Source organism: Crotalus tigris, unplaced genomic scaffold (assembly GCF_016545835.1).
Source record: "Crotalus tigris isolate CLP2741 ecotype Arizona unplaced genomic scaffold, ASM1654583v1 scf7180000019328.220996217465:2438092, whole genome shotgun sequence".
Classification (NCBI taxonomy): Eukaryota; Metazoa; Chordata; class Lepidosauria; order Squamata; family Viperidae; genus Crotalus; species Crotalus tigris.
Genome location: NW_024097488.1, coordinates 2,232,603 through 2,371,347, shown reverse-complemented (window position 1 = coordinate 2,371,347; position 138,745 = coordinate 2,232,603). Strand labels below are relative to the sequence as shown.

At 39.0% G+C, this 138,745-nt stretch overlaps 3 protein-coding genes, 1 long non-coding RNA gene and 1 pseudogene across 12 annotated transcripts; 2 read left to right on the top strand and 3 right to left on the bottom strand.

The window, feature by feature from the left end:
• Nucleotides 1-26,988: 26,988 nt before the first annotated feature.
• Nucleotides 26,989-44,605, bottom strand: SFXN3 (sideroflexin 3). Of its 4 annotated transcripts, none has more exons than XM_039361679.1 (12): nucleotides 44,408-44,605; nucleotides 41,467-41,631; nucleotides 40,640-40,810; nucleotides 39,321-39,419; nucleotides 37,997-38,072; nucleotides 34,294-34,379; nucleotides 33,133-33,260; nucleotides 32,517-32,566; nucleotides 30,812-30,861; nucleotides 30,030-30,077; nucleotides 29,084-29,153; nucleotides 26,989-28,608 (listed from the first exon to the last, which is right to left on the bottom strand). In XM_039361679.1, exons 2-12 carry the CDS (start codon nucleotides 41,628-41,630, stop codon nucleotides 28,564-28,566), a joined length of 987 nt encoding a protein of 328 aa, XP_039217613.1. In that variant the 5' UTR covers nucleotide 41,631; nucleotides 44,408-44,605; the 3' UTR covers nucleotides 26,989-28,563. The 4 variants fall into 4 exon arrangements, with proteins under 4 accessions (XP_039217613.1, XP_039217612.1, XP_039217614.1 ...); XM_039361678.1 differs by lacking the exon at nucleotides 44,408-44,605 and adding an exon at nucleotides 43,954-44,397; XM_039361680.1 differs by lacking the exon at nucleotides 44,408-44,605 and adding an exon at nucleotides 44,017-44,397.
• On the top strand, nucleotides 44,106-51,636 carry LOC120316286 (annotated as a pseudogene).
• Nucleotides 51,637-53,077: 1,441 nt separating this feature from the next.
• On the top strand, nucleotides 53,078-81,699 carry PDZD7 (PDZ domain containing 7). 4 transcript variants are annotated; one of them, XM_039361632.1, is made up of 17 exons: nucleotides 53,078-53,122; nucleotides 55,057-55,595; nucleotides 56,778-56,918; nucleotides 57,513-57,687; nucleotides 60,846-61,022; nucleotides 62,510-62,720; nucleotides 63,145-63,205; nucleotides 63,947-64,414; nucleotides 64,733-64,918; nucleotides 65,664-65,705; nucleotides 66,780-66,925; nucleotides 68,364-68,455; nucleotides 69,655-69,758; nucleotides 71,197-71,268; nucleotides 71,855-72,457; nucleotides 75,653-75,753; nucleotides 78,637-81,699. In XM_039361632.1, exons 2-17 carry the CDS (start codon nucleotides 55,406-55,408, stop codon nucleotides 78,781-78,783), a joined length of 2,916 nt encoding a protein of 971 aa, XP_039217566.1. In that variant the 5' UTR covers nucleotides 53,078-53,122; nucleotides 55,057-55,405; the 3' UTR covers nucleotides 78,784-81,699. The 4 variants fall into 4 exon arrangements, with proteins under 4 accessions (XP_039217566.1, XP_039217568.1, XP_039217565.1 ...); XM_039361634.1 differs by having other exon boundaries at nucleotides 53,086-55,595; nucleotides 62,573-62,720; XM_039361631.1 differs by having other exon boundaries at nucleotides 53,086-55,595.
• On the bottom strand, nucleotides 55,487-60,852 carry LOC120316263. The gene is made up of 3 exons (XR_005558905.1): nucleotides 60,837-60,852; nucleotides 58,162-58,225; nucleotides 55,487-55,556 (listed from the first exon to the last, which is right to left on the bottom strand). It is a non-coding gene; the product is annotated as an uncharacterized LOC120316263 (long non-coding RNA).
• LZTS2 (leucine zipper tumor suppressor 2) lies at nucleotides 80,031-127,399 on the bottom strand. Of its 3 annotated transcripts, XM_039361636.1 has the most exons (7): nucleotides 126,906-127,399; nucleotides 126,579-126,769; nucleotides 114,125-114,193; nucleotides 88,470-88,880; nucleotides 86,902-87,492; nucleotides 85,218-85,487; nucleotides 80,031-83,969 (listed from the first exon to the last, which is right to left on the bottom strand). In XM_039361636.1, exons 4-7 carry the CDS (start codon nucleotides 88,848-88,850, stop codon nucleotides 83,301-83,303), a joined length of 1,911 nt encoding a protein of 636 aa, XP_039217570.1. In that variant the 5' UTR covers nucleotides 88,851-88,880; nucleotides 114,125-114,193; nucleotides 126,579-126,769; nucleotides 126,906-127,399; the 3' UTR covers nucleotides 80,031-83,300. The 3 variants fall into 3 exon arrangements, with proteins under 3 accessions (XP_039217570.1, XP_039217569.1, XP_039217571.1); XM_039361635.1 differs by lacking the exon at nucleotides 126,579-126,769; XM_039361637.1 differs by lacking the exons at nucleotides 114,125-114,193; nucleotides 126,579-126,769; nucleotides 126,906-127,399 and adding an exon at nucleotides 108,677-108,824.
• Between the last annotated feature and the right edge of the window lie 11,346 nt (nucleotides 127,400-138,745).

Sequence of the window (138,745 nt, the reverse complement as noted above, 5' to 3'; positions counted from 1 at the left end):
CACATTTGGAACTTTTAGTACATATGGTAGGTGTAAAATTGCTACTATGATAAGCATCACAAGTTACACAGCTCATTTACAGGAAGAAAACTGATTTCAAGGATCTTCTCTATTGTTCCAGTAAGAATTTTATGGGGCTCAAATAAATAAGATAATTCGTTTTGCTGGTTTTTGCTTTCATTTTTTAAAAAGTTAAAATAATTAATATTGTACAACAAAACCAGATATATAAAGCATCTCATTGTCACAAGAGAGCTGATTGGGACATAGTGGAGGCTTTGGGTACTCTGTTACCCTGCAATCTAAAGATGAGGTTTAACTCCTACCTGTGTACATAACCTACGAACATACCATAACATACACGCCTATGCGCCTAAACCTGAAAGTTTGCTCCAGCACAATTTTTCTTCATCCTGTACTAAACAATGAAACTGACAAGCTACTTTCTAGAAATTTTGCACTTCCTTTCTCAGAATTAAACTCAGGAAAATAGAGTTTAAATTTCCAGACTAAAGAATTCAGCACCTGGTAGATGAGTTTCCTCCCCACACACACATACACCTCCCAAGGCTCCCTGGGGCTCCAGTGGCAATACATGTTTTCTCCATTATAAATATACTGGATTACTCTGTTCCCCCCTCCCCCCCAAAAAACAAAGAGGTTATAGCAGCATTAGTTGGAATGGACCATGCTCAGCTTCATTTAATGTCTAGAAAAGGCAGCCTGCCTATTAACTGTAAGTGCTACAAACAACTGAGGCATTTCTAGCATGCAGACATAATTTAAAATGCAAGGATCCCATCAGGAACTACTTCTGAGGTTGGAAAAACAAGAAGTATATTTGTCATACTTTTCTGCCGTTGCGGCTACATCTCAGTTTAGCGAGCCAGTTAGGAGGACTGCAGGAAGATGTGGTTAAATTACACTTCTACACTTTCACTTAATTCAGAGATTAAGGCCCTGAGCATTTTTCTCATGTGGGTTCATTGCAAGATAAAGTAGAATGAAACAAGAACAGAGTTAAAATGACTGATTGAGATGTGAAGCCTACAATAGTAACTAGACCATTAATAAATCAGTTAACTAGAATTGAAATTTACAAACTCAAGGAGACCTACATCTTCACTACTACTGTCAGTAAGAATGAAATTCAAAGGACCACATTTTCTTGCTGTAGTATTCAGTTCAGCATCCTGAGGTTCTTCAGCTATAGTGAATTTCCATCAGTGCTATCTACAAAGCTAATGACATGGGATTACAATAGTTGTTGTCCAAAACATCTGGAGAACATCAGGTTGCTTTTTCAAATTTCAAGCTGGTATGGTAATCCCTTTTGTAGGCAGATTCCTGAAAATTTCAATTATAGTAATCAAATATACATTGGAATAAAGTATTGTTGTTTCCCTAAAGTTAGAGCTACTTGAGGAATTTGGAGGTTCTGGATCTGGAGGTTGGGTGAATTGCAATTAGCAGAGATAGGCAATTCTATAAATCAATATAAGTAAAAATATTAAATAACTTGACTGAATAAATTATAGTGAAATTTGATAGGATCTGATATGATCTGTGCTTTTGCCCCACATGTCTACCAGAATATTGCTTTAAGATTTCATATTGTGTTGTAAAGTATTTTGACTTAATTAATTGCCAAAAATAAATATATTTAAAAAGAGGTCAAAAATTCATATTTAAATATTATGCATTTTTAAAAAATCTAGTTCCCAGTGCAATGCCTGGGAATAAAGGAACATGATTGAAAATGATACGTTTAGGAAATAGGAAGATCCAGCTATCCTTTTGCTAAACTGAGTGAAAATAGGACAAATCTAACTGAGGAAACATATTAATATTAGTATGTGAGATAGCTCTTTGATGCAACTATTAAGGTATCACCCACCAAGTTTTTCTGTCCACAAGACTGGTAATGGCATTCATTTTTCTAATCCCATCATGTTCTATATATCAATTTTATATTTCATCCATATATTTAGGGTAGAATTAAATATAACCTATAATACCCTATAGTTATATATTTCCCTCTCTGTTCACTTTCTTGATTCTGGGAGAAAAGGTAATGTAAATATTCTGTTATTCACAATGCAATGGATTTTCTGGATAACTCAAGGATGGGTAACTAGCATTCCACCAGAGAGATCTTCAGGTTATGGTAAAGAAAATCAAGATAGTACGATCGAAGCTCTGCCCATTTTTCAAAATATGTGTTGCTTTGATTGCATCATTTTGGTTGCCATCTTGACTTTTCACCATAATGCAGACACCCCATGTTCAAAGAACCAGAAGTGGTCCCAGCTTGTTTTTTTCTCCCTATGCTACTAGATACTAATAATCTGTTGACATTGTAGTTAAGTGGCAAACAATCAACATTTAGCAGAGTGTTTTTAAGCATTTACCTGAATGTTCTTGAGCATTTATAAAGGGGGGGGGGAAACAAAGTCAATGAGCTGAGCTTCTGAGAGCTATTTTTTTAAGAAAACCAACACCCCAAAAGAGAGGGGGTAAATGGCCAAAGTTTTTAATCCTGCCTCCTCTGGAAACATTATCACATCACTGCATGTGCAAAGCAGTGAGGAAAAGAACCACACTTAAAGGCATGGTCACCTGAAGGAAAAATCACTTGGTCTTAATGTAAGGTGTATTGAATCATAAAATGCAACCCCTCTGGGATGGATTCCTAGCATCAAGAGTCCCAGAGTAAGTAAATTACTCCAGACTTTTTCTGTCTTTTTGCTTTACAACACGCTCTTCCCCCTAAAATGTGCATCATTTAAAACTTAATGAAAGCCAAGCTATTTAAGCCAGACTTCTGGGTAGAATGACTGAAATCTGTTTCATTTTGAAATGACGGGACAGAACTTTTTCAGTGCAACTTTTTCCTCTCCTCTTCCTCTTCTCCCCAAGGGAGGAGTGGAGATGGAGACAGCAAAACCACTGGAAGGGCATTAATGCATCCAATGCAGTTATGCATAGCAAGAAAGCCATTGAAACATGAAAAGCTCATACTAGTATTTGCAGACTTTTTCACACATTGCTGAAAGAAACAAGTCCCTGTTTCTGGGGCAAGGTCTAGACACTGGCTGGCTCAGGAATTCTGGGAGTTGAAGTCCATGAGTCATAAAAGAGCCAAGGTTGCCTACCCCTGGTCTAGACAAAAAGTCTGTGTAGTTAGAAGCCTAAGTTAATTACATTGTTGTTGTTGTTGTTAATTGCGAAGTCGTGTCCGACCCGTCGCGACCCCATGGACAATGTTCCTCCAGGTCTTCCTGTCCTCTACCATCTTCTGGAGTCCATTTAAATTCACACCTACTGCTTCAGTGACTCCATCCAGCCATCTCATTCTCTGTCGTCCCCTTCTTCTATTGCCCTCAATCTTTCCCAGCATTAGGCTCTTCTCCAGTGAATCCTTCCTTCTCATTAGGTGGCCAAAGTACTTGAGTTTCAACTTCAGGATCTGGCCTTCTAAAGAGCAGTCGGGGTTGATCTCTTCTAGGACTGACCGGTTTGAACGCCTTGCAGTCCAAGGGACTCGCAGGAGTCTTCTCCAGCACCATAGTTCAAAGGCCTCAATTCTTTTGCGCTCAGCCTTTCTTATGGTCCAACTTTCACAGCCATACATTGCAACTGGGAAAACCATGGCCTGGACTATACGCACTTTTGTTGGCAGGGTGATGTCTCTGCTTTTTAGAATGCTGTTAGATTTGCCATAGCTTTCCTCCCCAGGAGCAAGCGTCTTTTAATTTCTTGGCTGCAGTCCCCATCTGAGGTGATCTTGGAGCCCAGAAAAATAAAATCTGTCACTACCTCCATTTCTTCCCCATCTATTTGCCAGGAATTGAGAGGGCCGGATGCCATGATTTTGGTTTTCTTAATGTTGAGTTTCAAGCCAACTTTTGCACTCTCCTTCTTCACCCTCATCAAGAGGCTCTTTAGTTCCTCTTCACTTTCTGCCATTAGAGTGGTATCATCTGCAGTTAATTACATAGCTGTTGCCAACTGACTGGCTGTTTATGTGTCTGCTAAATCCATGCCTACATCATATAATTAATGCATGTGAAATTATTTTGTTCAATCTGAGAGCTGGCAATTACTTATTTTCATCCTTACTAAGTAGTAGTCCTATCAAGACTGTTTGCTTCATTTTCTCTTTTTTCATAATAATGAACACCTCCCATTTTCAGTGGCTTGCAACACTTGTTCTGAATGTTTTTTTTTTTCATTGTTCTTTTTTTTTCACATTGCCTTCATAGTCCACTATAGTTTCCCCTGACCACACAATCCTTTTATCTTATTGACTGTGATGACCAGATGGTTTGTTGATGAAGTAAGGATTGTACTGCCGATGTGAAGACATCATAACATTTGTCAATAAACTCATGAAGGTCATTCGTGAGTTTAAAACAAAGCTGGAGCAAAATTAGTTTAGGAATTCTGAGAAACAAGAAAGCAAGATAAGGAAGAAATAGAAGCCACATGAACAATAGAAAAATAATACATGGTGTTGGTGAAGGGGTTGTGGATTTATCCTTTTTGGCAACTTTGAATATTCTGCTCTAAATAAATTTTATAAAATGCAGTCCTAATTAAATTGGGTTTGGTAAAATCCAACTAAATACAATATCCTCACTTTGGGGCATGACATTGTTTGGAGTGCTTCTCTCCCCTTTCAATGTGATTTTATTATGAAACATTTAAGCCACTTTGAACATATGTGTGTTGAGAAACACCCAGCCACACAGGGAGGAGGACTCAACTGGGGAATTAGCCTTGAATTGTTGTGTAGCTGCAAGAAATCTAGGTGTCAAGGTTCTGACTGACGAACCCAACCAAGCAAGCAGGCTCTGAGACAATCCAATCTCTTAATGCAAAATTTTCATTTCGGCATGATTGTAAGCAAAACCAGCTCTGGAAAAACCCCATCCCAATCCATGTAGTAAAAGTGTAAAATGCCCTTTCCCCTTTTTTAGTCAGGTCACATTGCCCAATTAGGTGCTAAAATATTGTTATGAGAAAGTGTCTCTGAGTTTGGTCAGACACCTGGTGAACTGTCCTTGGTTCTCACTGTCTGACTTCTTGATCACTGAAGCCTGCATTTCATTTCCCTTCCCTTCCCCAAGTTTGTTGGCAAGCTGAGAAGCAATAATTGTCGCAATAGCAAAATCACATTCTGAACTTGACACTAAGACTGATCCCCCTCCCCAACTTTGTGGAACCTCCAGGGAAAGCAAGCAGTCTGGGGAGATTCCTGTATTATAGGCAGAATACAATAAAATAGTTAGCTTTGACTCTACACATGTGGATCTGGTTGTTTACAACTGACAATGTCCATGTAGAGGTTTGCCTAAGTAAATATGCATGGGTCTTAGTATTTTTGGTGGACATATTTTGCCTTTGCTGTATAAAACCAGTTCTACATGAATAGGATAAATTAACAAACTGGGAGCTAGATAGCAAAACTGCTGAATTTCAAGCTGAATTGCCTCCCCCCCTCCCAAATTTTCTATAAGCCAAAGAATTATAGATTTAAGGGGCTCTATTGTTTCCAGCTGCTTGACAGAAGGAACTGAATTGTCAAATGGGACCATGCTTTTCACGACTGTGATTCCAGAACTTTCACTCTGTTATTTTACTTCTGCTCTGATCCATTCTTCCTGCTATAAAAAGGACGAGGCACCACAAAAGTACCTGCTTTACTGTATAAGGAATATTTGCCCTTTTCCAAAGTAAGTTGTTTTATTTTGATGCTTAGAGCTGCAGAGGTTTCTCATTAATGAAAAAGAAAACTAGTATGGTAAATTCCAAATTATACTTCTTTCTGTTTTCAAGAAGACACTTCTATTTTAAGTTGATTTTGTGTGCTAATTTTAACTCCAGTTCCCAAATTCCTGTGGAGAAATCTCACTCTATCATTATGCAAGTAGTTTATTCCTGAAATAATTCCTTTGTTAGGAAAGCAAAATCCTCATTCCCTCTGTTTATTTGCACAAGTGTTGCGGCATTTTTAGTGTAATGCTTCTTTGTCATCGTGGAATTCCCAGTGTAGAGGCTGAATTTTTGACAAAGAATAGGGTCCCTCAAGACCAAGATCAGGTTTAAACTATGGTCTGGGTTGGACAAACTCAAACAAACAAATACAGACAATTGGGTTTGTAGTTTAGAAAGAAACACATTTCCCAAATTCTTTCAGTAATTTATATATGAAACTAAGAAGGAAGAAAACCTAGAGATAAAAAGCATGTCAAAAGTATATAGTATCTCATACATATTGCCAAATGTTTCTTATTTCAAACTACTCCAAAATGTTCATCATCCCTGTGGAGGAAGAAAGACAAGCATAAAGTTTACTTAATGCTCCCAAACAAACCTTTTGATTGTTTGTAGGGCATACTGAGTTGAAGAAAGCAGCCAAAAGCCATCAGTGCCTTTTAGTCATTTATACTAGAGCTAAGAGGTACATATTGACTGTTTCTCCAAGTGCACCCGTTCTCTATAGATCAGTGGTGGCGAACCTATGGCACGGGTGCCAGAGGCGGCACTCAGAGGCGTCTCTGTGGGCATGCACGCCGTCACCCCAGTCCTAGGCCTTCAGCTGGGCTTTATAAAACCTTTTTGCTTTAGGCCTCCGCCACCATGTACAAAAAAAAAAAGGTTCAATCAATCAGTCAATTTCAACTTCTCATGGGAAAAAAAAAGATCTTGCAAAGTTGGAATTGATTGATTGAACTTTTTAGTCCCACCCAGTCTGCCATTACCACCATAGCCACGCCCACCCAATGGGCCACATCCAGCCAATGGGCCACACCCACCCGGCATCCGATGATACACAAGTGGGTTTTGGGTTGCAGTTTGGGCACTTGGTCTCTAAAAGGTGCACCATCACTGCTATAGATCATTAATACTGATTTCAGTCTCCGTGTGTGTTTAGACCCCATCCCAGTTTGTAGGGCTACAATACTTTGTCAATAAGATTCAGCAAAGTCTTGTCTCAGCAAAGTGCACTAACCTTGCTGCAACACCTCTGCCTAATTGGCAAAAATATTTCAAAATATTCTATTAGTGGCAGCTAGGGATTTAGGAAAGTTTTGGTTTTTAATTTCCTTAACAAATTATCACTCCCCTCCCAGAGATGTCATTTAAAACATATAGATATAGATATAGGTAGCTAGATGGAGAAAGGAGAAATACAAAAATCTTCAAAATGAGATTATTGGACTAAGGAAAAGTAAAAAAAAAGTCAACTTGGAAAGATATATGATAAGCAGGCCCCTTTATGTGCAAGTCATTTACATTTATGAAGAATCTTTTCTCAAGGTTTGCAATCATAAAAGCAAAATCTTTGTTAATTTTTTTAAAACCTTCTTTGGTTTCTTTGAGTATTCCAATATCTCAGAGGCTGCCATAAAGAAGAGGGAATTAAGCTATTTTCCAAAGCACCTGAAGGCAGGACAAGAAGCAATGGGTGGAAACTAATCAATGAGAGAAGCAACCTAGAACTAAGGAGAAACTTCCTGACAGTGAGAACAATTAATCAGTGGAACAGCCTGCCTCCAGAAGCAGTAAATGCTCCAACCCTGGAAGTTTTTAAGAAGAGACTGGACAGCCATTTGTCCGAAATGGTGTAGGGTTTCCTGCTGAGCAGGGGGTTGGACTAGATGACCTCCAGGGTCCCTTCCAACTTTACTACTATTATTATTACTATTACTATTACTAAAAGCTGCCTGAAGAGTAACTCACCAAACTCAGTGGCCATGGAAGATTGTTTGCTGCACAGATAGATAAAACTTGGTAGAATATTATGGAAAATACCATGAGTGTGTGATTGTGATTGATACATTGAATAGAGTACTTTATGTACAGTGTTATTTTTCAAAATATACAATACAAAAATAAATATATATATACAAATTATTACATTGCTGTACAAAAATATTATCTAAAACTACCATTCAGGACTGGGTGAACTACCAATTGGAGGGTGCAATCCTATCTTTGCCTATCTGATATAAATTCCATTTAATTGTTTGAGATTTTTAAAATGTTTAGGGACAATTTATTGTAAATATATTAAAGTAAGTTCATATATGTTTCACATATGCAGCACAAACAAGTTACTTACCATAAGATCTATACACTTGTCAGATTGTTTTAAAAATATTTGATGTGATTAACACAACCTTGCAGACACATTGATTGGGGGGCCTAGGCAGCAGAGTAGCAATAGTTGTTGAGAAGAGGGAAGGAGGGAGGGAGGGAGAGAGAGAGAGAGAGAGAGAGAGAGAGAGAGAGAGGGAGAGGGAGAGGGAGAGAGAGAGAGATTTTTTTTAGGTCCACCATCATCACCAGCCAGGAAGGGGCCAGTTTTGGGAACCACCAACTGAATCCCTCACATACTTTTAGTTTTTCCTCTTCTTTCAAGGCAAATTACAGAAAATAGGCCTATTGTTCTCCTGCAAGGAAATGTTTCTTATTTAAATGTGAGAAAAAACAGAACTCCACCAAATAAAGAACACTGTTGTGGTCCATGAAAGCTTGGGGACAAAAGGGGATTGAGGATGGTGTGCTGATAGTCTTCTTTATAATGCACAAGAGCTGACTGAGGTTCTCTGGGCAATCCTCTCCATAGTGATTAAAACATTAAATCAGCTTTTCTCAACTGCAAGTTCCAACCAAATTTGCTCAGCTAAAACCCTGAGACTAGTTAGTATACTTATTAGCTTGAAAGCTGAGAATTATTGGAGTTGTATTCCAGGACCATCAGAAGGTTGAAGTTTGGGGAAGGCCATCATAAAGAACTTGTAGATGAGCAAAACAAATCATAAATTCTAAAATAAGCTCTTTGATTACCAGACTGCACTTTTATACCACCTAATGTTTGATGGCCCATCAAAAAACAGACTTCTGACCTGACCTGTCTAAGGGCAACTTCCAGTTTAAGGATAAAGAAGCATATTAAGAAGGCAGGAGGTTAAAATAACCCATCAACAGCTAATTTTTGTCAGGAGGAGGCATGGCTGAGCCCATACATTGGTTATGCTCATGGGATGAGTGGGTCAATCCCACATCTATATAAAGACATCTGCATTATATAGTTTTTATCGAGCACACAGAAAAATGTGAAAGTCCTATGAAAAACCTTAATGTTCATGTTAAACCATTTAATCCACCTCCTCACCCAATATAGGAATATAGGAATCCAAATTAAAGCATCTACAACACACGGTTGTGCAATCTTTGTTTGAATTCAGATGGTGAGGAACAGCGCTTCACCTTTCTGAGAAATTGGTTCTACTGTCAAGCTTTTTTATTGCTAGGAAATGCATTATAACATTCAATTGGAATCTGCCTTCCTGTAACTTCTGTGCCTTCCCTTTGGGATGAGAGAGAACAAGTCTTCTGACATATGTGGCTGCATTATGGTTTGTGCTTTTCCAGGCAGTTCAGCAGTGAGTGAGAAGAAGCCAAGAGCAATAAACACGATCCTGTGAGGTCTTCCATTCTCACACAGCTGGAGAACTTGAACTTCTTGGAAAACTGTAAGTATCTCTTCATTTTTGCTCAGTTTGGGGTCTAAGTGATCATGAGGTAATTATTTTGAGACAGCTAACAAACTGTGTTTGCAGCGCTGTCTAGAAGTAGAAGACAATTCTATAATTGTCTATAGTAGGCAATTATTATAGACAATTCTATAATAAATAGCAATTTTTAGATAATCCAACATTCTATTATCACATGCTACCTTAATTGCAAAATAGACTTAAATGCAAAAGTAGAGTTTTTCCTTTACTCAGAAAAAAAGCCAGAAGCACAGTATTGCATATAGGAAAGTAATTCAAATGTTTCCCATTACCTATTTCTAAATTTTTAATAAAAAGTTGGGAAAGACCTATAAAAAGACCTATAAAACAGATTTTTGGTTTGTTTCTTTTTAAACCTCAGTAGCAACCCTAATCATAGGAAGTGGTCAGAGATTGCACCAGCCATTTATTTCCCTGTCAGCAAAACCAAACAGCTCATTGTTTGACCAGAATAAGTTAAGCCAGAATCAGCCAGGGTAAGAAGACATTAAAATTGGCCCCCTTCCGAACATCTGGCAGAATAGTCTGCTTGTCTCCCAGGGACCCCTACTACAGGGTTTCTGATAATCAGACATCTGGTTTCCAAATAAGAAAAGGGAAGGAAAGCCCTTTATGTAGAGTAGCAGAGAAAAATAAAAGGAGAAGGTTGTGTTGTTTTGTTTTGGTCATTTCTGTTGTTAATTAACTCCCTGTGATATTAGTTGCACTGACTTAGAAACAGTCCACAAGAGGCGAAGGGGTAGACAACATCTGGATGTCAGCATTCCAGCATACCCAAAGGTGAAGGCAGGTAACAAAAGCAATTCAGCAGCATTCAAACCAGAAGAACGGTCCATATGATATATACTCTGAAGGGGTTATTTCAAATTAGGTCAGATTCCTTATTTGAAGCTATTATTTCCCAATAACACAGCTCTGGGATTGTCTCCCACTGTGAAATCCATTTCAAATCCAATTAATTGTAACCAGGATAATTTACCATGGAATGTGTGATTCTCTAATGAAACTCGATTGATTTTGCAGAATGTCTTCTGCTATAAGGAAGGATTGTACTGTGACATATGGTCTGCCGTCTTTAAAAACATGGCAACACTCACTTTTCACAAAAATGCCAATACAAAGGAATCCCAAGTCTCCAAAAAGATGTGATCTTTCTTTCCATTGGCATTTTTGTCCCGTCACCGGGCACAATGACCTATTCCCTCCAGCTTCAGCTCAAAGCTGTTTTGCTATTCAGAATCATTCTGTATGATGCAGGTTTCCTTTTGTCCCGACCCGCCCACCTAACTTTGGGTTTTCCTCATTGTTGGAGAAGTATTTTCCATCCTCTCCTAACCCAAGCCTTACTATATGATGATGATGTGGCAGGAGCTGGCATTTGCCCAGTTCCCAGTGGTTCTCTTCAGCTGCTGTGGACATAAATCCTCTTCTGAAATTGCTGCCAACTCCTCTCCACGGCTACATGGTGCTGCTGTTTTGACATGTCTGCAGAGGAGGAGGAGCAGCAGCAGCACTATGATTGCCAACTAAGCCCTGCCCAGAAGACCCATGAAGAAACCAATGGTAGTTTGTCTTGACAGTACCCCCTAGAGGAACCTGCCATTGTTTTTCCATGGATTTGAGATGGAGATCCTTTTCTACCATTTTCTTTAGCTATTGCTGGTAGACTAGGCCTCCATGGCAGGTTGCACCAAGATTGCTAGAGTAACACTGGATTTAGAATGTCTACATTTGTTAGTCTAGCTGTGGCACACTGGCACATAGACATCCAGTGGTACAAGGAATAATCAATTATGGCTACTTTCTAACACCAGGGGTGGGGAACTATGGCCCCATGCTGCCTCAGGAATTCTGGGAGTTGAAGTCCACAGGTTATAAAGGGGCCATAGTTCCCCAACCCTGTTCTAACCCAATGTTTTTCAAACTTGGTAGCTTTACGATGTGTGATCTTCCATTCCCAGAATTCCCCAGCCTGCATGCTGGGAGTGGAAGTTCACATATTTTAAAGTTGCCAAGTTTGAAAAACACTGTTCTTGCCTAATGGGAGTCTCTAGATTTTTTGTTGTTGTTAGAGGTTCCTTTACAATTAAGGACAGGAATAATTGTCACAGAAATCTTTGGTTGAAGAAACATGTGTTTACAATTTTATGTCAAGCACTACTTTTTTTGGCACAAACAGAAGCTGCAGTCTATATTTTTAAAATAACCCTGTATTTTTTGAAAGAATTGCTCCTTTGGGCATTTAAAGGACAAGAGAATACAATTTTGGTTGTGTCCCTTTATAACTGGAAGATAATTCATTACACTGCAAACTAAGCATTATTCTACCAGGCCTGAGGCTGAAGTTTGCATTCACCTAACTGGAAATGCTCATGATTGCCTAGCAAAGCAAGTAAGAAGAGAAAATATTCAGAAAGTGTTCAGACCCCCTTCACTTTTGTCAATTTTGTTATGCTGTAGCTGATTCTACAGTTGTTGAAATTCATTTTTTTTTCTCATTAATCTACACTCAGTACCCCATAGTGACAAAGTGAAAATTTCACAACACATGGGCAGACTTAACTATGGCATCAGCTGGGAAACTGTGAGCATCTTAGACCAAGCTAAATAAAAAAAAAATGCTAGACAATTCTCAGAAGCTTGGCACTCAGACAAATCAGCACCTAAAGGCACATAAGAGATAAATCATATTGATTTCAACACCTAGATAAACAGGGGTTAACACCAGGGGCAATACCAGAAAACAATCAAACAATAAAAAACAGCCTGATCAAGAAACTACCAAAAAGAAAATTCCCATCTCCCAACACTGTCAGGGCAAGCTATTGGATATAAATAGAAAGCAAACCCTACTTTAATAGTAGTAGTAGTAGTAGTAGTAGTAGTAGTAGTAGTAGTAGTAGTAGTAGTAGTAATAATAATAAAGTTGGAAGGGATCCTGGTGGTCATCTAGTCCAACCCACTGCTCAGGCAGGATACCCTATACTATTTCAGACAAATGGCTGTCCAGTCTCTTCTTAAAAACTTCCAGTGTTGGAGCATTCACCGCTTCTGGAGGCAGGTTGTTCCACTGGTTAATTGTTCTGTCAGGAAGTTCCTCCTTAGTTCTAGGTTGCTTCTCTCTTTCATTAGTTTCCATCCATTGCTTCTTGTCCTGCCTTCAGGTGCTTTGGAGAATAGCTTGACTCTTTCTTCTTTGGGGCAACCCCTGAGATATTGGAACACTGCTATCATGTCCCCTTCATCCTTTTCTTCGTTAAACTAGACATATCCAATTCCAGCAACCGTTCCTTATATGTTTTAGCCTCCAATCCCCTAATCATCTTTGTTGCTCTTCTCTGTACTCTTTCTAGAGTCTCAACATCTTTTTTACATCGTGGTGACCAAAACTGGATGCAGTATTCCAAGTGTGGCCTTACCAAGACATTGTAAAGTGGTATTAATACTTCACGTGATCTTGATTCTATCCCTGTTAATGCAGCCTAGCACTGTGTTGGCTTTTTTGGCAGTTGCAGCACACTGCTGGTTCATATTTAAGTGATATCCACTAGGACTCCAAGATCCCTCTCACAGTTACTACTGTTGAGCAAGGTACCACCTATACCTGTACAATTGGTTTTTCTTGCCTAAATGTAGAACCTTACTTTTTTCACCATTGAATTTCATTTTGTTAGATAGCGCCCAGTGTTCAAGTCTGTCAAGATCCTTCTGTATCTTAAGCCTATCTTCTGGAGTGTTGGCTATTCCTGCCAGCTTGGTATCATCTGCAAATGTGATGAGTTCCCCATCTATCCCCTTGTCCAAATCGTTAATGAAGATGTTGAAGAGCACTGGGCCTATAACAGAGCCCTGGGGCACCCCACTACACACTTCCCTCCATGTAGATGCAGTTCCATTGCCAGCCAGCCAGCTATGAATCCATCTGGTGGTGATGCTGTCTAACCCACATTTTTCTATCTTATCAAGTAGTAGGTTGTGACCAGCCTGGGACACAGAGGGGCAATATTTTTTAGAGAATGTTTGTTGTGGGTATGTGTATGTATGTAGATCAGTGGTTCTCAACCTTTCTAATGCCGCGACCCCATAATACAGTTCCCCATGTTGTGGTGACCCTCAACCACTTATACATCACCGGGTGCCAGGGACATGGCCAAAGAAAAGGGGAAAAAAATGGCGGACTGCCTTGTTTGGCAACCCCCGTGAAATGGTCGTTCGACCCCAAATGGGGTCCCGACCCACAGGTTGAGAACCACTGATGTAGATGAATGGTGGCCCTGTTATGTATAAATTTTATTATTGTATTTAGGGCATATGAATGTGAATATTTTTATTTTTATGTATATAAATTGAGTGTGAATGTGTACTGAGTGTTTGGGGTATGAGAATGGTGGAGTCGGGGGCGGAGCCTGGTACCCCCTCTGCTGAGTGCAATAGCAAAAGTAGGGGGGGCAGGACTTACCCTTGGGCTTGGTCTGTATGGAAAGCTAGTCCGGTCAGGAAGGGAGAAGGCTGGTGAGGGTGGGGGTACTCTGGGGAGGGGAGAAGGTCGGAGCATCCTGGTTATGACTGGGATGGGCAGATATGGCAGGAGCCGAGGGGCAGGCCATCTTTGGGGAATGAGGACTCGCTATATTAGAGCGATTCCTTGTTCTGGCCCCTCAAAAGGCTCATCCTGTAGTACTGGTGACAGGGGAGTACAGGGCCCTAGTTGTAGGCTGCTGTTGCTTAATGCCAGGTCCGTTGTCAACAAAGCCCCCCTTGTCCGTGATTTAATATTGGACAACGGGGCGGACCTGGCATGTATAACCGAAACCTGGCTGGGCCCTGAGGGGGGTGTTTCCCTCTCGGAGATGTGCCCGGACGGGTTTGTGGTGCTTCATCAGCCTCAACATCAGGGCAGGGGTGGGGGAGTGGCAATCATCGCTCGGAAGTCCTTGAGTCCTCATGGGATTCCTGCCCCGGAGGTTGTTGGGTGTGAGTCCCTCCTATTGAAGTTGAGTTCACGGGTTCAGTTGGGCTTGCTGCTGACATACCTACCTCCCAGCTGCGTTGCAACAGCCCTGCCTGCGTTGCTGGAGTCAGTAGCCGGGTTGGCGGTGGAGTTCCCCAGACTTATGGTACTGGGGGACTTTAACCTACCATCACTCGGAGATCGCTCAGAGGCGGCGCAAGAGTTCATGGCTTCCATGGCAACCATGGACCTGACCCAGGTAATTCAGGATCCGACTCATAGGGGTGATCACACACTCGACCTTGTGTTTCTCTCGGGGCAATGGAGACATGATCTGGAATTAAGGGGAATAGAGATCTCGCCCTTGTCATGGACAGATCATTTCCTATTGAGGCTGGACTTCAGAGCATCACTCCCCCATCACAGGGAGAGGGAGCCGACTAGGTGGTTCCACCCCAGGCGCCTAATGGACCCAGATCGGTTCCAGGAGGAGCTTGGGGAAATACCTGACTCCCTTGTCCACAACTTGTCCAGGTCCCTGGTTGCGGCCTGGAATGAGGTGGCATCCGGGGCCCTGGATCGAATTGCGCCTTTGCGACCTCTCTGTGGTGGTGGTCCCCGGAGGGCGCCTTGGTTTACTGAGGAGCTCCGGGAGATGAAGTGCCACAAGAGACGTCTAGAGCGACATTGGAGGGCCAGTAACTCTGAATCTGACCGATCACTATTAAGAGCCTATCTTAGGACTTATTTAGTGGCGATAAGGGAGGCAAAGCGTGTTCACTTTTCCGCACTTATTGCGTCCGCAGAATCTCGCCCGGCCGCCTTGTTTAGGGTGACCCACTCCCTTCTTAAAGTGGAGGAGGCGGAGGAACCCTTGCAGGGGAGAGCTGAGGAGTTTGTTCAGTTTCTTTCGGACAAAATCGCTCAGATTCAGAGAGACCTGGACTCCAACTGGGCAGTGCCAGCCGAGTTGTCGGGGGCTGGTCTTAGTCATGTTATCTGGAGCGAGTTTGAGCCTGTGACCCCTGATGAAGTGGACAAGGCCGTGAGGGCAATGAATGCCGCCACCTGTTTATTGGACCCGTGCCCCTCCTGGCTGGTTTCTGCCAGTAGGGAGGTGACACGAGGCTGGCTCCAGGTGATAATCAACACCTCCTTGATGGAGGGGTCTTTTCCGCAACCTTTAAAGGAAGCGATGGTGAGGCCCCTCCTCAAGAAGCCTTCCCTGGACCCAGCTGTTTTGAAGAAGTTTTGTCCTGTCTCCAACCTCCCCTTTGTGGGGAAGGTTGTAGAGAAGGTGGTGGCGTCCCAACTCTTGCGATCCTTGGATGAAACTAATTATCTGGACCCTTTTCAATCTGGTTTCAGGCCCGGCTACAGCACTGAGATTGCTTTGGTCACACTGACCGATGACCTCTGGCAAGCCCAGGATAGGGGTCATTCCTCTATCCTGGTGCTTCTTGACCTCTCAGCAGCTTTCGATACCATCGACCATGGTATCCTTCTGCGTTGTCTCGGAGAGGTGGGGGTGGGCGGCACCGTATTGCGGTGGTTCTCCTCCTACCTCTCTGACAGGTTGCAGTCGGTGTTGGCGGGCGGACAGAGATCGACCCCTAGGCACCTCGATCATGGGGTGCCTCAGGGCTCGGTCCTGTCCCCCCTCCTTTTTAACATCTACATGAAACCGCTGGGTGAGATCATTTGGCGACAAAGGGTGAGGTATCATCAGTACGCGGATGATACCCAATTATATATCTCCACCCCGTGTCCTTTCAGTGAAGCAGTCAACGTGATGTGCTGGTGCCTGGAAGATGTGAGGGTCTGGATGGGGGTGAACAGGCTTAGACTCAACTCTGACAAGACCGAGTGGCTCTGGGTCTTGCCTCCCAAAGGTCAACTGGATGGTCCATCATTAGTCCTGGGGGGGGCAAATTTACCTCCCTCAGTGCAGGCACGCAACTTGGGTGTCCTCCTGGACTCACAGCTAAATTTGGAACAACATCTATCGGCTGTGGCCAGGGGGACCTTTGCCCAGGTTCGCCTGGTGCACCAGTTGCGGCCTTATTTGGACCGGAGGCTTTACTCACGGTCACTCATGCCCTTGTCACCTCAAGACTGGATTACTGTAACGCACTCTACATGGGGCTACCCTTGAAGAGCGTTCGGAGGCTGCAGTTGGTTCAGAATGCAGCCGCGAGAGCGATTGTGGGCGCACCAAGGTACGCCCACGTGTCACCTATCCTCCGCGAGCTGCACTGGCTTCCTGTGGGTCTCCGGACACAATTCAAGGTGTTGGTTATCACCTTTAAAGCCCTTCATGGCATAGGGCCAGGTTACTTACAGGACCGCATACTGCCGCACAGCTCCCAGAGACCGGTGAGGTCCCATAGATTGGGCCTCCTTCAGGTCCCATCAGCCAGACAATGTCGGCTGGCGGGCCCTCGGGGAAGGGCCTTTTCTGTGGTGGCTCCGACCTGGTGGAATCAACTTCCCCCCGAGGTTTGAACTACTCCCACCCTGCTGGCCTTTAAGAAAGCCGTTAAAACTCTCCTGTTCCGGCAGGCCTGGGGCTGATGTCCCCGGGGGGGGGGCGGGATATGATCGGACATGCTGTATGATTGTATTATTTTATTGTTTTATTGTTGATTGTTTTAATTTTGTACGCCACCCTGAGTCCTTTGGGATTGGGCAGCATATAAATTAAATTAAATAAATAAATAAATACTTTATCAAATGCCTTACTGAAGTCCAAGTAAATTATATCCACAACATTCCTCTGATCCACTAATTTTGTCACTTGGTCAAAGAATGGAATAAGGTTTGTCTGGCATGATCTGTTTTTGACAAATCCATGTTGGCTTTAGTAATGACTTTGTTTGCTGATTCGTTGTTTGATTATCCTTCTAGAACTGAGTAGTTTAGCTGAGTAATGAAAAATCTGCATTAAAACAACAAAGCTCAGAGAACACCAAGAACTCATAATTTTCCGAAAGTTTGTTTTAGTGATTCTCTCCAGTGCAAATAATGTACATTAGTATCCTGATCATCAGGGATTCAGGCAAATGTAGGGACTTGGATCATTTGATGGCAGTTGTCCTATATGTTCTAGGTTTCTCACATATGGGATACTCTTAACTGTATTTACCATTAAGTGCATCCAATCTATTTTGTGAAATTCAAACAGGAAAAAAAAGGAAGCAACTTGGCAAGCAACTTTCCTTCTGCTATAAGGGGAGGCAAGAAAACAAGTTTCTGGGACAGAAAGTAACAATTCTAATAGCCCTGAAATCTGTTTCGGTCTTTACTTATTTCCTGAGGACCCCTCTGTAAAGAACAAGGGAATACTGGGCCAAATTCTGGTCATAGTTTTCTATCTAGGGGTTACTCCAGGCAGATTTGTTTAATTGTTCATGTCTTTTTGTGGAATTATGATCTTCACTTATCACAGGCAGCAACACGTGACTTTAACAAGAGTAAGCAAAATAGTTATTTACAAATAAGCATCTTCCCACTAGATCAGAGTTATCTCTGTTCTATATTGTGAATACAGCGCCCTCTGCTGCCATCTAAAGGACACATGCTACTGGTCTGCATAGACCACAAAGCTGTCAGCAGCTATCTCATCTTGTAGTAGAAGCTGACTGATAATTAAATTATGAGCTGGGTGTAAAGGAGTAATTTTTTATTTGGTCACCCTGAATAAACTCACTAGTTGAAAACTTGCCCAGTTTGGTCTACTTTAAGTGGATTAAACTACAATTTTCATAATTCCGAGTTGCAGCAGATGTATCCCAACAAATCTTTAACAGTACAAGGAAAATTAATCTATATGATTATCAGTTGAGATATTTTGCTATTTTATAACTCTTCACAGGATGCTGAATGACCATCTATCAAGGATATGGTAATTCATCTTTCATAGCAAATAGACATTGAGCAAGGGTTAGAATCAATAACCTTCAGCTTGCTTTTTCAATTCTACATTATTCTTTTGCTAATATGATTAGGGTTTCCTAAGAAGTGCATGCCCACAAATAGACATATGAAGTTTGAGAAAATAAAATGTTTATCCAAGAAGTAATGTAGTCAAAGTATTACATCCGATATGGAGCAGTGGGAAATCAAGAAAAGAGCTCTCCTCCTGCACTAGCATTAATATTTGGTTGCTCATGAAATCAGTGTTACTACTACGTCAACAGGGAATTAAAGTTGTACCTATCATACACAATAATAACTGCAACATCACTTATCTCTCAAACCATAATAACTATCATCTTAAGCACCAGGTGGATACAATGTCTGATGTAAACAGTGATGACACAAACTTTTACTATGTTTCATTCATTTTCAAATGCATCTTTTTAAAGGTTTAGATTTGAAGGTTGTCTTCCTACTGAATAAACTCATGCCCTAGAATGCTGCCTAGAAGGACATGATTTTAAAAACAATTGAGCTAGTTCTTTTCATAATCCCCAAAACAGGGAGAAGTACCTGTTGAATTAGAGTAATGTTTCTCAACCTTGCCAACTTTACGATATGTGGGTTTCAACTCCTAGAATTCTGGGAGTTGAAGTCTACATATGTTAAAAGTTGCTGAGGTTGAGAAACACTGAATTAGAAAAATGGGATTATATGGCCAGCTCCACCTAAAATATGAATTGACAGCAGTGCATAAAAAAAATTAATTTCAGGCTTTGATTTAATGTCCAAATTGCCTTCAACTTATCTAGAATACAAAAAGTATGCCCACTGCCAATCACTAAGGCAGATTAAAAAGCAATACCAGTTCCTAATTTCTACTTAAAGTGATAATATCCCAGCAGGCAGGGATAGAACAATTTACTATTTTCCCATGACAATCTTATTCTAAACTATATCTCCACCCCACCCCCCTCCCCATGCACTCACAGGAGACTGGCCATTATCAGGCGTCATTAAAGAGCAATTAGATGGAAATTAAGCTGAGAACAAGTATTGATTAGCTCATTAAGGATGGGGAGCTGACTCTGTCGATAGGAATTACCAGCCCTAACCCCATTATCTGCAAGGTTAAAGTCTGCGGTTGGGAGCTCCTCATTAAATATCTTTGAGATTAATCGATTCCTGCTCCGCCCCTGCCTTGCCCATGGCTCCTTGTTCTCTCTTTATTGCAATGGCTCCCTGTTCTCTTCCTATTGGGTAGTTAAACCCAGTACTGAACTGAGCAAGAAACTAGAAGTGTCACTGAGGGTTTTACATCTGCTACAAGAAGAAATTCTGTAAGCTACCACTGGGGATGTTTTCAGCTAGCCTGGATTCTGATTGAGCCCTAGTTTGAAGTTACATGGGAGGACAAATGCCCTAATATTCCAGTGCTGCCAACTGATCAAATTAACTATCTATTTTCAATCTAATATATAAATTTGGCGTACATCTTATGATGGCAAATACGGTTCTGCTCCTATTTTATCTGAGTAAAAAAACCTTTTATTTTTTGCTATTATTGTATTTCAGCAGTTCCCAATCTTTTCTATACCCCGTACCCCTAGAATGCTTCTGATATATTCTCACACCCCTTACAAAAGTTCAAAATAACAGCAACAAATTATGTATAGACACTATAATTTTGAAACTTCTAAATCCAAATTTTTGCACCCCCTGGAATATTGTCTCGCACCCCTGCTTGGGAGTCCCTGTTGTATTTTATGGATTTTTGTACCTACAATAAAGTTGATGTTGATGTACATTTTTAAAAACACCTATTTAGATCTTTAGTTTGGAATAGTTGTGGAGTTTTATGTGTTTGGACTAGGAAGACATTTGTACAAAAATTACATTCAATAATAAATGTACTGGCTCCAATATTGTTTCAAAGATGCATGTGTAAACTTTGTATAGTTTCCTGTATTAGATAATAACATAAAGCAATCTCTTGCAGATTGATGGCCTTCCAATATTTCAATCTATGTTGAAAATGGGCAATTTTCTTAAAGCCAGATTTTGAGAGGTGGGGGTGTGGAGGTTCAAGTAAATCGTTTTGCCTTCCAGGTCTGGAAGAGGAACAAGTAATAAAGTCATGATGTCCCTGGAGTGCCTGGAGCCAAATTCTGAGGCCCTTGGGGCTTAAGGAGCAAAAGGTTCTTTCAAACATGGTCAAACCATGGAAATCACCTCATTTGGTGTTGAAAGGAGGTTTTAACATTTAAATGAATGCTTTAAACATGAAGCTCCCCTAAAAACAGGAAAAGGCCCTGTGAGACAGGAGGATGCTTTTTGAGAATTACCATTAAGAACATTTCCACAAAGCTACCAAAAAACACAAAAGGGCAACTAGTTCAGGTGCAGCCCAGGGAGACTACCTGCCCATGAGCTGTCTACCCTTGTCTACCTCTACAAGAGCCATTGCAAATCAGCATAGATGGAGGGAACTGATTGGGGAAAGGCTATGTGAATGTTCTCATAAAAAGCCCTGAGGAATCTGCCCTCTGGCTTATTCTTTTAGTAATTATTTTATACAAATCTGTGCCATTTTAAATTGTTTCATTTCCTTGTTGTTGCTGTTGTTTTATTTCCCTCTTTTTGTAAAACATTCCTGTGGGACAGGGGATGCATACGTGGCAATGATTTAAGATAAACCACTGATCAAAAGTTCCACCTTTTATGAGCATCTTAGTAGGACTTTTTCTATAGTAAGTAGGAACTTCTGAAGATCATTCTTCATCATCTCTCCTTTCTGTTGCATTGAGCCTAGCTCTAGAGATTCAGAAACATCTATTGCAATATTGATGGCACAAATGCTTTAGGTCGAAGGATGCCAAGTGCTGAGACAAAATAAATGGGTTTGAATTAGGGTTAGGATTGAGGTTCAGGACAAAAATTACATTTGATTTTCATTTACATACAATTAAAATCTATGTAAACTAATTATCATATTGTAAGCCATCCAGAGTCAATATATTCGTGAGATGGGTGGCATAGATACAAATAAATAAAATGAAATTTATTATCAAATTTATATCTTGTCACAATAAAACCCAAATTATATAACAGATATTTTAAAACTTTTAAAAACCACACTAATTTCCAGAAAATGGGTGACAACCAGCTGCCTATCCCAAGACATTTAAAATGGTTGGACCAACTCTACTGGGAAGTAGTTCTGCAGATAACCTGACACCAAATCTAATGAAATGTTTATTTTGTTTATTTTTCAATGATTACTCAGCATCCACTTGTGGAGGTGCTCTGGGGATTACATCCAGAGCTCAGAATCGTTGCAGGGCACAGTTCTTGCAGTAGAGTAGAGTAGAATAGTAGTATATCTACTACTATCTACAATGGTGTCAAAGTATATCATTATTATTCCTCTGTCACACTGCAGTCTTTTCCAAGATGAAAGATTGGTAGGGTATCTATCGTCTATCTATCTAGCTGTTCATTAAGTCTTCACACATCTCCAGAGAATCTGTTTTCTTCCTGGTTCTATTTTTTATCCTCAACATTCATCTCCCATAAATTGGCAACTGCTTTGGCCTTTACCAAATGGATTCTAGCTTGTTGAATTGGCATCCCCTGCCTGTCTTGGAAGGAGCAGGTCTCTATGCCAACCATATCTCTGCCAGTTGAAACTTGCCTTTCCCAGTCTTCATTTATCCTGTCCTGAAACGATGCAACTATTAATCTTGGTTGACATTTTCCAAAATACTAATTGAGAAGTAAGAGAGCAAACAATCCAGCCCTAAAGGTAAAACTACACTCCACTTAATGGCCTGCTTCATCATAACCAAGCACGGGGATCCCAGGGAGAGGCAAAGAGAAAGAGGTAATAGATGACAGCATCTAATGAGGCTAGAAAGAGGGAAAGAAAAAAATGGTTATATATGTATTGGGGGGGGCAGGTAGTGGCAAGGCTGCTAAGGAACTAATACAAACCACCATGGATGAAGTTAGATGAGTTGTGCACAAAAAGAAATGGGGGGAGGGTTTCTATAAACATTTCCTATAAACATTTCTCTCCAAAACAAAGAAATGCTTTGAGGTTTTTGTTTTCATTTCCATGTATTTGTGAGCCAGAAAAGTCTGAAGAGTAATAAATACATAAATTTTGAGGTTTAAGGAACATTGTCTTCAAATATCTTATCTTACTATGAAAAGATGTGTGCCTGCATTGACTCATCTAACTTCATCCCTGGTGATCTGAATAAGAGACAAAATGGGTGGTGCCCTATTTCTCTTCTTGCATGGCCTCATGGGTTGGCTTAAGTTGACATTGACAAACCATATTGGATTGTCTTTAATTCTCCGCCTGTTTTTACTCTTTTCACTCTGCATCTCTCTCTCTCTCTCTCTCTCTCTCTCTCTCTCTCTATCTATCTATCTATCTATCTATCTATCTATCTATCTATCTATCTCTATCTCTCTCCAATGATATAATATTAAATGTGAAATTCAAACTTTCTAGTCTACCTTTATGTAACCATTTAAATCAAGAAAAGTGCTGCAATTCAAATTCTTTCCAGAAAAAAGGGATGTCTTTGCCCCATTTCTTAGTGGAATTATCTTGATAGCGGCAAAGGAAATCCATTATATATTTCCCCAGGGGACTTATATATCTGCTATGTCCTAGGATTCTGTTCCCACATTATTTATTACCAGAGCTGACTAAGATTCAACCTGGTATTTGAAATGGATGCCAAAGCTGAATCCCAGTGAGCCCTGGCAGTAATTAAGTCTATACATATGTAACATTCATAGCTACTGTTTTCTTGCTTGGAAATTCTGCCAGTATGGTCAGCCCAGCCCAACTTATCAGAGTGTTAAAGTTCAGTTCTCTCTCTACATATAATTACATAATTATATAAAAGTTGTTTTAAAAGGGAAGATAAAAACTAGTACAAACTATCTTACAAAGTAAGAAAAAAAATCGAAGAGAAACTAAAAGTGCAAGAAAGAAAAAAGTAAAATAGAAAAGAACCAAGATACAAAGAAGTAGCTTCCAATTTTCTTTACAGCAGCTATAAGTACAATTATAAATTTACTTCTGTATGGTTACAGCATAACTCTCTTATTTCTATAATCTATCCTGTTTAATCAAAATCATAAATTCATTTTTTCTGTTTTAGACTAGTAAAGGATTTCCAGTCAGCAATAAATGTAGATATTGTCTTTCCCTAATCAAACAAGTACATTTGGCCTTCTCAGCAAGTTCCATCATCTTCACCAACAATTCCTCCATTATGGGCATTGCTAAATCTTTCCATCTTTGTGCACAGAATAATTTTGTTGCAGTTATCATATAAAAAACAAAGTTCCATAACTTTTTTCAAACTATCTGTCCATCAAGCCGCAAAAAAAAAAACCCTTCTCTGGTCTCAGTTTAGAATTTTAACAACCTAATACCATCTGCTCTGACTTATTGGTGAAAAGATTGATCTCTTTCACTTAATAATGTATAATATTTTATATTGTACTTACTTTAAGTTTAAAGTAGTTACTTTAAAGCTAGAATAATTGCCATCATCAGGAATTCTGTTTAAAAAGAGAAGTGGAAAAAGATGTTTACAATTCTCTTTTCTAGGCTGAGCATGTCCAATTTTCTTTTAGGTTGTGGGCTTGACTCCTTTTGTCATTGTACTTAAGCCAACCAGAGTTGCAAGTTAGGCAGAAAAGAACTTTGGGAACCTCATAAAGCAGATGCCTTGAGAATCTCTAAAAGAGACACAACTAGGTGCACATTGCATTAAGCCATGATGCGCCTTGTTTGGACCAATTTTATTGGAGTATCAATCAATTTCATTATGTTCTATAAGCTATCATGAATAATGTAGTGTAATGTTTGAACCCATAAATAATGATTTGTTAACAAATCATGGTCTAAGATGATCAGTGATGTAACAAAAGTAGCTATTGAAACCCTCATATTTTTTAAAGTCTCATGGCTTAAAAATAATGTACAATATTGAATGGAGGCTTGTTCAACTTCAGAATGAAACAAGCAACCTGAACAAGCAATCTCATTTATTCCTGAGAAAATGGAAAGGGGTGATTTCACACACTGTAAATATTTTATCAGATCTCTCATATGAGTAGCAATGCATTGGGCAGTAATGTAGTTATACTGGATATGAAACAAAGCTTTACATATGATTGCCTATTGTTATTAATGTACTACCTACAGCTTAACTTGCAATGCATTTTTTTTCTGCTTTGTAATTGTGCAGGCATTGGATTCCTATTTAAAAAGCATACAAGCAACTTCACAAACAGGTTTGGAATTTGCTTGTTTTCTGAATTCATTAAGGTTATTCGCTGATCTTTAGTACAATGTTGTGGGAGATCAAAGCTGAACATCAAACAGCATGAGACAATCTCTAAAAATATGCCTATTACAAGGAGCACTATAACACAACACAAAGGGTAGCTTTGAAAAGAGGCATGCATTCCTTCAATCACAGGTGTCTCCATACTGAAATCAAGGGGAGGTTGGTAAATGAGTGATGGAGAAAACAAAGCCTCTAGTAGAGACAGGCTGATTTTTGACAGTCACAGAGAAGTGGGCAAAACAAAAGAAAGAAAGGAGGATATGTGGAAGAGAAAGGAGGATATGTGGGAGCCAGATGGACAGAGAAGGCAGAAAAAATAGGAGGCAGCTGGCCAGTGCAGAGAGACAAAGAAAAAGTCAAACGTAGCAATTCTTGGATTCTCGTCTATGGACTGGTTACCTTAAATATGGGAAAATAGGAATTTTCTTACCTCTGTAATTCTTGGCTGTTTTCATCTATTCTCTTTTCTAAATTCTCTCCTGTATGAGATTCCGTTAATTTCTCTGGACTAATAGATCTTTGGTGTTGAGTGACTTAGATATTCGTTGGTCACACCAAAATAATTAACTCACAGTAACAATGAGTCAAATTAGATAGTTCTCCTTAAACAACTTCTAAGTACTCTACAAAACTTTGCACAGTTATAAAAATTGCAGCGTTGTACAATTTCCAATTATAAGCTAGTTCAGTTTCAACAGTTTATCAATTTATCAAGGGTTTGTGATTTTAATACAATATACTTAACAACACCAAAGGAAGGGGCTGGGACTTCTTTCAAGATTTTTTTTTTAAACAGTGTTTTCGTTAACTAGAATGTCATCAGTAATGAAGAGGATTAAGGGAGTTATTGAATATTTTCAATAATTATTAATGAACAAATTCTGCCATAATACAGAGTTTATACATTTTTCTTATGTTGAAATTGACTTTCCCCCCCTAATCTTTAAAATCTGAGCTATGTGTTTGATTTAGGAGAAAAAAATAATTTGATTCAGTGTTATTGTGAGTTAATTATTTTGGTGTGACCAACGAATACTTAAGTCACTCATCATCTAGGATCTACTAGCTCAGAGAAATGAATGAAATCAGGAGAGAATTTAGAAAAGAGAATAGATGGAAATAGCCAAGAATTACAGAGGTAAGAAAGACTGTTATTTTCACATATTTCTTTACGGTAACCAGTCAGGTTTTCATTGGGAAACCTTTTTTCTCTATCCAAGGTACATATAACTTTCTTCTTAACCATCTATCTGAATATCTTTTTATGGCTTCCATGTAGGTTAGAATGCAACCCTTTCCTACACATCAGTGTAAATAATCCACCCTATATTCTTCCAACAAATATATCTCCACATTCAACAACATCCTTTGTAAAGGAAAGAAGGAAGGTAGTCTCCTTTCATTCAACTATATTCAAAACTAACTGTATTCTCTTTTAATCCTGTTCTTTCAAGCATAATAAAACAGATAATAAAAATGTAATTCATTTTTCTAGAGGATTCCATCTCACAGCAGATTGGCAACCTATTAAAAATTTGTCTTCATTTTTTTTGGCAAGAGACTTGTACCTATTCATCTTTAATTTATGAGTGCAGCATTATATGTGACATGTCTTATTGCACCAGACTCCTACATTATTTATCAGCCATTGATTGATAGCTCATGCCCACAACCCTCCATGCAATATGCTCATCTAGAGTTGGTGGGAGGAGGGAATAGGACAGAAAGCTTAAATGGCCAGCAGCTGGGGATATGCACAAGCAGGAAGCATCTGCTTCTCTTTCCCAGCTTTGGGCTCATTTCTTTTCTCAGACATGGCATGTCAATTCATGGGATGACTGTGTCATAGGTGGGAAGTTTTTTGTGGATGTTAAGAGTTCATCAGAAATTTCAAGTCCCCAGTTCAGTGGCAAGAATTGCTTTTTTTGGAGATCATGAAAATTTAGTCAGATCCGATGAGCAGGTTTGTTGAGGTGATGGAGAACGTGGTGTTATACATCTGGAAGATACACAGTTAAAAAAGGCTGCTGGTCTCTTACATTGTGGGTCGGACTAAATAAATCCTAGGGAGATTGGAATGTTAGCTTTTAGATTAATCCTGAAGAGACAAGTGACTTAAACCAGGAGACAAGGAGACATAGAGGAGTTTTGTTCAATCCCTTTAATTAAAAAGTAAACAAAGCTTATAGTTCATTAAGTAGAAACAGGAACCATATTTATATGTGTTCTATCACTCCAAGACAGCAGCAGTGTCATATTCAAGAGACAAAAATTATATTCTTTATTTGGAAACAATTGTCTTAGTTAAAGCTGCACAAGAGTCATGATGATATGGAATACATATGGATTGCTGTACATAAATAATTTTTAGTTTAATAAAACACCACCACAACCTAGCATATAAAAAAAACACTGATATAAAAATTCAAAAAGGTATTGTAATATTATAAGATTATATTCCAGAGAATGTAGACAAGAGGTTTCATTAAGAGTAAACATAAAAAAGCACATAGCAATCTTGACTTAATCTCTGAGCCTCCAACATTAGTACATTTATAAGGAACCAAAGGTGGGCAATTTTACTCAGATTAAAATAAGTGATTTGCTATAGAGATGAAAAGAACAGAAAAGTGAATTAAGCACTGACCTGCAACATCTTTTGGAAAGGCAGTTCTGGCATCATTTTCAGTGAAATTTCTTATGCATTGTGGTGCCTAAATTAAATTCTTTGATCCTTCTAGTGAAGGGCAAAAAGAACTTTTGATTAAAACTGCAAATGATATTTGATACCAGATTCATATAGCATAGCATCAAAGGACTGTCCACTATTATTACCTTTGAGTATTTTCTGTAGAAATACCTCCGCAAAGATAATCCTGACATTTCAGCTACCCATTTTGCATACGTTTTTCAAAATATTTAAGAGGTGCTACGTGATATCTTCACCCAAAGTTTCTTCTAGGATGTGGATATGCTGATTTAGTGCATTTGATCACTGTGTGCAAATTGACTGATCCTTGCATTGATCTGTTATGTCTAGATGGCACACAGAAGGAGGTGCCATAATTGGCCATGGAAACGCTTGCATTCAGCCATTCATACAAATATTTTGCACAGACCTGATTAAAGCCATAATTCCAGGATCACTGAATCAGTTCAAGCACAGGTATGCCTGCATTCTATGAATAATAGTTGCACATTCCATTATGGGCCAAAGATTGTCATTTCTCTTCTTAAAGTAATCCAAACAATATTCCGATGAGTAAGAAGATTTGTGGTCTAAAATGGGCATTATGAAGATGCATGAAGAAAAAATAAGTAATGTCATTCTTATTTTGGGAAAGATTACCATCATGTACAGGTAGTCCTCAATGTACTAAACAATTCATTTAATGACTATGGTCAAAAAGAATATTACCATGAAACCCCAGTATTTTCTCACACTCATAGTTCACTAATGATGATATCTACCTCATGGGGTTTTTAACAGTAGGGCTGCATATAATGCCATCTTTGTAACTGAATGCTTCATTGGTTGCAAAAATATTTTTAAAAGCAAGAGGATGCAGAGATGGTTATTTATGCAATCATTTTTGATTATAAGAACAGATGGTTTGGAGCAAAGTCTTTTTACAATCCCAGGAATCTAGTCAGCTCACAAATATGTGCAAGTTCTTCATGAAACCATGATGTTTTTATTAGGTGCTGAGTAAGAAAGACTTCAGTTGAAACGAAGGGCAAATTGCTTTTCCATTGAACTTGATTCCTGTAAAATTTAAAAGTATTCAGTGGAGCTCGTCTCCTGAGAATGAACTTGGTTTCATGATTCTTAAATATTACTTCACAGGGATTACATGTATAGAACAAACATTCTTTCTTTCACATACAACACCCTACAGAATTATGCATAATAGAAGAATTGGATAAAAACTATCAGCAGCTCTGGTGCTGTCATCAAGCTGAGTCAAGTCAAGACTGGAATGATTCTGTTTTGATCACAGCAAAAGTACACTGCCAGATTATAATCTGTTCCTGAATGCAGAAAGGGTATATCACACACATAGGACTGCCAAGATTTGGCAGCCAATAAGAGAGCAGCATATAAAAGGGATTATATTATTACAAAATGTAACTTTCTCCTTTAGTGTACTGGTTCACTGGTTCCTCATTGATTTCTTTCAGACGCATACCAGCTTAGTATCTGGCATCATTTCTTAAAGTCCCTTATTAAAATAGACAACCTCAATATCCGAGTTCTTCTCTCTGATTAAATTCTGGACATCTGGTTCCAGGCGATTCACCCGCATTGAACTGCAAAAGGAAATAATATACAGATTATTTGAAAGTACACCTGCTATGGACACCAATAACTTACAGAATTAGGGTTACTGATGTCTATTTTGGAAAATTAGGATTCTACAGACTTTGACAGACTTTATTTAATATGTATTCTGGAGAAGTTGTATTACAGGTCCTATAACCTGCAGTCAACATAGCCCTCTCAAAGATACTAAGGTGGAAAAGCTGGTTGAGCTATATATTCAACATTATGGCCTTTGGAAAGAAATAATTATTTCTGTAACATGGCAAATAAATTCAAAGTGCCCTTCATTATTCATTTGACTGCATTATTTCAAATATTATTCAATATTCAGTTATTTAGTTCAAAAACCAGATGTTCTGACCACAATGCAAGAGACAAAATGGGCAGGTTAAATACAACACTGTATGAACTCCACACTTCTATGACCACCCCACAGAAATATGAAATTCGATATTCAGTATGGAATTGTCCATTAGAATATGTAAATGTCTATTTAAAAAAAGTTATTTAAGAAGATAACTCTGAACATATGTTGGCTTGAAAGTATGAAATGTCAAGAACCAAAGGCTGCCATTGGGGAGAAAATGTGCTTTTTGCCTTCAACTTTTTCTAATTGACACTGGCTGTTCTTGTCCCTCACTGCTTAGCAGATCCTTCCAGCCTGAAATATCAAAAAATGCATCTGGGATCATCTCAATGCAAAGTTCTATTGCTGAGCTTTATATCCCAGTTCCTAAATTCTTTGGCACAATCTTTGGGGAAAGGCTCTAGAATATACTTTCCTGAGAAATATTGAGGAAACAAATACTGTACCTAACTGAAAGCAACAATAACATGCAAGAATATGCAAGAGTATTTCTTACCTCTTCTGTGGGAAGAATGCACAGCAAAGAGGTGTGGCAAACACTAAACTATAGAAAGAAAGACAAGAATGGAAGAAGTACTGTTGATTGCCTTTTGTCATCGTGTACTTGACTCATGAGGAAAAATAACTATCATGCTCACCAGCTACTTGAGTATCATCAACCATAATTGTCTACCACATGTAATGGATTTACATAAAACAATTTTCCAATATCTTATTAGAATGCTGAGGTAAAACAACACACGTAACACAATTCTATATTGTAGTTCTTTTGCTTCCCAATCAATGTTTCCCTCTAGTATCCAGTGCCTTTTCAAACTCCAACCAACAACACTGTAACATTCCTCTAATTAGATTTTTAAGAGGAAGGACTGAAGGTTAACCCTTGTTCCGCTTCCCTAATAAGTGCATATGATTTGGACTACAATTCCAACATCCAGCTACAATGGACAACAGTGCAGAATAAAGTAAATTGTCCAGAATATGGAAGGCACCACATTTGGGAAGACTCCGGGTTCATCATCTACAGGTGCTAGAGGATTGCACAAAGTTTTTGGACTGATGGTACAAGTTAGATGCTCAGAGCAGAATAAACAAGGCCAAATAAAGATCATAGTCTCCCCAAATTTCCACAAACAGATGGGAACTTCCTTGCTAAATATTGATACAAGTCCTCATTAGTCAACAAGTCAAGTCACATTTTTCAGTATAGAAAATAAGGAAGTCCTGGATATCTGTTCCTGGACAATTCTATTTGCATAGGAGAAAGATGTCACTTACGTCAGGCCCACCAGTCCAATCTGCAGAGGAGCATTCATCCAGGGGTATCGCTGATGGAAATACAAAAGAAATTGTGTACACAGAATACTTATATTGTTTTCCAAAGCAAAAAAGTCTTATTTATTTATACTTTATATAGGTGAAATGATTTATGGAGCAATCATAGCCATACATTTCTTGAAATGATGATGGACCCTTTTTTGAGCCTGATGCACAGAATATATAAGCAGAGGCAAAATGTCATGTTGCCTTAACAACACAATGCCACAATTCAATAGGTGTGTTGAAGTACAGCAAGTACACCTGCCTTTGCCACAGCCATCCTTCTGGAATATCTTCAGTGTTACAAACATGACATTCTTACCTGGAAGTAAGTCATTATACACTTCAGCAAAGCTCTCAGCACTTGGTTTTTGAATAGGTTAATCTGCTGCTATGAATGTTTCTATGTTTTTGAAACCCAGAAACTGATTTAACATACAGAAAACCTAGATAATTTCCTTAGGTGGAAAAAAGGGGGGGGGGCAAAATCAGCAAAACTGCAGACCATCATAATGCAAGTCCCACTTCTTTTGAACGTGTACAATGATGATGCACATAGAAAGCCCCATGAGGGGCTTGAATTACAATGTTCTGTCTGCCATTTTGCTGATACATATGAACATTTGTTCTGTCTGCCATTTTGATACATATGAACATTCCCATGGAAGCTGCTGTCCTCAGCAATAAAAGTTTGGAGTGGGAAAATGAATGATAACACAAACCTTGGAAGGACATCTAAGAGAAGCTGCCAAAACCCTATATTAAAGTAGCAGTGGTCCTCAATGTGTAGCCTTTGTGGACCCCTGGAGTCTCCCAAGACCCTCTCAGGAATCCACGAAATCAAAATTATTTATCTATCAATCTTAAAAATGCAATAATACAATACAATACAACAACTAATATAATATTAAAATCCCATCAACAATCATGAGAAAAAGTAGTGGCAGTTTCACATAAGGCTATTTTAATTTTTAATATGGTAAATAATATAATGTATACAAGCAAAAGCTCTTTGGGGGTCTTCCACAATTTTCAAAAGTGGGAAGGGGTTCTGAGAGAGAAAAAGTTTAATAAATACTAGAATATAGAGATCAGAAATGTGAGGGGGAAAGTGCTACTGTATATCGTTCCCAAAATTAATATAATAGGACTAAAATGGTAGCAGAACTTTAGCAATCTCACTAAAGTATTAATCTCATGATAGTTTTTAATGCCTGGAGCTAAACGTGGCATAGGATAGTTTCTTTTTATGGTAATCTCATATTTGCCATTTGCAAGAAAAGAAGAATCCATTGCCCTTCAGGTTTCTGGGACTTCTAGCCAGCACAGTTATCAGTTCCAATTATAAAATTGACACATCTGGAGAGGACCAAATTGGAAAAAGCTGGTTTAATTAAAATGTATATAATTTTCATGTTCTTCATCCATTCAACCAACCCTTCATCCATTCAACCAACCATGACAACTGATGCATCTGAAAACAAAACTAAATTTCCTTTTCCTGTCTTGCAGTTGCCATTTGTATAGGGTCAGGGTTAGGCAAAAATTAGGCTTAAACTTTGCCAACTTCCCTCTTACTCTTGTGCTAGAAGAGAACCTGACAAAAAAGGGAACCACAACCTTCTAGGCAAAAAGTCATGGAGGAACATGAACTTGATCATACCTTCATAAATGCTCTTTTCTCCAGGGCATTCATGATCACAGGAGGGATGGCTGTGGGGAGGAAGTGGATGAAGAGTCAGACAGCATAAAGGTCAGTTAGATGTCTCCCAAAAAAGGGACAGAGAAAACCTGCACACGCTGGATTTGCTGGGATATATATTTTTCACTATGTACCTTTTCTCCACCCTCAAGTTGCATTCATCTTAAGATCTTTGGGACTATAATCCCATTAATCTCAGAAATATAGTCAATAATTGAAGATGATACATTACAGAAGATTATTCCAAGAACCAGTTATATATACTGAGACTGGGGCTACAATAAATACTTCTTCTCATATCTCTAGCTCTCCCAAATGCCCCAACTGGGAAGAACAAAGATATTTTCCCAGTAGCATAATTCTTGATATTCTTCTCATCAGAAACAAGTTCTACTGAATTCAGAGGTTTCAGCAACTAAACAAACAGCTGAAATGCAGTTTTATATTATTGTGGTTTTCAAGCTCTACTTTCAGAGGTTATTTTAATTTTGATTCAAAATTTCTCATTTAAAAAAAGATGGGCAAAGAGGGAATATTCATTGAAATTCAAATATTTCTCAAGGTAGCAACAACATACCCATTGCAGGTGCAGCCATGCCAATGCGTGAAATCACCACTTGCACAATGGCTTGCTGGGCGGCCTTCTTCGATTCCCCCAGCCGATTCCCATGTTCATCCATAATGGGGATACCAAACTTTAGCTCCCTATAGAAATGGTTAAGAGGGAAACATAAACTCTCTATTCTTCATTCTGTCTTTTCTTTGTATTTTATTATGCTGTTTTTTCCTCATCTGTTGTATAATACTGATGGCTATAGCAACCTTAGTCCTCTATACAGGCCCCACATTATCAACAAAAGCTTTTGAGAATTACAATAGACGCCAATCACTACAACATGTGCTCCCATCCAATGGGCATTTGCACATTCCCAAAATTAAATCTATCTATCTAAATCTCTTGATAATATATATGCCCTCGCCAGGATCCACCTGCAGCACTTTCACAGCCTAGCAATGGTCACAGGCTTTACATCAGGGGTAGTCAACCTTGGCTCTTTTATGACTCGTGGACTTCAACTGGGAGTTGAAGTCCATGAGTCATAAAAGAGCCAAGGTTGACTACCCCTGCTTTATATTGTAAATCTCTTGCCTATGAAATACAGGAAGTATTTGACTCATTCTTTTTAGATGCCCAGATGATTTCATTTTTGCAGAAAACAGCTGAGAACTGACTAGTATACACCTCAGCTGTCCCCAGTGCTAATTTCCAGTGGAATCCCAATGAAGGTGGAAGTGTTTTAAATTTTTGATCTGTGTTTGCTACTGCGTCTGTATTTGCAAAGGAATAAATGGGAAGGGAAGAAAGTTGCTGTGAAAGAAAGAGATGAATGGAGGAAAAGATTATCTCTATTTTAGAATCCCAGTTCCTGGAAAAATTTTGCTAAAACTGACCCAGCTTACAATCAGTGTTAAGATACAAACATTACATACCAATCAATCAAAACTTTATCATGATCATAGACCAGCATAAACCTTACATGTTACCTTGAAGATCTATTACAGGAATTTGAATATATCTTATTACAGCTATACATACACCATGCTTTTAGTATTATAAGATAAGATAACCAATCTTACAGATGCTCAGAATATGCAAACTATAAGGAATTACCAGGAATTGAACTTCCTGTAGCAGTTCTCCCATTACGTTTCCATCCAACAAACCATACCATCTTACCTTTGTCTTGTTAATGGAATATTAATGCAGTTTGCAGCTGCCACCGCTGCAAAAGGCACATAGCGTCCAATGATTGAGGGCAAATGCTATCAAGGAAGGAGGGTTGAAATGAGAGAAGAGATTTGTGATACAGATTAAATTAATAACATGATGAACAGAATTATATTTTACAACAGAGTCACTGATTCAGTCAGGAACTGTCATCAATTCCTTTGAGAATTCACCATACAGATATAATGAAACTTCAGCCTTCATTTTTTTTCTATATCAGATGCAGTGTATACTATTTTGTTCATGCATTGGATTATGCAAAGCAACCCTCAAGTCCAATGTTTTTCAACCTTGGAAACTTTAAAATGGGTGGACTTCAACTCCCAGAATTCCCCAGCCAGCAAAGCTGGCTGGGGAATTCTGGGAGTTGAAGTCCACTCATCTTAAAGTTTCCAAGGTTGAAAAACACTGCTCTAGTCCACTAGGCAAATCTTTCAGCTGGGCCTCCAACTGGTGAGAGAGCTCAGGCTTAAACCACACTAACAGAACAGAGCTCTCTGCTCTTCTTTTCTTCAATTTTGTTTTCCTTTTGGGGCTAGTGTAAGGAGTTATCAGCTAATGATATCAGCATGATATCATTATATCAGCCTGAGATATAATCTAAAACAGCGGTTCTCAACCTGTGAGTTGGGACCCCATTTGGGGTCAAACGACCATTTCATGGGGGTCGCCAAACAACGCAGTCCGCCATTTTTTTCCCCTTTTCCTTAGCTGTGCTACTCCCTTTTATTCTATTGGCTTTTGAAAGCCAATAGAATAGACTCTCTTGAATAGATCTAATTCTATTGGCTTTCAAAAGCCAATAGGAATTGTCCAGGCTGTCTCTGCCCTGCTGAGCCCGCCAAAAGTCCCATTCTGCAAACGGTGCTGCAAGTTGTCTGCAGCAAAGGCGAGCTGTCTGGAAGCTTCCACCCCTCCCTGATGAGCAACTACTAAAAATGTAAGTAAAAGAGGGCCAGGGGTGGGAGGTGGGAGGCCGGCGGGCGAGGGAGGATTGCTGGCGTGCGTGGGGCCCAGCGGGTGCCTTACCTCCCTTGGGCTGGGCCAGCTGGTGGCCAAGCAGTGGTCGGCCTGCACCATCTCTGCCGCTTGCCAGCTACACCTCGGCCGGCGCAGGGGGCGGCATCACGCATGTGCGGCGCTCCCGGCCAGGGAAAGTCCTCGACTTACAACTGGTTGGGTAGTCCTCAACTTATGACCGGTTGGGGGTCACGGCATTAAAAAGGTTGAGAACCACTGATCTAAAACAATATTTATTATAATGCACTTTGGAAATTTCTTGACTTTTATATAGAATAATGCTGATGAAACACTTGTCATATGTTTTCATTATTTGTTATTGCAGTATTTTCTTCTTGTAACTTTAATATCATTTTCTTTTTTCCTTTTGCAATTTATATGCCAACCATTTCCTCCATTTGTCTTCACCTTGCATAATTCACCTTTATTTTCCTCTCTTTCACTATTAACATAGATAATTGCCTCTATGGAAGCTTAATGTTATCCTCCTTAGAGATTCAACATTCTTTTTCCTTTTTTATCTATTCAAAATCATTTGTATTTTCTCTTGCTTTTTCTTTTTAAATTCACTATTATGTTGTATAAAATATCCTCTTACTTGTATTATGTTCTTACTTCTGTGCCTTTATTAAGGTTATTCTCAAGAAGTTCTTTTAACATATTTGCAATCCTCCATGACCATTTCCTTTTGTAACAACATCTCATTCAATCTCCATTGGAATCAACCATTTTTCCTTTTAAAAGTTAAAGTGACCGGACTGTGGTCTGAAAAAGTCCTTGGTAATGTTTCCACTTTATGAACCTTAATGGCCAAAGTCTTAGAGATCCAGATCATACCTATTCTTGAAAAAGGTCTATGTCTTTCAGAAAAATAAGTATAAGAGGGAGTAGAAACTTAATGGGAAGATTAAATATTTTTGATTTGCTAACAGGTTTTAGTAATCAGATGAAGATGAAGATGCTAACAAAAATATGCAAGAGGAAAATCAAATAGAACTGATGCAGAAAACTTTGAAGGTTGATACAAAAGTAAAATATTTGGATATTTGAATCATGTTATTTCAAATAATTATGTTAAGAGATGGAATAAAATTAAGAGAAGGAAATATTAAGATGGGCGAAATTAAAATTATTAAAACAATAAGAGATGAGATACTGAGAAGAGTTAGAGATGAACCATTACAATATAAAAACAAAGAAATTGTGGTGTTGAAGCAGATCCCTAAGAGAATAAGAGACACCCGAAGACAATATCATTTTTTGACTACAAAGTTAATCGCAAAAGGAGTAAATTTATGTTTAATGCCAAAAGGAATCTTAATCAATTGGAACAAGAATTTTGGTTTTAATAAACAGATGGATCAATGGGAAAATAGGTGGCTAAAAGGGTTGAAATTTATATCATGTTGTGATCTCAAAAAGAATTTTTTTTATAAAATTATATACTGTTGGCACATCATGCCAGACAAATTATCTAGATTATATGAAGATATTTCATATGTATGTTGGGAATGTGAACCAGATTAAGGAATATTTTATCATGCTTGATGGAATGTAAAAACTAAGAAATGGATTGAAATGCATACATTGATACAGAGGATTTTAAACATTAATATTATATTGAAACCAGAACTTTTCCTTTTAGGATTAATTGATAAATAGTTAGAAAAAAGACATGGGAGATTATTTTAATAGATAATTACAGCAGTGAGGTTACTGTATGCAAAAAAAATGGAAAGATTTAGTATTACCCAATTGAGTAATGGTTGGCGAAATTGAGAGAATTTGCTAAGAGAAAAATATTGGGTTGCCAAAGGTTGACTGTTGTTGCTTTTTCAGTATATCTAAGCAACTTTGTAAAATGCAAGCTAATACAACTTTGACAAGCTCCCTTTTTATAATCCTCCTTGGAACATCTGATTGCAAACTTCTTGAAGGGGAATATACTATCCTCCCACAGGAACAGCTTCGGGAAACTTTAAACCGGGTTGGGTAAGAGCTGGGGTGAGATGAAATGAATATTATGAAGACATGGCAGGGGAAAAAAGGCATTGCTGGGACATGTTTGTGGTCAGCTGCAAATGGGGAAACGCTCTACACTCGACTGAGATGCCGAATTGAACTGAAAAGAAGATTTGTTTCTTAAAACCTTTGAACTGGGAAAATAATTCTTTAAGAATCTGGCAAAGGAAGCGGAAGAGTATTCCTATCCAATTTTCTTAGAGATTTGGGGTGTTATGTTCAGAACCATCTTCCTTTTGGATAAATGAGCTATGCAGCACAAGAATTGTTATATTAGAACTTCTTAATATTTATACGTATACAAATATTAATACATTAAACCTACTCTACTAGAATAGTAAGAGTGAAATTGTTAGCCTGGCTTATTAATGTGAAATAAAGAAGTCTCCATGAAATCCATAGCTAGACTATACCACTATCCAAATGTCCATGATAAACTTGAATCCTCCTGCTCCTGAAAGAGGCAGATCATGTCGTAACCAAGGGAGGAGATAAAATTATTTCTGTAAACAAGGTCAGACTGCTATTTCTCAATTCTATCTTCAGGAAGTCTTGATCAAGCTGTGTATAGTATTCCTCTGTGAGGTAACGGAGCCAACGGGTCTCTTACCTTGGTGAGAGATTTGAGTCCTAGAGCTGCCACTACAGCTCCAGTAGTAGCACTGACATAAGCCGTTCCCAACTGTCTGCAAAAGAAGTAGACAACTTGGTGACGCTAAGAAACTCTCAGCCTTCCTGTCTAACCTTAACCTTAACCCCAGTCCCATCCCAGAAATATGGCAGGGTGGATAGCAATTTTGCGCATTTAAAGCAGCCATGGGGTATCATAAGGCACATATGTCTCTCATCAGAAATAGGCAAAATCAAAGTTTTGGGTTGTATTTGGGGCTGGTGGAAAATTAACAAGCATGATAATGCCTTATACCTTGCAGGAGCTTAAGGAACCCTTCTTTTTTAATTGTTGCTTTTTTTTTCCATTTTAGAGGGCTTTAAGGGCAAAATGAATGAACAAGTTTCTTAAAATCTTAACAAAATACAAAAATACCAAACAAAAAATGCCAGTCCTGCCAATCAGCGGTTGCTGAGAACACAAAAATGAACCTGGGCATGCTAGGCCAAAAGAGGCTTGCCTTCCTTTATCAAATGGAACCATTCCTGTCACTCATTTGAGAGCTCCATTGGCTGCCAGTTGGCTTCCAGATACAATTCAAGCTGCGGGCTGTCACCTTTTAAAGCACTGTATGGCTCGGGGATCTCTGGAACCACCCTGCTAATAATACTTGCCATGCAATAAGTTCTGATAAAGTAGGGTCCCTCTGTATCCCCAGACTCAGGGACCATTATTCTCAAGATCACGGAAAAGATTATCTTCAATTTCTGTCTTCTTCTGTGAAATAGAGAGTTTCCCCAGAAATCCAAATAGCTCCCATTAAGTTTTAGAAAGATATTAAAACTTGTTAACTCTGGCAATCTTTGTAACTTTGTTATCATTTTGTTTCTTCTAGCATTGGATATATTTTTTCTCTCTTTATGGTTAAGGTAATTGATGTTCCTGGTACTTATGTATGCTGATACATTTTTAAAATTTTATTATGTTAATCCAGTTCATTATGTTTTATTATGTTAATCCAGTTCATTATGTTGGGCCTGTGTGCTGCTCATAATCAGCAACCATTGGAGCAATCCGTAAGCTCATTAAACAAAAAAAACGGTAACGTGGAAGTAATACCTTCAGGATTACAAATCACATTTGGAATTAGAGAACACAGGTCTCCTGTTTTGCTATCTAGGTAAGCACTGAATCGTGAAAATGGTACTTCCTAGAAATTGCCATAGCCTGCTGCTGGTTTAGGACCAGGCAACTTAAGACCATTGGATGTAATTCTTGGTAGGGAAGTTTATATTATTTTCCAGTTATTTTACTGCTTTCTTACTTGACAGTGATAGGTGCATCTCCACTCCGGTTAGTATAATTGACAATGGCATTGAATGATTGGTTCACCCACTGCCAGAAAACCATGGCAGGGGCCGTCCTGTAGGAAAAGAGACAGTCAGGACTGCCAGAAGCTACAAGAAGACAAGACAGAAAGATATCAGAGAAACCAAAATGCCAGCTTAACTTTCAGCATCCTAAGAAAACTGTGCTTGTTTATTCTTAGTGTGCAGTAACACCCATTTGTGCATTTACTTCAAGAGGCCTGGCAGTGGTTTCACTTATTAACAAGTTGCAATACATGTCCTTGCAAATGTTTACATTTCTAAATGGCCTTAACTATCTGTCCTCACACATATAAAAACATTAACATAACATCTGAGAGTCACATTTTTACAGATACTCAAATAGTTTTATGCACGTGGTCTTCACTGAAGTCACTGAATACTCTCCAGAACATGTGTCTGTATGTATGTACCCCTTTACCAAATACATGCAACAGTTTGAATATTAAAATGCCATTGCATTGTATATGTTATGATATTTCATATGTTATATGTTATTTATATGCATAAAGTATCAAATCTGTATCTATCATGCTTGTAGTTTTTGGAACCCTTTAAAGAAGATTCACATCTTATACAGTACGCTGCAGATATATATGCTGAAGAGTGGATACGTACTCTCGCACACTAGTTAAGAAAAAGTCCACATAAAAAGTACACAGTAGGAAAAATCTATACTAAAATCCCTATTGTCACTTCAAACTTTCATTTTAAACCATTGGCAAATTGGGAAACTGAACCAAACTGAAGTTGGTAGACACGGCCTTTACTGCCTTTTTCAAACTTCCAGCATTAAGCACCCTATTCTCCATTCCTTTCTAGAAATAGAAAGTCAAATGTCCAGAAAAAGCTATTAATCCCAAGCATATATCATGCAGGAGAGCAGCATCTTCTTCATTTAAGTCAGACGTGTGGCATATCATTTTTCCCACCTATTATACCACTGTCTTGCCTTAAGTCATCTCACCTGATACAGTGCTGAAATTTAAGGAAGGAGAGATATCTATATTATCTATCTCCTCCCCCCACTCCAGGATTAATAGCATCTTGAGCAATCTATGGAACAAAAACTTATATTTGTAGTATATAGTCAGGTCTAAATACTCCCTTAACCCCAGGGATTGCTATTTTTCATAAAGTAAAATAGAAGCTGCTCTCTCATTCAATCATCGCATGTTGTCTTTGGTCCTCACTTCATACTTCTCTATATACTATTCCCACACAAGGTGTCAGATCTTAGTAGTTACACACATGCCTGTAGAAGGTGAGCATGCATCCCGTGATGGTCATGTTCATAGGCACCTGGGCAGACATACGTCCAATCGGGATCATCTTCTCACCAGTGTCTGGATGGAAGGCAGAGTCATAGATGTATTTTGCCCGCCATAGTTGGTCCTCAGTCAAGCCTGGTTGTACTTTACCCATTCTGGAAAGGTCCACAAAAATGAAAGAAAAATGAAAATAGTACATAATGTTGTGGAGGTTTCTGGAGAAAATATTAATGGTAAGAGGAGATAGCGATAGCTTTAGGAACAGGGGAGCTATATTTGAAATTTCCAGAAAAAAGAATTTCAGAAAAGAAGAGTAAATTAAAGCTCTTTGCTGCTCTCTTCACACAGCTTCACTCTGACCACCCTAAGGTTGTGTTAGGGTATATTTCTTCTTATGTTCCAAATCCTAATTGAGGACTGCATATTAAAATGGTGCAATGGTCTTGAGCTAACTAAAAGTCCCACCACCAAACTACCACCAGAAGAGTTCAATAAAAAGCACAAACAAAACCTTTCCTTGGAACTTCAGTGAGAGTCACTTTCCCAGCCCAGCTTCACCTGTATAAGGTTTCTTCCCATTGCTTTCACTATCACAGGTACCATATTGAATGTTGCAAGCAGTGGATAATGCTCAGAAGAAAAATGGAAGCAAGGGAGAGAGAGAGAAGAAGGCTCTATTATCCAAGCATTTAGATAAGATGAATGGAAAAGGAGGGTCACAGTTCTATTAGATATTTTAAGCAACTTGGACCAAGTTGTTAGGATTCCCTTTTGTCATTATAACTGCTTCCCATCAATTCTCCAAAAGAACCTGTAATCCTGTATCACTCTTCGGGCATCTTCTAGGGCCTTGCTAGAAAGCAGAAGGTTGCGGGGATCTGTCACTGTGAAGAAATGCTTTGCTCTTCCCATGAAGGTGCCCTGATCCCATCGTGGCTCATTTATGTTGATGAGCAGAGACAGTTCTGCAGACATTCTGGCCAAGAAGACAAAGAAAGAAAGCAAAATAATCATATCATTGCACAATAGATATAGACAGACAAGAGAATGACACATCCTCATTGACACATCTCCATTCAATTTACTTCTATTCTATCTTGCCCCTGGCTAAGATTTGGAATTCAAGGGATTTGAAGATTCTTAAGAAAGATACAAAATATCCTGACTGTTTCTGCTTTGCTCTTGAGACACTTTACATTCTGGAAAAAATCATCCCAAGTATTACAGTATTCTCTGGCATGGTTCGCACCCCATGCTAAATCAAATTGTGATTTGTGTGGCAGCTGACAAGTTCAGGAATATTTCTGGAGGATCATGCACTCACTCCCTTTGAAGGAGCAGCTGACTATCTGTGGAATTCATCTGTCACCCAGATCCAGGTAATTTCAGTGATCCACAGTTTGACCAACTGCAACTGACTCATTGACTACAATGACTTTGATGGAGGGGTGAGTTAAACTAAGCTAGTCCATTTCTGGCCTGTCAGATTACAGTATTGCAATGTGCATGGAACTGCCCCCTTGAAGGTGGCTTGGAACCCACACCTAGAAACAGGGGTGTCCACAGATTTTATCAGAATGATGAAACAACATTACCATGTTGCACTTTAAGTTGTTCAACTTTGAGATGTGCATGAGATGCCACACAACACAGGTAGAAAAGCAAAGGGACTTGTGTTGCAACCCCAAGATACTATGTTAATTTCTCAGATACCTTTTGCACCTTCTCTCCCATGCAGGCACCCACTGTTGGCTAGAGATGATAAAACACTTAAGTAGATCCTAAGGGAACTACCCCTGGCTGCTACAAAGGTCTACAATGAACTTTAAAATGTTGTAATGTTCTTTAAGGGAGCATCTCTGCCAGCATGTACCAACTCAAACATTAATATCTGTGGATGATTGCAGCTCATTGCCTCAGAAGGAAGTCCTGGGAAGATTCAGGAGAGCATCTTCTCTATTGTGTCATTTCAGTTTTGGACGTCAGTGTGGGCCAACACTTGCTTCTTGATGCCAAGTGAAGAGCTGGCTTTTTAGTCTCATGGGCTGACAATGAGGCAAAGTTGACATTGTGAGTTAGACATATTTTCTAGGTTCAGTTAACAAGGGGTGAATCCTGTAACTACTGCTGTTTTAGTCTTTGATCATTTATATTTTAACTTGAATACACTTGAAATCCTTAATTTGTTTTTCTCTTTATTTTGTTTTTTTCTTTTGTTTGTTTGTTTTGTCTTTGTTTTTATTTTGTATTTTAACTTTGGAAATAAAATAAATGGTAAAAAGAACATACCTGAAATCATAAAATACCAAGCAAGCAATATTTTAATAAATAATAAACATCTGTGCCTATAATATGTATGCTTTGAAGGATTTACAGGAATATCATATGATCTGTGGTTGCACAAGTGGCAGATGATCTCAAGTTGAAGCCTATTTCAATGTCATGCACAGCAATTTTCATCATTTTAATTGTTTTATTAATAGACATTGGCTGTATATGACAGTTAAACAAGCACTGAAATTTGAGCACTGAGCACAAAACAGTCCTTAAATTATAGAAGAACCAAAGCTACTCTTAGACATCACCTTTAAACTGCTATAACTAGTGGGTTGACCAAATGGGAGAAGCAATTCCGAGGGAGGATTTCTTTCAAAAAAGCACCTCTCCCTTTTTCCAACAATTTATTGCAAGCATACAGAAAACATCAATTCTATCAGAGGACTTCCTGCAGGCCACTTTAGCTGACTTGTGTTCAGCAGGTCAGCGGTTCAAATCTCACCGGCTCAAGGTTGACTCAGCCTTCCATCCTTCCGGGGTAGGTAAAATGAGGACCCAGATTGTTGGGGGCAATGTAAATATATATATATATATATATATATATATATACACACATACACATTGCTTACTGGTGTACACCGCTTAGAGAGTGCTTGCACTTAAAGCGGTATATAAGTCTCATAGATAAATAAATATTCCAATTCACAACCCAGGTTGCAAATTAGCTTTTTAAAAATCATCGCCTCTTACATAATCATTTAATAATTTCAATCAGAAGGTGTAGGTAGCTCTTCCACCCAGCCTGCACGATCTTCCCCTTAGGTATCACTTTGAGATGTTGGGGTTCAAGTCCCATAGAACCAACAGCCGTGCTGGACAGGTAAGTTAGATAAGAGAAAGCGGGTGTGATGCGCGATGCAAGCCGAAATCCCACTAAAGTATGACGGTCAGAACGCAGATTCAAGCAAATTTAAGACAATCCTGGAACATCAACCAAACCTTTCAGTTTCGCAAAACTCACAGCCTTGGTGCGGGTACGAAAACGGGGGAAGCTGCGAACATAGAAGAGCAGAAATCCCCGTACCGTTGAAAAGAAGGAAAGATCCTCCGTTACGGTCGGGATAAGACCTCCTGTCGACGCGATCGTACGCCAGGCTAATCTGGGATGGACGGATGACGCCCCATCTTAGATTAGCCCGCGAACAGCGCTCCCTCTCCACTCCTACGGGACTGGTGGGCGCAGGCGGCCGATCTCCACCCAAAGCCCTGACTCATAGGAGTGGGTGGAAAATATCCGGCGGCGGCGAGAAGGGAAATCGAAAAAGGCGGTGGACAGCGCCCTGCAAGCGGAGCGTGAAAGGAGGAAGCGGCTGGATCCGCAAAGACGCCGGTTTAAGAAAAGGCAGGAGGCAGAGAGAACGGCGAGCAAACGAGAGGCTCAGGGAGGCGCGCGACCTTTACGACAATCGACTCACTTGTTCCTACGAGCGGCGGCTGCAACCCGATCGCGGCGCTGAAACTGCGGAGCGCTCTCCTCCTAAGACCGGCCCCTCCCTGGCGCTCTCCTGGCTCCCAGCGCAGCAGCCCGAGGCCGAGAGAGCCAATGGTCGTCGCCGAAGCCCATCGAAGGGGCAGGGCCGGGGCAAGCACGTTACTTTGAGCTACGGGGCGAGAATTAAAGCGGGGAGGGGCGGAGGGGAGGGAGGCGGGAGGCGTCTCCTTGGCACTGCTCCCCTGAAATCGGATTAGGACGGGCGGAGTGGAGAACGGAGGGCCTGTAATCAGCCGGCGCCGCTTGTTGCTTTTATCCGGAGGGAGGGCTGTCCCCTGCTTATGCTCCTCCATGCTCTGCTGCGGGCTTCCTGATACAAGCCGCGGAAGGCACCGACAAAGCCTTGTGCACTGCAATACCTCGCAACGATTCGCACCCTGCAAGTGAAAGCTGTAAACTGCAAGATCGGGGGGGGGGAGGATTCAGCCTGGCGGGAGACTTGATGGTTTATCCTCTGGAAAGGACCTTCTCAGGATGTGCAGCGTGCCTTCTAGTAATAACCGTTACTCCAAAGAAATGTCTAAGGCAAGACCGTCTAGTTGGAACAGTTTCAGGAAACCTATTGACTGCGCCAGATACAAAACGACCCCCAAGAACTTTCTCGAGGCAGGTTGGGGAATTCTGACAAGCGGCTACATCATCGCTTTCTCCTTTTTCGCAAAATGAAGGAAGCGGGAGCATCTAAAAGACTGGGAATCTGTGGAATCAGGAGCCGCACAGAAATCATGAGGTCATCTAAGCAGCTTAGCCTTGAGTAATTAAAGTATCTTTGAGGATAGTGTGGAATAGGAGAACAGAGTGGTGATGCTCCTTTCAGATAGGGATATTGGTCGTGGTTAGTGTTTGTGAAATATTTCTAATATTTGTTTCCCCCATATATCGCTTCAATATTGTTCATCCCTGCTGTTTTGTTCATGATGAAATTTGGGAAATAATTAGGTTATGAAAATATGTTCAGTGGGATTAAATGTTTTGACAAAAAATATGCTGAAATCCCATAAACACTTTCTGAAGAGTGTGTTCTGAACCGGGTGGGACTTCTAATAAACAAATAGAAGATTATATTGTTAATGTTACAGTACTTGAAAAAGTATGGGATGTTACATGCTTTGCATTCTGTTTGATATTTTTAATATTTAATCTGAGTAAAATTCATTTTGTCGTAATTTATAACCTAATACAATTAATATGCTGTCATTGTATTGAACCTTGTGATTATGGTATTTTTAATTTAAGCAATAATAAATATAAAGATGTATTATCTTGATTACAAAAAATATATGTTTGAAATGAAATACTTTGAGATTTATTTCTTCAGGCAAGTTAAAAATCATTTACTTATTTATCTGCTTGCTGAAATTCAAACATCTTTTTTGGGCTGCTCATGGGAAACATGCCTGTTGGTTTATCTAGTTGTGTAAGGCATGATTTTAAAAAATCAGCATTAGAGCCCTTGCTGTGGACACCATTAACTTGAAAGCCAGGAAGGAGCATAGAGGAAGGAGCAAAAAGAACTGAGAAAGTCTTGATCTGCTCCAGATTATACTGGTGGGGTGGTCCCAAGTTCTCCCCTCCCCCAGACCATCTTCACTGGTATATTAATATATTGCCTTGTCAGGTGGCAGACTTGTCACTTCATATGAATGCATGCAAGAATTATGATCCTAGGCAGTAGGACAATAACAGTATCTAATGAAAGGGGGTTGAGAAGGGTGCTCTGTATCTACATCTGTTTATACGAATACATGCAAGGATTCCAAAATAATGATGGTTATTCTTGGGGAAAGACACTGATTTCATTTTCAGGAATTGCAAAAAGGGGTTTCAGTACAACTTATACAGTTATCAGTGTTAATTTGCAGCTGTTTAGTTCATACATGTGAACTACACACAAACACATTAGTTTGGATAAAATATGAATCAACATGTATGAAAGATGGAGTACATGAGACTTGTGCAGAGCAAACATACAGGCAGATGATTGTGTTTTGGAAGACTTCATCTTATACTGCTGGTTGGAAAATACTAGAATGGAGATCATGAAGAATAACAGAATATCAGAGTTGGAAGGAACCTTGGAGGTCTTCTAGTATGCTCAGGCAGGAAACCCTATACCATTTCAGACAAATGGTTGTCCAATCTTTTCTTTAAAATTTCCAGTGTTGAAGCACCCACAATTTCCGAAAGCAAATTGTTCCACTAATTAATCATTCTCACAGTCAGAAAATTTCTTCTTAGTTCTAGGTTGCTTCTCTCCTTGATTAGTTTCTATCCATTTCTTCTTGTTCTGCCTTCAGGTGCTTTGGAGAATAGCTTGATTCCCTCTTCATTGTGGCCACTCCTGAGATATTGGAATGTTCCTATCATGTCACCCCTAGTGCATCTTTTCATTAATCTAGACATGCCCAATTCAAGAACAGTTCTTTATATGTTTTAGCCTCCAGTCCCCTAATCATCTTTGGTGCTCTTCTCTGTATTCTTTCAAATCTTTTTTACAAGATTCAACAAGAGAAGGAAGACATGTTCACTGGATGAGGGAATAATACTCATGACAAAATACCAAAAGGCATGTAATTGGTTTTATTAAAAGTGATAAAAGTGTCTGAGAACTGATGTGGTTTGGAGTCATTACATAAAAGATGTTAACGTGCACAGCAGATGTCCACCTCAGCTGTTCTGAAATTCTAACCTGGCCTGCAAAAGAACTTTCAATTGTGATGCATGCTTGTGATGCATCTTGTGAATGAACTTCTAGTTCCCAAATTAAACAGTAATAATCTGCATTTGTTTCTACATATAAGGGCAATTTGGAAATAAACCTCTGTTTGGTTATCAATGACAGACACTCGCAGATACAGAACTTTTATTATACACATTAGAAAACTACAACATTACATTACTTTCCAAGGTAATGGCCATTCAAATTGAGGCACTTGTCATGACATCTTACCAGGTTTGAAATTCCTTAGTAGTCGCTCAGCGCCAAATCTGGGTTGGGGGGGGATCAAAAACATCCCAACGGAACTACTTCAACAGTACTTGGGTGCGTCTAGCGGTGTGTGGGTGAGCATTATTGTGAACCAACTCCACACCGGAAGTCAGCATGCCCCAACGCTTGTTATGGATGGCTCGTCTGAGTTTTCGTAATGTTTCACAGTAGACTTCTGAACTGATAATCGAACCACACTCCATGAACTTCATTAGCAGTACTCCTTTGGCATCTTCATATTTGGCAAGATTTTCTATGGCACCACTTCCAGTGTGGTGTTGGTTCATGATAATGCTCACCCACATATCGCTAGATGCACCCAAGAACTTTTGAAGCAGTTCTGTTGGGATGTTTTTGATCACCCTCCCTATAGTTTGATTAGATAAATAAAGCAAGAAAGTAGGATGAAGAAAGTGTTTCTTCTGGTTGAGATAGGCATCTGCACATGTTTACCTTTTGTTCTATTACAATTAAACATTCCAGTGAGCATGTTTTTCATGGTGTCTCTGCAGGTGGTCCCTATACCAATAGCTGTATCTGTACCACCAGTCTTTGCCACAACTTCTCAGAACATGCTGCTTATCTACATCCCTTCAATATTGAATTCGGTCTATTCTCTTCTACAATGCTGTACATCATTTGGAAGAACACTGGGTGGGAAGTATCTCCCCAGAAATCCCATCTCACTCATAAGGCACACTTTGTCCTGAGTGGGGCTTTCACTGGACTAGTATTAGGAGCCTTGACCATTTCAGCAACCATTGGGGTAATGATCACGGGGTAATGAGCTCTGCCTACATATTACATTTTCAACTCTGTATTGTTATTTGCCATGCTCTTGGCAACTTTGATAGGCATCATTACCTACTGGATGAAGAAAAAATCTGCCACTGGACACTCTAAGAGTGTGATAATAAGATTAGATGTGACCTTGCTTTTGGGAAGCTCTTCTGGACCTCTTCTGATATCAATCTTCTCTTTGGTTGCCATAGTTTTTCTTTATGCCAATGACAGCTGCTATCTTCGGGATTTCTGCTTCTCCCTCTGCAAGACTATACAGATCTTAGGTCAGAATCTGTTTATTGCTGAAGCCTTGTACTCTAGTCTGTATCATGAACCAAATGCACAAGACAACACTGATTGTATTAATAGTAGCTGGGTCTTTTCCATTTCTGGAGGTCCTCAACAGGACAATAATGGACCTTTCTCCAAGTTTGGATAATCAGTCATCGATAAACCTATCAGATTATGGAAGTGACCAGTCTTTCTTCCAGAGTTCACACATCAAAGGAGAACAGAGGCTATCAAGGAAGATTCTACAAAATATTTCAATTCTTCTTACTTTTATAACATATTGGTGAGCTTGATCATATCTAAAGATGCAACATAGCCTTCTCCAATTTGAAGAGAGACACTTGTGTGGCAGGCTGAGGCAAAGAACCAGTGAAATCTGGGGGCTAGACAGGGGACAGATTGTATCTGCCCTCAGTGTGGAAGGGACTGCCACTCTCGAACTGGCCTTTTTAACCACACCAGATGCTGCCTTAGGACCTCTTTCCAGAGCACGATACCATAGTCTCTCGAGACTGAAGGATGCCAATGAAGATGGATGATATCTAGCAAGGTTCCTAGATCAAATGGCAACTGGAATTCTGGATAGGGGCAGCCTCTTAAGGAGTCCAAGATCTATTGTCTAGAACACTAGACTAGTGTCTTCTTGATGTCATTTTGAGAACATAATTGACCTGTTTCCCAGTGGCAGGTCTTAGCTCAGGCCTAGTGAAGCCATGTGCTCTGTGGAGATAAGAATAGCTCCAATTAATTGGGCCAGGCATTGTACACTAGCATGGAGAGATGCCATTTTTGAATGGTTAATTTATGAACAGTTATTAAATTACAACTATCAGCACATCTACTATAGAAATACATTAGAAGCATTTCATAAATAAGATTAACTATTAAAAGAGAAAGAGAATATATTAAATGCTAACTCATGCTTAATGGTTACAAACATGAGACAGAATTAGAAACATTTCAAAACCTTAAATAAAGTCTTTTGAACAAAGGAAAAGAGCTATTTGGCATCTAAATGTTCTCTGTTCTTGTTTTCCATCAAATTAATTCTCCTTAATTCTCTCTGATCTGAATAAGTGAAAACTATTGCCAAATCCCACAGCTTGGCATCACATTTTCATATTCTAGGCTTAGCTTGTAGTGATTATGTAATAGCTTTATGATGGATTTCCAAGGCTGGAACTGACTTACCCATGTTACTATCTCACCACAAAGGAAGGGAAAATTATGGGAGTGACGGAGAGCAGGGGGGAGAAAGGCAGCCAACGGATATTGAAAATGTGTTACTTTTATGGAGATAATTAGATATTTTCAGTTAAATATCATCTGCAAGCAATCATTTTAGCTAAGCATTTCAAATCTGAAGAGGATAAGACAGTGGGAATTTTGCTTTCTTTATAGCTTTTTTTCCCTGCTAGTGAATTGTTTACAAGTAATGCTTGGTGGCTGTGTTCATAGAGAGCCAGTTTGCTATGACAGTTAAGGTGCTGCCTAGAAACCAGAAAACTATGTGTTTCGTGTCTCCCACCTTAGACATGAAAACTAGCTGGGTGAATCTGGGCTAATTGCTTTCTCTCAGCCCAGCTTACCTCACAGCATTATTGATGTGGGGAAAATAGGATGAGGAAGGTGGATGTCCACCACCTTGAGTGACTTATAAAGTAATAAAGGATAAAAGTTAAAAAAAATGACCAAAGATAAGACATGCAGCACATAAATCAAATAAATAAATTACCAACCCAGTCAGTCAAAGTTCCATAATTTGTAGCCTATGGTGCACCACTGAGATTGAGCATCTTCTTGTTAAAGTGGTGCCTTGGATTCCAAAACAAAGTGTTTTATTGCAGTTTCTGGGTAATCTTTGCATATAGAGTTAAGTTTCAAACAACAGATGAAAGAATCCATGTAGAAGATTGTTATCTGACTGTGAAAATGTGGTATTTCCAACTATGAAATTTGGATTAAGAGAAAAATCAAAGAACTTATTTATTAATTAGAAAGTTCAGAACAAAAGATAGATTTCCATCACCCTTTCAGGATGACTCTTCTAAAAAAAATACTGTCTGGGGAAAAATAACTATTCTTTCCATGATCATGAGGTGTACATTGTATAAGTGCATGAATTAATATATAACAGCACTCAAATATACATACCACCAATTTTCTTTTTTGAACATATCTGTTTTATATACGTTTACTTAATATATCAAACTGTTGGCCCCAGACCAGCAAGAATAACTATCTATCTGCTTCTCCCTCCCTTTCTGTGAACTAGGAAGGGGCTTTTTGAGACATTTTCTCAAGTGATTTTCTTGGCTCTGGCTCAAGCCTTGCTTCTCTGACCATTGCCTTGGTAGTGGCTCTTCCTCCTGATCTTCAAGGCCATTCTCTACGTGCCCTCCACAAACTTCAACCCCGCCACAATTCATTTATTCTGAGTTGCTCACATAGCATAGGTAAGACAAATATGAAACCATCCATAATCATTGAAAACCAATCACAATTACAACTACAGCATAAACCCCATGCAAAAATCAATTCGCCTCCCAAAAATAATAAAAAATAACTGTGTCAAATTAAAAAGTAATAGGTAAGAGAAAAAGGAACAAAATGTTATCAAATATAAACATAAAAAAGACCTCAGAAATGATTCCATTTTTAACAATAATCAAATGTGCTAGGGCAGTAGCAGGGTTGGGTAGACTAATAAAAGTGGGATGGCAGTGTCATGATACAAACCCGGCCTGTTTCTACATACTTTGTGATGTTGCATGGCCAATGTAAAAGGGGTGAAGCTATTAGCTTCAAAAGGTTTCTACTTGTATCCTAAAATACGATGGACCTTGACCTAATGAATGCCTATGCATAGAGCTTCAAAATTTGCTTTATTAACCTGTCTCCTTTTCTTTGGCTAGGTGTGGATTCTACACACCTATGGAACATGCCCATACTTTGTGAGCCAGATTGAACAGTCTTTCTATGGTTTTATTTTCTGGGCCATTGTGGTCAATATTTCCCTGCCATTGAGCATATTTTATTGCATGCATTCATTGGCCAGTCTCTTTGAAGTCTACTGCAACACCTGCTGAGAGAGAGCATACCAGCTCTGAGGATAATGAATGCCTAATTACCTCATGAGGATGATACTAAAAGTGGATATATGAAGGAAAATTGCTATTATTTACAAAAGAGTTGCTATGTTATCTGATCCAGATCAAACACATCACAATTCCTCTCACCTATACAAATATAACAGTATATATTATCATCATCACCATAAGCATATAATTTATGGAAATAGATTATTTAATATATTTTCTGGAGAAACCAAAACTAAAGCAATTGACCCAAAATGATTCAGAAATCAGTTTTCGTAAGTCTCTGTATGCACAAGTGGGAAGTCCAGACTCAAATTGGTTCCAAATAAATACTTGAAGAAAGAAATTAATATCAGACTGGTCACCTTTTCTGTACAAGAGATTATAAAGATGTTCAACTACAGAATCTCTGCTCAAAAGCTGCAGTCTAAGTAAAATTTCAAAATATCCCTAGGTATTCCTAATGACAGAAATCATGGGGTAAATAGTATGAGGAATTTCTAAAGGCACTGAATTTAAGGAAGAGTTTGCTCTGAATTATAAAGTGATTTCCTCTCTATTATTGCTCTCTAGTCAGACTGGTGTCAAAGAAGAGACAGATTGATAAATAGTTGGCTGTCGAAGTATTAGGAACAGACTGTTCTCGCACAGCTGAGTCTGAAAATTGGAATAACTGAAGTAAGCCGAACTTACAACTATTCGGTTGGCTTCTTAATTGAATGTACTTATTCTACCATCTTCAGTTAAGTTTCACCTGATAATTCCATCTTTCTCATTTAATTGCAAGACAAATTCTGGGAAAAATCTAATTTATTTCTGCATCTCCTATGTTCTACCTGATAAAAATCATCTTTCCCTTTTAGCTGCACATGCTTTAAGGACCTTAATATAGAAGGAACAAAAAGGTGTTAATTATTTTAATAAATTTATATGTTTTAATGACTTTGTTACACCAATGTATCACTTGCTAAAACATAAGCACATTTTAACCTTTTGTAATTAAACTTTTTGCTAATGAAAGTATAAATATGATACATAAATAATCAAAGTGCTCAATACTCGTGTAGCAATTCCAGTAAGATTTAATGGTATCTTAAAAAACAATCTAGCACTTAGTAAACAAAATCTGTTTTCTATATTAAAAATATATGCACCAGTTCAAAACTTTAAAAACAAGATTTTGATAATTGGTTTCGATTTCTACAGCTATTCGGGTTATTATCTAAAGTGCTCATATTTTACTCCCAGTCTCACATTTTACTCCTCCACTGAACTGTTTTTTTCTACCTACAACTAATGCAGTGAGGAAATACTGTGAATAATTGACAGGTAGTCTAACCTATGAGAGCCTTTGTTTCTAGTTGGACTAACCAATCCATCTGACATGGTGGGAGGTACCTGTTGCAAACACTAGCTCTGCAGGTATCGGTGTGTGTTTTTCCCAGGTAAGGAAGTTTACTGAGCAACGTGGAAACAGGTGAGGCATTTTTAACGGGTTAGATTAGACATTTTAAGGGTTTATCTTTCCCTTTCTGTCTCTTAACTATTTTCAAATTCTTTTGTGCTAAGTAAGGATGAACTGTAGTTTTAACAAGACAAGTAAAAAAAAAAAAAAAAGGATTACCTCAACAAGGGAGAGCATAATTTAATCCAAGTGGTTTAGAGGTTCTGTCCAAGGTCCTGAAAATTCTTGCTCCTCTCGAGCAAAAGGAGCAGAAGAGAGTATTCTTGGAAAAATATCTACCAGTGGCCTTGTATTAGATGCAACACGCTCCGTATCTCATCTTCTCTCATAGTTCTTTGTAAGTTCCCCACCCTTGTGCTGTGTCTCTAATGGAAGGATGAAATCACTTATTTATTAGGGTCAGGTCACTGAGCAAGCAAGCTGTTTCCAGATAATGTGCAAGCAAAGAGGCTGTTGTGGAGGGAGGGGAGGGGAATGGCCTAGTATATCATTCATGCTGAAGAGCCTGGAAAATCCCTTCTCTCTTTCCTGTGTGAGATTACGTAGCAGAAGGGAGAACTCTCCTGATTCTTAGACATAACAATGCTGTCAATTCTGCTGCCTATAAACAAAGGGCACATATTATTGAGAGTACAATAGAGCTTGTAATTAATAAAATTAAAATGGTATGTATTAAGAGCAAAATATTTTGCTGTGACATTTTCAAGTCCTAAGCATGTGGGGCTTAATGAATATGAGATGTTTCAGAGATTGCAACAGACTTCCCATGTTGTCAAACAGAAGTACTGAATGAATTTTAAATTCAAATCCAGCTTGATGTGCAACTATGAAATAATCTTTCAGTGTAAGCTTAAAGTGAAATTTCAAAATAAGATATTGATCTAAATGAATATCTGTGCTGCAGGTTCTGCAATTTCATTTTGACGAGGGTCTCACTGTTTACTGTTTAACATCCATTTGTCTCTACCTGCATTTCACATCTTCCTGATTTGTAATTGCCTGCCAGTAGATGCGTGAAGAATGCCTCTTTTAGTTACTCCTGCTCATTTAATTTGTACTAAGCAGGGAACAAAGTGGTATATGTTTAAGTATAAGAAAGTATAAGGGTGCAAACAAAAATATAGTTTTAATTTCTATAACTTCATAAATCTAATTATTTGTCTTCTCTGCCTTGTTTTTATTTTTGTGAATATTGCAAATTGAAATGCTAGGGTAGTGAGCATTTAGCTGAACCATAGCAACAGATTCTTATGCAATTCAGTAAAAGATTTTGAAATATATTCCTGATTTCTAGTTTCTGATTATTTTCCAGAAAATAATATCAGAATAAATTTTAAAAGAATTGTTTTTTTCTCATTAAAACATTTAAATTTGCACTGACCCCAGTCAATTACTGTAGAAATGTCAGGGTGCTTTGATGTAATCATGAAAAAATGAAATACTTTCAGTCTAGAATTCAGTTCTGGTCTCAGTTGAATATTGGAACAATGGGAATTCATCAGATTTGTTTGAAATTTCCAAGCTATACACCTAATGCTACATTAATAAAATAAACAGGTACACTAGGCTTTCATTTCCCAACTTGACAGATGTGTATGTGCTGCAACTTTTGGAATCTTGGATAATTCCTACCCAACACATTTGGAGAATACCAGATTGTGTAAAGTTGCTCTCTGTTTAACTTCTTCATCGGACTGTGATCTTGGAAAGGAAAGACTCTGACCTCATCTTCCTTTCAGTTTTAAGTTTAACCATTTTTTCCTGAATCAGCTTTATTCATAACTCTCTGCTCTTTGTTCTACATATAAATTTCTTGCTGCATAATACTTTTGCTACTTTGAAATTGTCCATTCATCATGTTAATTCCTAATAATATGTCTGCAGAGAGCATATAAATGTTGTATGTATGTACTGTATGTATAATTACATGTTTGTGGTTAATATAGCACAACTGTATGGAAGGGAGAGCAAATCACAGATCAAACCCATTGAGAAGCAAGATGTTTTCACTAGATCCACTATTTTAAAGATAAGAACATTTTCTGTATTTTTTGTATTTGTATTTTCATATAATTTTCGTTAGCAAAATGAACTCACATGCCCAATAGCAAGATGCACTGGAATATGCCCAACAACTTTTTCCTCTGAAGAAAACAACCAAAGGGGCCAAAATCCAACTCTGTCCGCCTTCATGAGGAAAACACACTCTTCCATCCCCCAAAAGCTTCTCCAAAAGAGCTGTAGAATCAGATGGCTTGAAAGTCTCTCCAGGAGCAACCAAAGTCTGATCTGGCCATGGCTCATGTTTCTGATTCCTTCCGGAAGTTTTTTCCTCCTGCTCATTCTCAGGACTCCAGCAGTGACATCAGCACAGCTAACCTCCTTTTGCTGAGCAGGCAGAATCGCCTTATGAATGGGAATAATCAAAACTTCCAACCTTCGTCACCTATGGGAAGAGTTATTCTTATCAACACACCACTAGAAGGTACTTTTGGGTTGAATAGGGGAGACAGTACACAGATGACATTTCTCATATCCTTTTTCTGATTTCATAGCTCTGATTTCTGATGTAGTTTATGAATATTCACCAAAGATGAAAATCAAGTTTCCAAATCTTATTAGCAGCTTGTCTTCAAAGTTTAGTGTTCTTTGAATGGACAATAGTGAAAAGTTCTACCAGTTATGCATTTGCATAACATAGATAACCTTTATTCACAATTACGTAGCACTTGTGTATTCATAGACCTCTACTCTACTTTTCTATGTACACACATCATTGGATTAATAAATAAATATGGTTTAAAGATTTAATTCCAGTAACGAAGCATAAATATTGTTGTGGATTTTAATATATGGACTTCCACAACAATCTACACCCATCCAGATATGTTGGGCTATGAATTTTGTCAGTCCAAGCTAACAGGGTCAACAGATGCACTAAGAATTATCATCCCACACACCTAAAAGGCCTTTGGAGAGGAAAATTTGTTCTAATAGAAAAGAAAAAATATATGTATGGGGGGACAACTGCTAAGTCTCCCTACATTGTAATCAAGGAATGGATCAGGACCAACTTTACAGTTTGGGGAAACACAATGAGTGATGATAGATTAGATAGATAGATAGATAGATAGATAGATAGATAGATAGATAGATAGATAGATAGATAGATAGATAGATAGATAGATAGATAGATAGATAGATAAATGGACAGAAGCAGGATATTCTTTTTTTTCTAAATCGAATGAGATATTTTTGTAATTTGTAAAACTATTTCAGGATTTAAACCAAATTTTTGTGTCTTACTTCAAAACAAAACCCATGGTATCCATGAGGAGAGCTCAGGGGTTTGATCTTATGCAGCAACCATGGAGTCTTGGTTATTTGCTTTTTAAATAACCTGTCTGAAATTTATAACACAGTCTGAGGCCTTTGGTTCCAGCCTATTTCATTATTATTCTTAAAATTGGTCATTTGGGGGGGGGAGGCTGATCTGCACATAGTTCAGAAAGATGTCTAAACATTTCTCCTGATTTTCTGTCTATGGAATTAAAAATGTCTTTTGGATGCAAGATTAAGCATCCCCTGGGCATGCCAGTATATTGAGGTTTTTTTTTTTTTTGAAGCTATACCTTCTTTACTATTTTGTCTTATATTCCCTTCACAGCTAACAGTGATGAGAGTGATGCTATCAATGCCTTTACAGTGGAGAAGAGCAAAGAGGGGAAGCTGGGTTTCAGTGTGCGTGGGGGCTCTGAACATGGCCTGGGTATTTTTGTCAGTAAGGTGGAAGAGGGCAGCAGTGCAGGTCAGTAAAAATGCTTCAACATTCCCAGACTCAAGCATGGGCAACAATCTGCTTCTAAATTATGAATATAAATACATATTCTGCGTTCAATGCTGTCACTTCTTCTCCAATGCATGTGTCTGGCTATTGTAACAAAAAGATAAATAATGTCACTGGAAGGTCACTCATCAGATATTTTTCTTTGTATATCCTATTGCTAAATCTGACATTTTAGAATGTTTTTTACTGATGTTCTGGAAAATACATGTCAGGATTCACATACTTGCTTATGACTATCATGAACAATCAGCATTTTGATAATGTGAAGAGAAAAAGTTATGTATTTCAAAACACTTGAAAAAACCTGTATTTACAGTATTGACTGTATTTATCCATATAATACAAAAAAGAGATAACCCAAAACTGGTATTTATCTTAATATTTAGGTAACATACTATGTGTCCTGCAATATACTGCATATGAATGTTCTAATCTATTTTGATGTTAATAAGTTGCTGTAGTTTGTCTCTTTGTTGTTTAAGTAGTTCTTTAATTTTAGTAAGCCCAGAAAAAGAAAATCTATGAAGCTGAATATTCTCTGTTTAATATAAACAGAGCAAGCTGGACTTTGTGTTGGGGATAAAATCACAGAGGTGAACAGTGTGAGCTTGGAGAACATTACAATGGGAAGTGCTATCAAGGTCCTGACAGGGAATAACAGGCTGCGAATGGTTGTGAGACGTATGGGCAAAGTGCCAGGGATAAAGTTTTCCAAAGAAAAGACTACATGGTAAGTTGAACTGCCAACTTATACCCATTGCCAGTTTGTACCCTTGTTGTCAACTATGTATAACCCAAAAATCACAATTGTACTAACTCAGACAAACATACTGGCTTCAGAAGAGCAGTGACCAAGGGATCAGGTTTCCTAAGATGCAAGGAAATGCGATTAAAGTGAACTGTGATAGGGAACCAGACAGGGAAAGGTCAAAGGGATGTGAGGTTATTGGGCTAAACTTCTTCTTCCAAAATGAATTACTTTAAAACTATGGTTAAGAGGGGGCTTCATTTGTATAATGTGAAGGTAGCATATGAAGATTATATGTGGGATGGGGGAGAACCACCTAATTTAATAAAAGGGAAAAGGGGAATTGATGAAAGAGAATAAACATGCTGCCTGAGATCTGGCTGAAAAATTGAGTCCATTGGAACTCACCGCAGCATACAAACTGGGCCCAAGTCATCCCCCTGTTTGGATACTAACTTGCTTTGCTTCAGCAAGGCAGGTGTGTCAGATATCTTCAGATCATGCCTTGGGAATTGGTAAGCTTCGGATAAAAAACAAAACAAAACACCTGTGATGAGAATATTGGGAGAGGGGAAGTCCAAGCCAGAATGAATTTCTTGATGACATTTTCTTTAAAATAATTTCCATCTATTATCAGCTCTGAAAATTCTCTGTAACATGTAAACTTGAATACAATGCACCATTTAATATCGGATTATGGTACAAAATGAAGACGTGATGTCAGTACTAGATATCAGGCAGTTAATATTTGATAGGGCTTGATAGGTAATTTGAAATGCAGTGTTATTTAATATTGGGCAATACAGACAATTGATATACATTGATGTATTACAGTAGTTTTTGAACTTCCTGACTTCAGAGGAAGTTTAGAGTCTTAATATCTATGCCATAAAACCAACAAAGTTCATAGAACTGGCATGGAATGCTCAGCTCATCCAGAAATGTATTTTAGCCTTTTCCTTTCTCAACTGTGTATTTAGAATTGGCTCTGACAATGGGATACATTTTTTATCTGATCATATTTGAATAATGTCTTGCAATAATAGCTAGTATGTAAGTTCATTTAATAGGTAAAAAGAACGGTTTGTGATAACATGCAACTGACAAAAATAACAACATGTATATAGTAGAAGCCTTTGAATTCATTTGTAATGTAAAAACAATTAAAAAAATAGAAATCAAATTAGTATTCAAAACACTTTAAATTCAAAACACAAAATAGTATTGAATTTGAATATCTGAAAATATTTATTTGTATTGAAGAAAAATATTTCCAGATGAGCAATTTATAATTCATTTCTGCATTAATAATTTATATGATTATTATTATTATTGTTGTTGTTGTTGTTGTTATTATTATTATTATTATTATTATTATTATTATTATTCAGTCATCACTGTAGAAATAAATCAGTAGTAAGGAGATGGTTTATTTTGCCACAACAATTTACTACAGTTCACTAATGCAGAAATGCTCTTGTCTGGCTACTGCTGTTCATATACTAGTACAACAGGGGTGTCAAACTGCCGGCCCATGGGCCAGACATGTCATCCAAAAGCTGCGCCCACCCCATTGCCAGCAATGGCAAAATTGTCCTGATACGTTGCGCGACGTCCTAATAATCGCGAGTTTGACATATCTGTAGTACATCCTTCCCCAGCCTGGATACTGTTCAGATAAGTGACTAATTTCTACAATATGGTGAGGAAATCTGTGAATTGAAATGGGAATTGAAGTCCATACTTTGAATGGCACCAAGTGGGAGAAAGCCTGCTGTCATTTGGTAATGGCAACAATTAGAAAATAAACACAGGTCAGCCTAGTGCAGGGGTAGGCAACCTTGGTTCTTTTATGAGTTGTGGACTTCAATTCGGCTGACTCAGGAATTCTGGGACTTGAAGTCCATAAGTCATAAAAGAGCCAAGGTTGCCTACCCCTGGCCTAGTGGAACAAGTTTTCATTCAATAAAACAATTTTATTTACATAATATAGGTAGTCCTCGACTTATGACCACAACTGAGTCCAAAATTTTTGTTGCTAAGCTAGATTTTGTTAAGTGAATTTTGCACCATTTTACAACCGACTTTGCCACAGTTGTTAAGTGAATCACAGCAGTTGTTGATTTAGTAGTGTGGTTGTTAACTGAATCTGGCTTCCCCATTGACTGTACTAGTCAGAAGGCTGCAAAAGGTGATCACATGACCCCCGGACACTGCAACCGTCATAAATATGAGTCAGTTGCCAAGCATCTGAATTTTGACCAGGTGACCCTGGGGAGGCTGTGACGTTCATAAGTGTGAAAAATGGTCACAAGTCACTTTTTTCACTGCCGTTGTAACTTCAAACGGTCATTAAATGAAGTGTTGTAAGTCCAAGACTACCTGTAAGACATATTTTAATTTATTCATACTATAAAGATATTTTAAGTTTTCTATTTTTCTTTAAAGTTATGTTTCTTTCCCTTTTATCCAAATTCCACTCTTCCTACCTGTAAGTTCTTATTTTTCTTTTACCCTCTAGCCATTGCTAAATATCCCATTATCAAGTGCTGATTTTATTTGGCCCTGTTGCTGCTCACCTTGTGGGAAAGTTTTCTTAACTTCAGTTAACTTGGCAAGCTATGAGGATGTTTCTTTCCCCTTGTAAAAATGAGGCTGCAGTCATGCTCTGTTTCATTGCTTACTGCTTGCCCCCCTCCACCTCATATTTGGATCCCTGCCAATATGTTGATTAGTCTTCAAAGTCATTAGGTTGTGTCACCATGTAAGTTTTAAAAATACTGTAAATACAAATAAATAAAATCATAGGTATTCCCTTCCTGCTCTGGCTTTACACATATAGAGGTACAGGAATAGCTCCTGCTCCCCCACCTCCTTTTTCTGCCATGTGTTGGGGAGTGTTGATTATATAAATAAGGATGGAGGGAATCACATATGCCAAAATGGGACTGTTTATATAAGTTTGAGGGCCACAACCGGATATGCTTGTGCATTTTGATCAGCCTTGATTGAAAATAACATCCACTCCCATGAACCTGGAATGAGTTATCTATCAAAGTGGTAAAAGGGCAGTTTGCAGGCCTTTTCAAAGACTTCAGCTGCTTAGGAGAAATTATTTCTTAATTCTTTACCTCTCACAGGGTTGATGTGGTAAATAGGCGCTTGATTGTGGAGAGGAGTGGCTCAAGTCCCTCAGATACCAGCTCTGAGATAGGAAGGCGACGCATCATCCATCTCTACACCACATCTGATGATTATTGCTTGGGTTTCAATATCCGTGGAGGGAAGGAGTATGGCCTTGGCATCTATGTCTCCAAGTGAGTCTTGCTCTTCCTAGAGCCTTCTCTGTTGAGTATTTCAGATCCTGATTTAGATTTAAATTTCACTTTAGCTGTGATGTTTCCTTTTCAGGGAAGTAAATTGCCTATTGCAAAACAGCAGTGCCCAAGATCTTCATTGGTCTGTTAGTGGCTGAATTGATAACCTCCACTTCGAACGCTGTTTAGTTTCAATGGGAGATTTTATGTTTTTGCAAATAGTAAGCATGCAGGGAGATGATCCAAACTGGGATTTCAGAGGGAACAAAACATTCAAAACCTGATCATGACTGCCATTTCAATTATAGATTTGGGCTAAGGCTTCCCCCCCCTTATAATTAGAATATAAATCACCCTTTAGGGCAGTGGTTCTCAACCTGTGGGTCGGGACCCCATTTGGGGTCGAATGACCATTTCACGGGGGTCGGCAAACAACGCAGTCCGCCATTTTTTTCCCCTTTTCCTTAGCTGTGCTACTCCCTTTTATTCTATTGGCTTTTGAAAGCCAATAGAATAGACTCTCTTGAATAGAGTCTAATTCTATTGGCTTTCAAAAGCCAATAGGAATTGTCCAGGCTGTCTCTGCCTGCTGAGCCCGCCAAAAGTCCCATTCTGCAAACGGTGCTGCACCAGTTGAGTAGTCCTCGACTTACGATCGGTTGAGTAGTCCTCGACTTACGACCGGTTGGGGGTCGCGGCATTAAAAAGGTTGAGAACCACTGCTTTAGGGGAAGGTAGAAAGGTTGGGTAGACATTATAATTATCAGTTTAATCACTTAATCCGTGATAATATAATTTATAGCATTAGCATGGGCCACCCTAACCCCATAAAGTGTTATCCTTTGGTCTTCCTTCAGCCCAATTTCTTCGGTTTCACTTATGGTTGATTTTTCAGAAGCCAAGAGGAACTGTATGTTTTTTTGGGTATACTAATGACATCCTCAGAGTCAGAGATGGGAAGACACTTCTATAAGCACGTAGCTCATGGTCTGATACAATCTGGGAATCTAATCATATTCAGCACTGTATAAGCTTGGATTTTATTTATCCAAATATTCTCTGTAACTTAAAGCATGTCATTATCTGTACTATAAAATATTGAATATTAGGAAATTTATCAGAAATGAATGTTTACTGTCTCCCACACTGATTGTTGGAAAAATGTGCAGGCTGTTATGTAGCTTTTCACAACCTATATACTCACCAGATATACTGAATTATAACTCACATTATTCATAATTATTTACAGTGGAAAATTTCAGTCATTGTCCAATATATCTGGTGAACACTAGGCTGAAAAACAGTTTTATTTATTGAATACTGACATCAAGATTGGTAGAATGCTATGAGAAAGCCGGAAGAAATTGACCTAGGGGAATTTGCCTTCCCATTTTTAACATAGACATTTTATTTCTTTTCAACATTGTTGCTCTCTTTCCCATTCTTAAAATGTGCCATTTTCTTCTGCTCCTACCTTGTTTGCTCAGGAAAAGCCTGATCTTTCTCTCAAATGCCCCCCTTGTGCTTGTTCGATGTTGTATCATTCCCAGAGTGGATCCTGGCGGGCTGGCTGAGCAACATGGGATCAAAGTTGGTGACCAAGTCCTTGCAGCCAATGGAATCAAGTTTGATAACATCAGCCATAGCAGGGCAGTGGAAGTGCTAAAGGGGCAGACCCACATCATGTTGACCATTAAGGTGAGGCTGATGCCTTCCTAAGTATTAGTCAAAAAAAAAAAAAAGTTATTGCAAGGGGTATTAATCATAGAAGGGCTAAGATTATCCAAATTATATCCCATTCTCATTGTTATTAAATAAATGATAGTTGCTAGGAGACAGAACTTCATCAGTTCTGGATTGGTGCAGACCAATCACCTCAGCCAGCTAAGCTTTCTAGTATACTTTTCTGCACTCCAAGTGTCCTTTTGCCAAGTGAATCCCTCCTTAAGTTGCTCTGGGACAAACATAGCAGATCCAATTTCATCTAGAAAAGGACCTAACCATGAGACAAGTATTTATTAGTGTTTCTCCACTTGGTTAGTATCTTAAGCTTTCACACATTGTTTCTCAGGCAGCAAATGACCCCATGACACATTGCATCTCTTCTATCCCTCCCTTCTAGGAAACAGGGAGATTCCCGGCATACAAGGAAATGGTGGCTGAATACTGCTGGCTCAACAGATGTAAGACATCTTTTCTGGAGAGGTGGTTGCTTTATTGAGGAAGAATAAGGGATGCAAATCAATCTGCATTTTTTCATTATTGGATTTCAGAAAACATTCTTTTGCTCTGCTACCTTTGTACATAAATGGTTCTACTTTAAGAAACATACATGAACCCAAGAACAGGTGCTGTGTTGCACAGAGAGATATTTATGGTGGCCAATTATCTCACCCCAGTAGGCTCTTTAACGTAAACACTTCCTTGCAATATCAAGGATCAGTATACCAGTGGGTATCACTGTTTATTTTTATCCTTATGTTATGATTTTTATCCTAATACATAAACTACCTAAAGCTGTCTCTGTGATTGAGGCAATATACAAACTGATGAGATGATAGATAGATAGATAGATAGATAGATAGATAGATAGATAGATAGATAGATAGATAGATAGATAGATATGAGAGAGATAAATATATAAATACATGTATGATAGATATTAAAATCAAAATATTCTACAATACCATGTAGATATCAATGGCACCCACATAGCTAACTGAATGCAGCAGTAGGAATGGCAATACTTGCATTATCTAGCAAAATAATGTTTTTTTTTCTTTATGCAAAATAAATATAGCACATTGAGTGCTGGGAAAACCAAACCAATGAAATGCATGAAATATGTACACCATGTGCAACAGCTATGTATTTGTTGTATATTGAAGTCCTCCTAACAGCCAACTTTTACTTTTTCTTTGCAGTGACTAATGGCCAGTTGCAGCAGCTGTCCCAAACCTCTGAATCCAGCTCATCCATGTCATCCTATTCCTCAGGGACCCCCTTAAGCTCCATGAATGGCCTATTTATGGCCCCAGTTCCCAGCTCAGCGGAAAGTTGCATGGTTGATGTTGGCATCTCCGCAGAATTGCCAGTTCAGAGCCATTTGTCACAGAGGGCAGAGACTGCCATGCAGACAGAACCATTACCTGATGGGGCCTTCTTTTCAGGGAGCCTGATCTCAGAAACCCAGAGGATTGTGCAGCCCATGGAAATCCTAAAAGACACAGCCATTCGCACAGAAAGCCTCAAAGAGTCCTTCCACCTAAGAAAGCACCAGCCATTTGTTAGCAAGGAAATCACAGAGCCATCCCCCAAAATGGCTCTTCTACTAGCGCTCAGTCATCCCCGTCTGCCCATTAAGCGATCACAGAGCTATCTGACCATCTGTGGTATGTGTCACTAAGCCATTATGTCTACCTCTATTTGATTATTTACAAGGATAGATTATCTCAAAGGGCAACACCACATAAACATCCAATTACTTTTTTAGCTCTATTACTAATTTGTTATTCTCTCTCTCTCTCTCTCTCTGTCACACACACACACACACACACACACACACTTCTGATCATCTTTGAAAATGGTAGCTATAATAGTTTGTTGAAATGATAATGCCCTGAGGGCTTTGGAGACAAGGCTCAGATGTCATGTTATTCCTATAGTTATGATCATCTGATTTGACTTCCTGGATTTCCCCCCCCCCCCAGAGGAAAAGCATCAAAGAAAGAAAGGGAAGCTCATATCATCAGAGAAGAAAGTCACTCTCCAGCGCTCCAAAACCCTGATGAACTTGTTCTTTAAGAGCACCCGACTAGGAAGGCCAAGCTCAACAACTGGATCCCTGGAATCACAGAGGCAGCCCCAATTACCTGCACAGTCTGATGGGGAGAAAGGTAATAAAAAGTCAGCTTTTTAAACAAATTGCCAAGGGCAGGGAGTTTTTCAAATCATAGGCTGTATGGAAGCCAGAGGATTGTCAGGGTTCAGTTTTCCGTTTTCAAATTTTCTAAAGGGCTAAAGTAAACATTGGAAACTTTGGGTCAGTAGGTCCTTGGTATACAAACAGTCATGTCTGGAGAAAGGTGCTAAAATCCTGTTCAAATGTTTTTCACTTAACTCATGCAAACAAGAGAAAAGATATCTGACAAATTGTACCCTGGCGTGGTAATGCTGCTTTCCTTGAATTTCTGATGCAATTGGTGGCAGTAAAAAAAAAAATCAGACTTACAAGCATCATTTGCATAAAAGAATGCAAAATAAGAGGCAAATATTGCTTTTGATCCTAAGCCCTATTTCTCAATCTTGGCAACTTAAAGAGAGAGAAGTCTGAGAGATGAAGTCCACACTTCTTCAAATTGCCAAGGTTGAAATACTCTGATCCAGAAGCTAGCTCAGAGTTAGCTGCCCTCCAGGGGCTATTAGATCTGAGCTGCAAAAATCTGGACAACCTGTTTTCTCCTAGGATTCAGAAAACACTTTTGGCTATATATATTTCATAGATGGCAAGTACTATGTACAAGTACTATGATAAATAGTACAGTGTAGTAGCTCTATGCCAGTCTCTGCTCGTCCACTCTTCTTCATTAGAATCATAATCCCTTTGCTGTCGGTCTTTCTCCCACTGCCCTTAACCTGCAGTTAACCTTATCCAGCAATTTGTGAACCGGACTTTGAAACGGGGTAAATGAACAGGAGTGCAGCATGTGCTTTGTGTAGTGTTCATATGTGTGCTTGGAAGTACGGAATGCTCAGTGCAAATTCAACGTTTGTTATTTACTTTCTTTAGACCTTGTCTTTCCATAATCATTAAGGCAGCGGTTCTCAACCTATGGGTCGCGACCCCATTTGGGGTCGAACGACCATTTTACGGGGATCGCCAAACAACGCGATCCGCCATTTCCCCCCCTCAGGGGGCGCCGCCGGGCATGCGCGCTGCGCATGGGGGTGCCACCGCGCATGCATGTCACACATGGGCGGCGCCGCGCATGCACATCGCGCATGCACGCCACGCATGGGGGCGCCACGCATGCACGCCGCACATGGGGCGCCGCGCATGCATGCCGCGCCGCGCATGGGGCGCGTCCGTGTGACAGGGGTCGCCGTCACACAAAGGTTGAGAACCGCTGCATTAAGGGAAGGCAGAGTATAAATTAAACTAATCTCTATACCAAAGCATATATTAACAATTTATTACAACATAAGAATTTGGTGATCTAAGGTCACACTTGTTACAATTTCGTTAGTTTGCATGCCATATTTGTTCATCTTCCATGACAAAACTTGTCATTGTTTTTTTCTACAATAGTCAAATATAAGTTTTCCTCTGGTAGCTGAATCATTATAAGTAACCCTTACTTGAGGATATTCTGGAAAGGACTGATTAACCTATCTAAATCCCAAGCTCATTTAGTTGACCTTCACAATTGTCCTGAATCATTTACAAAATTTCGTAAGGGCACAGGCAGTACATTAGTGTCTTGTTTTTTTTTTTCATGCTGGCGTGCAAAACTGAAATGGCATCATTCCATCTGGTATCTGTATCCATATCCTGGCTCTGATAATCTTTCATTAGAGGATTTTGTGTGAGAGGGTTATTGGAAATTGCATGCAGAAATCTGGCAGCTTATTCAGACATGAAAGAGCATGTGTGTGACTTGCAGCTGTGCGCTTCCAGGTTTAAGCAGAGCCAACATGTTTTGTTCAGTGCTAATAAAACATATACACTCCTTGACCTTCTTTGGTCATCCTCTCCAGGAAAAGGATGCTCCTTTGTGTCTTTGAGCTCCAAGGCATCTAACAAACACAGTGGTGGTGACAGCCACCTGCTGCTCATTGAGGACATGGCCAGGAAGCTGCTGATGGAAGATGAAGTGGCAGCTGTATTGCGACACTGCACCCGAGTAAGGAGCATCCCTCATGCATGCAAAGGTGTTCTGATTTAAATATCATGTGGGGATTTCCAGCAGCCTTCCAAGTACTGTCCTCTAATTGTGCTGAACTACCACTGCTGTAAAGCTTTAACTCAATGTTCTATTTTCTATAGTTTCTTGCAGAACAGTATTGCTTGGCTTGCTTTCTCGTATTTGAGATAATTCACCCAGAGCCCCCTGTTTTATAAATATACATCTATGCACATAGACAGTATACTTATATAGTGTGGGGATGCCTTAGTTCAGGATGCCTTAGATTAGCAAAACTTTTTTAAAAATATTTTTATTTAAATTAAATTATTTTTATTTAAATTAAATAGTAAAAGGGGGAAAAACACACAGACAATTATGGTGCAAATACATGCATTCTCAAGAAAAAAGGCAACACATAAAAAGTGTTTTTTAAAAAGTGAAAAAGAAACAAAATATATTGTTTTAACAGTTAACATGATTACAAAATATATAAATATTATTCAAATGTACATATACTTATTTCTAATACATTTATACAACTATCAATTTTTAACTTGCTGTATGTTGTATAAATGAGTTCCATATTTCATTATACCTGCCTATACAAAGTCTTATAGGCAATCCACTTATAGGTGTCAAGTGCAATTAGTTTTTCCATTCCTTGAATAAATGAGCCACATATATCTTTCTAAAGCTGTGTTATTAATCTTTAGGCCATAGTTAAGGCACGGAGAACCCATGTATGTTGTCCAATTGTCAAATTCCATATAATAGGTATATAATTCAAGAGAATATTCTTCTCTGAAAATTTTAGTTTTTGTTCAGATTAGCAAGCCTGCCAATCAAATGGCAGTATTGATTTTCACCAGGTTAAATTAGCTCTCCACAACTTTGTTTCCTCCAGGGAAGATTCCAGAAGTCCCAGCCTAATTTGGGCTTTAAACAAACACATGGGGTCAGGGATCAGGTTGGAGAAATTTTATTTAAACTACTGGCATCTCCCATTTCTCATCATCTGCAGAACGGCCATTAGAGGGAGCTTTGAACCAAGGCACAGTAGGAATTTATGTCCAGAGTGCTGGTAGGAAGTTATTGAAAGACACTAGTTTTCAAAATTTATAAAACATGAAAGAGAATGAAGGGAAAAGACAACTATGTAATTTTATATTTAATGCTGTTTGATGTCTAGTAATAGACTTAATATTTTCCCCTTAAAATGCCTGTGGGGATTTTATATTCCCTGAATTCCTGAAGTCAAACTATTGAATAGGGAGCATAAGTCTTAGGTGACACAGGTGGCCATCACACAAGTGATAGGGTAACAAGGATGGTTGGGGGGGGGGGGAGAGAAAGCAGTTCACACAATTTCCATACCAGAATAACCAAATAAAGCACCTATTCTTTATTTGATGTTGATCGTTTTTCCCTCCAAAAGTACATCCGAGAAGGAGGGGTGGAAGACCTAGTGAGGCCCCTGCTGGCAATTCTTGACCGTCCTGAGAAGTTGTTGCTTCTCCGAGATATCAGGTAAGAATAAGTTCAGGCATCCTGATCCCGGTTTGAGATCCCCTCTCTCCCCCTCTCTTTTTTTCTCTCTCTCCCCCTTTCTCTCTCTCTCTCTCTCTCTCTCTCTCTCTCTCCTCTCCCTCTTTTTCTCTTTCTCCCCCTCCCTCCCTCTTTTTCTCCCCCCCTCTTTCTCTCCCTCCCTCTTTCTCTCTCTCTTTCCTCTCTCCCTCTTTTTCTCCCTCTCTCTTTCTCTCTCCCTCTCTCTTTCTCTCTCTCCCTCTCTCTCCCTCCTTCTCTCTCTCTCTCTCTCTCTCTCTCTCTCTCTCTCTCTCTGATCTTCTGCTCACCTGGCAAGCTGTCTTCACTCTGTTCTCCAACAAGCTGACACACATTCTTATTAAGCTGGCTCTCTGCTGACCTTCCTGCTTCCTGCAGAGATGCAGCCAAGGCAAGAGTCCCGTCCAATAAGCTTGTCAGCTTGTTGGAGAACAGCGTGAGGCCACTCTCTTTTACACAGAGAGAGGGGGGGGGAGGGCAAGTGCCTCTCTCTGTCTCTGTCTCTCTGCAAATGGCGGAGGAGGGTGGGAGCCACAGAAAGCTCAAAGAGCCACATGCAGCTCCAGAGCCACGGGTTGCCGACCCGTGTCATACATAAACACATACACACACATGAAAAAAGGTATATAGGACACGTTTTAAGATACATTATTCAGTGGTGGGATTCAAATATGTGAACAATCCGTTCTCTGTGTGGATGCCGCTTCTCAAAGTCCATTCTGGGCCTGGGCAACAAAAAATTAGCTACCAGTTCTGCTGAACTGGTGCAAACTGGTGCAAACTGCACCTATTGCTGTGATTCTTTCAGCAATTTAATAGCCTTCCCCAAGCAGCTATCTTCTCAATGTGTTGGACTACAATACCTCTAACAGTCTTCCCCAAGCATCTATTTTCCTAATGTGTTGGACTACAGTTCCTATAATGCTTATACAATGCCTGCAGACATTATCTTAGGCAACATGACCCTTAGCTACTGTAGGTAATGGAATATGTATTCTTATATATCACGATTATGAAACTATGGTGGAATAATGTTATATGTGGGCTCCTTAAAATTGTGATTATGTTCACCCTTCAACATCTATATTATGTCTGCATTATAGATGCAAACACCTATCTGCATTATAGATCAATGATCCAGGATTTTCCTCCTTTTTTTTCAGAAATGTGATTGCCCCTACAGATCTTGGCCGCTTTGACAGTATGGTGGTGCCTCTGGAGATGGAAGCCTATGGTGCACTCAAGAGCAGAACAGGCGAGGAAGTCTGTAAGAATTGCATTTATCATCTTTATTTATATTGGGTTTATTTATATTGTGGATAGGCTGGATTTCAGAATTATCTCCTTTGGCTTTTTAAAAGTTTAAGTCTTATAAAAAGAATTTTCTGGGTGGATGACAACACTTAAAACAAATTGAAAACAGCAAAATAAAACACACTGATCAAAGATGGCACAAAAATAAAATAAACCAAAATATATGGATATGCATGGCGGAAAAGATTCCTTTACCTAAAGGTTTGTGACCAGGAAAAGAACATTTCAATTAATTTGGTCATTTAAAAAAATCCAGGTAAATAAAATTAAAACCTCAAGTCAGTTATTATTTGTCTGGATTGGCAATGCAGCCACAAGCTGTTTGCCTACTTGAGACAAAGAAGAAAATAGTGTCCATCTCCTATTCCCTGTGCAAAAGTCAATCAAATTAGTGTCAAATCTCTCTTCAACAGTTTCACAGCACAACAAGGAGGCGATGGCAGCTCTCTCTCCTTTTAATACTTTACTGCTTCCCTTCAGGATCTGTATCTACTGCATTTGCTTCTCTCCTTCATCTGTGAAAAATGGGAATGTGCTCTTCTTTTCCTTCCCTGCAGATATGATTCCCTTTCGAATAAACAATTATAATATCAGTCCCAGTCTATACAGAATGGTGATCAAAGACAGTGAAAGTTTAATTTCAATTCTTCAACCACTGCCAGAATTGGAACTTGCAGGGCCTTAGTACTGGAACTAATTCATATTGAATGGGGAGGGGCATCTATAAGCACATTTTGACTGCTTAATGCTCTGTGCAGTGCAGGAAACATGATAAGAGGCTTATCAACACCCTAGTATCACCAGCAAATCTTGACAATTAACAACCAGCCTTGCCTTTAGTCTGCTGTTTATGCCAATAATTGACCCTTGAAATGATGGCAAGTTAAAAGAGTACAAATCTTTTTTTCTTTTTCTTTCTTTCTTCCTTTCTCTCTCTCTCTCTCACACATACACAAACACAAGCATCTGGGAAGAAAGCATGACTTCCAAACAATTTTGAGCTGTGGAGATTCTACTGTCTAGACCAGGGGTAGGCAACCTTGGCTCTTTTATGACTCGTGGACTTCAACTCCCAGAATTCTGGGAGTTGAAGTCCACGAGTCATAAAAGAGCCAAGGTTGCCTACCCCTGGTCTAGATCAATGTTTCTCAACTCTTGGAGCTTTAATAGGAATGGACCTGAACTCCCACAATTCCCCAGACAGTGGAATTTTGGGAGTTGAAGTCCACCCATCTTAAAGCCACTAAAGTTGAGAAACACTGGTCTAGAAATTAACTACAAAGAGAAAGCCACCAAATACCACCTATTGCTGGAGTATCCAAAAATCTCAGAAACAGTATATAATATGGGAAAGAGAGTGAGACACTCTTTTTTTTTCTCTGTGTCTACAGTGAGATCACCTGCCCTCCGCCCAGCACAACATGAAACACCCCCAAAGAGACATCTTATCACTCCAGTGCCTGGTGAGTTTTTCTGTTAACTTCCCTTCCACCCTCCTGTCTCTCAAGCCGGTTTAGCTATAATTGTAACACAAGAGTTTGAATTCTAGACTTGAAGAAAATTATACAGATGTAATGATTGTGCACAACTTTAAATGTGCACACTTCATCTCAGACACTGCATTTGTTGTATGTATGTAGGGAATATTTTTTATAACTGGATTTATAAAATAAAAAGTAAGATGGCAGATGTGAACAATGTGACTCTGCCACTTAAAAATAATTCAAAGAACAATTAATTTGACAGGAATAGTGTTGAATCAAAATACTGTTAGCATATCTGGTATAAGCTGGCAATACTACCTACCAAATATGCCACAAGGGGGTGATCTGAATTTGATTAACTAGGGGGGAACTAATACACACACAGAGAGAGAGTAACATGCTTATATGTTCAATATCTGGGGCCAAAATTTCACTCCAAGACCTACACAACAGTAATGTTCACTTCAAGCAGCAAATACTGGATATGTCCCCTTCTGTAATTTTCATAATACTGGGGGGGGGGGGAGGAAATGATAATGATCTAATCTTGTGAATCTGGTTACAGATTTCAGAGGTAGTTTTCTTCTCAAACCAGTGATGACCAACAGGGCAAACGGGGAGGAGGAACACAAGGAGATACTGAAAGATGCCATGGAAAGGCTGCAGCTCTCTCCCAGACATGGACAGACTCAACCTCAAAACTATATTCCTCTTGCTGATGTGCCAGTGGATGCCTACACTCCCAACAGGGTCTCTTCCTCGGTGACCAGTAGCAAGGAACCCCTATGGAGTCTAACTAAACCTACAAAACCCTCAATGAGCTCCCTACACACTGTATCCTCTCAGGTGCAATCCCTGGAGCATGGACAACCTAGCAGAGGGAGGCCTCCTTCTTCAAAATCAAGCCATAGACAGGCTGTAGCATGGGGACCATATGAGGAAATCTTGCCTGGCAGCGATACCCTCTATTCTGTTATTAATCGACCACGCAGAGCTAGGCCCCTGCTCTCACAGCTCTTCAAGGAAACCTCAGCTACTAGCAAGGTAATGCAAGCAGAAATGGGAGAAGAGATCCCAGAGAACCCGCTCCAAAATGGCCCCAATGACAAGGAGGAGGAGGAATATGAATTGGTGACTGTCAGCCTATCCAAGAACAAGCAATCTCTGGGTAAGCAGACCTCTCTAAGTTGAAATGGAGAGAAACAGACCTATTGCTAGGCAGAGTGAGAAGCCTCAGCAAATCACATTTGGTGTCATAAATGGATAGCAAATTGTGAGTTATTACACTGGTAACAATTGTATTTGTTCTTACTTTTCAGGGACTTCTCTGCTTTCCTGCCTCATGTGCCAAAATAACTTGAGCAATACTTCTTTAGTAGTCAAAGATAGATCATGGGGAAAAATAAACAGGGAAGAAAAGGAAAGAATGAAAGTAGAGTGAAAGTAGAAGAGCTTCAGGGAGAGAAAGTAGGACTCTTCTGATGAGAAAGTATGAGAAGATAATCTCCTAATACAAATATATGGGATGTAAGGAAAGGCAACATGGAGGCTGCTGGGACAAAGTATAAAAAGTGATAACAGAGGCATGTGGAATTTTCTATAAGGAATACTGGGCAGCCAGTGATCTGTTGGGTCATCCTTTGAGAGAAAGGAAGTGCAGCAACCAGAAGGAACATTAAATATTAGAATGACCATATTTTTTATTCTAATACTGAATGGTGCCATGATCATGTAAGAAGAGTATATATCATAAATAGAAAAATAATTGTAGTGGCAAATGAACTTCAATAATAAATCAGTATTTACTTACCTAATTATATAAACAGAATAACCACAGGGGGGTGGGGAACAGTGGGATTGGGAATAAATCTGACTTCCTAATGGTTTCCCCATTGATTTTGCTTTTGGGAAGATGGCAGGCAGTGTTGGAAATCATATTCACACGACTGTAGGGACATTGCAACAGTCACAGTTTTGCAAATAAAACTGTTCTGAACCTTGTGGAAATTTCAGTTCCACAAGAGTAATGGGTTCTATAGTTTTTACGTTCTTTAAATTAGTGGATTTTAGATATCTTGATTCAAAAATGGTTGTGGTATAATGTACCCTTTGGGCTAATATAAGGGTGCAAACAGACAAATAGATAAAGAAAATTAGATTTTTAGTAGTATGCAGAAGAAAATATTTTCTTGTTGGAATTATGATGCGAAAGCTGTAATGAGAAAAGAAATGCATGTAAAAGAATGAATTCTTGAAAAATGAAGAAAAACAGAGGATACTGTGCAATGCTTACACAGAGAAAAGGATAGTAAGAATGTAATCAAAGAGAGCAAATAATGCTTAAAACTAACAAAATAGAGCAGGGATCTCCAACCTCCAGTCTGTGGCCAGTTTGGAACTGGGCTGTGCAAGTGGCGAGTGAGCCTGCAAGCTCCATTTGTACAAGTGGCAGGTGCTCACGCTCATGCAGGAAGCTCTATTTGTGCAAGCAGCAGGTGCTTGAGCACGAAGCTCCATTTATGGGAATGTGCCGCCACTTGTGTAAATGGAATTGCATGCACGAGCATGCACATCTGCTGCTTGTGCGGAACCGTCCCTCTCCCCCCCCCCGCTAGTCTGCAAAGCCAGAAAGGTCAGAGATCCCTGAAACAGAGAACATGTAAAGCTACTTTGACTGAAATTTTCAAAAACTTTCAGAATTGGGTGAAAATGAGGGAATGGAATTAAGAATAAAAGTGATAAAATGATTGGGAAGTAGGTATGGAAATGCTAGAAGAATCATTTTGGAGATTGTGAATTATTTTAGCGTATGAGATTGTGATAGGCTGAAGAATGCAATTGAAATAAATATTATAAAGATTGGTCTCTAAAAAAATGACAAGAAGTATTAAATATGGAAAGAATGTTTAAAAATTGTAAGGCTACAGATGTTAGTAGGAGCAATGTCAAAATATGGATGGGGCCTGGTTATATGGAAAGGCTATGTGATTTTTTATGTATGTTTGAAGCTTGCATCCAAGTCAGAGAAATGCTGTTGTTGTTCTCTTATAGAAAGCACAGGGTTAAAAAAATGAATGTAAAAATTATAGCAGGATTATTTTTTTTAAGTATGTCTTCGGAGAGGTTTGGTAGAATTCTACTCAAAAGAATTTGAAAGGTGATAACAAACAAATTTTAGAAATGTGCTTTCATGTCAAAGCAGGGGATGTGCAGATCAGACTTATGGTCTTCAGCCGATGACTGGAAATATATGCATGAGATAAAGTTTGTTGCATAATAAGAGGAACGTTTTGATAATGTCTTAAATTATGGAAGGGAAGGAAGGAATGGAATTGAACAATGATTGCTAACTGTGGTGAATGCATGATGGTAGAAATAAAATAAAGTAAATGTGTACCTTTCTGTGCAGACATGATGTTGTGTGGGTTGATAATCCAAAAGATTTGCAGCAAATGTTAGACTGTATGAAGCAATGAGTACTATAGAATTGAAAATTAATGAATCACAGACCAGCTAGTCCAAAAAGAACAATTGCAAGCTATACACAAAGACGAAAAACTAAAACAAGTAGATAAAGTATGATGATGCTATGTGTAAGGGTGCTTGGGCTCACTTGCAGAAATAAGAGTTGAGTATGTCAGAAAAAAACAAAAGTGGGTAAGGGTTACTGAAGAAATGTGATAAACAAAAAGAGATAGGGCCAAAAATGAATGGGTACTAAATGATTGTGGACTGAATACAAAAGTGAGACTCCAGTACAAAAGAACTTTTGAGTGGGTCTTATAAAGAGAATGAATGAGGATTGATTTGGGAAAAAAGAGTGAACAAGATGAGAGCAAGCAGAAAACTGAGAAAGTTTATAAGATCGTGAAGAAGAGAGTGTGAAAGTGTATATAAAATATAGTAAAAGTAAGGATAGTTTACTAGGAAAAAAAGTTATGAAAAAATTTGGTGTTGGTGCCAATTAGATTGCTCTTGTCAAATCGGTTGGAAGAAATAATATTGCCATTTGCTGATTAGTACAGAATCCTTTAAACTACACATCTCTCTGGCCTTGACAGCTCTCTCATAAGGAAACAAAGTCTGACTTGCGTAGTTCTTGTGCGAGAGACTAACAGGAAATCCCAGTTCAGAATATGAGGTTAAAAAAACATCCTGGAAGAAGACAATGACAAACTATTTCTGTATAGTGCAAAAAAAAAAAAAAAATTATGCAGGCTTGTTGGCGAAGTCATCAGTAGCCAAGTTTAATGTGCAGAATGCTTACTTTTAAGATTGGTGTAATTCTATCTTTGAGATGGATTTACAGAAGCTCAAACATACCACCACTTTCTAAATACTCACAGCACTCTTTGTTTTCCAGGCATCAGCATTTCAGGAGGGATAGAATCCAAATTGCAGCCAATGGTGAAGATTGAGAAGATATTTCCTGGGGGAGCAGCATCTCTGAGTGGAGAACTGGAGGTAGCTGAAGCAGTAGGGAAGGGAAAATGGGGATCTGTCACTTCTACTAGCTCAGTGTTTCTCAACCTTGACAATTTTAAGGCATGTGGACTTCAACTCCCAGAATTCCACAGCCAGCACTGCTGGCTGTGGAATTCTGGGAGTTGAAGTCCACATGCCTTAAAATTGTCAAGGTTGAGAAACACTGTACTAGCTGGCCAAATAGGAGGTCCAGATGCTCCTTGTTTCTTCCTTTAGCAGCTTAATGAAATGTTCTAACACCATGATCAACTTATTCCATTGCTACAGCCATCCATATTACATAATGAGCGAGCCATTACAGATTTCAGTAATTATATTTTTAATCACCTGCTTGCAAACTTGTAGTAACAGACTTTAGTTTCTCCAAGTGTTGCATAGATCATTTTCTTTCAAAAGAATTTTTTTATCAATTAAACTCCATAAATTAATTGCTTCAGAAACTCTATTGAAAACTACACTTCTTCACACATCCAGCAGGACAGCAGCAGTCCTACTCTTCTTGTCCCATTATAGCAATATTATAGATGTAACTGATGCAAAATCACTCAGGAAAATAAATATTGGAACAGGGAACATCACTTTGCTGTCTTGACTGGACTATATTCTTTGCCTCTCCTTCTCCTCTGGCACTATGCGTGCTCATCTCGCCCTATCCTACATATATTTATTCAAAAATAAGACCCACCATGTTCATGGGGGCTTCTTCACAACATCAACCCATGTATGAAATTATGAAATAATTAGTAGTTATGTTCTTACCATTGCACACTGTCCTTACTGTATTCCATTTCTGTAACTAAAATGGTGAGTAATCTATTGATGTGTTGATATACAACTTTAATGTAAAATGCACGTTGCATAAGTAGAATTGATTGATTTTTCTGGGAGAAGAAAAAATAGTTTTAGTTATACAATCAAGTTCTCAGTTAATCAAATTAATCTTGCAAATGTAGCAATTCTATCATTATACCAAGAGGGGACAATTTCATAACCATACCCTGAATCTACTTGTTTTTTTAAAAAAATCAGCCTACCTTTCTCTTGTAATATAAGGTACGTTTAAATGTAACCAAGCTAAAGAAATAAAATATAAAAGAAAGAGGTATCAACTTAGTAGACAGAGTTTAGAACGACTCTACAACTTGCCATTTTTATTTTGGATTATTCAGTCTGGTATGATTATTCCAGATTGTCCCAGACCTGCAGAATGAGGATAAAAATGAATTGATCACAATGTGAACAAAACTTTATGCAGAATCAGATTCAGATTTGAAGGACTAAAGAGGACAATTGATCATCTTCCCTCCTTCTTCTGACCGCATTGAAGACTTTGCTGTTTTTTCATACCGCAGCCTGGCCATTTTGTTCATTTAAGCTGATTCCTATCCTACACGAAACAAACTTCATTGTGCTTTGTAGCTAAGGCCTAGCAACATATACACCCATTGTGCCATTCAGGGTCCCTCATAGTTCAAGGCACTGTGCAACATTTCCCAAGGCCTCTTTAATGAAGCTGGGGGTTGACAAAGAACCATTGTGGACTTTGGCCAGCCTGCCCGCCCACCAGGCTGCTCTAATTAGATTTTCTTCTTTGGGGCCTCTTTCCTTTAGGGGTTATAGGTCTCGTTTATACTGATTTGGATTAAAGCCACAAATGGCTTTAGGATGCTAGGGCAAATGGGAATGGGAGTGACTGGTAAAAACACAGGTGAAACCCCTTTGCAGTTCTTAAACTTCACTAGAATCTAACCTATTAACTGGAACTGGCCAATACAGTCCTGTAATGCTAGTGTTTTAGTGGCTTTACAGGTATCCAGCCTATTCCTGAACCCAGTTTCAAGCCTTGGCACACTTTTTTCAAGCCTCTAGCATCTGCGAGCTGTTCTCAGGAGTACAGAAAGGGGTTGAAGGCACTTCTTGCAGTTTTCTTCTTGCTTTAGATTGTAAAGGCTGATCAGATTTGCCGCTGAATGGAAATATCAACGTTTGAGTTGGTGAAGGCCGATACCTAACAGGACTTTGCCAATTTCCAAGAATCCTTAATCCTGGTGTCTCTTCTGCTTGTTCTGGAAACAGTATAAGTATAAAGGAGCTTGTGGAAATTAGGACTAAGAAAACCTTTAATTTCCTACTTATTTACTCAGGGTTGAAGTGAAGGTATAGATTAGGAGTTGAGAACAGGTTAGAAGATCCAATTTGGGATCTTTTTTGGTGACCCGGAGATGCCAATTTATCTTGAACTAATTTAAGAGCCTGCTCAACCCATTGCTATACCATTTAAATGTTGGAAGGATTCAGATTAGGCTTCAGAAATACTATCAGTACTAATTGAACTATTCACTAATATTAGTGCTTCAAAATTCCCACGTCTAATATATACAGGTAGTTTTTGGCTTATGACAATCGAGTCCAAAATTGTGATTACTAAGCAAGGCAGGCGAGTGAATTTTTTTTGCCATTAATTGTTAAATGAATCACTGCAGTTGTTAAGTGAATCGTGTGGTCATTAAGTAAATCTGGCTTCTCCCATTGATTTTATCAGAAGTCAACTGGGAAGGTTACAAATGGCAATCACTTGACCCCAGGATAATGCAACTGTCATATATACATGTCAGCTGCCATGCGCCTAAATTTTGATCACATGACCATGGGAGTGCTATGATGTTCCCAAGTGTGAAAACTGGTCACAAGTCACTTTTGTCAGTGCTGCTGTAACTTCAAATAATCACTAAACAAATGGTTATATGTCGAGGACTATCTGTAACCAATGATGACACATCAAATCTGAAAAGGGTAGAATTGTAATTTGCTATGCTTTTGCTGTTTTTCATTTTTGTCCCATGCTTCTTTTGTTTTTGCTAGGCTGGCTATGAACTGGTTGCAGTAGAGGGAGAGAGTCTACAGAATGTAACACACCAGCGAGCTGTGGACATAATCCGCCAAGCCTACCGTAACAAAGCTAAGGAGCCCATGAAGATTGTGGTGAAGGTGCCGAAGAAAATCAAATAAATATTGCAAATCAAGCAGTTTACCCTGAAGAATGTGGTCAGTTCAGAAATCAGACAGTGCTGCAATGCTAGTGTTAATGAAGAATCTGTTTAACTATACCTGCTTATTGTTCAGAAAGATATGGCACTTGGGATACAAATTGGTAGCAGTTACTAAAATATCTGCCAATCAGTAAAGCTTTCAGGCTTAATGGAGCAAGTAATAGTTTCCCAGTTCTAGAGAGGCCTGGTTGGAACAGGAGCAGGCAAGAGATCACATTGCCCAATTCAAGCAACAAATATTGTTTCCAAAACTACAGTTAGCTGCAAGTGGACAGCTGTCATCAAGAGCAATTGTTTTGAAATGAGCTGGCATCTCTATGGAGGAAATATTGTTTTTGACATTCCGATCCACCCCAGTTGATACTTCTAGATGATAAGGCCATCTCCAGCTAACTGGAGCCAGAAGGAAAAGACTACAAAGAAAGGTCAATATTTGGTCAAAGGGATATTTGTTAACTCATGTTCAGTAATGCACCATAGCATTAAATTTAATAAATTTACCTAGACTCGTGCATATGTAAGTGAACCATAAAGTTTGAAAGACAATAATCCAGTATCTCAGTTTGTAAATTCAAGACTCTGGATATAATATTCTCACTTGAATCTCCTTAAATACATTCTTGAATGAATAGCAAACCTGCAGTGATCCCAAAAAGAACACGCAACAAAGAGATAGTCATTGTTTTATATCCGGCCTCAAAATTACTCTCAGTGATTAAAGTGGTGCAAGTCACCAAGGTACATAGACTGAAAAAGTCAAATTACTGCTTTTATGGTCTTCTCTAAAAGCCAGATCCAACAGTGTCTTCAAGATCACCTAATTAAGAAGATTAACTAAAGAATATTGCTATCATTATCTCACTCCTGAGCTAAAGTAACTATTGTGGATCAACACTGGCTGATTTCCAGATCAATATTTCTGATATGAAACAATTGTCAGCCGTTTACAAAGTGCCACCACCAGCCAGAGTGGAAGAAAAAATGCAATAGTGGTAGAAGTTCATTTAGACCCAGTTTTTGTTTTTAGACCCAGGAACAAGAGCAGGAATGAGAAATTACTAAGCGTACTCTGTGCTAGATATCAGATAAATTTTCATCTCTGCCTTTGTCCACCATTAGAATAATTCCACCCTCTGCTCATTCTTCCACATTTCATTGCCCCAGCCATCAAATTTACATGTGACTTTTCTCAAAAGAAAACAGACATTTTCTTAGTTTTTTTTTATTTCACACTTTTCTTTTGGTTTTTACAAGAAATTTACACCACCTGGAAAATATACAATTTCAGAAATAAAGTAAAAGAAAAATATACAGTGGTGCTTAAAGTGGGTTAAGCAAGAGGTATAGGTTGCTAATAATTACAGAAGTAACATGCACCAAGCTTTTCCTTTGGTCTAATGTTATTTGTCTCAACACACCCATTTTGCAAGCTCCTCTCATAACAATGAGCAAAAGGGAACACTGTCTAGAAGTGAACCGAGATTGCCTCTTCTCTTGGAATGCACAGAATTTCCAGAGTGTAGCTAAATGCCATCATCCTCTTGCAAATAGTCCCAAACTCTAGCTGGGCTACACCCTTCACAAATGTTTGTCTGTTCATTTTTTTGCGTGAAGAAGAACAAGAGGACTTGAAGCAAAAGTTACACTAAGGTAGCAGAAAGCAGCTGCTCTCTATTCTAGCAATATGGCAGTTCTTCCCAGATTGGCCTAAATAATCGGTATGCTGTACTTTGGCTGCTTCCAGCCAAAGCACCAATTCTGGGCAGTTGACTTTTTATAGCCAGAGGAAAAAGGCTAACAAAATCTAACCAGGCTGACATAGTGAGCATGCCTTGCACTATCTGGTTTGATTCCCATGGGTTGGAACCAAAATATAAAACCTGCTCTGAGGCTCCGTTATTCAACCCCACTGATCCAAATCTCTTCAGCTTCTTGTAACCTCAAGGAAGTTTGTTTACTTAGCCTGAAAAAAAGAACTCGCATCTCTCCAGCAAAGAGAGCACATCAGTTTGTAGTTAACTGGCTATTTTGTCAGCCAAGTTCCTTTGGGAATGGCTTTTCTGCAGTCCATAATTCTGACTTACCCTGTTTCACTGACCATTTTTCTCCTGAGCATACATTGGAAGACAAAGAGAGGAGGTCAGTTAACAATTTATAGCCCCCCCCCACATCTTTTTTTTAATAGAAATCCAGATGGGTCCACGTTACCCTCTGCAAACAGAACTTTTTTTCTTTGAAAGGAGCTCCTTGCAGTTGTCACTGGCCTGCGAGGGTAGGAAATCAGCAGTAGGTCTGGACTGAATACCTACTGAAGTTATTGTATCCAAATGCAATCAATAAACTTGGTTCAAGTATAGATGCATGGACAGCTTTAAAAGAGAGGAAGCTGCACAGACTAGGAACCATATTCTAGTATGCAATTAGTCTTGAGCATATTACAAAAGTAGACAAGTAATTATTGTACCTCAACAGGACAGACTGCCCTGCAAACATTTGTAGGACTTCACAACGATCATGGTTCAGACTAGACCAGATCTCGCAAAAATCATGGGAAGGGAATATGGATGCCTGGGAAACTGAGCATCTGGAACTATAGAGGATACTGTACAAGGCTATTATCAGGGAAATGCAGGAGATTTAAACTCAGCCATCTTTGACCCTGAAACGAACAGGACGTGGATGTTGTTGGATAAACAGGTAGAGGCTGGATGAAGGTGAGTGGTGTGAGAGACATACCCAGGCAAGCAAGATCATGATAAAGACACTCTGAGTGGCGTTCCAACAAAGACAGAAAGGTAAGTAAGAGAAAGTGGAAAGTCATCCAGATCCCATCATAGCAAATAGGTATGCTATGCTTAGACTTTTTTTTTTTTTTTAAACTCACCCTTCAAGAAGGGGAAGGAGGGTAGCAATGGCAATGGAGCCAACATATTTGGTATAGAGCTGGGATGAAGGGTTGAAAGAAACAGATATTCTGGATTTTTTTAAAAAAAACAAAGAAATTAAAATAAGTGCACAAAATCTAGTGCCTCTGAATTCCAACCTTTTATCTGCCAAATTTTGGTGCTGTAATCTAGAGATAGGCTCCTGGGATAACCAAATAGACCCTGAGTCTGTTTTAAGAATCTTTGGCTTTTATAATACACTCCTATATATGCCTACCGAGAAGCAAGTCCCACTGAGTTGAACAGCCTTACTCTCAGGTACGTCTATACTATGGATGCAGCAATATGTTTGGGGGGAGGGGGATTAGGTGAGAGAGAGAGACTAGGTCTGTTTCCACAGTACTGGAGTCAATATGCTTTCCCTTAAAAAACACTTGGCATAGGGTCTTCCTACAAAGCTTTAGGTGGGAGAAGCCAAAGGACTGCAAGTATTTTGTAATATATTTTTTTTTTTGGCTTTTAAAAATAACAGAATTTGGAATACTGAGAATCAGCTCTGAACCTAATATAATTTATTAATATTTTTGTCGTATAAAAAGAAATAAGCTTGGACTAATGCCCAGATCCCTAATTCTTTGGCCCACATCATCTATTGGCCAAAGAATTGCCTACAAAGGTCCTTGTCCTTCATAACTACAAGAAGCATGTGCAATAGAGGAAATAAATGCAAATGTATTTCATATGCATAGTAATAGGGTCCATAGTACAGGTTTCGTATGCATTTACGTGTTTGGATTTCAGAAAAGATACACTTCACATACAGCAGAGAAGTGGGCTAAAAATCCAAGAAAAGCCTTGTGTAGACAAAGCTTCCTCAGCCAGTCTAAAACCTGCATCTAACTGGATTAGCAGCTAATTAGCTGTTGAACAGCCAAATCTCCCAAAATTCAGCAAGTGATGACTGACAGTCCATTGGGTCATTACATAAAGGTAACAGAAGAGCAGAATAGAAGCAAAAGTGCTCTACACAATTCTGGCATTCCCATCCATGCTAGTCTCATCTCCAACTAACCCAAAGAGCAAGAGGCAAGTGGTGATTCCCAAGGTCTTATGGAAAGCTAATTAACATTGGGACTTGAAAGGCAGCACCACTTAACAGCCTCTTGCAAAAGCAAAGGCTATTCCTGCTTCATTTCCAGTGAAATGCTGGAACAGAGGCTGCTGCTGCTGCTGCTGCTGCTTTCAAAGGAAGGATTTGAACTTTCCTTCTCTTAGGTTGACCAGGAAATCTTTAACCAGGTCTTCCTATACCTCCTAGAGTTAAGGCCAGCTGCCTAGTTTCAGACACTATTCTACTTTTAATAGCCATTAAACTGTTGACCTACTGAGAGTTCATGACCAAGTTTAAGTGACAGAACAAGTTCTATCACTGGGATTTATGACTGGAAAGGCAGCTCTTTCCACTACTGAACTAAGGCTCACTGCATTCTCACTTGCTCAGTCAGACAAAATCCCAGGGAAAAATGCTCCAGCCTGACCAATATCCTTTTGTGGCAGTGTGACCCATTCAATACGGCTTCCACAGGCATGTTCAGATCTCAGTAGCTGCAATCTCCTCCAAGCAGATGCCTTCACTTCCATGCAGCTCATATTCATCCATGTCCCGCGCCTCGAGTTCAAGACTGAGATGGCGCAGTTGGCACTCTAAATCACGATTGTGCCGATACATCTGGATGTAATTATGCTGCAGTTGCTTCTGGTAGCGGATGACCCTGTCCTTCTCACTTTGCCAAGTGATACGCTCAGCCTGGAAAACCTCCCGTTGCTCCTCCCCACGGCGTCGCTCACACAATAGCTCTGTGCGTAGCCGTTCAGCTTGTGCACGCAAACCCTGCAGGGTATCCGCTGCTTGTCGCTGAGCTTTTACCTCATCGCATTCAGCCATCAGGGGACAGAGTTCTCCACTAGTGCTGCGCAAAGTATCTAATTCGCGCTCCAACCGCCCTACCTTCTCACGCAGCAGCTCTGCTTCACTCTTGCGCCTGGCCAACTCATTGGCACACACTTCTAATTCCATTGCCTTGGTACGGGCCATCTCCTGTAAACTCAAGGCCTGTTCTTCGCTTGTCTGCAGATCAGCCCGTGCTTCTCTCAGCTGGGCCCTTAGTAACACAAGCTCATTACCCCGCTGCACGACCTCTGCCTGAGACTCCTTCAGCTGTTGCTTCAGCAATGAGATCTCACCTGACTTCTGGCAAACCTGGTGGGAAGGAAAAGAGATATAAGATGACAGGGAACATGCCACAATGTTCCATTTCAAGTTCAGCCGAGCTAAGATCTGATTCTGTGATGTGAATGATGAGAGTACCTGTTTGTCTTTCAATTCAGGAACAAAAATGGACTCGGGCAGATCACAACTCAAAGTTGCCTTCAGGTCAGCAGAGAATGAGATTGAAAAGACTTCAAACAACCCAATAACATTCTCCTGTACTTCTCCGTAGATCAGCAAAACAGAAAGTATTTCAGGGTAACAGAAAATTTCTTCTCTCATTATTTCCCCTGTTCTGCTGTCCTTCCCCACATTATTTCTGTTGGAATATTCATGAACAGGAAGAGTCATGTGGTAACTCAGTCAGCCAATGGGAAGAAAGTGCTACTGAGTCTGTGCAAAAAGAGTATTGAGTTAGGAGCTGGATTTCCAGTCTCAAGGTTTTGTATCTGGTCTGTCTCTGTTAAGAACTCTTCAATTAAGCTATGTTGCTGTAAAGAAGAATGGTATTGTAAATATTTTATATAAATATAAAGTTATTTGAATCAGCTAAATGCAGTCAACTGTAAGAGCTTCTGATTTATTTTTCACCAATTAGAGAAATTAAAATTCTCTAACAATTTCCAATACCATTACCAGAATATTATTAAAAAGTGAGTGTTTGTTTATCTGGGATGATATTAACCCTTGCTTTATTTAATTTTTTTTTCTTTTTACAATTCTTTAGTCCCTTATTTCATGGTAGAGTCAGGATAGAGCTTGAGTGTTTACTGGCAGGATGCCCTTCCTGGCATCTACATGGAGCAGATATTTTTTGTCTTTGTGTTCTAGGAGAGAAACATCTGCCACTAGCTAGGACTGAACTCTCAACCTTCTGAGAGGGAGGTGCGCATCTTTACCATTAGGCCACAACACTGCTCATTTAATCACAATTAACTAAGTAAAATACAGTTGGTTGAGAGATAAAAATCTATACAAAATAGAATCATATTTTATGACTTAATATAATGTGTGTTAGAGAGTGAGAAAGTCGATGGGAGTGCTAGTGTGACCGATTTGGAAAAACATTTTAAAAGGTGGTGCAGTATAATTCTACGGTACAACCGGAAAAGTAAGCTTGATCTCTCCAAACTGTCCTTGTCTAGCTGGAGGGAGAATGAGAATCCCCATTCCTAATGCTGATGCCTCGTTCAGTTCCACGGCTTTCAAGAACTATGGAAGAGCATCCCTCCCACTTACCTCCCACTTGGTCTCTTCCAACCGGGGGCCCAGCTCGGTGTGTTCCCGCTCAAAGTTGGCACAGCGTTGCTCCAGCAGCTCACGCTCTGCCAGCAGCTGCACAAAATCCTCCTGGAGTTTCTTCTTCTCCTGCTGCAGCTGGTAAATCTGTAGTTGCAACACCTGCTGACTACGCTGAGCCTTTTGGGCTGATTGCTGCAGCTTAGCATTGAAGCCCTGCCGGAGCTCTTCCATCTCTTCTTCACAGCGTCTCTGTTTTTCCTCATATACCTGGAAGGAAGATGGGGAAAACCTATGTTAGAAACTAGCACTGACATATAACCAAGTCCTTGGATTCTTCAGTTCATCACAGAATAGTCCCTTTGTATCCTGGGCTTTCTGTAACTGTGGTCCTCCTTCCCAAAATTTACCTCAAACAAGGAGGTCAATGTTACTTCTTTGCAGAACTGTAGCTCTTTTAAGTTCTAAGAAAGACAGTAAGTTGTGGGCAGCCTGTTAAAGAAGACCCTGGACTATAAATATTAAAGGAGGACAGAATTATACATCTAAGAGTGCCACAGTTGTTGTTTCGAGACAGAAAGAGAACAAAGTTTCAGAAAGAGACCAAAACAGAGATGAAAATAGTGCAAAAACAAAAACAAACAAACCATGATCCAGAGGGTGAAGCAAATAACACTGAGATCTATCTGACCATTTTAAAAATAAAAGCAAGAAGAATAGAAATATATACAGTTCTGTATGGTGAAGAAATTGGAAAGGAAAAATGGTTTTACATCTTTTCTAACATTACTCTCTGAGATTAACCAGTGAAACTGAACAAGGGAAGATTCAGGAACCAATGTTTATTTTCATAGTACCTAGTTAAACTGAATTTTATTACAAAATGAAGTGATGAGAGCTACCAACTTAGATGGCTTTAAAAGGGAATTAGACAAATTCATGAAGCACTTCACTATTAGTCATGATGGCAATATGCCACTTCCAAGATCAGAAGCAGCATGTCTTTGCCTACTAAGATTTTCAGCACATAACAAAGCTATAAACACTGACATCTAGCTGACCACACTGAAATGCAAGATTTTAGACTAGATAACTTTTTAAATGCCCAATAACGGTCTTCTTAACAACAGGCTTATTGGCAAGAAGATTTTGGATGTAGGTACATGCAACCATTCTTAGGTCACATTAGATCTCAGCAGAAATACTCCAAAATTAACCACCCATATCATAAATGATAATAAAATTATAAGATAGATTCCAGGAATTACTTATATAAAGGAAAGATCAAAGGGATAAAAGTTGAAGCAGCTAATAATTTTCACAATGATGAAAATTAAATCATATTGCTAATTAATCCTTACAGAGGACAAATTGTTTTACAGCAGTATTCCACTCAGTGCTGTAAACATCCACCCTTTTTTTCCATTGAAGCTGCCAAAAATAAGGGAAAAACAAATCTGGCACTTGGCCTATCTGGCCCTCAAGGAAACTCAGATTTCCTGAAAGTTATTGAATATAATCCAACCAGTTCCAGCCCTATACCAGCTGCTACATGGAAGTTGCCTATCAGTCACTGATAAAGGCAGCTTTCCTGCAGAAACAGTCTTTAGAAAACAAACATTCCCTCCTGCCCCCGTATATTAGAAAGAGCAATAAGATACCCTCACTCCCACCTCCAGCTTACCTGGCAAATGGCCACCTCATTCTCATCCAGACTCTCTCTTAAATGCTGCAGCTCAGCTTCACGCTCCCTCAGCTTCTCTTCAAGTTCATGGACAAGAAGGGCTTCATCCGCGCCACTGTGCATAGGGGAACGCCCCCCACAGGAGCCGCTGTCAGAGGAAGGGTGCCCGCGGCCACTCAAGGAGCCTGTGCTCTTGCTTGAGGATGACCGCCCACTGTCTGAATTTGATGGGCCACTAAGACCGCGTGAACTGCCGCTGCCGTGGCTGTCAAGGTTATTATGGCCTATGGAGATATTGACTGGCTCTATTTGCTGGCTGCCCCCAGTGCTGTATGTGGGAAGGCTGGAGAGGGAATTACGCCCGGAGTCTGACATTGTCCCAGAGTGGGAGCTGGTATGGCAGCTCAAAGAACTGAGCTTCTCTGCAGTGCTTACAGCATTGGCACCAAAGAGCTGAGCTAGGCTAGATTGGCTCTCAGAGAGCACCGAAGTCCCAGGACGCAGAACCAAGTGGCTCTGCAGTGGCAGGTTGCGGTTCTTGGGCATAACTGGTTTGAAGGCTGTGGGGCGAATTAGCGTCTTCTCCATGTTCTGAGAAACAGCAGAAAGCAGAACTTAATGAAGGAAGGACATATTAACTAAAACCCTCTCCCATTAATATGCTTTCAGTAAGCCTCAAGCAGAAATATCACATTTCACAAAGAAAAAGATGGCTCCTCTTTATCCTCGTACAAGGTTAGCTGAGGTTCGTTTCAGATATTGTGTCGGTCTTCTTTATCCGACTAGGAACAGTTCCCAGCCTAGGAAGGCTATCACAATTGGCCACTTGCAGCCAACAGAGATAGAAACAATTCACAACATTACTTAATCAATGTAGACTGGATGGTGGATCTTCCTTACTCCTCTGTCCTAGGGAAGCCGGGGGGGGGGGGGGAAACCCTCATTGATACTTTATGTTTTCTCAAAAGATGAACCACTTGCTTTCACTACAAGATTAAAGTGTAGGGAAAGTTTGGCAGGTCCACTTTTTTTTTTTTTTGCAGTCCCCCAAAACATTCAGGAGTGTGCCAAAAATATTCTTAGCACACATATTGAATAAGAATGGCATAGTTTTCCTCCATTATTTTATAAAAGTCAAGTGAAATAAATGTCTCCCAAAAACTGAGCCTATCCATTTCATCTGTGTGGGAAGAACTAAACCTCAAAAATGATTAAAGGGCCCAAAATTCTAGGTCTAGCTCTAAGGTGAAATCATCTCCCTTGATGGCTACCAGGAAAAAAAAAATCAAATGAAGTATAGGTTCTCAGAGCCTAGTCACAAATAGATAGCCTATGTTTGCTCTAGTCCAGGGGTAGGCAACCTTGGCTCTTTTATGACTTGTGGACTTCAACTCCCAGAATTCCTGAGCCAGCATGGCTCAGCATGGAAACCTTTCCCTTTCCCCTCAGCATGGCTGCTCAGGAATTCTGGGAGTTGAAGTCCACTAGTCATAAAAGAGCCAAGGTTGCCTACCCCTGCTCTAGATGGAAAGATCTAATGGTCCTGCCAAAATATTGTCTCTTCTTACCTTCTCAAGTTTCCCTGAAACAGGAACCAACTTGGGAGGTGGTCCACGGACGATGCCACTCCGTGGCTTGTCATCCTGCAGATCTTCTGCATCACTACAAGGGCTGATGGGGGACACAGCTTCAGCCCAGTCTTCTTCATTGCCATAAGCATAGGTGCTCTTCTTCGTAGGAAGTCCATGACACAGAAGCTCTTGGGAGCCAGCATTTCCATGCAGGGGGAAAGCACCAAACTCAGAGGTGGCCTTATGGCAAGGCCGGCCTGAAATAAGGCTACTGACACTCCCCATGTCTGCAGGGGATGAGCTGGCACTAGCACGGAGTTGGGAAGCCCCTTCAGTGGCAGATTCAATGGAGACAGGCAAGGTCTGCACTATAGCCATGATGGTCACAGGAACGCCTTTGCAGGTAATCTTAAAGAAAGAAAAAATTATATAAACTGAGAACAGGCACTAAGGATGGTTAAGATTTGTGTTTTGGCTATTTTTATGAAATGCATAAAAATATGAATTTCTGCAAATCTGGGCTAAGTCTTATGTTCTGTGAGGCTGGGTTCACAGAACAAAAAACTATGCCTAAAAAAATAATGTATACTTTACCTTAATGTGGTGGCCTGGATCATATAACATATTAACAAATGACCCAACCCCATTTTTTTTTCTCAATCTAGTGTGCTGTCTGATTCCCAGTTACTTTTAAACTGTATCTAAGACAGTTGTTTGGAACTATGGTATTAATTTTGTTTATGACTTAGATGATTGGCAAAAATATTTATTTTGTGTTATCTAAGTAATTAAAAGTTTAAGGAGATATCAAATTGCAATGAAGCATAATATACTAACTGCAGCTGAAGTCAAGACCCTCACTCTTCTTGTCCCATTTCAATGTAATATATTATTGTCAGTCATATTTAGAGAATGATTTTTAATAACACTGGGAAAAAGAAATAGCAGTAGCTGAAGGATATATACAGGTTTATTGAAAAACTTTACTGCCAGTTTCATTAGAAACGGTTACTGCCTACTGTGCTAAATTAAATCAGTTGAATGGCATTTCTCAATATTATTACTGTAGTCTTAAGTCATAGAAATTTGGTTCTTTAAAAGTAAACGGAGGATAAGAGTTTTGAGAAAAACATTCTTTTACCAATTGCTGTTAGATAACAGAAAGTAATGCAACTTCTACCTTCCTCCCCCTTCATTCTCTCTCTCAGACAAAAACACACACACATACAAAGACACACACACAAACACACACACACACACACACACACACAGAGAGAGAGAGAGAGAGAGAGAGAGAGAGAGAGAGAGAGAGAGAGAGAGAGAGAGAGAGAGAAAGAGAGAGGGAGAGAGGACACAGCAGCCTGTCTAACCCTCCCAACATTAATTTAATTTCCTTTATATAAAACAGTGCATGTCCTCCCTCTGTCCCCTGCCATATAAGCTGGTGTTTTATGAAAATGAAATCAGAAGAGATAGTAAAGAGATTCACACTCTTGCTATGTCTAGAGAGAAAATGGGGGACAGGGCTCAATTTTCTGACTCAGGATCCAATTCCCAGACTTGGCCTCTATTAAGGCCAACACAAGCCAGGCCTGAGACACCATAAAGTTGTTTATTAGTTCCCAGCTCCACACTCTATCAGACTACGGGTCATTGGAAAGGTCTGTTTAAAAGGCTAAATGGAAGAAGATGGAAAAAAAAAAAACAGCTTTGGGGAGAATGGAAAACCTCAACAAGTAGAAGGTGAAGCAAAACAAAGAATAAGCTGAAGAGCAGAGACTTTGCATATTTCACATTTCATTCACACAGGAAACATTAGTGATCCATCTATTTCATTCAATTGTCATGCAGAGGCTGGTGTCAGTCACAGAAACATGCTGGAGACTTTTGGCCAGTCCAACTACTGCACAATGTTGTTCGGGAAGGGGAATTAGACAATATAGTATTAGGTATGGACTGCTCTGAGCTTCTGGAGACTAGATAAAAAAAAAAAACCTTTCTGAATTAGACTAAACTAAGCTTTATGATTTAGCATGTTACAGAAATCCAGCCTATATGTGCCTTTACTGGCATTTTGTGATCATAAAGTTATCTGCAACTCAGTTATAATAGTTATGGTAGCCCCAATTAACCCATAACATGGACTACTTATTTGGATGCACCATCTTAGCATACCATGCCAATGCAACAACTATACTTTGTAATATTAAGTTTAGCATGTTCCGTGAATCCAGCCAAAACACATCAAAGTGCAGATTAAGAGGGGCCAAGAAATGATATTTTAGTTTCTTGCAAACAGAAGGGAAATCTTCCTAGAATAAGATTAAAGCCTACTTTCTTTGGATAGTGATGGTAGAGTATGTTTTTTTTTTCTTCCCTTGATTCAGGCAGACTTGCTAAATAAAGGATCAGACCTTAAGAGATTATGGTGTTTGCAAATCTTCCCATACTTCTCATGCCCTGGAGCTCTTATGCAGATGCTATGTTTATATGAAAACCTAAATCAATTTTACTGGGATGAGGTGTTTGAGTGGGAAGGGTGTTTTTTTTTTTGTTTGCTGAAAATGCCTCAAGTCTAATTTTGTTTCTATTCAGTGTTCTTCTAAATAGATGCTATACATGAGTTTCTGTGAAAATATCTGTGTGTCTGTGTATGCACAATATCTAAATCAGAAAGATTCAGCATAATTAATTTAATGTTTCATTGCCGACCTCACAATTATTCAGCAGCAGTGGAGCTCCCATGCATGTGTCACAGCACATACATACATCTACACTCACAAATGTTCAGACACAGAGACCTATTGCACACATACCCAAGTGGCAGGAGTAGCATAAGATGCATTATCATTTACAGAGCATTTTAACCTTCTTTCTGGGCAACTTGAGAAGGGGTTTCCTCTCTCAGGCTTTTATTTCAAAGGAGCATAATGTCACCCACCAGGGGAAATAGCAATAGCCCAAAACAGGCTCATCTGGAAATAAGATCAGCCTCTCTTGGCCCTTCAAGCTCTGGGGATTAATGTGGACGACCTCTACCTACACCGTGATCATTCATTCCAGTTGCCTCTCCTAAGTATAAAGGGCTGGTATGGGTAATTTTTAATAAAAGATTTATATGCCTCCCAAAAAATCTGAGTATGTCTGTTATCTACTTGCTTTGGCACTGTGAACTGTTTACAAGCATTTTCCTTCTGCAGTTGTTCAAGTCTCACAGGGATCAGAAACATTTCTACTTAACAAAAAAAATAAAAAATCATGGACCAAAAATGTTACATAAAATATTTTCATAAATCCATCCCAGAATACCACTTGTGTTTTCTGCAAGAGCATTCTCGCGTTAATTAATGTGAAGTGTAGGAGGCACTTTATCCATTCAGGACCTGCAAAATACTTGTCTGGGGCAGTAAATGCAAGGATTCCAGGAAGGTTTCCCGTGCTTTGCCAGCAACAAAGGAGGGGGGGGGGAGTCCAAGTAGCAGCAACAGTAACAGCTGCCCTCCTCCACTTCTGCCAACTCGGCCTCCCCCTCCCTTTGCTGCTGCCTATAGTACAGATTTCCTTTTTATAGCCTGCCCTCTGTGGTGTGCTTTAAATAGAAAACGCCTGTATCTCCTGCTCCTGCTGGCAGTTCAGGATCATGAAGTGGAACTAACTCGCATTTATTTCAACCTTAGGCGCTAGACCAGCCCTTGCTCAGCTCCCATTTTGGGCAGAGCTGGATGTCACTAGTACTGCAAAAACAACAGATCTGCTGAGGAGATGAGAAAATCTGATTTAATATTTTGGCTACGCTTCTCTTTCTTTTTGCAAACATTTGCTTCTGTCCCATTGTCTGCTCTCTAACGAAAGACAGACTCCTCCTCCAATAATCCCCAGGGTAAAGGGGCTCAGAGTCTATTGCCCTTTTACTGGAATGAATGAAAATGAAAGACTGTTCTTTATTTTAAAACAAGGACAAGTCTCTGGATAAGGCCCCTCAAGTTACATCTATAAATGCAGATACGTAAATTAGAATTACCGGTAGTCCTTGACTTACAACCACTGTTTAATGCAGTGGTTCTCAACCTATGGGTCGGGACCCCATTTGGGGTCGAACGACCATTTCACGGGGGTCGCCAAACAACGCAGTCCACCATTTTTTCCCCTTTTCCTTAGTTGTGCTACTCCCTTTTATTCTATTGGCTTTTGAAAGCCAATAGAAGACCGGTTGGGGGTCGCGGCATTAAAAAGGTTGAGAACCACTGGTTTAATGACTATTTCATGATTTACGACCAGTTCTCACACTTGTGATGGTTCCATCATCCCCAAAGTCACATGACCAAACTTTGGGTGCTTGGCAAATGGCATGTATTTACAATGGTTTCAATAGTCATGAGGCCCTGAGATTGTCATTTGCAGTTTCCTAGGGCAAGGGTAGGCAACCTTGGCTCTTTTATGACTCGTGGACTTCAAATCCCAGAATTCCTGAGCCAGCATGGCTGACTCAGGAATTCTGGGAGCTGAAGTCCATGAGTCATAAAAAAGCCAAGGTTGCCTACCACTGTCCTAAGGAGTTTCTGATAAGCAAAGTTAATGGGGGAAAACAGATTCACTTAATGACCGCATGATTAACGACGACGTAGTAATTCTCTTAACCATGGCAAAAAGGTCATAAAATGAGGCATAACTCACTTGTAACAACTGCCTTGTTTAGCAAAGGGAATTTTGGGCTCAATTGTGCTCATAAGTCAAGGACTATCTGTACTTAAGACTGAGGCAATCATCAATTCTAGAGGGAACAAAAAGTGCAATTTGTATCTCCGATACAGTAACCCTTTTCCCCAAATATGGTCAGGAACTTTACAAGACATGAATACTGAACAAAAATTACTGAAGAGAAGGAATAATGACCTCACTGCTACAGATTGTCAAGCAAAACCTAATGGATAAATACAGAGTCATGTTACATAAGCTTTAATAAAACAAAGAAAATACAACGATAATACGTAAAATCAGATTAAATTGGGTCCTGAATGTGTCATGATTCATGATCTATAATTCCAATAGGGGCTCCCTCTGAATATTATGAATGTAGCTCCTATTATTTCTGACCATCCCCAGCCATGTTGACTGGTGCTGCCAGAGCTATAAAAAACAATCAAAAGATAATTCATTCAATTATTACTAATTTTCACAGATCAAACACTGATCAAGTTTTCTTCTTGTGTTACAATTATTCAGTTCATTAATCGAATAGGTTTGCATCATTAATGATTAATTCTATATTATTTCTCTTTTTTGTATCATCCTGTATCCTTTCATTATTCCTCTCTGCCCTCACCCTCACCTTAGCCACAGCTGTGAGTACATTTAACCTTCTGCTATTAACTATACTCCATGCATCAGATGAAGTGGACTGTGGTCCATCAAAAGCTTGTGCCATAACAAACTATTTTGTCCAGTACATCATATAAGATATTTTGTTATTTTTGCCCCCAAAAAACCCAAGCACAGCTCCTCCTTTAGAAACATTAGGAGGGAATCCTCCTGCACCATAATATGGTACTATCAGGATATTCTGGACTGTAGCTCACCATAATTCCTAGTTAGCATGATCACTTCTTCTTAGGCTAGAACTTCAAGTTGCCTGAGGTCAAACAATTCTGTTCAGTTCAGTATTCTTTTTATTCACTGGCAGCAACTCTGTGGTTTCCAATTCTAGTCGTAGTTGTACCTGATGATGCTAGTTAGTGGACCCAGAATCTTAACAGAATAACAAAATAATAGAGTTGGAAGGGACCTTGGGGATCTTCTATCCAACTCCCTGCTGAAGCAGAAACCCTATACCATGTCAGTGAAATGGTTGTCTCTTCTTAAAAACTTCCAGTGTTGGAGCATTCACAGCTTCTAGAGCAGTGGTTCTCAACCTGTGGGTCGGGACCCCATTTGGGGTCGAACGACCATTTCACGGGGGTCGCCAAACAACGCAGTCCACCATTTTTTCCCCTTTTCCTTAACTGTGCTACTCCCTTTTATTCTATTGGCTTTTGAAAGCCAATAGAATACTCTCTTGAATACAGTCTAATTCTATTGGCTTTCAAAAGCCAATAGGAATTGTCCAGGCTTTCTGTGCCCTGCTGAGCTCGCCAAAAGTCCCATTCTGCAAACGGTGCTGCACCAGTTGAGTAGTCCTCGACTTATGACCGGTTGGGGGGGGGGGGTGTCGCAGCATTAAAAAGGTTGAGAACCACTGTTCTAGAGGCAGGTTGTTCCACTGATTAATTATCCTGTTAGGAAATTTCTCCTTAGTTCTAGAATGCTTCTCACCTTGATTAGTTTCCAACCATTGCTTTTTGTGTTCAGGTGCTCTGGAGCAGGGGTCCCCAACTCCTGGTTGTGGCCCACTACCAGGCCATGGTTTGGAACTGGGCCATACGAGTGGCGGGCACTTATGCGCAGCTCCATTCATAAGAGCGGCGGACGCTTGTGAGTGGAGCTTCACAAGCACCCACCACTCGCACAAGTTTAGCTGCGTGCATGAGCGGCAGGTACTTACGCTCACACGTACACCTCCACTTGCACAAGCAACAGGAACTTGCGCTTGCACAAATGGAGCTATGTGTACACGCATGCCCATGCCTGCCACTCACACGGAACTATCCTCCCTTCCCCCTCTTGTGCTGGGCCGCCAAGCTGGAAAGATTTTGGACCACTGCTCTGGAGAATAGGAGAAATGACCCCCTCTTCTTTGTGGCAGCCCCTTAGATATTGGAACACTGTTTTCATTTCACACCTAGCCCTTCTTTTCATTAAACTAGCCATACCAAATTCCTGCAACTGTTCTTCAGATGTTTTATCCTTCAGTCCCCTAGCCATCTTTGTTGCTCTTCTCTTCACTCTTTCTAGAAATTCAACATCTTTTTTATATTGTGGCAACCAAATCTGGATGCAATATTCCAATGTGGTCTTATTGAGGCATTATAAGGTGGTATTAACACTTCACTTGAACACTTGACAAAATGACCATCAGTCAATTGCAAAAGGCAGTTCTACTTGGAACAGCTTACAACCCGCAAAAATATTTTAACACCATCAATAATATCTACCTATTCCAGGCCCTTAATGAGAACTAGATAGGTGGATAAAAATGCCAAATCCAATCTAAACATCAGGCTGACTGTGCAGTGAACCATATCAAAACTGAAACATTATAGGATAAACCAGCCACAGTGGCTCCAGTGGTTACCAGTACCTTGGAAACATACCAAAAAATATTGGGATAGCAATTACAAAATATGTGCATTGACAAAATTTCCAACTGTCAATTACAAAAGAACACATTTCTCAGATCCAGATATATTCTATATGATATCCTAGGTTCTTGGGAAGAACTTGATGTGTATGAAGGCCAAAGCTGTGTCAGGTATGGTTTCACATTTTTGTGTATATAGTAATAATTTAGAAATTTGCTTTGCAGAAAACAATCTTCTTTTTCAATTTATTTTTAATTGTTTAAAATATTAGCAAATACAGCAAGGCAAAGAGTGGTATTTGTAGGCATATTGGTACCCCAGGCACTATACCAGAGACTTCACAGTCAATTTTGACAAAGGGAGCACATGATTAGATCAAAGCTTTGAGCTGGTAGAAATAAAAGATCAAATACAATTTGCCCAGGTTCATGGATATCTGTAGGCAGAAATGATATCATGTGCATCGTGGTGTCATCATTCAAATGATATGAATTATGTAGTAGGCATCAATCGCATCCCAAAGTAATTAACGTCAAATAATCCATGTCATTTGCATAATAACATAATGTACATTATATCATTGTGGCTAATGGTCACTTTAAGTTTTAAATTAGAAATGTAAAATCTGGGAGGCACTTGAGAAGAAATTAAAACTGAAAGGTCAGAGGAAACAATAGAATGACCACAAGTAGGAGAAAAAAAGAGGGAAAAAGACAACTGCACTTAAATCACAGACTGCAAAAACTGAGCAGAAGAATAGCTTTTCTGCTCTGGATGTTCAAGGGCATTAGCGAACGATGTCAACAATAAACAATTGAATTTGGGGAGGTGTATATTTTTAGAGTAGCAATTTGAGTATTCAGAACAGACAAGGTTTTATCGGTGAGTCTTCAATCAAATGAAAGATTTCACTCCTACATATCCCAAAACAACCTGTGACTATTAAGTGGGCAGAACGTAAGATCTGAGCAATGAAATAGATACCTCCTGATGTGATCTGTTTTAGAGAGAACCTGCTTCTTTAAAGATATAATAGTGATAATAAGCAAGCATATGAGATTATCCAATTCTATTATTCAATTTACCAATTGACTTACCTTGTTTTAAGATAATTCTCTATGTCTATGTCTATCACAAATTCATTACTGTTCTAAGGGGAAAGGGGATCTGTAGCCGCTCTGTTAAGGATGCCACATCCAACTCCAAAGTCCAAGATGGCAGAAAGGGAAGTTGTTTTTATTTGTTACTGTTCAGTTATTGTCCAGATTTTTGAAGTCCAGAGACTTGCTACATTCCAAGCAATGGTGACAGAATATAACTGAGAAAGTAGGCCAATATACTCACCAATCAGGATTAAATAGTAATGAAAAAGTTGCAACTTTATACATTTAATGACCCTACAGTGGGGTTATCCACAGTTGGAATATAACTATTTGGAGATAATGCTAGGCTTGATTCTTCATCATTTGATGAATAGGAGGATACGCAACACAATAGAACTGAAGCGAATTATCTTAAAGTCTTCGTTTCAATGAAGAGAACAAAGTTGATAACTGATTATACTGAGGAATGACATTCTGAATTAATCAGGGACAAAATCACTCTCACAGTTAATGATTTAATTTTAAAATACAGGTAGTCCTCGACTTACAACAGTTCATTTCATGACCATTCAAAGTTACAATGGCACTGAAAAAAGTGACTTATGACCTTTTTCACTTATGACCGTTGCAACATTCCCCACGGTCACGTGATCAAAATTCAGATGCTTGACAATTGGTAGATATTTATGATGGCTGCAGTGTGATCACCTTTTACGACCCTCTGACATGCAAAGGCAATGTGAAGCCAGATTCACTTAACAATCATGTTGCTAACTTAACAACTGGAGTGATTCACTTAACAACTGTGGCAAGAAAGGTAGTAAAATGGGGCAAAGTTTACTTAACAAATGTCTCACCTAGCAACATAAATTTTGGGTTCAATTCTCATCTTAAGTTCAGGACTATCTGTACACTAGTTCTCCTGGTTACACCTATTAAACCTATTAAATCTTTAAAGCATAAAAGCAGCATGAAATATAAAACTCAGAAAGGTTTTCTTATGTTCAAATACCAAACTGTCTTATGTCCATGTGGCTGGATATATAGTTTTAGAGATTTGAGGTTCTTCATAGGGTCACTACCTAAGGGAGGGGTCCTACTTCCTTTTTTTTTTATTGAAAATTTTTAAAATTTTACAAAAAAAATTCCCTTCCCCCAAACTCTCCCAACCCCCCCAACCCCCCCCCCCAACCTTCCCAGAGCTGAATACAGGCTTAATTAAGATTTTTTTTAAAAAAAAATTTAAACACAAATAAACCATATACAAATTTGGTTACAATAATTAAACAAATCGTAAAATACTTTAACACCAATATTTAAAAAACAGAAAGAGAAAAAAAAAGAAACAAGAAGAAGAAGAGGAAAAAAAAAAGAAATTAGAAAGGAAAAAAAATATCTAAAAAATATCTTAAACTTTAAATATAAATTATTCAAAAGCTAAATAATATTTTTTATATCATACTTATATTGTATAAAATTTATCCATCTTTTCCATATCAAAAGGTACTTCTCTTGCAATTGATCTTTCAAGAAAGCCGAAATCTTCGCTAAATGCGAAACTTTAAGAAACCATTCTTGCAAAGTAGGCAAAGATTCCTTCTTCCAGCATTGCCCTACTAACAACCTAGCCGCTGTAATTAAATTTAACATTAATATAGTTTCTTTACTGTCACAATCGGAAACAATACCCAACAAAAACAATTGTGGAGTAAATTTTATCCTTCTTTTAAAAATTCTTTGAATATTCCACCATATCTTAATCCAAAAAGCTTTTATATTTTTGCATAACCACCAAATATGATAATAAGTAGCATCCAAGCAACCACATCTCCAACATTTAGGCTGCAAGTTTGAATACATACGAGACATTTTTTGTGGATCAAGGTGCCATCTGTAAAACATTTTATAAAAGTTTTCCCGTAAGTTTTAGGCGTGTGTAAATTTGACATTCCTCACCCAAATAATCTCCCAAGTATCTAATGGAACCGATTCATTAAAGTTTTGTGTCCATTTAACCATACAGTCTTTGACTAGTTCTGCTTCTGAATCCAGTTCCACTAACACCCCATAAATTCTTTTGATATGAGTTCGTCTTTGATCTTTTATTTGTTTTAACAAATTCTCATCCTCTCTGAGCAAACCCACCTTACAATCTATTTTCCACCTTTCCAATAATTGTCTATACTGAAACCATGAATAAATAATATTTTCTTGTGTTAAATCTTCCATAGATTTTAATTGCCAATTTTTACCATCCCATCTAAGTAATTGTGTATAAGAAATACTATCCATCTTAACTCCTTTCCTTATCCCTTCTATCGCATGCCATGGAATAGCCCATAATGGAATTCTTGAATCACTTCTATAATATTTCTTCCAAACCCGGGTCCTACTTCCTTATCAAAAGGATTATCTTGTAGTCAGATGGGCAGCCCAAAATAAATAAATAAATATGGCTTAAGAAAACTTACATTAAGCATGCCAAATAAGGATTAACCCAGAGATCCCCAACCTTTTGGGCACCAGTGACCGGTTCCGTGGAAAAAGATTTTTCCATGGACTGGAGGTGCATGGTTCTGTGCGCTGCCTGCATCCCATGGATGGGGCTTTGCTTGTTTGTGCGGCCCGGTTACTGGCATGCCGTAGCCCAGTACTGGTCCATGCCACGGGGTTGGGGACCCCTGGATTAAACCATTCAGTCTGGACAAATAGAGGGCTAAATTAAAATCAAACCAACCCCTTCCCCAAAAATTGAATGATAAAGCAGTTTTCTGGTGGGGGGGGGTGTCCCAAATTGTTCACTCACAGTGTGGAAATTAAGGAAAAACTTTTCAAGTGCTCATAACAAATGCTGAGAACTGTGGGGGAGTTTTGGGGGTGCTGAAACTCCCAAAAGTTTCAGAGAAACCAAAAATGTAACCACTATCTTATTTCATATGTTTTAATCTAAAGGTTGAGAATACAAACTCAGGTGTACCTAGTTCAAATTAGCTTCCCTGATTAAATTTGTCATATTTCCAAAAGTGCTAGAAGATGGCAATTGCATATAACGAACTGGAACAGTGAAATCTGCTGTCATCATTCAGGGCAGAGAGCTTGTCCATCTGGCCCAGCTTGGTCTACTCTGATCACCAGCAGCTCCCCAGGGTCTCAGACAGTGACCTTTCTCTCAACCGCTATTTCATCTTTTTAACAAGAAATGTCAGAGAATGAATGAACCTAAGACCTTTTGTGTGCAGTAGCCTATCAATGAGGGCAATCGTCTCACGCCTAACATGTACACCAATTCACATACAAGTATTCCACATTCCTTAACCTGGTGCAACCAACATTTTCTGTTCTCAGTCTGATGCAACATAACACATTTTTAGTTCCTATAAGCATGCTTTGAAAAGGACAGTGCTGCTGCCAACATTTTCTTTTGGTTGTGGATAAATCCCTTGGAGAAGCAGCTCAGTCACAAACCAGATTGTATAAACAATAAGATCTGAAACTCTGAAGATGGAATAGGCCCTCAGAAAACTACCCAAGGCAGGTCACAATCTGATAGCCTGACCACAGGGGACCAGATCTTGAAGAGAAGATCAAGATTACATGATATTACCGTAGTTATGGAACCTTCATCTCCCAATAAACAATTGCCTACAGTTGGCACAAATCAGTTAATCTTACTCAATGGCCTTCAAGGGGATGAATCAGACTGCAGCTCCATCACTCCTAATCAGAATGGCATTAGTTAAGACTGGAATTTTTTTTTAAAGCCACAATTTTTCTCAAACCCTTTTCTATGGCAACTGTGGTATATGATTAGAAAATTCTCAAGAGGCAGTAATAATATAAAAATAATATCACAAAAGTAATCCACAAAACCTGCAGAAGTATAAAAAATACGAGGCTACCCACATATATCAAAGCCATAAAATTAAAATTTTCATGCATGTACGTAACATAAATTGACAAAAAATACAGAGATCTACTCAATGGGCTTTATGACTGCATAATAGTATTCCCAGCTACAGGAAACAGTAAATGTTAATGGTTTTTAAAAGATTCTACCACGGACAAGTATTTTTCCTGCTGTATTAACTAAAGTATCTAGATTTAAAAGCAATTCCAAATGGAGCATGTTATAATAATCTAGTTTGGATAAAACAGAATTCACAACTGAAAAAGAAAACATTTATTGGTAAATTTCAGAGAAACATTTTCCAGCATTTATCTTTTGAAGGAAACATACCCTCTCCACACTCGCTACTACTACTCATCCAGAGTAGACATATGTCCCCAAACTAGATCTGTATTGCAAGCAGTCTCCTGCTGCTTTAGACCCTGTTTGATGCCAGGATTGTGGCATAATCAACACTGCCCAGCAACCAAGAGCTAAGGGATTATGGGTGAAATAATCCACCAACAACAGTAAGGCAGAAGCTGAAGTAGGAAACAAAGCTGCTGTTTTCATGCAAATACAGCTTGAACCAATGAACTGGAACTCCAGGGAGGTCCTGAATGTGACTTCACAGCAGGGTCACTCTCAGAGACAGCAGCCTAAGAAACTTGCACACTGAGCTACTCAGGCCTAGCACCTGGGAAACCAAGACGAGAGAGAACTCAATAAGAAGGTCAGTTCAGGGGAGACTGTTTTTGAAGATAGAAATAAAGAAATATAGAAACTCAAATATCAGAAGAAAATATAACTAGTTTTTTAATAAGCAAATCCCCCTAAGGATGTCAAATCCTACAACTGAGAAAGTAGAACTGACAAGTTCTTAGTTATGGAATGCATTTGATGATGAGGGTTAGCAACTGTATAATAAGTAAAGTCAATAGCTTAATGGAATTTCATAAAATCAAAATTTAAATAGTCTATACCTTATAATTATTCCTAAGAATATGTCATGATGTTGTTTTCCTTCCACATTTAAGAGGACAATTCAAAAGTGTTATATAAAGCAAGGATTTCAAAATACTAATATTGTAGCTTAATCAATGAGATCTTAGAGATTGTTCTTAAGTGTGATCAGTATTTGAGTGGACACAAGAATTGCCTCCAGTAGTCTCTGTTTATTAAGGATGGTCTACAATCTCTTATCAGTCATGATCAAATCACATGAAACCATGGCTTGCTTAACTACATTTTGCTGAATGAACATGAATTGATTAAGTTCACAATACTCACTAAGCCTATATCAATCACATTACAACCTAATGGAGTATGTAAACCTACTTCTTATTAGTAGAATTATAACTATAGATTTCATTTTTTTTAAATTTTCCTTAAGCGTGGTGAATTAAAGAGCATTTTATTCTTTCAGTCCTTTATTATCACAAATCCAGAATCTCTTTCCAGATCAAGAATTAAATAAATACATGAAAATTAAGTCTGGGAGAACACAAATTTCTGATTGTCAAAAATATAACACGGCATATAGAAAACCAGATATCCTTATATTCTGATATATAAGAGATTACAGAACAAATAATACAATAAAGCAGGAGGGGAAGTATTCAGAGCCCCAATGATAATCAGGTTTTCTCACTAGATCCTAGGAAGGTAATACAGGCATTTTCTAAGTCATATTGGATAGCTTTCAATGGACATGTGTTATTGCAATTGGCAGCCTGTTTTGTGGGTTCTGCAAAAATGGCTAATCAGAAGTAATTTTAAAGGCCATTAATGTGTTCCACCACAGTCTTCTCTAGCGATAAACCATCCAGTTAGACTGGACATACAATGATAACAAAATGGGTTAAGCTGGGATAGTGGCACCAAAACAACAATACCATCTCTGTCACTTTTACAGCCTATGACCCAAATCTTATCTCAAAGATTCAGTGGACAGATTTTATTTAGATCCAGAAACTGATCAATTGCAAAATGCAAAAATATTGTTTTCTTCCCTAGTCAAAATTATAGCCCCTTACAACACAGCCATCATTTTGTGCCCTTTAAGTACTAAAGATATATAGCAATTTTTTTCCACACTAAATTTATTAAGCATTAGCTATCACAAAGACACTGTCACTATCACAGTAAGAGGCTCTGTGAAGAATAAGGCAGAGGTTACACAAAGGGTACACGTAATGGGATAAAATGGCATGGAGAATCTATAAAAACACATTAAATCTCAGACTAAAAACAAGCTTCAGGAATGGAATAAATCCCTTGAAGAGCAATTCCATATCGGGATGGGTTTTGTAATAGCTGCATATATATGCAGCTAATGAATTATGATCACAGTGAATGCTGGCTAGATGTGAAACAGCAGCCCACCCAGAAAAGCACCTACTACTGTATGCCAATCAGGGACATTATTCAAAAGGGGTATAATTAAGTTAACTCGGCAGGGAATCTCCACATGTATTTGAGATAAGGTAATGAAAACAATAATTCTTCTCCTTTCATTTATATCTATGTAGCAGGGGAGGATAGGATTTTAAGTCCTGCCATGATTTGCAGTAGCATAGGAAAGCAACTTCTGCTTCCAGGCAGATGTTTTCACAAGACGCTGCCCCTTTCATTTCATTCCATTCTGCCCCAACGATGTCTAATCCAAAATGAGCAGGAATGATTTTATCTGCAAAAATATGTCACAGAGAATGCAGAAAACCAGGAGCCCAGTAGCCTCTTTTCTACCACTATAAAAAAAAAAATTAGTCAGAAAAGATGCTACCAGATGCCTTCCGATTTTTTTTGCTACCATAAACCAGTGGCCCCCCAACCTTTTGATCACTGGGGATCAGTTCTGTGGAGAGAAATTTTTCTGTGTACCAGAGGGGATGTGGTTTTGTGTGCTGCTTGCATTCTGCAGATGGGGCTTTGCTTGTTTGCGTGAATGGGTTTCTGGTATGGCGTCCAGGGGTAGGCAACCTTGGCTCTTTTATGACTCGTGGACTTCAACTCCCAGAATTCCTGGCTGGCTCAGGAATTCTAGGAATTGAAGTCCACGAGTCATAAAAGAGCCAAGGTTGCCTACCCCTGCCGTAGACCGATGCCTGTCCACAGTCGGGGGTTGGGGACCCCTGCCACAGACTAACGAGCTCTTCTACAATGGCTTGCAGGAGAGTCTTCTAGGTACGTTTGTCCACCAGCTGCACACTGTTTTAAGCAAAGTTGCTTTTGAGATTCTGTAGATACACTAAAAAAAATGAAGAAGAATAAGCCCAAACATGCTCATTCCTATTAGTTCTTTTCTGTTAGTTCATATCCCACAGCTCTTCAGTAAATCAGGGAGCACGCTAGGATTAATTAATGCACAGAAAGAGACTACTTTGGAACAATGGTCTCACTTTCTTCACATTCCTGGACTTAACAAGGCCACATCTCTGGGGAAAACCTCAAGCACCTGTTGAAAATCCACAGGATAAATTAGGTGCCTGGTAGAGATTATTCTAATTGCTCGTCCACCGAACTGATAGGGGACATGATCGATGTATAAAATTATGCATGGTGTGGATAGATTGGACAAGAAGAAGCTGTCTTCCCCTTCCCAGGATATTAGAACCAGAGGTCAACCAATGAAATTGAATTCTGTCAGACTCAGCACAGACAAAAGGAAATACTGTTTTACATAATGCGTAATTAAACTCTGAAATTCACTACCACAGTATGTGGTGTTGGCTACCAGCTTGGCTGGCTTCCAAAAAAGTTTGGACCAATTAGTCATGGGAATGTCTATTAGCTTTGATGGTAGTGTAACTGCCTCTGAAGGCCATCTCCTGGTAGACCGGCAGTCTTTTTGTGCCACTGTTGGAACAGACTGCTGGATCAGAAGGGTCAGGGGTGTTTGATCCAGCAACACACAGTTTTCTGCTCTTGTGTACCAACAGCCTTGTGATGAATTCAGGGCCATTCAGGCAGCAGAAAGTAGAAAGTATTTGCACTGTAGCGTAATTTGTATCTACAGCCCAATTTCTAATGCAAGCACACATAATAAGTCATGTGAGGAGCAGGACACCAGCTCATAGTTAAAGTGTCACACAAGAGCATCACCCTGCCCCCAACTCCTCAAACTTAAATATGCATGGCTTAGAGTTAAAAATAAGAAAAGCAAATCTAGGACATTCCCACTCCTGCCAGCCACATTTCTGTGATGCATGTTAAGTCTGCAAATTCATCTACTACTTTCTTTTTGGATAAATACAATATGCAAATGTTTTCAAGAGAGAAAAATATGTTTTATACTTTTTTCAATAAATGTCCCAAAGCCAGCTTAACTCAAGAGCTGGGCATTATTATCAATCTTCCAAATTTATTTGTGTATATAAGATATAAGAACATATTATCCTGCAGATAATTAGATACATCTGATACTGCTCAGTATAGGATAAAATGTGAGGATGATTTTTTTAATTTGTTAACAGCAACAGCTTAAGCCCTCCCTGCTCAGCACTCTAAGTAGAGGTTTTCATAATATTTAATCTGACAACCCAAAAAACTATACAAAGCTACAGTCCTTACTAGCCATAACAGAGTAACAAAATTAGCATTTATATAAAAGTTTAGAATGCTTCAAATGCTCCACAATTATTACTTCAGGAATGATGATGCAGCAAGTAGGGACCGTTACATAAGGAACTTGAGAAAGTAATGGCATGCCTGAAATTGCTATGGGGATCTGTGCACAGGAAACATTTGAACTCAAGACTTCCAAATCAACAAGATAGACATATTTTATTACATATTTTTGGACAAACATCTGGACAACTAAGGAAACACAAATCTTCATACACAAGCAAACAAGTTAACGTATAATATCGGGTCAGCAATTGCACTGGTCCATATTGAGAAATTTAAGAGAAAACGTAGTGTAATAATGAAGGTATTTCATAAAGATAAAGGAGACCCAGGTTCAAGTCCATCCTTAGTCACAGAAGCTCATTGGTCGATTTGGGGCTAGTCACACTCATTCCAAATTGCCTCACAGGGTTGTTGTGGAGAACACTGAAGGAGAAAATGCTATGTATAGGGCATTGAACTCCTGTACAAAGGCTAGGATATAAATTTAAAAACAAAAAATAAAAATGATTCCTTGGCATTGAAGCTACAGACACAGTTGAACAGACACATGCAACACATAAAAGGTTATGATCCTGGAGAACAAATGAAAATCTGCCAGCTATTTGTGCCTTACAGGGATCTAACAATCAGCAGCAGAAAGCAGAGATCTCCACATAAAAATTGCATGCTCCACTGGAAAATCAAGAAAACGAAACTTCCTAGTACTTGAGTTACCCCTTGCAGTTTTAGGACATGCCTATTTCCAAGTCTCAATCCACACCATCCCCAGAAATCCAGTCTGGCTGTTACACATCAGTGCCCATACCCAGAGCACTTTTGTCATCATGTTTTGAAATCAAATATACCACCTACATGGCAAATAAAGGCTTAACAAAACCATCAAAAGAGACTCATACTTCTGTTCTGAAGCATCGGCCTTCAACTCTGTGCTACTGGGTGAACAAGGCACTGCAGGGAAGAAGAGGAGGAGGAGGGATCGAGGGGTTATACCCACCCTTCCCCCATCAGTTTCAGTTCAAAGCACAGAGAGCAGGGAGGCATCTGCTGAAGCCATCATGCTCATCCAGACGAAAATGGGGAAACAAAGAATATGATCAAGGCAGGCAGCCTCTTAGCGAACTTCCACAATCCTCTCAGCTATGCTGGATGAGTCTTCCCAAGGAGAGTCTGTTTTATTCTTTGCATGCACGGATGAACCAATCACCAACAATTCCCTCCATGCATGCTACCCTGGAGCACTGCACAGACTACACAGCTCTTCAGTACTTTTACCACTGTCTTCAACTGGTCAGCACATAGATTGGGAGAAGATTACTAATAGCACAAGCTTTCCCCATTATCACCAATCCCTAACAGGGACCAATTGTGCCTGTGTCAAAATCTCTTAGCAATATCAGCAGCTTCTTTGGAAAACGAAGCAGGGACTCACAAACATATTCCAAAAAGAAGGAAGTTGGCCACAAAAGCAGAAGTCTACCAAGTGATTCTAAGGTTCAGGCAGGTCTTCAAAGAGCATTAAACTCTCAGAAAAACAATCAAGCATCCAGTTGTATGAAATAAAATGCCTGCTTATTGGGATGTTTCCAGTCCAAGGGCTCCTTGCATTAGCAACTGAAAGGGATGAACAGAAATTGCATTTTCTCCTCAAAGATATTTTTTACACACACACCCCAAATGGTGGGAAAATTTCCATCATATGGAGCAAGACTACATTTTGATAAAGGGAGTCTTGCACAGTAAAATCCATTGTCTAGAAGTTGTTTGTTTTCACTCCTCCTAATTATTTCTCTCAGAGAGTACAGAAGGGCCCTTGTTACTTCTCATCTACTGAGCAGGAAATAACAAACTAACACAATGTGTGTTTCTAGACAAGATGAAGATATTCCTGCTCACTTATGTTATGTTGTTTACAAGATACAAGTCATTATCTGTCAGTGTAACTTATTTGAGTTGTCACATAGATAAAATATGGAGGTGAACCGATGTGCACATCACGAGGTGTTTTTTTTAAAAAGGAAAGATAAGATATCCCACATTCTGACAAATACCTTTCTACCAGAACTAAACATAGCAAGAAGAATGGCACTAGATGTAGAACTCATGAATAAAAATGTGCATATGAAGGCTGGGACAATCAGGGCTACACATGTTCCAAAATGAATCATATAAACACATTAAATAACACAATTGCCTTCAGCCACAACCTTTATTAGAGGTTTCCATGAAGAGTTTTTAAAGACCTCCCAGTTTAGTTCATTAGAATCGGTGACTTCACTTCAGACAGTCTGTCTACCCCAGTATCACTTTTGCATAGAAAATTTTCTCATTAACCTCTCCCATGTGTTTATCTACCTCTTTTGCCAAAAGCAGCATACACCATTTATCCACCCTGCATTTCTTGTTCTCAGGTATTTTGCACAATCTCATATTGTAATCTAACAAATCTGCTTGGGAACTTTATTCTACAGTATCCTGGTATCATGAGACCCCTGGACAAGTCACTCTGGCTATTAATACTTCAAAGGACCTTCAAGTGTCCCAATATCCTTTCAGTTACTGACTCTGACAGGCATCAAGCCCATCTCAGCCCACCCTAGTTCATAAAAGCCCAGGGCAGGGGACTGAAGAGATACTAAGAGTTTCCAGCCACAGGCTGTTGATAATCATTAATTATTGCTGTTGATTCACATTCTGAGCACCAGCGAGGTGAGGGTTAGTATGGGCCATGTTTTTCTAAGTGAATTTAAGGAGAGAGGCAGAGAAGTCCGGTAGGCCCCTTTCAAGAGGTTGTTCGGCACAATGTTGCTGGAGATCAGCAGAGGGAAAAGGAGCACCTTCTCCCACACCGCAAGCCAGATGGGAAAGCACCTCCTCCGCCTTTTCAAGACAAAGTAATAGAGGAAGCCGAAGGCAAAGCACCCGAAGACAAAGGTAAGTATCCCTCTCTTTCTTTTTCCACCAGGAAACCGTGTATGCGATGGCGACAGGAGTTTCAGACCCCAACAAGCTTCGCATCGGTCATCCAGGGCTAGACTAGAGCAAAAATCGCGCAGAAACCTGAGCGGGACAACGCAGTGAACTGGACGAACCGGGATAGGAGACGAACCTGGGATGCAAACCCGACTCGGAACCCAGGAGAGACTACAATGCAAAAAGCGCCCCAACAAGTCTCCAACTGCAACTCCAACCCCAGGCAAGTCTTGGCGCCCAGATCGCCCGAGCTATTTAAAGGGGGGGAGGGGCGCCCTACTTCTACTGAGCCTAAAAAACACGCTTCCCTCTCCGCTTTCCGAACGCGGGTCGCCCCCTGACCGACCCCTTCCCGCCCCCGGGCTCCCAGCCCCAGACCTCGCGGGGCTTCCTCCATGGTGCCGGTCCGCAGCTCCGCCGCTCAGAACACAGTTCCAGCCGGATCAGTCCCGCCGCTTCTCGACAAGTTTGAACAGGCTCCTCCCCTCGTCCGCCCGGTACTCCTGGTGCCTGGATTTGCCCTCCCCTGCGCTGGTCCGGCCCCGCTTTTCTTCGCCTCCTCTTCCCCCCCCCCGCCTTTCCCCCACAAGCAGGCAGCAAGCGCAGCGCCGCAAGCGCAACGTCGGGCGCCATTCGTGGGCTGACTGGAAGCCCGCTTTGTATCCGGACCTCATGAACGGGCGGCCTACTGAAAATGTACTATCTTGGGAGCTCCACTTGAGACTTAACAATATCCAATATACTGGCAGACAATATAGAGGCCCTGCACTCAAGTCCTGCATCTCTATTCCCTCTTAATTTCACCAGCTCTTTCTTTGATGCCGATTATCTGATCAAGTCCTACAGGTTCCCGGTGTCATGCTAAGATCCGCCACAACTATATCTTTGTCACTATTTTTTTAATATTTCTGTCTGGCAAGAATATCCATGCCCAAGTCAAAATAGACCTTCAGCAAGCCTTGGCAAAGGCAGCTTGAAGTTTGTATTCAGAGATACACGCATCAACATCCTGTTTTCTGTGCAATTACTAATCAATCTAAAGAATTATCTTTAGATCACCACCACCATAGCAACGTTAGTTACAATAGACCCAAATAGAAAAGTTGGGCATAGTTCTGAAAATATTGAAATATTTTTAATTACAGAATCTCTGTTAAGTTCTCCCTCACAGTCTCTGCCCTTCCCCGACCAACATTAAGGAATAATTCTGATGCTTTTGGGACATGTTAGATGGGGATGACAGAAGGCTATTCTCTGCATTTTGCTGAGGAAAAACTCGATATATGGTACAAATGAGTGTTATATTCTGATGTATTTCATGGATTACATCCTCCACCCACTTCCTACTGTACAACACAATAAACAAAAGGTTTGGGCTCAGAATGCCACACCAAAGAATCACATCCTTATTCTGTCTGCCTTTTCTCAGGAAAGAATAAATTTCCCTCTCTCAAATATTACTTTGCTAATTAGGGTCCCTTGCATAAAATTTATTCTTGAACTGAATCAAGGTCTATTGTTCTTTATTAGATGTATCAGCCTTATAACTAACTAGAACTTTATCTGCCTTCCCATATTACCAATTTTTTTTTAAATCCTCCATTTCAGTTTGCCTAGAATTTGAGCTTCCTAGATTAAATCAACAGAGATAGAGCAGTGGGGCTTAATTCTATCCCATTTTAACTCCTTCCTGGATTTCACAAAGTTTAATTGACACTGAAGAAAACAAAGTCAAAAATATTTTTATTTTTTTGATCTTTTTACAGCTTAATTTTAGAACACAGACCTGATCACGGTGCTGAAAGTGTACATCTAGCAAGAGTTCATTTTATGAATCAAAGTCCTCAACATCATAATTCTATTAGGCCTGCTTCTCGTCAGTAATCAACACTTTTATATTACATCTATTTCATACTGCATACTATCTTTTCCAGATCATTTGCAGTAATTTAAAATCAAGGAATAATAATATTTTTTTCATTAAATATGTTTTTTTTAATTGTTGTTGTTTTTGTGCCTTCAAGTCAGAGTTGATTCCGGACAAGTGCCTGGACTAGTCCCTGCAATTTTCTCAGGAAGATTTTTTTTAAGTGGTTTCCACTGCCTTCTTTCTAGGGCTAAGAGACAATGATTGGCCCAAGTCACCTAACTGGCTTTGTGCCTTAGGTATGACTAGAACTCATGGTGTCCTGTTTATAAGTTGGTTCTTAATCATAACACAAAACTGGCTTTCTTATTCTGCCTTTCAGTCCAATGAAGGTTCTTATAAAATGATTTACAGGAAGAAAATACATATAATATGGAACGAACGTGGCATTGACAAAATCCAAGAGGGAATTAGTTTATTCTGACTGCAAAGTTCTGGAAAAATCAGAACATTTTAAACATTCCATGTTGTTAAAAGCAGAGGAAATGAACTACCCCCAGAAAAAAAAAACATTAATTTCTCATGCATGCTGAAAAATACTTTCCAGAGTAAAATTTTATCTGATTATTTTTTTACATATAATAATGGTAGACAAACTTTTGTAGTAGGAAATTGAATTATTTTTGAAAAAAATAATTTTTTTTCAACAGCTAAGTGATGCTGCGAGCACCATGATGATGAAACTGGAAGGGATGATGCTATTTTTCCCCTCTCCCATTGCAAGATGATTTTTGTTTGTGTGTGTTTAAAAAAATTGAAAACTTGAAAACTTCTTATTGCTTCTTTGACCAAAAAGACAGGAAATTGTTTCATTTTTATTTAACAGTTTTCTTTGAGTTTTAAGCTAGAAATATTGAGTTACAATAACTGTCAGTAAAGAACCTGCAATAAAATATATTGTAAAATGCCAGCTGTCTAGATTCTGCAAAAAACAGAATTTTGTCACAATCTTTAGTCTAACATGCGAAAGGATCTGTTTATAGCTTCCCTCCAGTTTAATGATCTGTAAAGGAGAGCTACAATATATTTGTGGAATATTCCCCAGGAACAACGTCTTAGTAATTTCAATTATGTGAGGCAGTTTGTGTTTATACATTTACAAAGCATGGAACTACTAAGCATGCACATTAAACATGCACAGAACACAGGACATAAGTGAAAACTTGATTCAATCAACATACAGCCTGCTACATCTCTCACAGTCTCATTTCTCCATAAATAAAATGGAAATGCCAGCATCCAACTTCACAAGACTTACAGGAATGAATGAGTTCTAAGATACCAAATAGTAAAAATATTTTTAAAAAACTGTCTATGTGCATGTCTTATTTTGGTTCAATAAATGTTTAAAAAGCTCACTGATTTTAAGAAGATCCCAAATTCTCTTCTCTTGCTTCAGTGTAAGAAGAGAAATCACTCATGGTATGCTTAGTTTTTTCTTGAAACTTAAAAATGTGGTTTTTGTGTGGGGAAAGGGAGGAAGAAAGCAGGAGGAGGAAGTTTTCAATAATTTTTATTATTACAAGAAACTCGGAAGAAACTGGTATCAAAAGAAAACATCTTCAGCTCACTCAGTTCATGATATCATCTTCCACCTGATCATTCCATCTTTCTAAGTCATTACTGTGTCCTGTCCTATCCAGCCACAAGCTCTCCCCAGCTTTTATATATCTCTCTACCACATGTAGTTTGTTCGAGTTGTGCCAAGCTTTTAGCAGGCAGGTTAGGAAGACAGCTCATTGCTGTCTGATCTTATTTACATAATTGCAATGGAGGAGTTGGTTGTAGCAAAACATATGCAAGAAGCTACCTGCTGTCGTGTTGACATTTATAGACTATCTTTTCTGCAGATGGTTAATCTCCCATTCCTCAAGTTTTGTTGAATCCTTCTGTATACAGTACAGATCTTCTCCCATTACCTTCACTCCATTTTTCTTTTTCAACCACAAGAGGGCAGCATTAAATTGCATGATGTGCTTGATTATACACACTTCCAAGTCAGTGTGATCACACAAGATTATTTAATGTGTTCCAAACGTTGGCATTTTAAGTCAAATAATATTCATATGTACATCTCTAATATTTTAAAAATGACAACAGATGGCAGGTATCTTGTGGGTAAAGCGTTTTTCCCATTGGCATTTTTGTTTAAGCATCTCTTTGACATACAAGGGAAACAGACCTCTGAATGCACAGTATAAATGTTTTAAGTGAGACACAGACAAGGCTGGCTAATCTCAAAAAGTAAGCAGGATTGGATTTGGTTAACACTTAAGTGGGATACTAAAGGGAAAAAAAACTTAGGCTATAGCCTATACAGAGAAATTAAAAACCAACCTGGAAAAAGGCAATGGAAAAACATACACTGTTGCTAAGAAAATAGATACAGATATTCTTTGGATATCAAGTTCAACACAAAGTTATCATTAAGCCCTTAAAGATATGAGCTGAATACTTAAATTTTAGTCAGTGTTTATAAAAGAATGAAAATGTCATTCCTTCTGTCATTTATAATATCTATTTAAATGTCTGGCAACTGTCAATACGTCCTTTGTTCCATTCCCTTGAGCTAAAATAACTATTTCCTCTTTCTGTATAAGTCATTGATCCTCTAGTCCAGTGGTTCTTAACCTTTTTGAACGAATCGCCCCCTTGAGCCAATGAGGAAGTTGTCATCGCTCCCCTCCCCCAACATAATCTCTCAATCGGGAAGGCTTCATCACTTCATTTGAAAATGTTTTCTCACAAAGAAGACAAAACGTAAGCTGTACATTGGAAGGAGATGGAATGAATCCCAATTTTAGGTATTCCGTCGAATATTGGTGATACTTCCTCTTCTCGGCCATGTTGAGAGGTCTTCGAAATGAAAAGCACTACCTGCAAATTAAATTTTTGACTGCACTGAAACACTATAAAAACACACATGGATGTTGATAATTTCAACAGTTACGTTGACATTACAGCTGACGTCACAGGGGACAGCCACTCAGCATGCAATGTTTCTAAAGAAGCACTCCCCCCTCCATCACTGCCCATTCTGGCCAATGGCGCGCCACTGTATGGGTAGAGGCTGCTGCGCAACGTGCATGAAGATAAGCGATGCGTATTCACATATGTACAGCGTTCTGTACTGAAGCTAGCTGGAGGAACATTTGAAAACAATTCAATCCACTAAAAGCGAGCGATCTGATGTTTTTGTAGGACTGATATACAGCGATTCACTGTATGAAAAAGGCTCAAAAGTGTCCCCAAAACTTCTCGCTCCATCGCCCCCATATCGCCCCCTTTTCGTTCCTTCGCCCCCGCGTCGCCCCTTTTTGTTCCATCACCCCCCTGAAAAACAAATTCGCCCCCTGGGGGGCGATATCACCCAGGTTAAGAACCACTGCTCTAGTCTATATCTTTTGTCTTTTGGGAACTTGTTTCTAAACCTTTTACAGTTTTTCAAGATTTTTTTTTTAATTGCAAGAAGTTGAAGCATTGGCTCTTTTATGACTCGTGGACTTCAACTCCCAGAATTCCTGAGCCAGCTATGCTGAGGGGAAAGGGAGAGGTTTCCATGCTGAGCCATGCTGGCTCAAGAATTCTGGGAGTTGAAGTCCACGAGTCAGAAAAGAGCCAAGGTTGCCTACCCCTGATTTAGGAGATTGGAAATCTTTAGTACCAAACTAAGCATGTAGCAATTCCTTGTTGTTATATCAAACATGATTTTAATTAATATGTAAAAGTCTGTCTCCCATGTTTCCCCAAGTTTATGACCTCTGGATGTGCCGTATTACAGTTGCCATAATTTCCTGGCAGCATCACTGACAAGGCTGATTAGCATTCAGAGATATGCCACCCAAAGCATGGGGGGGGGCCGGCATATTCTGATATGGTTGCTTTAGTTTAGGCGTTACCTTCTGTTCATCCACTACAGGCAGGCAAGAAGAGTCCACTGGCCTCTAATGATGTGAAAAGGGTACCTCCTGCAAATAAAAGAGAAGGAGTAAATCACACTTAAACACTCTAGAAGTTAGGCATGTTAGAAGTGTTCTGATTTTGCCTACCACACACAGTTTGTGATAGAAGGTTACAGTATATTATAATACTATTTTTGAAAATGGTAAGAGAACAAGCAGATATCCGATTTATCAGCAGCAAAATATTTAAGAAGTGGTTTTTCAAATAATTTTGCCACTTTTCTGCCTTCCAGAAGTGTTGAATTATAGTTTCCAACATTCCCAATCCAAGTAGGTTGTTCTATAAATTAATTACATGCAACAATTTTTAATTGTTCTGAGCTTATTACCAATCGATTTCATCAAATGGAAAAGATGGCAAAAAAGGGGGGAAACAAAACCTTTTAAATTAAATGTAAATAAAGTGAAATTCTGTTTTTATTTTGTCTATATCACCTACTTTTTAGAATGCAGCCCTATCCCGTTGACCTGTCATTTGAAGGCATTATTAATTTTTGTGCCTCTGCAGTAAAATAATTTACAAAATGCGTATGAAGATTCTCAGTCATCCAGGTCATGATTATTCCAAAGGTGCTTTTTCAAGAGGCAACTGGAATTTTTTTATTTTTCTTTGAAGATGTTTCGCTTTTCACCCAAGAAGTTTCTTCAGCTCTGACTGGATGGTGGGGAATGGAAGGATTTATATTCCGTACGGACAGCTAGTCATTTGCATTCTTTTAGAGCAGGGGTGTCAAGTTGCCGACCCATGGATCGGACGCATCACGCCAAAACCGTGCCCACCCCATTGCCAGCAATGGGGAAAAAGTCACGATACGTCGCGGCACATCACGTGAGGTTGTGAGTTTGACACCCCTGTTTTAGAGTGTCATTGAGGCCATTTGGAGATTTATCTGTGTCCTCAAGTTCACCTGCAAATAGGTGTGGAGCCTTCTTGGAACTGCTGAAAGGATTGTGTTGTAGACTGGAGATAGATGATATTGTATCCCTCCCTGGACAGACAGGTCAAAAAGGCCATCTATGTCAAAACTGAAGGTCCCTCTCTCAACAGAGGGGGAGGGATACACATTACAAGAAAGTCCAGTTGGCTCTTGGGACAATTTACAATTTGGGACAATTTGCAAAATGATTTGATGAAAACAATAGTCCTGGTTCAAATTAGAGTTCCCACTTTGCTCATCAACATATGCTAAAAACATGAGGAAAAGGCTCACAGCTTTCACAGCTCTCTAAGTTGCTTGACTGCAAGCATGAAAAGACACTGAAAGAATTTTAAATCAATTGGCATGAACTGGGACATCATATTAATCTATGCCTCCCCTTAGGAAGAAGGCATGTCTCTCTTTTGCTTAAACCTGGAACCTGGGCAAGACGCAAGGAAGCAAATCAGGCAAGAAGAAAATTCTTTCTAGATCTATTAATTCATGGTGCTGGTGATTAATGTTAAAGCCTTGCATGACATAAGATCAGGTTACTTGAGTGAAAACCTTTTTCCAAGAACAACTGCCTGCCCCACACACTCTCACAGGGAGGACATGCTCCAGGTTCCTTCTTTTAGATCTTGTCATCTTATGGGACTAAGGATACCTGTGTTCTCTGTGAATCTCCCCGCTCTCTGGAATTATCCCCATATACAACAGGGCCAAATTCTTCTCACCTCTAGAAAAGCTCTGAAGATGTAGCTGTTTGTAATGGATTATGAAAATAACCTTGAGAAACAGAAGAGGCCATCAAGAGGGAAAGACAAGCTGCTCTTGTTCCTCAAGATTATTCCCTCAGGCAGTGGGGACAGTTATGTGGGAGTGTCCCTTGTGGTTGTTCTATTGTGTGCTTGGTCGCCATTTTACATTTTGTATTTATATAGAGTTTGTTTGTGTGTTGTTAGATAATTTTGGGTTTTTTTTTTCATTTGGATACTACCCCAAGTCACACTATCTAACTTGGGCAGCCTTATAAATCATGAAATCAATAAGAAATAAAATAAATACTAAGAAAATTTATCTTGATACCACACCAGTTGCAAGTGAATGCTGCGACATATGAGGTAGCAAGGAAAGGACTCTGAGTTAAGGGGAATTCCCGTTTGCCAGAGCTGCCTAAGCTGAGATTGAAAGTCACTGGAAGATCAACAGCTCTTTGGGTTTTCAATGTTTCTGAGTTCCCTGGATCTGTTGCCCATCATCTACTCAAGAAAAATAGATGATTTTAAGACTGGCTCACAGAGAAGGTAAGATATGTCCACAGCTCAGCCTTTTGACAGTTAATGGCTGTAATAAAATTGAAATCAAAACCTGTAGCTCCTATAAAAAAGCAAGCCTGCACTTTGGCATTTATGTCGACTTTTGATGTTTGCTGTTTATAAATAAGCCCAGCCCTCCAACCCCTTCTGTGTCTGGAGCAGCAGTGTGATTGGCCCAGCAGGGTGTCTGGAAATTCACTGAACAATCTTGTTCCATGATAGATATTTGGGCAGGTGGGGAAGAGAAAGTGAGGGAGAAATAAGGGCGAGGCCATTCTTAAAAAGCAGAAACACCCCACAATGAATGTATTGGGAGGAATTCCCCCGTTCGGTTCTTCCAACCGGGATTCTCCTTGATGGCGCAGCGTGGAAGAAATAGATTGTGAAGCCAGTTACCGGAAAAAGAGGTTTAATCACGAGGATCAAAGTTGAGTGACAATTCAGCTTGAGTCCCCGGCTAGCTAGACAGAATGATTTTTAAACATGGGTTTTTATACCCTTTCGTGGTTTTCAAACTTGTCATTTCTGATTGGTGAGTTTGAATCTGCCTTTCCTGATTTGCTGGTCAGTGACTATTGTTGGTTAAATTTCTTTTCTAATCCTGCCTAAAAGGTATTAATTACTTTTATTGTTGTGTATTTGTTAATCCTAATTGTTGCTAGCTAGTTCCTCATTCAGTGTGTGTTAAGTGTTTGGCCATTCAGCCTCAGGCTGCTGTTGACCTTGGTTAGTTCGCATTGGGGTTTTTCCAAGTTATTCCCTCGTTGAGGTGGGGAGGGGGTGTCCAGGTCTCATCAAATGTAAGTGGAATTCAAGAGGCAAGTGTTGTACTTGGGCTTCTCCAAATCTTGCTTAATATCTCACATACTCAGGAGGCAAAATTAATAATTTCAGTCGAGTCAATTTCATAGGGCTGGTGAGAGCATCAAATATAAAATATTTTATACTCTGAAAAAGTCATAGGAATTATGAAGACTCCCCAAAGACTTTAGAACTTCTTAATTCAGATTTTTCAATTTTACTAGGAAAAGAATTCCATCTCTTCCGCTTTTTATTCCATTTCAGTATGTTCAGTTTATATTTACTTACATTTTTTGTAGTAAAACTTAGAATAATCTGAAGGGCCAAGTCATTGTCTTTTAGCTTATGTGTTTTTGTGTGAGATCTTTTTTAGCCCGAGGGCCAGTTTTATTTACACAACACACATTTTACCCCTTAAAACAGGAATTTCCAACTTGGCAACTTTTAAGATTTATGGACTTCAACTCCCAGAATTCCTTAGCCAGCATAGTTGGCTGAGGAATTCTGGGAGTTGTAGTTCACAAGTGTTAAAAGTTGCCAGGTTTGGACATCCCTGCCTTAAACATTCACACACACCTCAAAAAGCAATCAGGTCTGAACATTTTGACCCAGCCACTTTGGGGCTCTGAGGGAAGCACACAAGCCCAGGAGCTGCCTATCTCAGCATCTGTCTAACATCTACTCTACAAGCTACAATAGTTATTTTAAAGGAGTCTTTTATACAGCAAGTCACAAAAGAATCACCTTTGGACACATACCAAGCAGACAACTTTTTACTGGCTTGCAGATCAGCACAGCAGTGATATAATAATTTTGCAGCATTTTTGAGTTTTTGAAGTCATTCTGAAATATTTAAAACACCACATTTATTGGAACTTAGGCATCATCTAATGCCGGTCTAGACTGATCTTAAATAAAAATACTATAAAAATACTTTAGCTGACCACAAAAGAGTTCCTTATTATTTATAAATAGGAGATTCTGCTTTCAGACAGCCCAATCACATGCTCATGTAATCAGAAATTTCAAATTTCTAAAGCCCCAAATGCATGACAGACACCAAATAACTGCTTAGTTTGCCAACAGAGGAAACTTTGAGCTGAAGTACTGCTGTCAGATCATACATGTTTCTGCCTATTTCTAACAAATGTTCAACCTCAAGTCCGCTTTTGAAAGTCTGCCTTAGAAGAATTTCTCTCCCTCACATTTTGATTAAACTTAAAAATATGACTGCATGCTGTCCAACTTCTCTAACTCTTGTACCAACATATAAAATTTTGTATTTGTAAATTCAGCCTTTCTTGATCCCCAGCTGATAGTGGACTACAGTTTACAACATCTGGAATTGTGTTAATATTTTTATTGTTCCAGTTCTAATGAATTAATATATATTTCCACAATGCTATGTTTCTCCTTATTATCCCCCAATAACCCTCCAGTCAAGATGAGGAAGGAAAAAATGCAGCCTAAAATTGGTATGGTATCTCTAGTTGGACCTTTTGGTAACTTCCAGGAAGACCAGGTTCCAAATTTCCAAATTATTTGCTTGCGTTCATTTTCCATGTTTATTTTCTATCTTTCAACTTTTAATGAAATCAGACTGCCCCGCCCCAAAGAATATAAAAAGACAGAAAATTTAAAGCTTCAATACCCTAGAAACCAAAATAAAATAATACAAAGATAATTTTAAGACAGAGAGAGCAGGTCACTTAAGCACTAGTCCCCCAATCCTTGAGTCAAAAGGATAATGTTGAGCTATATATCTACCTTCAAGTTGGCATGGAGATGAAATACAAAATATTGATGGCATCTTAAGTTTCTGAGATGAAATATGATATAAATGAATCAATAACTATTATAGAAATAACAAATAAATAGTAAAATAATCCAAACATTTTAACTGAACAACTTTCCTGAGTTCCACAGAAAAGGTGTGACTTTGTACAAGTATGTTATGCACTGATTACTTTGTATTTTGGCTCTTTGATGCATTCAATTACAGCTCTTCCTTGACGATTACATAAACCTAAAATCACTCAAGATGGGGGAGGTCAGCTAGTGCTTTCCCGGCCTCTCTTTCTAGCTAAATATTCCAAATCATTTCCTACAGCTATTTATATATACTGCCCGGTCAATAGTCAAGGCAGTTTATAACATCCTCAAATAGAGAGTCAAAACCAAATAAAGTGAGTCTTATCCCTCTATCCACCCAATGCCTGACAGAACAGAATAGTCTTCACAGCCTTCAAGAAGGTTGGAGGTTATGACAAGCCTCAGGCATGATGCTATTCACCCATTCGCCTCACGTGGCGCATGCTTGAACATCCCCTCTTAGAAAGACCGGAAAAGGTCAAAACCTAATAAGGAGAGACAGACTTGTAAGAACCCATGAGCTGAGCTAAGCAATGTGACAACTTATAGGTCAACAGCAGTGTTTTTAATCATGCTTAGAAACTAACTGGTAATCAATGCAGCAAATGGAGCACCAATGCTACACAGTTAGTCCACAATTGGGACCAGCAACTTCATTGCTAAGCAACATGATTATTGAGACATCATGTGACTATAGCAGACTTACTATTTCATTTTTTCCTGTGGTCATTAAGCAACCCATCATGTGACTACAACAGACTTACAAGCTCACTTTCTCCACAGTCATTAAACAAAACTTCACGTGACCCTGACTTGCAATTTTACTACTGGCTTCTCCATTGATTATGCTTGTTAGAAGCCTGCTGTGAAGCTTGCAAAGAGCGTTCCTGCCACCACGGGGATGTTACAACTGTCGTACTTTCTAGGACTGGTTGAAAAACTACTTTTTCTGTATCACTCTTAAGTTCAACCAGTTACTAAACAGGGCAGTCTTTAACAAGGACTACCTGTTTGATAATGATGGTATAATCATAATCAGGCTTTCCAGTGCAGAAAGGCATACAACTAGTACACTGGCTAAAATTGGGCAAAGGCTTCCCTGGCCAGGGCCTTCATCTGCAGTTCCAAAAGAAGGCAGGAAAAAAAAAACCCAAGTTATAGACCTATTCATTCATAAGAGAAAAGTGAGCACAACCAAAGCCAAATTCTGTATTAACTAGTTAAATTACCAAGAAACAACATCTCTGTCTTGTTAGGTTTTAATCATAATTATTCTATAATTATGGATTTCTATAAAGGCATTATATTTGCAGTGTTATTTTTTTATGTATTCATTAGAAAAGATAATAAAAATAAAACCAAAACACGATCTCCAACACAGAATATGTCTTTTGTATAGCAGCCATGTGCGTATTTCTTTTGTGCAATTAATGTTACCTTTAATATGGATTTTTATCACATTATCCCAATACAAATGTTAAATTAACCAGTTTCTATTTTCCAGAGCCCCTCAGGAGCCCCCCCAAAAAATGTTGATGTTACAGTAACTGTTTTCTGGTTTTTTTTAAAAAATAGTAATCTTATTAAAAATTCCAGTTGCAAAGATAAAAACTAATACAGATCAAAAAGAAGAAAAAGAAAAACTAGGTACATGAGAAAAAACAGAAAAAGAAAAAAGAAAAAAGAAGAATGTATCAAAGGAAATATATGAAAAATGACTTTTTCCCTCATCACAAGTATAAACCAATTTTAATAAATTGTCACATTGTCACATATAACAAATGACCATTTCTTCCCATATCCTATTTCTTATCGGAAAAAAAAATCCTTAAAACTTCATAATTTCAGTCCTGATCAGCAGAAGTCCAGTAGGTTTATCAAACAAAAATATTTTTCTAAGTATATCACTTGAAGGTTATTTTGGATTGTCGTCTTCCTTGAGATATCCAACCAATTTTCAGTTTTAATTTCTTTCCTAACTGTGGGATTTTAGCTTGATGACCAAAATAACTGTGCTGGATTGCTCTGATAGCTGGTCAGTTCTCAACAATACAGCCCCCAGATCACTGCAACAGCCAGTTGAAAAGTTTAGCTGACACTGGAGCAGTTGTCCACAGGTGCACAGTATAGCAATGTTTATATAACAGTGAAATGCATGGTAGAAAGAAATCTTTTCTCCGACTTCATCACAGCAGTTCTGATCTCAAATACAAAAAGAAAATCTTGATAGGTCTGAAACATTTGGGATCACATGACTTATAAAACAAAAATTGAACTGTTCAACCACAACTATACAAGATACATTTGGAAAAAACAGGATGAAGCATTTGAAGAAAAGTCTTGCCAGCTTTTAAGCACGGGGGTGGTTCTATTATGCTTTAAGGGTGTGTGGCAGACAGTGGCACGGAAAATATTGTGTGGGTGGAAAAAAAGAAAGGGTTCAAATAAATATCAACATATCCTAGAAGCTAATGTCCCAGTCACTGAAGAAATGGAAGCTAAAGAGTAGCTATTTAATCAACAATCAAGGAAGAAGGGAGGGAGGGAGGGAGGGAGGGAGGGAGGGAGGGAGGGAGGGAAGGAAGGAAGGAAGGAAGGAAGGAAGGAAGGAAGGAAGGAAGGAAGGAAGGAAGGAAGGAAGGAAGGAAGGAAAAGAATAGGGAGTGAAGGACCTACTAAATGACCAATACATGCATAGTAAAAAGGAACACTCAGTCATGCCTTATCATTTTGAAGCCAGTGACAGTAGTTCTGAATGTTCCTGCTTCAACAAAGACCTCAAAGACGCAGTGCACACAAAGGGCTATAAGAATATTTCTAAGCTAGAATAGTTCTGCAAGGAAGAGTAAGGAAAAGATTCCAAAAGCAAGATTAGGAGGACTCTAGGAAATGCTTGAAAGCTGTTACTTCTGCCGAAGAAGGTGTTCAAGGATGTCCAAGCTTTGTATCTGCTATTTTTCTTATTTTGACCCTTAAATAACTCTATTTTGTAAATAGATCAAACAAATCTTATTCTAGCATATGTTCACCCTTAGTTTAGTTTTAGTTTTATCATTATGGTTATTTTTTATTTTCATAACAATAATTTATTTTTCTATTTTGGCTTTTTATGTTTGCTTTGATTGTACATACTACCTGAATCTGCTACCAATGGGACAGGCTACAAATGTTAAATAAATAAACAAATCAACAAATAAAGCATACAAATAATAAAAATGTATTAAAATTTGTAGAGAGATATATCTTTATGCCCTGTACAGATTATACCAGCTTCTATTCACTTTGAAATTCATTAAGTATACAAGTTTGATCAAGGTGCCTAAACTCTGGCAAAGAACTATACTGTATATGTGAAAACTTGAATGCTGTAGAATCTTTTATTTAAGGTTTTTATCTGGGAAGTTAAAATTCTCACTATTAGCATAATGTGCTGTCTTCCTGCAGTTGCTACATTCTCCAGTTTAATTCATTTGTTACTAAAGTGACTCTTTATCACATGGATAAATATATTTCCTCCACTGATGTTCTCTTTATGATCATAATGCTAGATTTTTGGACACTCTTAAATTTTCCTTCCAGACTGCTGCTTCCATGGAATCCACTTTGAATCGAAGTCCCCCGGGCAAGTAATCGCAGATTCCACTTTATGTAAAGATCACAATGATCAGGAAACACAATATTGCAGAATGACATGAAAGATGGTGATCCTCAAAAGAAACCCAATTCTTTTTTTCAAAGTTACTAATGGAAGCTGCCTAAACTCTTAAAAAATAATAAGCAAAGATAGGACCTCTTAGTTTCACATTGTTTCAATTCTCCAAGTTAAAAAAAAAGTCAAGTAACTATACAACTGCTTTCTTTCCATCTCGTTCCCCAGATATACTGGGACAAGCTCAAGAATTCTCACGTAACATCTAGAAGACAAAAAAATTGAGGAAGGATGATTTACTTGATTTCTAGGCAAAGCACAGAAGAGCAAGTTGTACTCATATTTTCCTGTGTAATATGGGTAGTCCTTAACTTTCGACCACAACTGAGCTCAAAATTTCTGGGTTGTTGTAACTTTGAACAGTCACTAAATGAATTGTTCTAAATTGAGGACTACCTGTAATCTGAGAATAGTTTAGGATAGTGGTTCTCAACCTTTTGCCTGCAGATCCCTAGACTGCTGCGATGTCATCACAGGGGGTCTGCAAAAGCTTGAAGTAATGTTATGATTTAAATCTTGAGCTAGGTCTCGGGAGGTCTGTGGGCGTGGTCCATGGCCACAAAAGGTATTAAAGGGGGTCCGTGGTGAAGAAAAGGTTGAGAACCACTGCTTTAGGGAAAAAAGCTGAAAATCCTTCTTATTCAGGAAAACACAAAGTGTATGCATTTCAGAATGAAAGGAAAAAAACGAAATAGGAAGTTCTTTCCTCTTGACAGTCCTCCTTTAAATATAAAGGTTAACTGTATTGAATAAAAGCAACATACAGTTTCTCTGACTGCATCATGATTTCAATGCCAAATGTTAGGCAATTATATGAGGTTCCCACTGAGGTTTATGGCTGGATAGCATGGATTAATTTTAGCATCTGTTTTGATTTTAGCATTTCAGTGCCTTATAAATATACTCTACTTTTTCTACTTCTCTACTCTACTTTATCCTATTAATCTTTTAAAACTCTGGTTATGTTCTATTAAGTTTAATCAGATAGATCTTAACAATGTTCTGTTATGATATTATGCTGCTTGCTATTGTCCTTATATTCCACATTTGTTATTAGTCAGGAAAATATCTATTTTAAAATTCCAAACCAGCTCAACACTGACTAGGGGGCTGGTATTTACCCCCTTTGATTGGTATTTTTTTAAGCTGTGGTATTTATTTTGATCGTAAAGTTGAAATATTTGAGAGAGATGCATTAGACTTTTTTTTGGTGAATAGTTAATACTGTCCTCAGCGAGGCCTTTGCATGCTGAATGGCTTGCCTGCATCAGATAGTGAAGAGTTAAGTTTTCTCAGGCTTTAGCCACATGACTGGCACATGATAGATTCCATCCTGTCATATGAAGCTTGATATGTTCTGAGTGGGGTGTTCTGCATTTGGAGTTTATTTATACTGTTGAATTCTTTTTGGAGTGAAGGACACTGCTGAATAGACAAAGGGCCGAAGCTAATTGCTTAGGCAGGACTTAGCAGGAATGGTGTCCTGACAAAAACTTGCTAAAGTTCTCCATAGCCAAGGAAATACCAAGAACAGCCCCTGAATCCATCTTCATAACGAGTTATTTTTGTAGTAGATAAAAGAAAAAGATGATTTTAATCCTCAAAACTGACTGCTTCTTTGATTAATACTTCAGGTATATTGTCCTCCCTGTCCACAATTTCATTTCTGTCTTGCAATGCTTTTCCTATTGTCATTGTGCCAAATACAGGTAGTCCTCGACTTACATCCATTCATTTAGTGACTATTCAAAATTACAACAGCATTGAAAAATGACTATTTTTCACACTTAAAACCGTTGTAGCATCTCCTGGTCACGTGATCAAAATTCAGACACTTGTCAACTGGTATATATTTTTGACAGTTGAAGGGCCTGGGGTTATAGGATCACCTTTTGCGATCTGACAAGCAAAATCAATGGGGAAACCAGATTCACTTTACAACTATGTTACTAACTTAACAACTGCAGTGATTCACTTAAAAACTGTAGCAAGAAAGGTCATAAAATGAGGAAAACTCAGTTAACAAATGTTTCATTTAACAACAGAAATTTTGGGCTCAACTGTGGTTGTAAGCTGAGAACTGCCTTTATCTCTGCATTGCAAAGCTTTGTAACTTGCCTGTGCATGCTGAAAGAAATATTTAAACACCATATTGAAATTGGCATGTATAGCTAAAAATCCAAAGCAACTTCAAAGAGAGTTTATATATCCAACTAAAGTTCAACTGAAATGTATGTCCCATTCCCCAAATGAGAAAGGCATGGCTGCAGGTAATAGTTTCCCAACCCAAAACCTCTTGGGTTTGTTGGGCTACATTGTAATATGGCCTGAAAGATAATGGGAGTTTATAGAGATTTCAGGGAACTTGTATTATGGAAGACATTAGACCAGGGAAAGCTAAGATAAACCATGGTATGGTACAGCTCTTCACATGGCTGCTGTGATTTAGGCCATGCTAAATCAAAATCTCTTGAAAAAGAAAATGATTTTTTTTAAAAAAATGCTGCAATTACCATGTTTCCCTGAAAATAAGATCTAACCAGAAAATAAGCCCTAGCATGATTTTTCAGGACATTCCTAATATAAGCCTCACCCCAAAAATAAGCCCCAGTTAAGATCATTTAGTACCATATTTCCCTGAATATAAGCCCTAACTGAAAAATAAGCCCTAATGACTCTTTTGGAGCAAAAAATAATATAAGACCCGGTCTTATTTTTGGGGAAACATGGTATGTACGAAAGTCACAGTCCCCACACAATCACATAACCATGACTGTGGCCACCTTCAGGAGTTGATTCAAATATAAACCCTTTTTTGGGCCATCTCTGCAAACTGAAGTTTTATGTTACAGCCCCTTCATTAAATAAACCGCAACAAAGCAAGTGGAACAGAACTCAAGCTACTTTCACAGTACAAAAATATGGGGGAGGCTTGGAATTATAGACAGCAGAGCTTCTGTTGGGACATGCTCAGAGTCCATGGAAGGGCAGGATTGTTTCCATGAAAAGAATGCATGATACAGCCAGCTTCTCTACAGGAGTTTCTTTCCAGAGCAGTGGAGTACTCTTCCTTTCTGTTCCTTTTCCTTTCTTTTTAAATCTTTTTTTGCCCTTTTTCACTACACAATGCAGACGATGAAAAATAAAGTCTATTGCTTCAACAAGTGTCCTCTATAGATGGATGGTGGAAATGTTCATCCAGCATTTCAAAATCAAAACTATTCAAAACTAACTAAATTGTGTCATACCATAGGCAAGATCAAATTGCATTTACAAAAACTGTAGTTAAAAAATATGGAGCATAAAGTCAGATAAATAACTAAAACAGGACAAGAAAAGTGAATATGGTTATGGTGCAATTATATTCTTTTCTAATTTTCCATTCTTTTTTAAACAACCATGAGCCTTCTTAGTTTGTATTAATTTGCATACTGTAGGTTTTTTAGTCATTTTTTTTACCAGAAGAGGATCTTTTAGTGTTTGAGAGTGATTTACAGTAAAACAGATATGAGAAGACTCAAGTGTGCTGAATCTTTTGTGTAAGTTCCTAGAAAAAACACATCCATAGTACAAACCAGTTCAAATACTGGTCTGAACTGTGGGCCACTGGGGGGAGGAGGAGCCAATGAGTTGTTATTTCCTGTGAGCCATACAATAACGGGGAAATCCAAACCTAACCAAAGGGCATACCAAGCAACAATTCAAAACTGTTTTATTTTAGTGAGAAAAAGAAGATCGGTAATCATTAAAACAAGTTGGAGACAAAACCTTACCAATCTATTGCTGATCATCCAGTCCTGAATAAAAGATTTCAAATTAGGTTTAGCCCATTCCAACTGAACACAATGCTTGCAGGCTCCTGTCTCATGGAGATAAGCAGTCGGCTGCAGACTCTGACTTCAAGTTTAGCATGTCCCAGCTCACTACTTTGGTTTCTTCCTCCCAAGTATCAACGCTCCTGTCCCTATGACAAGGAAATACCCCATGCAAAACAACAGAAAAGATAGGAAGGCCTTGTTCAGCAGGCCTCCCACATGTGCACCAGTTGGGCCTGTTCTGGAGAAAATTCAGCCCGCAAGGAAAACACGCCCTTCTCTCACCGCATCGATCTGAAGATCACCAAGTAACTGGTAATATCGTCTCAGTGTAGGAATGACGTTGATGCCCTGTGTGAGCACGGCCAGCAGACAGCAGCCATTTCCCCTGAGGAGAGTTTGGAGCAGAGGAAGGGTCTGTAGACTTGTTGCTTCCAGGAAGGCGCATTCTTCTGCTTCAAGTTCTGAGTGGGGAATTTCTTAAATAAAACAGAGATGCGGAAACAAGTTCTCTTGGCAGGCAAACATACTGCCAGATGGAGTGGGAGGAGATGGAACATTTCTGCGCAGCCCTTTGCCAGTCAGCCAGCAAGATTTAGAACCTTAGATCTCAATATCTCTACTAGCAAGTGCTAAACATCAAAGGCAGCTCCTTATGTTACCTGATACTTAGTGTAATATTTTGTTTCCCTCAAAGTGGACATTCCCTCAAAGAAGAGATGCCCCCTGACTCCTAAAAGCCTGAGTCAATAAGAGAGGCAACCTTCACTCCCCTAGCAAAATAAAAACAAGGCGTGCTCACCAGTTGGTATGCACAACATGTAAAGATTAGTTGAGAGGTGCCATACTCTCTTATCTATGGCTTTGCCAAAAAAGGGAGAGAGTTTAACATGGTTATCTCTTAACTGCAATGCTCCTCACTCTCCTGACTCCAAAGAAATTTCAGGGCAACTCTGTGGAATCCATTCTGTGTGTGAAGATGATACTGGAGACCTGAGATATTTCTGTTAGAAATATACAGTTCGGCAAATGAGAAACAAATAAACAAACATGTACAGTAAGTGCCACTAAAATTCAAAACAGCAGCAATCCAGCACTCCGAGACCCTCAAATTTGGCTTCTGCCAGCCAGAATAGCTACAGTAACCACCCCAATTTCATACCTCATCATCCACCTAGCACTTTTCTCATCAAATTCCTATAGTAGCATACAAATACCAGGCAAAGATCCTGTGAAGTTGTCTTCTCTACTTTGACTCAGAACAACCACAAGCAGCTTAACTGCCCAGTGATCATATATCAAAAAAGAAAGATATTACAGTAGATGTTACCTCCACGAAGACCATCTACTCTAGAAAACCTTCCACATAATCTCCTATGTGAAATGGTGAATAGTGGATATTCAACAGTGAAGAAAAATTCATTTTCTACATTCTCAGAAGCATCAACTAAGCTCATTATATTATCACATTTGCCAAAGCTCAGCATGGAATGATTCTTGGGTTAAATCTTCACTATGATTTGCCAAGTTTTCCAAGGACATGGTTTTATATCATTGTTTATCCCAATCTGGTGTCCTCCAGATATATAAAGCCTTAGTATGCAAAGGCCAGGTTGGCTAGTAGTTCTGGGAACCGAAGTCCAATACATCTGGATGCTATCAGATTGAGGAATGCTACTTATGTTTAACTAAATCTAAAAGCCTTGGAATCTGAACTCAAAGCTTCGTATGCTTGCCAGCTGAAAATTGAGAAAAATGTTCTTTGCTGCCTTTTTACAACCATTGTAGAATTGTTAGCATCTCATCCTCTTCTATACCACCAAGTTAGATGTCAAAGAGCTTCTTAAATCAGACTAGCATTGATAATGTTACCTAGTTAGGGTAGTGAAATGTCTGCAAGAAAACAAGCAAGGGAGCATCAAGGACCCCTCAGCTTCTTAAACTTCTGCATATGCATTTCTTATACAGGAACATTTTTATACTGTACTGATAGAGGCTTCTGAGGGTCCCTTAAGATGACATTTTAATTTTTTCTATTTTATTTTTATGGCATATCATCAATGCAAATGTCATTAAGTAACAGGAGACAGCTTCCTTGCAGACAGGAACTTACAATCTAAAATTCAACAGGACCTCAAACAAAGGAACAGGAGAAACATGGAAGCAGTAAGAAACAGAGGGAAAAAAGAAGGTGATGCCAGACGAATGGCTTCTACTGTTATCAATTAAAGGACATTGTACAGCTATTTCGTCTTTTTCTCCTTTGTACACTTTTAGAGGAATGATTAAAACAGCAATAGGAGAAGAGTTACAATGAGAAACAATGTCATCAGGAGCCTTTTATCTGTTTACAAATGAAGGACAACAATGGGGTTCTTGGCGCTCTATCAGTGTGATTCTTTGCTTGCAGACATTTTATTACCTAACTAGGTAACATGTCCTACAACCATGTTTGGACTGTTGATAAGCTTTTTTTCCCCTTCTTTGAATTCTCTATACTTTATACTAAAAGTTGTATAAATTCAATTCCTCTTCCAGCAACATCGAAGGGAATCCCTATCATGTCTGTTGTTGATTTCAACATCCTAGATGCTTTTAATACTTGGAAAGTTCTTTTTTTTTCGCAGCATAAAGCCTTTCAAAGCATGCCTGGCTTACTATTAATAATTCCATTTAACAGGGGAAAAGAATACTGCTAGGAAATAAGGCCTTTCTTCTGAAGAGACGACCCACTGGGCCTGGTTTGCATTTTTAGACCAACGCTTTGGTAGATAGATATTTCTAAATGCATACACATGCATGCACACACAAACAAAAGCATTTTTTTCTCATTTATAGACCATCTAGGTAATCCTTTTCTTTACCATATTGAATTTTGACACTGAGGAATTTGTTTTTGGTTTTTATGAAGTTTTAAATAAATGAGCATCAACCTGCCAGCTGAGCTAATAAAACCCAGACATAGGTTTTACATCACAGATGTTAAGCCAGAGAATTATAACAATTCTAGGTGGGGGCTGTTTATCTCTTTAAGGATTATGCAACATATGGAAATATATGATTGTCTTGAAGGTAGCAAACATGGGAGGAAACCGATTATGACCAAAAAGGCTCATCCCAAAGTATGTAAAAAATTTTGCTTACTTTGCATTGAACTCATGCTCATAAATAAATATACCAAGAGACAATCCATATCACCAATGTATACTCTCTGAAGCTAAGATATTGATTTCACCAAATTAGGTTTAACACTTAAAATGAGCAACTGAGTAACATAACCCAAAAAGTGATCAAAATATAAACTGAGAGCATACATGGTGAAATACTTAAGAAAAACAAAGACAAAGAGAATGTTGTTTCTCTGAAATGGAGTTGTCAAATTTTAACTGGAAGCAACAAAAACTTTAGCAAGATTACATGAATACTGATTTCTTAAGGGTACAAAGATACATATACTGTATGTACATACCAAGTCTTAATTACCTGATCTGAATTTGATTTTGTAAGGAAAGTCAGGCTAGTTCATCTATTCATAAAGTAATAGAGTAATCTTCTCTACTTCCGTTTCCTGATCTAACCATACACTACCATTTGGATGGAGTCATACAATTGTCTATGTAATTCTTAATTTAGTGTGAGAGTCTCAGAATAAATAAGCAGCAACCATTCTCACATCTGCACATACAATCCACAGCCTCTTTCATTTCATTATTCCATCAAGCATCATTTTTCATTCTTCTTCTTATAAAATTCCACATGCATATTTTTTCATAGAAGATGCAAAATTACTCTCTCTGTAGTTATTCTGTTTGTTTTCCTGTTCTCCCCGCCTACTTTTTTTTTCTCCATGTCCATCCATATTTCTTCTTTACCTCTGCAAAGATCCCTCTCCCACTGCAGGATGTTTGAACAATTGTCCCTCTGGTATTTACTTTGCTATTTCTGAATGCAGCATTTTGCAATAATTGAAATATCTATGGGAATTTCAGGCAGTCCAAAGCAGAGTATATTTTATAATCTATTTCTCAAAAAAAAAAAAAATGAGGAACAGAGAGCAAGTCAATCCCATTATTTCCTACAAATGAGAAAATTCCAGAGACAAGGATGTTTTATTATATAAACATGGCAGAAGAATATGTATTTGAACTCATAACCAGGCAAAATGAACACCCTGTCCCAAGGAAATAGATAATTGCCTGTCCTCAGTACATTACAGAAATTGTAAGTAGCTATGCTCATTAAATTTGGATCTAACCTTCTTCCCTGAGAAAAATCACATGCTCTGTGTTTACTTCTCACTTCTCCCTATATCTTGACACCCCTTTATTAGGTCAAAGTAAAATACGCGGAAAAGCTCCCACCTTGGCCAAATGGCATTTTAAATGAAAGAGTGTTGCATATTACTTATTTCCTTACATAGAATTCCATGGTTTTTATATGCTCCATTCAACTACTTACACTTTTTAATAAATACCTCAGTTTCTGATATTTGATTGAAATGAACGATACAGAAACCTCGGTAAAGAAGTGTTGGTTTTGCCATACCAGCTTTAACTCGGAAGCTGATATATAGAATAAGGAGCGCAAATGACACACAGGGAATGTGTCCTTTCAGTAATCTATCCTTTTTCAAGAGGAACGTGGTGTGGTAATAGAAAACAAAGGAAACTGCTTCATACTTGGTCAATTACAAACTTTAATACCATCAACATTGACAGGTATTGGTTCTCTAAACTTTTTAGCAGTGAATTTTTAGTTCTATCTAGGGTTGATCAATAATTAACCTGCAATTTTCTGTGTTCAGTGATGTCACAAGAGCCCACTTCAACGAGATGGTACAGCTACCATTCCACAGCTTTCATCAGATTTCGTCTGTCACAAAATTGCACAATAAACTTTGTCATTCTGCAAGCTTTTTTGCAACTAATCATCCAATTACACTGGAACCATATTAAGTGATCGTGTGCGAATCTCTGCAGGAAGCAGCCAAAAGATCCACTGCTGTTAGTGACAAATCAGAAGATATGGTGCCTGACACTAGATTTTCTGGTGATCAAAGAATCACCAAGGAAGCCAAATCTAGCCCTTGCTTTACATGGAAATGTTTCTCAGCTTTCGTAAATCTAGTTTTCTACCACTCAGGAAAAAAATGTCTGTTCTCTGCCCTATATGGGCTGCAAAGATCCAGACAGCTGCTGGATCACCAAAAAGAAGTAGGAAAAAATGCACCACCTCACTCTTGCTCCACAAGAAGCCGTTTAAAAGAAGAGTGCAGAAACAGGCCACAAAGTAAGCAAATGTATGTGACTGGACCCTCTAATCAGAGCCCAGGAAAGCAGTTGAGCCTGTTCCTGCCCAGCAGATGAAGGATGCAGTCTTGTCTGGCTCTGTCTGGAGTTTTACACAGACCACGTGCAGGTTTGGGCTTGCATTAAAATAGCTATACTCGGAGGAAAACAAACCTCATTTAAAGGGGAAAGTAGCAGCATTTTCCACAGTGTTGTATGTAGAAGTACAATACCACAAACCTCCTTTTAGCTAAAGACCTAAGACAACATAAGCAGATAAGAAAGGTCAGGAGGAGGACATCAAAAACAAAAATTCCACAGCTGAAGGAAGCCATTTTAAGCATTTTCTTTACAAAGGCAACAATATGCAAGTACGGTAATTACTGAATTGTTCTTGCAACTTATTTGTGAGTTTTCATTACATATCTGAACAATTTATTTTCTAAAGGTATTTTCCCCCAAATGACTGGAAGCCCAGCAAGATTCCATTACTCAGTTCAATCTCAGGACTACACATATAGCATGAAACCAATTTCAAGTGGACACTTGCAAGTTTTCAGAATAAATCTGGTTATAATGCCTTGAACCTATAACTTTCTGGATAAAAATCTATGCACCATCAATTTTATTCCAATGAATAACATAAGCTGAAATTCAGAAAGACCCCAATTCTATCCTGCTTCTTAATTTTCCACGGATGAGAGCAATGTGGTACTCACAGCAATTTTCCTTCAAGTATCTCCTTAAATATCAGACAATCTTCAAATCGAACTAGAAATCTAAGCATATTACAGAACAGAGCAATAAAATAACATGTATTTGCCATAATATCACACGTAGGCATCACCAAAATCTGGAGGTGCTACGTTACTTTCAATAAATGAGTGTTCATTTATTGAAACATTATGGCAGCTATTTTGTGAACATAACCACTACCTGCTTTCAAAATTCCAAATATGTAGCTGGCAAAAAGAGTAGTCAGGAAAATAAAATATTTAAATTTGAAATCAGTTGTTTTTCTCTCACTGCCTCTCTCTTTCGTTGTCTCGCCCCCCCCCTTTTTTTTTGTATACATAAATCTGCATAGCTAGTCCTACATGCACAAAAGTGGACATGTCTAATCAGATATTTGTAAAGCTATTTCTGCAGTGGAGTTCAGCTACCAGGGAAAAATTAGGAAAAATTATCTTATGATGGAGGAGAGGTAGTTGATAAGTGGATTTCCAATTCTCTTTTGTCACATATTCCTTGCCACATTAACAGGATTAGGGCTGTATCTAAAGTAAACCTTGTAGCCCCATTGTAATCCAGATAAAGGTACAGATCTGTCAAGGTCCCACTGGTTTTAAAAGAGCATTATCTAATGCTCAGAAGCTAATAATTTTAAATGAATGTTGTTTTTTGCCTCAACAGGCACATTTCAGAAATGAACTCTGATTTGTTACCACCATGTGCCTCCTAGCTCTGACTTGTTTTGTTCGTTGCTATCTCTGCCATCAAAAACATTACCTATTTTGGATAGAAACTACTGATTGAACTCTACTTTGTTCTCATTCTTCATATTTTGTCAAGTTAAGTGCCATTGTTACAGACATCAGATCTATCCAATTTAAATACATGAAGATTGTGAAATCAACACTGGAAAAACAGGGTGAGATGGAGTGGAGTCTAGCTATGGTTTCCAACACATGCCGTTTTTAAATATAGCACTGCAAATTGCTAACCACAAATTTGGAAGGCTACTCTTTACTACAAGTTCATGGAAGATTCATCATACTGTAAACTAGAATAGGTTTCTTCCTTTCCTTACCAAGAAGTTAAAAAATAAATAACGGAAGAACTTAGAATCATAAACAGTTATGTACATACTAAAATTGAGTTGCTTAAAAATGTGACTTCTCACCACTCTTAAAATCTTTTAGTGCAGATTAAGATAGCATAATATTAAATGCTGAAATGTATTACAAATAGCAGCCAGCAAGTCTAGGCTTCTTGTATCACTTTGAGCAAAACTGGGATTTTGAAGGAAAAGGCCCTTACATCTAGGACCCTGATACTCCCCCCCCCTCCGTCCTACATAAGGGAACAATTAGTTACAGACAATTTTCCCCAGGCACAGTAACCTAAGATGCAAGTTCCAGTGATCTTGCTGAGAATGGCAGGACACATTGACTAACCACTGAACCACTTTAAAGCAAGGAATTTCTAACAAAAGTAGCAGAAACAGATTGACCTAGATCCATTTAAGGAGGAGTGCAGGAATTGCTCTAGGACCATAAAAAGAAGTTCTGCCTTGGTTTACCGTACAGATGCTTCTCCCTATTTCTGCACTCAAATCAGCCATGCTGAAACTCTTGCCAACCCCCTGGAAGAAAACACACCATGTTGTAGGCCTATCAGGGTAACCTGTCCCACAGAGCAGTTCTTCTTTCTCCTGCTATTTCCTAAACTATAATGACACTTTTTATTTTATTTTCAGTTATCTTTGTATTGTGCCATCTGTGCATCCCACAGAAACAGTATCTTCCTTAGGAGCTGTGACCACTTCTGATTGCTATTTATTTAGATTTGGGAGGAAACTGCAATTAACCAGATATAATTACTGCTCTGTTTTCAGGGATTCTATTGAGATACAATGCCCCACCCCCTGACAAAATATAATTTCATACCAAGTGGGAGGCCAATGTAGTACTTTCTGCACAGCCATGAAACCATAACAATACAGTACTAAGGCTTCATATTCAAACAGGAAGACAAATTAAAATACTGCTTCTGTAGCTCTGGCATAGAAAAAAAGTGTACCAATGTACTACATATCTGTTGTTCATATATAAGCCTATCCTGATATAAGGATAGTCCCAATTAATCAATGTTTATTCTTTTCTGTACAGACTCTTGGAGGCTTGGTGACTTTGGGCATGTTACTCTCTCTCTCTCTAAGCCCAACTCAACCTCATAGGGTTGTTGTTGTAGGGAAAAATAGGAGGAGGAAGGAGTATTAGGTGGGTTCACTACCTTGAGTTATTTGTAAAAACAAAAAAGGTGGGATTAAAAAAAAATAAAGTATCTTACTATGCCTGTTTGAATCAATTTTCTACTTAGTTGATTGCAGAAGGAATTACAAAGCATGTGAAACTAGATCTATTTTAATTCACAGGCATAATACTAATGTGCTCTAAAGTAAACAGGAAATTTCAATGTATTATAAGAAAAGCAAAATCCTATTTCGCATTTTTTTTTCTTCCATTCAGTCATGCTGATTCTCAGAGACTGCCTGGACAAGTCCTTGCAGTTTTCTTGACAAAGTCTTTCAGAAGTAGTAGTAATAATAATAATAATAATGATGATGATGGTGATGATGATGATGAAGAAGAAGAAGGAGAAGGAGAAGGAGAAGGAGAAGGAGAAGAAGAAGAAGAAGAAGAAGGAGAAGAAGAAGAAGAAGAAGAAGAAGAAGAAGAAGAAGAAGAAGAAGAAGAAGAAGAAGAAGAAGAAGAAGAAGAAGTAGTAGTAGTAGTAGTAGTAGTAGTTGGAAGGGACCTTGGAGGTCATCTAGCCCAACCCCCTGCTCAGGCAAGAAACCCTATACCATTTCGGACAAATGGGTGTCCAGTTTCTTCTTAAAAACTTCCAGTGTTGGAGCATTCACCGCTTCTGGAGGAAGGTTGTTCCACTGGTTAATTGTTCTAATTGTCAGGAAGTTTCTCCTTAGTTCTAGGTTGCTTCTCTCCTTGATTAGTTTCCATCCGTTGCTTCTTGTCCTGCCTTCAGGCACTTTGGAGAATAGCTTGACTCCCTCTTCTTTGTGGCAGCCCCTGAGATATTGGAACATTGCTATCATGTCCCCCCTCGTCTTTCTCTTCATTAAGAAGAGGCCTATAGCCCCCTTGCCTTCTTCCTAGGCTTGGTAGAAAGTGACTGGTTCAAAATCACCCAGCTTTGTGGCTTTGTGTCCAAGGTGGGATTGAACTCACAATCTCCCAGTTTCTAGCCTGGTGCCTTAACTACTACACAAACTGGGTCAACAACTACATCCGAGTAGCTCATTTCACATTATTTCTCACCAAATCCCTCCTTCACTCTTCTGGAAGTGTACTTATTTAAATTTGTTTTCTTTTTTGAAAAATAGCTGGCAGAGAACACAAATAACTTTTAATATCCAGTGTAAGGTTTATACCAAGTGATATTATTGTTTTACTGATAATACGCTGTAGAGGCTTGCTCAGAGTTTCAAGTTTTGTTTTCTTTTGTTTCTCAATCTTATCTGAGGATGTTCCAGGTTGAACTTGGAATAGTTTACATCCAAATTCCTCCCTGCTCTGAGCTATGGCCCTTCCACTTTTTCGCTAAGGGAAGTCCTCAACTTACAACCATTCATTTAAAAGCAACCCTTTGAAGTTATAACAGCACTTTAAAAAATTAGTCACAACCGGTCCCCATACTTACAATCATCATAGCGTCCCCATAGTCACATGATCAAAAATTGGAGTGCTTGGCGACTAGTCTGTGTTTACAGCATCCCTGGATCATGTTATCGCTATTTGCAACCTTCCCAACCAGCTTCCAATAAGCAAAAACAGTGGAAGAAACCGGATTCTCTTCATGACCATGTAACTCACTTAACAACTGCAGTGATTTGCTCAACAATGACGGCAAAAAAGGTTGCAAAATTGGGTGGGACTTACTTTCCTAGCAATGAAAATTCTGGTCCCAACTGTGGTCATAAATTGAGGACTATCTGCAATTCTTCATAACTGTGTGTTTTGGGTCCTGGAGCAAGCCCAGTACATTGAGGAGGTAGGAGGGGGCTTTGATCATGAGGAATGCCTTCCTGTGATCAAGGACTTGGTTTCTGATACCAATAGTTTTGTGCCTATATAAATTGCCTAGAGATTCCCTACGGATGAACCATTCACTTTGCTGTCCAGCAGGATCTCTCCCTGGGCTCGTGGAGCTGATTTCTGAAGATTTCAACCCCCTTGGGGGTCAGCTTGCCTCAAGTGATCTTGGGTCTGAAATGCGTTAAGTGATCATACATAGTTTATTTTTGTCCCAGAGCTGATGTTATATGAGCCGAAGATAGAAGGGATTTCCATCACCCTGTTGGTTATGATCAGATCATAGCCTGATCCAAATATAATTGACAGCCACTTATGACTTCTATGGGTTTGCAAGAGTAGGCAACCTTGACTCTTTTATGCTGGCTCAGGAATTCTGGGAGTTGAAGTCCATGAGTCATAAAAGAGCCAAGATTGCCTACCCCTGGGTTAGGGAAACCAATTTGAATGATCCAGCACAAATACCTAATGGGTCTAAATGATTTCTAGAAAGCATTCAGGAGGTTTAATAACTATCCCTTTTCCTCACATAAAATATTACAATTTGGTAAAATTATAAAAGAATTTTGTAAAGAACTATACCACACCAAAACTAGCAGGGCAACCTGCTGTATATAAACAGGAAGCAAACCCCACACTTATCACGATGATGATGTTACCTAGTTGGGTAATGAAATGTCTGCAAGCAAACAAGCTCAGAGAGCACCAAGGACTCCACAGTTCAACCCTGAGCTACACATATTCTCTTCTGTTGAAAATATTGAAGTTGCATTTCAAAACACAACAGGGAAATGAAAACAAAGGATCACCCTTGTTGAACTGGAGACATGTAACAGAAGCACAAGAGGAGTAAATTATAGTGTTGCTACATAAGACAGTAACAAACTGCAAAGACAGCCCCAAGGCTGTCAGTATGTAAAAAGCTCCAAAACAGCCTGACATTCATTTCCCTGAAGTTACCATCACAGCAGCCAACTGCCTTGAAACAGAATAGAAGTTTATATGGTTTGATGGGTGCTTTTTCTCAGCCATTCAATGGCTTTCTCACAGAGAAAGCCTTGTTGTAACTACCTAATTCAGTCCCCTTGAATAATCAGAACAACTATCCCAGTTTTTTTTTTCTTTTCCTTGCCACAAAGAAAGAAGTGTCATACAAAATTAAGCAGGCAGTATAAATCCTCCATTTTGGCAGCCAGAGGGCAAAATGAAAGAAAAAGGCTTTAGGTTTTGATAAACCTAAGTATAGGATAGCAAGTATAGGATATACCATTCTCTCATCCAAAAAGATTACCTGTTTCATGACATAAGGCAGCATACAGATAATAAGGATGTCTGGCTTTTATTTAGCAAATTGCTAGTCCTAAATGTAACACTGAGGCGCAGCATTTTCCATGTTACTAATTGCATTGTTTTTAAGGACAGTGTTTGCAAGTATATTTCCAGTGATTGCCTAAATGAAGCCTCTGTCAAGTCAGTGCTCTGGAAAGCTGCTGAAGTAAACTCCCATTATTCCCATCCAGCATAGTTATAAGCCCCTCCCCCTTTTTGTTTTGATGTTTCATTCTGGGGATGACTGCTGTAATATTCCATACATTTGCTGAAGAATAGCTTGGAGGAGGCTTTTTTATATACACACACAATTATCCACAGACCATCAAATCCCCCCCAGATCCCTCTCCAAGTCAGCCATCTGCCTTTCAGCTAATACAAAAACACTGTATAAGGAATATGAAGGACAAGAGGAAAAAAAAAAATATAGAAGAAAGGAGGGAAGGAAGCCTGTTTTTCAAAATGTGTATTTTGATTTTTTTAAACTCTGTATTCTTCTGACAATCATTGTCTGCTGTGCTTTATTGTAAACAGTTCCTAAGCTACAGGATGAACAAAAAGCTTGCCTTTCAGTCAAAAGAGAGAGCTGTTTTAAACTAATTAAACCAAGAACAGAACCATCAAGACAATACCGTTCAACCTGGAACACAAATCCCATGTTCAAAAATCC

Excerpts from the sequence above, each read along its gene's own strand:
- SFXN3 (XM_039361678.1), bottom strand. The coding sequence starts at position 43,994 with ATGTTCGCAGCTTCCCCCGTTTTCGTACCCGCACCAAGGCT. Across the intron at positions 41,632-43,953 it reads TTCGTACCCGCACCAAGGCT|AATGTCTGCAGAACTGTCTC; the intron begins GTGAGTTTTGCG and ends CTTCTTGGCCAG. Across the intron at positions 29,154-30,029 it reads GCATTCTTCCCACAGAAGAG|TTCAATGCGGGTGAATCGCC; the intron begins GTAAGAAATACT and ends TTCCTTTTGCAG.
- PDZD7 (XM_039361632.1), top strand. The coding sequence starts at position 55,406 with ATGGCTCATGTTTCTGATTCCTTCCGGAAGTTTTTTCCTCCTGCTCAT. Across the intron at positions 63,206-63,946 it reads ATACTGCTGGCTCAACAGAT|TGACTAATGGCCAGTTGCAG; the intron begins GTAAGACATCTT and ends TTTTCTTTGCAG. Across the intron at positions 64,919-65,663 it reads ACAGTCTGATGGGGAGAAAG|TTAACCTTATCCAGCAATTT; the intron begins GTAATAAAAAGT and ends CTTAACCTGCAG.
- LZTS2 (XM_039361636.1), bottom strand. The coding sequence starts at position 88,850 with ATGGCTATAGTGCAGACCTTGCCTGTCTCCATTGAATCTGCCACTGAA. Across the intron at positions 87,493-88,469 it reads TTTCAGGGAAACTTGAGAAG|AACATGGAGAAGACGCTAAT; the intron begins GTAAGAAGAGAC and ends GCTGTTTCTCAG. Across the intron at positions 83,970-85,217 it reads TGGAAGAGACCAAGTGGGAG|GTTTGCCAGAAGTCAGGTGA; the intron begins GTAAGTGGGAGG and ends CCTTCCCACCAG.